Here is a 121,896-nt window from a genome sequence, read left to right as displayed (position 1 = left end):
GTGGAGTGTCTGGGGGACTTTGAAATGGCCACTGAAGACAAGGAACTAGGCGACCCAAGAGCAGGTTCCACAGCCCAATAGATCAATACCGTTCCTTCTAAGGAAGCAAACAGGATCGATGCTGGCTGCCGCAGGTCCCTGAGCAGATCTGAAAGCCACGGGGCCCATGGGTGGAGGCTCCACGTGGACCTCGCAGAACACAACAACGTGCACCCATTTGGCAGACTGAACGACACTTTACTGAATTTCACACCTGCCGTGTTACCCGAGCCACCAAAAGCCCCCTATACAAGGCTACAGCAACAGAGGAACACACAACTGAAACGTTGAAAGCGCCTTTCAGTGTCGGGGCTGGCATTCTTGCTGCTGCTCCCTACTCCTCTACCCACGGCAGACACTGCCCATGGGCATCCACACACTTGTTTGCCAAGCAGAGATGCAGCCTCAAAATGTTCTCACCAGTGTTTCAGGCAGCCAGTGCCCAACAGCGTTCACGGCTGAGACCTAACGTGGACGCCTTTTGCCTTCTCTGGTCTAATCCAGTCTAACATCACTTCAGCAGGACTACTTTCCATGGCTTTCTAGAGGGCTGCTCTGGAAGCTTTGTGAGCCTATTTAGTTGTTGAACTCCAATCCAATTAAAACACGTTGTGTTCCTACCACAGGAAAGGCCCGGGGCTGGGTGTTGAGAGGGTTTTAAGCAGGACAGAAATCTGCCTCCTTTTAATTACATCCCTTTGGTCCTCTACCTGCCTTCTGGACGACACACAGTAAGGCTCTCCCTGTGTCCTATGACATTCCTTTCACTACTTGAAGAGGGCTGTCATGCCTTCCATCCCACCGCCCCCATTCCACCTCAGTCTTTCTTTTTTCTAGAGGAAATCGTCTAAGTGCTTCTAGCCATTTCTTATAGTATTTGGATTTTCAGACCCTCCGTCTCTGGTTAGCCTCCCATGGTCATGCCCCAGTTTGTCTACGTTCCCCTTAAACTGTGGTGCCCAGAACACACACAGTGCTTCATCTGTCATCTTACTAAATCAGAGCACAGGCCAACACAAAAGGACATTTGGTTGAGTCTTGATGGGTGAAAAGGAGTTGGGCAAGTTGGCAAGGCTCATCAAGGCGTCTCTAGGCAGGGAGAAGGAGAACGTCCATGAAAGTGTGACCATGACTTGTTTGGGGTGGATCACGCAGACTCTCGTATGGACCAGATCATTTTATTTTTCATGACTTAACCAGTATCGTTAGAATTACAAAACCTCAGAGTCCCAAAGATCTTTAAAAGGCACGATCACCCACTGGAAGATGTAGTTGCCAGGCTACCACGTTCCCTGCAAAAGATTGGAGGTCTTGAGTATCTTCTCTAATAGGGAACTTTGTTATTTTTGAAGGCAGAGCATTCAATTTTTTGACTTCTGTGTTCAAAAGTTCCTCCTTTTCAGTCGAAACCTGCCTGATTGTAATGTTAGTCATTTTGGGGGTTTATCGAGCATTTTATTTGCTCAGCACTGTCCTAGGCATCGTGTGTACACGGCCACATGTGTGCCGGGGAACATGAACGCTCCACAGGGGTAACTGAGGTGGAAGGAAGGACAAGGACAAATAAAGTCATATTTTTGTCTCCTAGGAAATTACAGGCCAGCGGGGAGACACACAAAAGAGTAAAACAAATACTATCATCAAGACATGGGCTAAATGGTGTACAAATACAGAGGAAAAGGTAGTTACTTCCAGTGAAGAGAGTAGAGATGGTTTGTTCTTGTGTCTACACAGCAGCCAGAGTTCTCTCTTTAAAAAAAAAATCAGATCACATTACTTTCCTGCTCAAAACCCTCCAAGGTTCCCATCACACACAGAAATAGACCCGAGGTCCTTACAGTGGCCTGTAGGATCGTGTGTGGCCCGACACTGGCCACCTCTCTTTGCCCGCGTGAATGTGCACTTTTCCACTCTGATCACACAGACATTCTTTTTTTTTAATTAACTAATTTATTATTTATTTTTGGCTGTGTTTGGGTTTTCGTTGCTGCACATGGGCTTTCTCTAGTTGCAGAGAGCGGGGGCTACTCTTTGTTGTGGTGCGTGGGCTTCTCATTGCGGTGGCTTCTCTTGTTGGGGAGCATGGGCTCTAGGCGCTCAGGCTTCAGTAGTTGTGGCACACGGGCTCAGTAGTTGTGGCTCGCGGGCTCTAGAGTGCAGGCTCAGTAGTTGTGGCGCATGGGCTTAGTTGCTCCGTGACATGTGGGATCTTCCCAGACCAGGGCTCGAACCCGTGTCCCCTGCATTGGCAGGCGGATTCTTAACCACTGCGCCACCAGGGAAGTCCCCACACAGACCTTCTTGCCTCGAACCTGCTAGTTGCTATCTTAGGAATTCTACACTGGGTGTTCCATCTCAGGAACCCCGTCCCTTGGTCCTCCCCATGGCTTGATCCCTCACTTCACCCAGTCTCTGCCCCATTGCCACTTGTGCAGAGAGACGTTGTCATCCTCTTATCCTGCCTTATTTACTTAGTAACATTTATAACTACCTGAAATTATCTTTATATTTATTAACTGACATTCTCCTAGTAGAATGTAAGCTTACAAAGGCATGGATTTTATCTGTTTTGTTCCTGTTATATCCCCAGTGCCAAGAATAGGGCCTGACACATAACAGGTACCAAATAAATATTTGTGGAGTGAACAAATGAGTTAGTCTCCTCGAAAACCTATTCTAGTAGCCATTCCTAGTAGCATCCAGTGTTCTTGCCTATAGTTTCTCAAAACAAGTCCAATCTTTTTGAAAAGGAGCCCAGTTTCTCATTTGAAATCCTGTGGCATTTCCTAATTTTTATGATTTCTCAGAGATTTTGATGGTGACTCTGAGATTGCAAATTCTTTCAGCTGTCTGCGAGATTTTCCTCCTAGGCTTAGGGACCTAGACAAATTGCAGGTACAAAGGATGCACATCTAGCATGAAGGTTACATTCTCAAGTCAGCATAGAAAGCTAAGAAGTGACATATTGGAATTTTCCTTGAATATCCTTAGCACTGCAACAAATCACTGATTCTGTAGTTCTGCACCCAAGGAATTGGTTTGTTTGTGTTAGGAACCCACTAGTATGAAAAATCTGGATCTCTGACTACCTGAATCACTCTCAGCCCCTTAGATGCTTTTCTTATAGGAAGCGTTTGGGAACCAAGTCTAGTGAGTGCTGGAGTCAGACTGTCTAATTTTGAATTCTGGTTCTACCACTTGCTATGTGACTATAGGCAAGTTACTCAACCTCTCTATGCATCCATTTCTTCGTCTGTAAAGTGGGATAATAACAATACATACCTGTCTCATAGGGTTATATTGAGGACCAAATTCATTAACGTGTATGAGGTCCTCAGACTAGCACCTGGCACGTAGTATTTCAATTAATGTTAGCGATTATTTTACTATCTCCCATTTCATGTTCCTACTGGGGCATATGCTCAGTGGGTGGAAAGGCAAGCAGAATGTGCTAGACTATTTAAATTGTACTTGCTTGCCCATCCTTTCTTGCTCTCTTTGTCTCTATTTCTCTCTTTCCCCAAATGCCAATAGTTGAATTTGTATGATGTGCCCTCACCGTAAATTGCTTAGGTGCTTTCCTTCTGCTGGAATTCTATGCATTCTTATATTGATTTTCGTACCATTTCTAGTTTGAACACCTTTGTAAAGACTGGAGAAGGCGAGAAAAAACAAACATGGACTAGTTTGACCTCCTTGTCTCTGTCACCCGCATATTCCCACACTTTCTGCCAACAGCGGCTTAGCCTTCTCTTAATGTTCTCCTGCAAACATGGGTATTGAGTCCCTTTGACTGCTTTTAGTTTTTCCTGGAGCACTGACTCCTCCTTTGGCTTTAGCTTTTTCGACACTATTCTTACATATTCATGTTTCTCCCTTTCTTTTAGCACTGAGAAAGTTAAAAAATCAGGAAGAAAGGCAACACTGCAGAAAATTCATAAAAAATAGCCAACAAGTTTTGTTGTTGTTTTTTAATGTGAAGAGCAGAAAAGAGAGAGGAGGCCTGAGGAGCTGGCATGAGGAGAAAGGAGCATTTGCTGTTATATAGGCAGAAGCCGCTGTCCTACAGCATGTGCTGAACTCCCTGGGGCCAGAGTGACAGGAACCATGCAGGGCTCTTGGGGGCGCTCCCACCAGGTGTGCAAGCAAGTTTTGACCACATCTGGAAGGTTCAGTTATTACAGGTATTTGCTTTCCTTCCAAGCCCTGGGACAGGATTCCTTACTGGACTCGTTCATTCATTCAGCAAATACTTACTGAGCACTTATGTACTAGGCATGAGGCAAAACATTGAGGGTAAAAAAGATGAAGTAGGGGCTTCCCTGGTGGCGTGGTGGTTGGGAGTCCGCCTGCCGACGCAGGGGGCGCGAGTTCGTGTCCCGGTCTGGGAAGATCCCACATGCCTCGGAGCGAGGCCTGAGTACCGAAAAAAAAAAAAAAAAAAAAAAAAAAGATGAAGTAGACAGTCTCTTCCCTTAGGTTGCTTATGTCTGGTGAGAAAGTAAAACACAAACAGATAATGTTCCTACAGCAGGGTAAGTGCCATGTGTTAAGCCGGGTGCCCCAGAATCTGTCCCGGGTGGCAATCCGAGAAGGACCAGTAGAGGAGCTGAAGCTGAAATGGGGAAGTAAAGAAAACTAATACCGGGTGTGTTAATGAACATGTTACTGCTGAGGGCAAAGGGGGCTCAGTCCCATTGGGGATGTCTCACAGCTAGTGTGGAAGTTATCTCAGTGTTTCCCCAACTGAGGCTGAGAATCTGGGGTATTTGCCCATTGACTCCCACCCTCTAGTCTGCCCTGACCTCTGGCTATGCACATGCAAGGCCCTGGGCAATAGAAAGCTATGGGTGTGTAGAAATGATGGCTTCGATAGGATGTGAGCAGAGCACTGACAGTATCTGCTGCACACACTTATAGGAACAATTACAAAGCACTACAGAAGCTGTAAAGAGGAGCTTTCAACTCAACCTAGTTAGATCTAAGAAGTCTTCCTGGAAGAGGTGACAGTTAAGCAGGGTCCTAAAGGGTGCCTTACTCCAGAGCTGTTCAGCAAGGTCTGGGGCAGAGTCTTTGCTGTCTGGTCACACTAAAGATTTTGCACTGAGAGTTCTGGCTAAGATTAACAAAAAATCTGTTTATCACTCTATGCGTGGGGTTTGGGAGGCTGAGAGCACGGCAAGAATTCAGAGGGTTGACGTCCTCACAGTGCTGTCCCCTCCAGAACTGAGTCATGAAAGAGAGAACAGCAAGCAACCCGCGTCCCCTGCATTGGCAGGCGGATTTGTGTTTGCTCTTTGTAAAGAAAGCCTGAGGACATTTCTGGGTTTGCCCAAAACCTACCCTGGGTTTCTGTCGATTTGTGGATTAGGTGCTTCCTCAGAACATCCTTCCTTCCAGAGCGGTCACTCTGCAGTGGAGCCCAGCCCCCAGGTGCTCTCTGCACTCACTCCTTCAACAGTACCACCTCCTAGTTAGGCTGAGGATGTGGCAATCGGGCTGCCCAGAATTGCTCTCCCCACCTTCAGCTGCCCTGAGCAGAGTTCAGATTGCACATTTCCCGACACTCAGAGATACCCATTAATATTTAGCATGTTACATTTCCAAAGCACTTTGCTAACACAAATTGATCTTTTCGGCACCCCCTTGTGAGGCAGTTCAGTACTGTTAGCCCTACTGGGGACATCAGGCTTTGGGAAGATAAGCCACTTAGGCAAGGGCCATGGCTGGGGAGTGATGGATCCAGGTTAGAATCAAAGGTCGATGAGACCAGTTGTCTGAGCCTCCAGGTGGAACTCCAGAGTGGCCCCAGCGCCCCCTCTCTGCCCAGGATGTCTTGGAACAAATCCAGCCTTCTGAAGTTTTAAATAGAATGGGCTTGTCATGTCTAAGATTGGACCGTTACAAACCGGCTATTGTTTAGTGGGTGCCTATCATGTGCCAAGAGCTGGGTGCTTTACATAGAATGTACCATTTAGTTCTCACAACACTTGCCCACCTCTGTGATGTCACTACTATTATTATTTTATGCATCAGAGAACTGAGGCACAGAAAGATTAAGTAACTTGCTTAAAGTTGCCCAGTAATTGGTAGAGCCAGGATTTAAACCAAGCTATTCTTCTTCAGAGAACTTTAACCAATATGAACCAGGCTAAGGGTGGGTAGAGGGACCGAGTAAAGTGGAATTACTCTTGCTGAAGTTCTGCCTACTCCCAGGCAATTCATCATATGCCTTGCAAGATTATTTCTGAAGGTAAAGGAATTAGGTGGGGGTGAGGGGGCTGTCTGCGAAAGTGTGCTTGAGGAAGGAGAGTGTAAACGAAAGTTGCTGGTTACTTGATTTCCTTTGATTCTACCCTTGGCCCCGCATTCCCAGCCCTGCCTAAAAGGACAGAGAGAGGACTAGTTCATCCAATAAGCAAGGGTGGGGCCCATGTGCCATGCACTGTGCTTAGTTATGACGCTCGCGCTGGTGGGGTAGAGACACACGTAAATCATTATGATTGGGCTGGGAGTACTACAACCAAGCGGTATGAGAGCTCATGGGACAGAGGAGGCAGAAGTGACTTGTTAGTCTAGGGAAGTTGGGGAAGTTTTGTGGCAGCGACACAAGTTAGATCCTGGTGGAGATGGAGGAAGGAGAGAAAGGGCATTCCAGGCAGAGGGGAGAACATGTACAAAGGAAGGGAGATGTGAAATAGCGTGGCAGTTTGGAGTGCAACAAGTTCTGTTTATGTGGAAATGGGCTTCTCGCTTTCTTGATTTGAGTAAGCGGATCTGGGGTCCCACTGCCCTAGATGAGGGGCCAGGTTACCAATTCTAGGTTATCCCTGAGAATGTAACTCTTTGTGACTTGTCTAGCCCAATTCTTGGTGTTCTACGGCTGAGTAGAGAAGATGATTGTTTAGCTACTATTTAGCAAGTTCCACTGTATGCAAGGCACTGTGCTGGGTGTTGTGGATAAGGGATCAGGACTCTGAGTGCTATGGGGACGTGGGAAAGAGTCTGGGGCCGAGGGACTGTATGCCGGGAAGGAAATTTTGTAAAAGGGTCACTCTGCCCCTACTACTCTGCTAAGGGAAAAAAGAATTAGTGTTGCAATTTAAAAAATCTCTTTGTTCCCTACTCACCCCTGTCCCTTATGAGCAAAACTTTGTGTAATGTGTATGTCCCTTTTCCTTGCTGCCTCTCTAGAGTTTACCAAACCATTTCCCATCCATTATATACTTAATCCTCATGATAACCCAATGATGCAGGTGGCCTTGGTTGGTCTCCATTTTATAGATGAGGAAACTGAGGTTTGGTGACTATCCAAGGTTACATGCTTTATAGCAGTAGAAAGTTTCCCTATCCTGATCTCATGTTTGTTCTATTACACACACTGCCTTGCCTTCTAAGTCAGCGGTCATGCTGTGCATGCCAGGGGTTCCCAATGGCACCCTGGGGTGGGAGGTGTCTTGCTGTACATCCTGAGGTAGGTATTGAGAATGTTAAAATCAAGGCACAGATGGTGTTGCATTGGAACCTAAAGCCCAGCTGTAATATCTGGCTCAGTTAGAGCTGAGCCAGGAAATTCTAAGTGGCAGAAGTTATTACACTATTTTCTCAATTATAGCTCCAAGGAGTCAAGTTGCCCTCAGATCAGGATGAATATGGACATAATATGACCTAGCCCTTCCCTCCAAGTGACATTGTGGTTTTGGATAGTTTAGCCGGACAAGCCTTGAGGTCAAGAGGCGGATAGAATAGGCTTGGTGCAGGAAAGCTAATTGTGTGTGCGTGTGTGTGTGTCGTGTGTGTGTGTGTGTGTGTGTGTGTGTGTGTGTCGTGTGTGTGTGTCGTGTGTGTGTGTTGTGTGTGTGTGTGTGTGTGTGTTGGAGGTACTGGCACAGCTTGCTGTTGGATTAGAGCATCAGATATGTGACCTCACAGCAGACAGTCAACCAAAAAAAAAAAATAGTTGCTGCCATGCCCTTTTTTTTTAAATAAAGGTATTTATTTTTATTTATTTATTTTTGGCTGCGTCGGGTCTTCGTTGCTAAGTGCTGGTTTTCTCTAGTTGCGGTGAGTGGGGGCTGCTCTTCGTTGCGGTGCGCGGGCTTCTCATTGCGCTGGTTTCTCTTGTTGCGGAGCACCAACTCTAGGTGCGCGGACTTCAGTAGTTGTGGCATGCGGGCTCAGTAGTTGTGGCGCACGGGCTTAGTTGCTCCACAGCATGAGGGATATTCCCGGACCAGGGCTCGAACTTGTGTCGCCTGCATTGGGAGGCAGATTCTTAACCACTGCACCACCAGGGAAGCCCTGCCATGCCCTTTTAAAGGTGGTTTCAATTAGAGCCGGGAGATTTCTCTGGGCTCCTAACTAAGGCTTGGGGTCTGAAGTCATTGTTGCTCATCAGAGTCCTCTGTCATGTTTTCCTCATGAATTACATAGGAGCTGTCTGGTTGATACTCTGCCCTCCTATTGTCCTAAAAAGTCTTATTTTTCCTCCAGTTGATACCCAAGACTGATACAGTTCTAGATAGTAGCACTTACTGATGCTAGTCATGAGGGAAGGAACCAAGTGCCCAAAAGCCCAATAAAATTTGGATCCTTCTGCATTTATTGGTTGCAGGTCACTGAAGGAAAGAATTCTCAACTTAGGAGGGACCAATAGGGCCCACATTTCCAAGGGGCAGGCTCATTTAGTCCCTCTTTCCTAATAACATTTTCTCCTCCACCATCCATGTCATCTGGGTAATTATAGTATTATATTAGGAGGATATTGAAACTCCAAGGAGACTGTGAAATGTCCCCAGCAGAGTTCTTCTCTTATATATGCCTTGTTCAAATTGTCCATTTTGAAGCTAGGCTGTAGATGACCAAGCCCTAATCATTGAACAGACAGGCAACATGGAATCTCCAAGAGTCCGAGGACCAGATATCCTATATTAGTTACTCAAGGATTCCGAAGGGTCACACTACTAAAAGAGGGGACCTGGCATCAGGAGATTGTGAATGAGAGGTGATGTAATTTAGTGGTTGAGAGCTCAGACTCCAGAGCCAGATTGTCTTGGTTCAAATGTCAGGTTTGTCAGTTATTAGCTGCACAGTCTTGGCTCTCAGCTGCCTCCACTCTGAAATGACGGTAATAATAGATGATACCTTGTAGGGTTGTGTGAGGATTGACTCAGATCAGGCATATAAAGGGCTTAGCACAGCTCCTGCACACATTAAGCACCTAAGTGTTAAACGCTATTATTTCTTAAAGGGAGAATTCTTTTCCTGCTCTAGGGTGTTTCTCCTCCTTATGTCCTTAACCCCCCATCCCCCTTGTTTATATTTCTGAAGCCAGCTGCTCCAATATCCTCTCTTCTTCTGGTCAGGCATGCAAAGGGAAAACAGCTTGCACATGGGCATATTTTCTTCTGTATTGCTTACAGCATCACCGTAAACCAATATACCACAGTTCATTTTAATCCAAGAGCTAAGGGCCCTTTAAACCAGCCATTCCTTATTTATTCTGTTAAAAAAAAAAATCAAGGTCCTTTTGTTTCACATTCCTTTATTGTATTTTGTAAGGCACCGAGCACATATTGGATGCTATGTAAATGGGAAATACTCTAACAATAGTAACTGAGACAGATGAGAAACTCAAGGAAGCAAAGTTACCATTTTGAGTTTAGCTCTTTATTGATGGGCTGAGTGATTTGGAAGAGACAGTGTGGCTCCAAAGCTAAAGAGCCCACAGGGATTAAGAGGGCAAAGGTTTGGATCTCAGTCACAGCAGCAGCTCTGGCGACCCCAGGCAGGAAGCTTCCTTTCCCTGGACCTCAAATTCTCCCCATGAATACTAGGATTAATTCCACAAAACCGTCTCCCAGGGATGTTAAGCCAGGGCTGCCATATGTGGTTTTACAGACTATGCAGTGCACAAGGGTGCCAACTGAGCGGGTAAGTGGGTGCTGAAATGTAGCCCACACTCTGCTCATCAATCTGTGCATCCTGGTGATGGACAGGGTCCACCTGGAGAAAGGGACACTTTATTCTAATTTGCACAAAGTAGTATATGGGCTCGTAGAGGCCCTGTGTGAAGCAAGGTGATAGTGATAGGGCACAGAGCTCAGCTCATAGAATGGCTGCATTTATTCAACACCGGGTTTTTGAACACCTACTATGTGCCAGGCCCTAATCCAGGGGCTGAGGATATGGAGATGAATGTAAACCACTTCTGCCCTTGGGTCCTCTTTCCTTCACCGCCCATCCTCCCCTAACGTTCAATCATCAGCAAGTCTTGTAGACTCAAACTGCAAAACATATGTCAAGTCCACTCAACTTTTTTCTTTTCTTTTTAAGTCTTTAAAACATTTTTTTAACTTAAAATATTTTTATTTTTTAGCTGCGTTGGGTCTTCGTTGCGGGGCGCAGGCTTTCTCTAGCTGCGGCAAGCGGGGGCTACTCTTCGTTGTGGTGCACAGGCTTCTCGCTGCGGTGGCTTCTCTTGTTGCAGAGCATGGGCCCTAGAGCGCACGGGCTTCAGTAGTTGCGGCATGTGGGCTCAGTAGCTGCAGCACTCAGGCCCTAGGGCCCGCGGGCTTCAGTAGTTGTGGCTCTCCGGCTCTAGAGCACAGGCTTGGTAGTTGTGGCACATGGGCTTAGTTGCTCCACAGCATGTGGGATCTTCCCGGACCATGGATCGAACCCGTGTCCCCTGCATTGGCAGGCGGATTCTTAGCCACTCTGCCACCAGGGAAGTCTACCACCCACCTTTTTCACTGCCAGCACTTCATTTTATAATTTCTTACCTAGACTACTGCAGCAAATGGGCTTCTACTTCTACTCTGGTCCTCCGAACAAAAGCAAGAATGACTGTATAAAAATGTCAATCAGATAACATTACCCCCTTGTTTAAACATTTTCTTGGCTATAATTTAGTCCAGGGTCCTCATCATGTCCTCAAGGCTGTGCACATCTGGTCCTAATTACCTTGTCACGTCATCTGGATCACTCAACCCACACTCTTGCCATCTGTATGAGTCAGGGGTTCTTCACAGAAATAGGAACCAATAGGATATATATGCATCTCCTACATGTGTGTATATAAATAGGATAAATATGTATCTCCTCTATAGCGGTATATATGTATGTGTGTGTATATATGCATATATAAAAGGAGATTTATTGTGAGGAATTGGCTCATGTGATCTTATTGAGGCTGAGAAGTCCCACAATTTGCTGTCTGCAACTTGAAGACCCCGGAAAGCCAGTGGTGTAATTCCAGTCCAAGTCCGAAGGCCTGAGAACCAGGGAGCCAATGGTGTAAATCCCAGTTTGAGGGCAGAAGAATACCAACAGACTGATGTCCCAGCTCAAGCAGGCAGGCAAGAAGGGAAGGACTCCTCCCTTTCCCCTTTTTTATTCTATTCACACCCTCAGCAGATTGGGTGACGCCCACCCACATTAGGGAGGGCAAATAAGCTACTTATCTGAGTCCACACACTCAAATGCTAATCTCATCTGGAAACATCCTCATAGACACACCCAGAAATAATGTTTGATCTGGTCACTCAGTGGCCCAGTCAAGCTGACACATAAAATTACCTTTCACACCATTCCACAAAACTGACCATACTGTCCTTCAAACAGCCTAGCTCATTCTTTGTGTGGTCTCATCCCTTTGGCTGGAACACTGATTCCCTGGTTCTCCCCTTGATCATCTCTTTCTCATCCTTCAGTGCTCACTGGAAATGTGACCTCCTCAGAGAAGCCTTCCTGGACCACCTTGTTAAAGTAGCATAGTATTCTATGTCCACCGCCACTCATTGCCAGTATGTTCTACAACAAAGCAGCCCAGCTCAATTTGTAAGCACACAGTTCTTTGTTTACATTCTGTCGTATCTGCTAGATTGTAAGCTCCATAACAGTAGGGACCGTGTTTGTTTGTTCTTCACTGTAAATCCCTTCAGCATTTTGCTAGTCTCAGGTGCACAGTGATAAATATCAATAAATATTTGCTAAATGAAGTCGTTACAAAGAATTTGTCTCTCATATGGGAGTAATCACTACAATACAGTGTAGAGATGCATTTTGAGACACAGGCAGTGATATGCTGGTAAACTGATGCTCAAAAGCAAGCAAACAAACAAACCCCCCCTGATTTGTCATTTGCTGATTTCCATGGTGGTGCAAATAGTCCCATCACAGCTGATTTCAAGTTACCAATGGTTTAAAAACGGACTTGTAATATTCCTGAATATTAAACAGCTTTTCAAAGCTGGAATGAGCTGGCTCTAGCCTATCACTGAAAGAGAGGTCAGCATGGGTGCAATGAGAACCCAGGAAAGAACAATTACTTCATCCTGGGAGAGCTCAGCAAAGGCTTCCTGGAGGAGGTGACACTTGATTTGTGTTTTGAAGGTTGGGTATGTTGGCTCAGGCCCTTCGCCTCCAAAGCGGCTAACACAGCCCTGCTGCCAGTAGCCCATGTTCAAATGTGCCTGGCTCCTCTACTCAGCTAGCTCATCTCTGCTTGCCCGGGAGTTATCACCTGATGTAGTCCAATCCTCAGAAAATCCTTCCATGAGCCTGGTATTCTACTGGTTTGCTTCGAATGCAGCAGAGTAAGACAGAAGTTAGTCAAGGGAGAAAGGGAAGGGTTTTCCAAACAGAGGAACAATTTATGCAGTTCAGCATTTCGGTAAATCTAGAAGTATATAGGAGGCAGTGGGAGGAGATTAGCTCCTGACAGGCTTTGTTTGATATGCTGATTCACACCATAGGGTGGGTGGCAGAGGGAAAGGGAAAGGAATTGATTACTTTTCCTGCATAATAATTCCTGCATAATTCACAGCTGGTAATTGTGGGGTTTTGTTTTTGTTGGTTTCATTTTTTTGGTATGGGATCATTTGATTAATATCTATCTCTTCCAAGAGACCATCAACTCCACAAGGGCAGGGACTGTCTTGTTCACTATTATTTTCTCAGTACTCAGCACAAAGCCTGGTATATAGCATCAACCAAATACATCTTGCTGAATGACTGAATCATCTGGGGAATGTTTAAAACATGCCGATATCCACCTACCCTGAAATAAGATCTGCTATAAATCTCTCTTCTCTGAACCTCCGAACCACAACATGTGTAAGGATGGAGAGTAAGTAGTGGGGCTGGTGTCCATATTTTGTAAAAACCACTTAGGAGGTTCACTGCCATTTCTCTTCCCAAAGCCAATCAAGTGGATCCTTTAAATGCTTTAACCAAAAGTGTGATATGATTAATTTTTGCTGGCTGCATAAATAGGCCTGATGGCAGTAGGGAGGACTCAGAGGTGCTGAAGTGCTGGGACCAGTAAGGAAGCCCACGCTGTGACCAGGTAAGAAATGAGACGGGTCTGATTTAAATCTCTGGCAGTGGTGTGAAGAGGGAGCAGATTCAAGAGATACTCAGGACATAGAATCTACACAATTTGGTGCCCATTTGGACATAAGTGGATGAAGGAGTGAGACAGAGGGAGGAATCTAGGTTGAAGGTTGGAGTGAATATTAGTGAATAGGGAGGAGGGAAGAGTCACTTTGAAATTGCTACATTTGAGATGCCTGTGGGACCTGAAGGGACACTTAAATATTAGTGTTCTCCAAGAATTCTTGTGAACACTAATATTTAAGAAGCAGGTTAGAAAAAGAATTGTTGAAGGAGACTGAGAAGAATGACCGGAGAGGAAGAAGGAAAACCTGAATAGTGTCAGAAAATAAGTGATAATGTCCAACAGCGTCAAATGGTGCCTAAAGCTTAAGTTAGATGATATGAGTGATGGCAACCCACTTTGATGGCAAGACCACTTTCTGTGGGGGCAGAAGCTGCCGGGTAGAGGACGAAGGAACCGGAGACAGCGAGTTTAGACTAATTTTTTCAAGAAACTTATCTGTGGAAAGAGGAGGGATGGTATGATCGCGCTGTATGTGAGGAGATTTGAGCCCGTTTACAGCTAAGACGTAGGGGAAGGGTTGAGCAGACGGGATCGCAAACATCTGCCCTCTCGCGCCATTTTGACTGCCTCCTCCTCCCACGTGACCGGGAGGCGGTCCGCGGAGGCCGGCCTCGCGGAAACTACAGCCCCCAGAAGGCCCCGCGGCGCTGGGGGGGCGGAGCCCAGGCCTGGCGCGCGCCCCGACGGCGCGAGCGGAAGAGCTGGAACTTTGAGGAGGCGGCGGATGCGGGGAGCGACTGTGCCGCCGGTAAAAATCCGCTCCGCGTCCTTGTCCTTCCCTCTCGCCGCACCCCAGGCTGGGGCTCGTTGCTTCCACTTCTCTCTCCACACTTGGCACAAGCTTTCTTTCCCCTTTGTTTGTTATCGGTGTTTTTCTCCTCAAGTGAGGCGTGGGGCCGGCCCCCTCCTGGGGCGGAGGTTACTGGGAAGCTCCCGTCCTTCGACCCCAGCGGGCCCTGGGTTGCTGGGGACCCTCTCAAGGCCCTTTTTACTTCCCAGGGCTGCGTGCTCGCTTGGGGCCCTCTCCCCAGTTACTGTCTGCGGAGGGGCCGTTCCTTTCCTGGTTTCAACAGGTACTGAGCGGGGACGTGGCGACCCCTTTCTCTCCCCAGGGGTACGGGGCTGTGGACGGCGGGGGCCGCCCGAGACGACCCCGGCGCTGCCGGCGATTTCTCTGGAGCGAGTCTGCTGCACTGCCAGGGAGCCCCGGGCTGTCGGCTGGGAGTGAGCAGTCTAGTAGAGAGGGTGTACTTCCTGGTTTTCTTGGGCCGCCCTCGGAGAACTCCAGGTCCGATTTTTAAAGTTTTCTTTATCAGTAAAGCCTCCTCTCAGGGTTGAGTAGGGAAGAAGCACGGGATTTGGAATCTGATGTGCTGGGAGGAGTTTCGGGTATGTCACTTGCTAGATCTGTGGTCCTTTGCAGCACATTTACCGCAGCCTCGTTTTCCCAGTCCGAAAAATGGGGGTAATCGTCTTTGGCCTGCCTGCCTTCCGGTGTTACGGGGTTCAGCAGAAGTGACATGTGCGAGAAAGCACGTTTCAAATACAGCAAGCTCACTATCTTTCTGTCTACACACACACACACCCTCTCTCTTTCGCTCGCTCCCCTCTTGCTTTGTTATAGCCGTCCTTTCCTCAGTGCTACACAGGTACGAGTATCCCAGAGAGCGCTTAATGTTCCTCACATGCGCTAAGCTGATGCCTGTCTCTAGATGGTCTGCTGTCTCTTCCCCGTTTTCAGATACTGCTTGTGCTAAACCTAGCTCTGATTCTAATACGGTACCACTATCCTGTGTATACTAGCTGAAACAAGAACTATTGGGGTTATTTTCACCTCCCTAGGTATATGTGTTCGGAGTCTGTGTTACCTTACAGTTAGAATTCAGAATCTAAACAGCCAATATTCCAGTCTAGTTTTTATTCTGGCTGTTCAGCTCTGAGACTCCAAGCAGGTGGCTTTTTGTGGTATTTTTCCCCTTGTAGAGAGAGAGGATTTTACAAACAACTTTTTGTGGGTTTGGAGGTATAGTAATGAGGTAATCTTGTATTTATTCTGCAATCATTGGTTGAAGAATACCTGAATGTGGTTCTAAAAACAAAGAGGATGGCAGTACAGTGACTTAGTTGAATATACAAAGTTGAACAAATTTGAGTTCAAATCCCAGTGCTGTGACTTCTAGTTTATGACTTTTGGCAAATTATTTCTCCTCTCTAAGCCTGTCTTACTAATTTCTAAAATGGAGATGATAGCATTTACCTCACAAGGTGTCTGTCTATAAGGATTAAATGAGACGTGAATATAAAGTAGTGTTGGAGTGAGTACGTGCTCATTATTTTGTTGCTGTTGTAATTGATGACTATGATGATGGTAAAAAATGACGATGATAATTTTAGGTAGAGTATTTTCTTGAGATTCCATTTCTTTTTTGTTGTTGTTTGTAAAATGAGGATAGTTATCCTTAACTGATAAACTTAAAAAGCTGTAAATAGAAGTGCTCAGATTGCAGGGTTGTTTTTTTAAAATTTTTTTTAAGCAATTGCATTTTATCTAAAGATTATATTAGGCTATTTTTTACTTTTAGAGGTTTCCAAAATGCTCTTGTTGTTGGGGTGTGCTGTTGGACTGCTGCTTCATTTATAACCCATAGTAAGAATGCAGTTTTCTGTCTGTACATTGGAGCTTGTAGCAGAACAATTATCTGTGTTTATGACTTAGATATTGACTATTTACTAGGACAGAGTTGTTTTTTTTTTTTTTACATCTTTATTGGAGTATATTTGCTTTACAGTGTTGTGTTTCTGCTGTACAACAAAATGAATCAGCTATACATATACATATATCCCCTCCCTCTTGAACCTCCCTCCCACCCTCCCTATCCCACCCCTCTAGGTGGTCATAAAGCATCGAGCTGATCTCCCTGTGCTATGTGGCTGCTTCCCACTAGCTAGCTATCTGTTTTACATTTGGTAGTGTATGTATGTCCATGTCACTCTCTCACTTCGTCTTAGCTCCCACCCCCACCTTGTCCTCAAGTCCGTTCTCTACATCTGCGTCTTTATTCCTGCCCTGCCCCTAGGTTCATCAGTACCGTTTTTTTAGATTCCATATATATGCGTTAGCATACGGTATTTGTTTTTCTCTTTCTGACTTATTCACTTTGTATGACAGACTCTAGGTCCATCCACCTCACTACAAATAACTCAATTTTGTTTCTTTTTATGGCTGAGTAATATTCCATTGTATATATGTGCCACATCTTCTTTATCCATTCATCTGTCGATGGGCACTTAGGTGGCTTCCATGTCCTGGCTATTGTAAATAGAGCTGCAGTGAACATTTTGGTACATGACTCTTTTTGAATTATGGTTTTCTCTGGGTATATGCCCAGTAGTGGGATTGCTGGGTCATACGGTAGTTCTATTTTTAGTTGTTTAAGGAACCTCCATACTCCATAGTGGCTGTATCAATTTACATTCCCACCAACAGTGCAGGAGGGTTCCCTTTTCTCCACACCCTCTCCAGCATTTATTGTTTGTAGAGTTTTTGATGCTGGCCATTCTGACTGGTGTGAGGTGATACCTCATTGTGGTTTTGATTTGCATTTCTCTAATGATTAATGATGTTGAGCATCTTTTCATGTGTTTGTTGGCAGCCTGTGTGTCTTTGGAGAAATGTCTATTTAGGTCTTCTGCCCATTTTTGGATTGGGTTGTTTGTTTTTTTGATATTGAGCTGCATGAGCTGCTTGTATATTTTGGAGATTAATCCTTTGTCAGTTGTTTCATTTGCAAATATCTTCTCCCATTCTGAGGGTTGTCTTTGTCTTGTTTATGGTTTCCTTTGCTGTGCAAAAGTTTCATTAGGTCCCATTTGTTTATTTTTGTTTTTATTTCCATTACTCTAGGAGGTGTATCAAAAAAGATCTTTCTGTGATTTATGTAGGACAGAGTTTTACAGAGCATTTTTTGTTGGTTCCCCATCCTCCCCACCTTTCTTTTTTTTAAAGCCAGAGTATTTGACTGTAAAAGTTCATTCTAGTGGGTAGTGTCCAGAAGATTTGGTGACCGTCATTTTTGAAAGTGGAAACACTTAGTGACAGGTGCTGATGGTGGCACTGGTGTGTGTGTGTATCTGTAAGGAGTGAGAGTTCAGAGAAACCAAGGAGGAATGCCTAATAGAGAAAACTGATGTGTTGGTCAAAGCAAAGTCTTAGAGTTAAGAATTGAAATGTTTACTTTTCATTCCTTCAGATGCTGTGTTGACTACAAGATGTCTGCAGATGCAAATGTTTCCTTTACTGTCTTTCTTGATGTGGTTTTCCCTGGCTCTGCTTTGCCAGTTTCATCCTGACATATAGTTAAGAATCAGCAAGATAACTATTTTTTTTACTACAGACTTGTGTATAAACTATGACAGTAGAGAGTCATTTCCATTAAAATCTACTTTGTGTGCAATAATGTGTTATTTTTTCCTTTATGTTTTAAACATTTTTGTTCTTGATTGGTTTTTACTTGAGTTTTTGGAACGTAGACCCATTTTCAGGCTTAGTGAAAGATCATATTATTATTATTACTATATTTAATTTTATTATTGTATTTTTTCTTATACTCATGAATTTTGGTGATACATATATATTCATTCCCAAAATGCTTCACATGATCACTGTATTTTTTTGTTAGTCAAGGTTAAGTTTGTTGACTGTGACCATTGAACCCTGAAAAACAGCAAAATTAATTGGCTAATATTTTTGAATCTGTGACCCTGTCCTCATTAGCTCCATAAGCTCAGTGTTCACAAAATATCTCACCAGAATGAATGATAAGACTGGTATATTGTTGATTTGGCACCTGTGCACTCATTAGATATCGTAGAAGTAAATGAACTAGTGGCAGAAGTAAAAGTATATATTTTTAATTATAAACCTATAATACAAGAGTAGCCGTCACACTATGTATAAAACTGGTGATCTGTAGGATGATCTTTGACAATCACTAACCTGAACTATAATTTAGACGTTTCTTTTAGTTGTTGAAGTGTACTGGTTGCAGGCTTCCCACCCACAGGAGAAGTGAGAAGAAATGGAACTAGGCTGTTCATGTCTTCAAAGAGAACCCTACTTCTACTGTGCCACCCACCGAAAATGTGCTCTTACCTAGTGGGGAAAAACATTTAGAGTTTTCTGTTAATGAGCCCAGTAGGATGGATGAAGCCCTGGTAGCTCCTAAGAGCTTATTGAATTACAGAGAAATTCCAGTTGTCAGAGGTTTAGATAGGAGAGAAGTTATAGGGTATTGCTTTGCAGAGGTAAGCCTGCATTTGAAGAGGATTTTCTCCTCTCAGTAAAAACATGGACCAGTTTCTCCCAGTTTGTGGTGTGTATTTTTCACGATCTCATGCTAGCTTTCTGTCTAGTTTTTCATTCTTCCAGTTTGCTCTTCAGTTTCATTACTATCTATCGTCCCTCTTGTATCTCTCTTTTTTTTTTTTTAAGTCAAACATGGCTGGTTTTGGACTAGGGATAAAAACAGACAAGCAGAGAAGCACTGTTGGAAACAGCAGGTTCTGGTGTCTAGTATTCTGAGGTTCCCAAATAACACGGGTTAACCTGTGCATATGATAATGGATTTCTGGAATGGGCAAGTGGCTGACAGTTCATGACTGTTTAACCTGGTGCAGAGGCAAAAATATGGGCAAATGGTGTGTGGTGCTCCTTAATATCAGGTTTGCCTCTAAGGAAAAAATATGTGTAGTGTTAATACTGGCTTGCATCTGGGCTGTTTCAAGTTCTTTGCCATGGAATACCAGAAGAGTATTAAAGAAAGAAGGGAAGCACTTGGATTTAAATCTTCATCTCTCAAATTTATACCAATAATCCTGTTTGTTTTTCTTTATCATCTGTAAAATAGAGTTAATAATATCAAGCCTGCTTATTTATAAAGATTAGAGGGAAAAGTTAACAAGAATTTCTTGGAAATGGGGTAACTATAGGGGAGAGACTTATAGAAAGGCAGAGTCTGAGAGGGGAAAACACACACACTGGGGTGGGTCACTTAGGGAGAGATAGAAAGAGGAATACACACACACCAAAGGCAGAGAGTTAGGGTCAGTCAGAGATAGAGAGGGGACATTGGAAACACAGAGGGACAGTCAGACTGAGGCATTTAGAGTTAGAAAGAAGGGTAATCAGAGATGTAGAGAGAAGGGCTGACTTAGAAATGACAGGTGGATGCAGGGAGGGAGCTGGAGAAAGAGAGACTGTGAGGAGGAACAACCAGCAGGGCATGACCAAGAGATGGGAGCTTATTGAGTTAGTTTTTGTCTGTTATTTGGGGAGATCTTGTAGACATTTGTAATTAGCCAGGAAAGGGAAGAAATGCAGATGTTAATAGTAAATCAAGAAACATGTTTATGCAGTTTTTATTACACTAAAATTTTCCCTTAAACACTAACTTTATATGGCATATTAAACATATAAACACCAAGCCAACTTTTGTTACAGGCTTGTTGACTACTTACTTGACCCCTTCATAGTATAGTTTAAACACATTTTAAAAAATGAAATAAAATGATTATTTTCTTTTTTAGAAATATTTTTTCTTAAAAATATCTAATATATGCTTACTGCAGAAAACTTGGGAGATACAGAAAAATTTAAAGAACAACAAAACTCATAATCTCACAATCTAAGCAACACACAATGAGGCCTGCATTTTTCATGTTTACTTACAGTCTTTTTTTTTTAGGTATTTATTAAAGCTCTTCTTCTTTCCTAACAGAACCAAAAAGCTGTTTATAAGCCCAAAATCATTTTTAAAAAATTAAGTAATTTTTGGCTTCGTTGGGTCTTCATTGCTGCATGTGGGCTTTCTCTAGTTGTGGCGAGCAGGGGCTACTCTTCGTTGCGGGCTTCTCATTGTGGTGGCTTCTCGTTGCAGAGCACGGGCTCTAGGCGCACGGGCTTCAGTAGTCGTGGCACGCGGGCTCAGTAGTTGTGGCACACAGGCTTAGTTGCTCCGTGGCATGTGGGATCTTCCCGGACCAGGGCTCGAACCCGTGTTCCCTGCATTGGCAGGTGGATTCTTAACCTCTGTGCCACCAGGGAAGTCCCCAAAATCATTTTTAAATTAACTGTTTGTGGTGGAGTTAACTTTATATTCCTATTTTGGCACTTAGGTACTTCCATAAACTATAGTATTTGTATACCTATTTTTATTTCCTACCTCCCTAGGTTAGATTAATAACTAGGCTGTTATTCATATTTGTGTTTTAGACTAACCAAGTGTCTTACATATAGTAAGTACTCAATATATTTGAGATGAATTGTTAAGTTCTCTAATTGGAAACTTTCCTATTTAAATAGTTCTGTCCAATTTCTCATCGGCAGACTGGATCTTCCTTAATGTTGAGAAAAGCTTGATTTTAGGCTGTGTGTGTGTGTGTGTGTGTGTGTGTTTAATATGAAGTTACTGAACTAGGAAAGGGGTGCTTTTTCCGGTCAGCTTTCGTTATGTAGCAAGCTACTCTGAAATTTAGTGATGTATCAATAAAACAGCCTTTTATTATGCTATGGATTCTGCCAGAATTCAGACAGGGCAGTGTGGAGATGGCTTGAACCTTAGCTAGAAAGGCTTGAAAGCTGGTGGTAATTTTGTGGCTGGAAACTAGAATCTGGAGCCTTCTCCACTCATGTGCCTCATGATTGAAGTTGACTGTCCCCTGGAACACCTACATATGGTCTCTCCACATAGACTTAATTGGGCTTCTTCACAGCATGGTGGCTGTGAAATTTTTGACATTGAGTTGTATGAGTTCTTCATATATTTTAGATATTAACTCCTTATCGAACATATCATTTGCAAATATCTTCTCCCATTCAGTAGGTTGTCTTTTCATTTTGCTGATGCTTTGCAAAAGCTTTGCAAAAGCTTTTGAGTTTGCTGTAGTCCCATTTGTTTATTTTTGGTTTTGTTGTCTTTGCCCAAGGAAACAGATCCAAAAAAATATTGCTAAGACTGATGTCAGAGAGCATGCTGCCTGTGTTTTCTTCTAGCAGTTTTATGGTTTCAGGTCTTACATTTAAGACTTTAATCCATTTTGAGTTTATTTTTGTATTTGGTGTAAGAAAGAGGTCAAGTTATATTCTTTTGCATGTTGGTGTCCAGTTTTCCCAACATCGTTTATTAAAGAGACTATATTTTCCCCACTGTGTATTCTTGCCTCCAGTGTCATAGAGTAATTGACCGTATAAGTGTGGGTTTATTTCTGGGCTCTCAATTTTGTTACATAGTCCGGTCAATCTTTGCAATTCTTCCCATTCTACTAGATGAACTGTATGTTAAGGAATGCAAAATATAGCAGTATCTATTTGAGGTTATTAGGGCTTCAAGCAAGAGGAGGATCTTGAAGGAAGTGATAGAATGACAAATTGACTTGAGAGGACAGAAGAAAATTCCACATAGGGTGATGAGACGTTAGAAGCCAAAAAGTACAATATATGTGAACTGAATGAGACAAAAAGGGTATTTTAAAAATATTGCACAAATGGAAGGTTTGATTTTACTGATGATGATGAGTAGTAAAGAGATATGATTTGTCAGGCTTACATGTCTGTGGGGGTAATGAAGAATTAATGGGAAGCTTTGAAGGCTAGGCTGAAGAACTTAGATTTGATCCTATAGATGATGGTATTTTTGTTGAAAGTCATATGATGAAAACAGTATTTGAGAAAGGTTGTCCTGGTAGCTTTGTGGGATAACGTCAAGCAGGGAGTGGCTGTAGGGTATCTCAATAGGACAATCATGGAATAATATGGAAATAGAAAACATGATAGCTCTTGTGAAGGAAGAGCAGTAAGAATGGGGTTAGAAAAGCTGAAAGAGTCGGAATACTTCAAAGTTTTGAGCCTGACAAATCAAGTGTATCGTGGTGTCTTTTTTTTTTTTTTTTTGCGGTACGCGGGCCTCTCACTGTTGTGGCCTCTCCTGTTGCAGAGCACAGGCTCCGGACTCGCAGTCTCAGCGGCCATGGGTCATGGGCCCAGCTGCTCTGCAGCATGTGGGATCCTCCCGGACCGGGGCACGAACCTGTGTCCCCTGCATTGGCAGGCGGACTCCCTACCACCGCACCACCAGGGAAGCCCCAAAATTACCAGTAGATAAAGATGTTATGGACATGAAGTCTTTTTTTTTTTTTTTTGCGTTATGCAGGCCTCTCACTGTTGTGGCCTCTCCTATTGCGGAGCACAGGCTCCGGACGCGCAGGCTCAGCGGCCATGGCTCATGGGCCTAGCTGCTCTGCGGCATGTGGGATCCTCCCAGACCGGGGCACGAACCCGTTTCCCCTGCATCGGCAGGCGGACTCTCAACCACTGCGCCACCAGGGAAGTCCCAGGTGTCTTTTTTTAAGATCTGTTTTGATGTGGACCATTTTTAGTCTTTATTGAATTCGTTACAGTACTGCTTCTGGTTTTTAATGTTTGGTTTCTTGGCCTCGAGGCATGCGGGATCCTAGCTCCCTGAGCAGGGATTGAATGTGCACCCCCCCCTGCATTGGAAGGTGAAGTCCCAACCACTGGACCACCAGGGAAGTCCCTATTGTGGTGTCTTGATAATGACATTATCTGAGAAAGGATCTCAGATAGGTCTAGGGAGAAAGATAATGAGTTCAACTGCTAATACAAGTTTTAGGTATTGGATAATTTGAGTGGCAGTTGAAAAAATCTGGTGCTTTAAAAATAAAGAACTTAATAATATAAATGAATGCTGTCCCTTTGAAAGTAATCCATTTTTAAGACCATGCATTTATTTTAGCAAATAAATATTCTTTGGAATTTGTCTTTTGGAACTGCTTTCAGAACCAATAGAACCATATAAGAAAACCAATCTCATTACTTTATGGTCATATCTTTTGTGCCCAAGAGTATTATCTTGCTTGATCACTCATCTTATTTACCATTTTTATTTCTAAGTGATATTTGACAGTTCCTAAAAGTTAATCTGCAGAGACATGAAATTTATTACCGTGGTGAATATTTAAATAACTATCATCGTTGCTGAGGACAACCTTAAAAAGCTGTGACAGCATCCTTAGAAAAGGTGGTAGTGCATGCTGGTTAAGAGGGTGGGTTCTGGAAGCCTAGATTTGAATGATCTCTTTAGTACATTAGTTCTGTGTATTGAGTAAGTTACTTAACTTGTCTGGGTCTCAAGTTTCCTCATTTTTATAATGAGGATGGTGATAATATGCCCTACTTCATAGGATTATTGTGAGAGTTGGCTCTTAGAACAATGCCTGGCAAATATTAAAAGCTCAGTAAATATTAGCTGTTTATTACCATCACAACAACTACCACTACTGCTACCACCACCACTTTGGCTATTTATCTTTTTTGTTTTAAAAATCACTTGTGTTCCTGTTTAATTATGTCTTGTACAAATGGAATGATAGACAGCTGGAGATAAAAGTAGACCTCAAATAAATGATCAGACATATAGTGATGAAGTTTTATAGAATGTTTGACCTAGAACTTAGTGGGAGGAGAGCAGAAAAGACCAAGGATGGAATATTGGGGAATATTCATAGTAACGGAGTGGGAGGCAGAAAACGAGCCGGCAGAAGGGCAGTGGAAGATTGTTTAGAGAACAAAGAAAACAAGGAGTGTACATTAGTATAGAAGTTATATTAATTAGGATTAGATTTGTTTGCAACCAAATAACAGAGACTTAAGCATGATAGATTTCATTTCTCTCGATGTCATGAATTCCAGAAGTAGTCTAGGACTGTTGTGGTTTATCATGGTGTCATGTTGTTGCTCCACTGTGCATGGATTCACTTGATGGTCTAAGATGGCTATTGGAGTTCCAGCCTTTTCATCCACGTTCGAACCAACAGAAAGGAGGAAGAGAAGAACATATCTCCCTCCCTTTAAGGATACTTCCTAAAAGTTATATGTACCACTTTTGCTCATATTCCATTGGTCACATAGCCACATCTTCCTGCAGGAGAGGTTGGGAAATGTAAACTATTTTGAATGGTCAGTGCCTGGGAAGAAAAAACAGGAACAATAAGGATAATCCAAGGGTAGCTAGATGAGGACTATCAGGTAGATAACAGAGTTAATTGTCTTTAGGATAGTTTAATTCATTATTGGTAATCCTTGATAAGAGTTTCAGTACTTGGCGAAACTATGAGTATGAAACTACTCTTATCAAATTGCATCAACAGTACTTTATTTTTAGGGTATAATCCCTTCATGAATCCCTACTTAATTAGGATTACCAGTCTCTTATAACGAAAAAGATTATGGGTATGTATATATACGTGTGACATAGACATATATATTATATATATAATGTATATATCTTCTCACTTAACATTAGTGTTTGCCAGAATTTCTTCATATGGCAGCAGCATGCAGTAAAATTGATGATAATTAAGCCTCTGATATCTTTCTTTAGTTGTTTTCAGCTTCTAATTTACCTAGCCTTCTATCCACTCTCCAATTTGGTTGTTTTGGGCCACTGTTTTTAATCTGTCTCTGTTCTTTTATATTACCACTCTCTCTCACTGCTGTTAATACTTCCCAAAATAGATAAATGAGCATATTTAATTAAATGTGTTATTTGCACTGTCCTGATCATTAATCAATTTGTAAGTAAGGTCAGACCTACAATCTTCCTAGTATTACCATGACTGAATTCTCTCTATCCACTAAATTGGTAATTATTTGCTTTAGAGTTTTTTTTTTTATTTTTAAAGCTTCCATATTTTGTATGTTTATGTTCTTTTAGTGTTGGAAATATGAAGGTCTTCTAACAAAAAGGGGACTATGTTTTCCCTAGGATTTTTGTCCCTTTCAATTGAAAATGTTTTATTTATATATTTTTGAACGATGAACAATATATTTAAGATAAGAAATTCATATGTTGCTATTTATATTTTGTCAACAGACATATAGTTTAAAATAGATATAGTTTAAAAAGGGTTTGTAACAAAATATAGTGAATAGTTACTGTGTCATTCCTGCCCACTCTCTCTAGTCCTCTCCCTAAAGGTAAACACTTTCAGTTCCTTAAGCTGTTCCTTCTGAAATTTACAAATCTCCGTGTTTTAAAATAATATGTGTGTAATGCTGTCTTTTGATTCACCAATTTATTCATTATATGTTGTGTTTCTGTTATGATAAAGTTTTATTGTTCTTATAAATTTATTTATTTATTTATTTATGGCTGCATTGGGTCTTCGTTGCTGCACGCGGGCTTTCTTTAGTTGCAGCGAGCGGGGGTTACTCTTCGTTGCGGTGCAGTGACTTCTCTTGTTGTGGAGCACGGGCTCTAGGCATGCGGGCTTCAGTAGTTGTGGCACGCAGGCTCAGTAGTTGTGGCTCACGGGCTCTAGAGCGCAGATACAGTAGTTGTGACGCACGGGCTTAGTTGCTCCGTGACATGTGGGTTCTTCCCAGACCAGGGCTCGAGCCCGTGTCCCCTGCCTTGGCAGGCGGATTCTTAATCACTGTGCCACCAGGGAAGCCCAGTTTTATTGTTCTTAAACCACAATCACCACTGCTACTCCTCCCCTGGCCTCGCAGTTTCTGTTACAATATTTGGTTAAATCAAATAGTTAATGTTGTGTTTACATTATGTCTGTGCAAATTTTATTTGCTTATAGTGTCTTAAATAGTGGCCTCTAAGTGCAGTTTTCCACAAGGTCAGTGACAGTAATCTGTCATTTCAAATTTTCTTTCTTTTTTAAAAAAATTCTTGGAAATTTCTCTTCTGGAGACTTTCTTCATCCTCCTGTCTGAGCCTACTCTTTGGGCCTGCTGCACAGCTCTTTTCCTGGGATGATTTTCCTTTGTTGTCATCCTTAGACTTTTCTCTGTTTTGGATATGATTCCCAATATTGTTGGAACTCTTATCTTCTTGATTCTTCATTTACCCTCTTGCTTGAGTGGAGCACATCCTCTAGTAGTTGTGTTGTATTAAAAAGATGGTACTATGGCGGAGAGCCTGGGGATGACTGCCTTCAACATGCCTGTCTCTGTCACAAAGCTTTAATCTGAAATGGTTGCATTCTACTTCTAGTTCACAGTTAGCATCCTGGAATTCCCATTCACCAATATTCCTTCACTTCTCTCTTGTGTTGGATATCCTGTTTTCCATATCCCGTGTCTTTCTTTGTTTTGATTTATGTATTTGATTTATGTGCCAGGTACTGTGCTAACATCTTTCTTCTGTTTAATTCATGTTGACATTATTTCACACTACAGAAAATTACAAGAATGAACAAAAAATTTACCCAGGTACCCCAAATGTTGCCACTTTACTGTATTTCCTTTCTGTCTGTTCCCCCCAACCTGCAATATTTGTTTCTTGAACTGTTTGAGAGTAAGGTACAGACCTATTCCCCTGTATACTTAAATACTTCAGAGTGCATTTTCTAAAAACAAGGACATTCTTGTATGAATGCACAGTACAGTTGTCAAAATCAGGAAATTAACATTGATTTAATATTATTATGTAGTCCACAGACTTTTTCACATTTCACTCATTGTCCCAATAATGTACTGTTTTATAGCAGACGGAAATTCTGGCTCATGAAGTGTATTCAGTTGTCATGTCTCTTTAGTTTCCTTTAATCTGGAACATTTCCTCAGTCTTTGTTTTTGCATGAGATTGACATTTTTGAAGAGTACAGGCCAGTTAATTTGTAAAATGCTTGTAATTTGGATATATCTGCTGTTTTCTCATTTCTGGCACGAGTACCACAGGAGTAATGTTATGCTTCTCAGGGCATCATGTCAGGAGGCACAGGATGTTGAAATAATAGTAATGTGATCTTGGATCACTTCATTAAGGTAGTATCTGCCAGGTTTTCCACTATTTTTCCTTTTATAATTTTTCTTGGTGGTAAAATATACATAACATAAAATTTTATCACTTTAACCATTTTTTTAATTTATTATTTTTTAACATCTTTATTGGAGTATAATTGCTTTACAATGGTGTGTTAGTTTCTGCTTTATAACAAAGTGAATCAGTTATATATATACACATGTTCCCACATCTCTTCCCTCTTACGTCTCCCTCCCTCCCACCCTCCCTATCCCACCCCTCTAGGTGGTCACAAAGCACCGAGCTGATCTCCCTGTGCTATGCGGCTGCTTCCCACTAGCCATCTATTCTACGTTTGGTAGTGTATATATGTCCATGCCACTCTCTCACTTTGTCACAACCTACCCTTCCCCCCCCCCACATCCTCAAGTCCATTCTCTAGTAGATCTGCATCTCCATTTCCGTCTTACCCCTAGGTTCTTCATGACCTTTTTTTTTTTCTTAGATCCCATATATATGTGTTAGCATACGGTATTTGTTTTTCTCTTTCTGACTTACTTCACTCTGTATGAATGACTTTAGGTCCATCTACCTCTCTACAAATAACTCAATTTCGTTTCTTTTTATGGCTGAGTAATATTCCATTGTATATATGTGCCACATCTTCTTTATCCATTCATCTGTCGATGGACACTTAGGTTGCTTCCATCTCCTGGCTATTGTAAATAGAGCTGCAATGAACATTTTGGTACATGACTCTTTTTGAATTATGGTTTTCTCTGGGTATATGCCCAGTAGTGGGATTGCTGGGTCATATGGTAGTTCTATTTGTAGTTTTTTAAGGAACCTCCATACTGTTCTCCATAGTGGCTGTATCAATTTACATTCCCACCAACAGTACAAGAGTGTTCCATTTTCTCCACACCCTCTCCAGCATTTATTATTTCTAGATTTTTTGATTATGGCCATTCTGACCAGTGTGAGATGATATCTCATTGTAGTTTTGATTTGCATTTCTCTAATGATTAATGATGTTGAGCATTCTTTCATGTGTTTGTTGGCAATCTGTATATCTTCTTTGGAGAAATGTCTATTTAGGTCTTCAGCCCATTTTTGGATTGGGTTGTTTGTTTTTTTGATATTGAGCTGCATGAGCTGCTTGTAAATTTTGGAGATTAATCCTTTGTCATTTGCTTCATTTGCAAATATTTTCTCCCATTCTGAGGGTTGCCTTTTGGTCTTGTTTATGGTTTCCTTTGCTGTGCAAAAGCTTTTAAGTTTCATTAGGTCCCATTTGTTTATTTTTGTTTTTATTTCCCTTTCTCTAGGAGGTGGGTCAAAAAGGATCTTGCTGTGATTTATGTCATAGAGTGTTCTGCCTATGTTTTCCTCTAAGAGTTTGGTACTGGCACAAAAACAGAAATATAGATCAATGGAACAGGATAGAAAGCCCAGAGATAAACCCACGCACATATGCTCACCTTATATTTGATAAAGGAGGCAAGAATATACAGTGGAGAAAAGACAGCCTCTTCAATAAGTGGTGCTGGGAAAACTGGACAGGTACCTGTAAAAGTATGAGATTAGAACACTCCCTAACACCATACACAAAAATAAGCTCAAAATGGATTAAAGACTGAAATGTAAGGCCAGAAACTATTACTTTAACCAGTTTTAAGTGTACAGTTCAGTGGGATTAAGTGCATTGACATTTTGTTTGTAATTTTGAGGCATCTTTGCAAAAATACTTTGAGATTTTATAAATATCCTGTTACTCCTTGAACTTTTACTCACTAACTTTAGTATCCATTGGTGATTTCTGCCTGAATCATTTTCATGATGGTTCCTGAATGGCGATTTTCTAATTCCATCATGTCTAATACACTTAGTTATAATACTTTATTTCATTATTTATTTTGACGCTGTTCCTGATTTGGCCAGTGGGAGCCCCATTCAGGCTGATTCCTGTCTCCTTTTGCCTTGCCCTTGTCATTCTTGGAGCACTTCCTCACTTTTTACTGCAAGATGTTCTAGGCTTATCTTGCACTCTCCCAGCCTGAGTCCTGTAATAAGTTATTTCCTCAAAGAGCTCTGGTTTGTTTTAGTAGAGAATGGCTTTATAAGCCAGGATCTGGACTCTAGATGTCCATTGACAGTGCTGCTGGGTGTCAGTATCATTGCCTTTAGGCCCTTTCAGTAGACATCTAGGAAATAGAAATATGTGATATGTGTGTGTGTCCACTCACGCTCATATACATCTTTATCTGTCTACTGAAAGCAATGAGTTTATATTGATACCTCTGATTCCAGTCCAACACTACAGGGTTTATTCATTCTGTATTTATAACTCCCTGTTCCAAAAGTGAGAAACCTGCCCCCATTATTCATGTTTTTACTTATTGGCCTAATCCTGGAATACCAGAAAATAGTTTAAGAATTGCTAGCTCATACCACTACTTAAAAGACACCTAGTAAGTAGAGTTCAATATTTGTTTATAGTTTTTTCCTGTACCCTATGGGCATATAGTCTAAATCTCCACTGGCCAATGAAGTAGCCACTAACCACATGAATTGAGATGTGTTGTGAGTGTGAACTGTACACAGTTTGTAAAGTTAGTATGAAATAAGAAATGTGAAATACCTCATTAATATTTAAATAATATGGTGGTTATATGTTGAAATATTTTAGATATGTTAGGTAAAATAAATTTATAAAATTAATTTTACCTATTTTTATTTTAATGTGGCTACTAGGAAATATTAAATTTCATATGTAGCATCCATTGTCTCTCTGTTGGACATCACTGAGCAAGAAACCATGTTCAGAAGTTACTTGGATTAGTTTTCTCTCCCCAACATTCTTCCTATAACGTGGTTATGTTAGTTATTTGAAATACAGTTCATTTCTATTGTATTCTAAGTTTTTCTCCCCATCCTAATTGATCTTATTTATTTTTGAGCATGTGAAACATTAATATGGTTCCAAAAGTCAGAATTGTTTTAAAAAATATATATATATACTCAAAGCATTGTCACCCATTTCTTCTTCCTTTTCACCCTGTTTCCACCCATCCTCTGTAGGTAACCAATCTTATCATTCTCTGAATTATCCTTCTTGTGTGTTTTTCCCCCAGGAATGAGGAGATACACGTTTATTTTCTTATTTCTTAACTTTTTACACAAAATTTAGCATACTATGGATAGTCTTTTGTACTTTGCTTTTTTAATTTAACATTTCACTTAAATATATTTTGGTATCCATTCTATATCAATTTGTAGAGCTCGCCCTCCCTCCCTCCCTTTGTCTTTTCCTCCCTCTTAGGGTTGCATAGTATTCTATTGTGAGGATGTTAACCATTCTCTATGGCCATTTCCAGTATTTTGAATTTATAAACATTGCTGCAGTACTAACCTTGTTTATATATATTTTTGTACGTTGGAAATGTATGTTTGGGTAAATCCCTAAAATAGGAGAGTTGGGTCAAAAGTTTAAAAGCAAATATAGTTTTCTTAAGTATTGCTGAATCCCTTTCTGTAGGGGTTGTACGAATTTGAATTCCCACCAGCAGTGCATGAGTTTTCCCACAGCCTCATCGTCAGAGTATGTTGGTATGCTTTTAAATTTTTGCTAACCTGTTTATAGTTCGAAAGATAGTATCTCAATACAGTTTTAATATTCACTTAGTAGTAGTTAATGATCTTTTCATAGAATATATAAAGGCCATTTTAATATCTTTTTGTGTGAATTGTCTTGTATTTTTAAATTCATTTTTCTATCAGGTTTTTGATGTTTTCTCCCTCAATTTTTAAGTGTCTTTAAAAATATATATATATAAATAAATATATATATATTAGGTATATTAGCTGTTTATAGTGATATATGTTGCACATATTTTTCTCCCAGTTTGTCAGTTGTCTTTTACTGTGTGTGTGTGTCTGTGTCTGTGTGTCTGTGCATCTGTGCATGTGTTTGAGCTTTTATGTGGTCCAATTTTTCAGTCTTTTGTTGCATCTGAATTTTGGGTTATAATTAGAAAACATTTCCCTTTACCCAGGGTAAAGAGGAATTCACACACGTTTTCTTCTAGTACTTGTATGGTTTTAGTTGTTACATTTGGATCCCTGATTCATTTGGAATTATTTTAATGCATAATGTATGAGTTACTAATCTTTTTCTAGATGCTAATTACTTGTTTCAACATATTTTCTTTAAAAAGTACAATCTTGCCCAATATCTTGAAATGCCACCTTTATCCTATATTAAGTTTCCATTGAGTTTACTTCTGGACTTCTGTTCTTTTATACCAGTTTGTTTATTCCTGCATCATTATCACACTTTTAATTATAGAGGCTTGATAGTATATCAAGGGCCAGCTTTAAAATTTTTTATGTTTTATTGGCTATTCTTACAAGTTTATTTTTCTGTTGAATTTTAGTATCAGCTGTCTGTCTCTGTAAAAAAGCTTGCTCATATTGAGATTTTTATTGCGATTACATTAAATTTATAAATTAATTTAGGAAGAACTGACATCTTTATGATGTTGAGTTTTCCATCCAAGAATGAGGAATATCTTTCCATTTGTTCAAATCTACTTTTTGTCTTTCAGGAATGTTTTAAAGTTTTCTTTATATTGTTTTTGAACACTTCTTGTCAAATTCTCCATTTCTTAAAAACTTATTAATATGGTTTGTAGATTTTTATGCCAGTATTTGTAGAACTACATTATTCTTTTATTTTAAATAAATTTATTTTACTTATTTTATTTTTGGCTGTGTTGGGTCTTTGTTGCTGCACGCGGGCTTTTCTCTGGTTGCGGCGAGTGGGGGCTACTCTTCGTTGTGGTGTGCAGGCTTCTCATTGTGGTGGCTTCTCTTGTTGGGAGCACAGGCTCTAGGCACGCGGGTTTCAATAGTTGTGGCACACGGGCTTAGTTGTTCAGCGGCATGTGAGATCTTCCCAGACCAGGGCTTGAACCCGTGTCTCCTGCATTGGCAGGTGGATTCTTAACCACTGCGCCACCAGGGAAGCCCCACATTATTCTTTTTAATGTCTGTATTGTTTTCCATAGTATAAATGTACCATAATTTAACCTGGCCCATATAGATGGACATTAAAGTTATTTATAATTTTTCACTATTATAAATAGTTGTGGAATAAGTATCCTGTAGAAATCCAGTTATTTCCTTATGACACATTCTTTGAAGGAGAATTGCCTGGTCCAAAGGTCCTTTGATATATAAAAGATTTTGAAATATTGTTAAAATGCTTTCTACATTAATCAAATGTGTACCTCCATGAACAGTGTGGAGTCCTGTTTAGTCTGTCCTTACCAAAACAGGACCTTATTGCTCTTCTTTTTATCTTTACCAGTTTGATGGGTAAAATAATATATTTATTTTGGATTTCTTTGCTAACTGATGTGATTTATGTTTTCTTTGCTAACTGATAAGGTTTATTTTTTATTCATCCATCCAGCCATCCACTCAAAATATTCTTTTTTTTTTTTTTTTTTTGCGGTATGCGGGCCTCTCACTGTTGTGACCTCTCCTGTTGCGGAGCACAGGCTCCGGACGCGCAGTCTCAGCGGCCATGGCTCACGGGCCCAGCCGCTCCACGGCATGTGGGATCTTCCCGGACCGGGGCATGAACCCGTGTCCCCTGCATCGCAGGCGGACTCTCAACCACTGTGCCACCAGGGAAGCCCCACTCAGGATATTCTTATTGAACATCCACCATGTGCCATCCTAAAAGTTAGAACTATAGTAATGACTAGAAGTTGAACATCTTTTTGTGTTTTGATCATTTGTATTATTTTCTTATCTCTCTCTCTCTTTTTTTGATGGCAGTTAGTAGATGTTTTGTCCCCCTCAGAATAGTTCTCAGAGGACTGAGAATGAGAGAAGATGACATTTCCTTATTCTGTTTTGTTGTTGAGCTTCTAAAAAGTGTGTGTTTATTTTCAATGCACTTTCTGTGGTAAATCATTGTGTTAAACTGTTAGTATTCATGAAATGAGATCATGAAAGTTAAATGCACAGACAGGTGTCAAAGAAGTGATAACTACATATTTTTATAAAAATAATTTTTATTACTGTTATTTTCCAGGTGAGGCTGCTATCTGTCAGAAGGGAACTTTTTGTACCATTTGCCTCAGACACGGTCTATCTGCACGTTCTAGAGTTTTATTATTCAAAAAATAAATGTCACTTATTTGGTAAGTCAGTTAACTATACTTATGTATATTTTAGAAATATTGTTTATTTACTCTGTTTGCTTATATTTTGTTTTTTAAGTGTCATTTTATTTTGTAACTCTCATGTAAAACAAGTTTGAAAGTGGCAATATCCTGAAAGGCGTTCAGGGTCTTTTGAAGATTTTCTTGCTTCTATTTACTGTCTTTCTTAAATTTTGGTTTTGTTGTAGAGAGAACAGGGGCTGGTTAAATATTGGAATTATTTCTCAAAGTTGAATTACTATCTTTGCTCTTTTCAGTCTCTTTCTACTGTAAGAACTGAGAATTAACATCCTTCCTGTCCAGCTCTAGCTTCCCTGTAGTTCAGTTAGGGAGCAGCAAAGATGCAGTTTTATTGTAGAGGTTTGATGAACTGATTCGGGAAGACTAGATGGGCAATTAAATCCTCAGTACAGCATAATAAAGCAGAATGAGTAATGCTATCAAAGAACTTAGAAATGAAAACTAATTAGATAACTAGTAAAACTGATTTTAATTTTTAAAATATTACTCTGTAGGTGTTTATTTTTAATTAATTCCTTTTTCTAAGAAGACTTAAGTTGATATGACCTGCTGTTTTGTGAGAGGTTTTTCTTCCCCACATCCTCTGATGATCTTTTCAGTCTGTTCCAGCTTCTGACTCTCATGTGTAGCCAGTGGCAACCGGGAAGCTGATATATAGGATGAAGGATTTTTCAGAGGGTCAGGCACAGCAACTGTCAGAAGATGCCTGTACTTGTGTGCTGCTGAAGCACATGGCAAAGAATTGGATGGAAACTATAATGAAACGATACTGGTGATTTCCAGAATTTCCTTTTAATGTTAATATTGAGAGCTGAGCTTAAAACAAAGTACTGTCAGATAAAATTTAAGGATGAGGAGCCATAGGCACAGAAAAAAGGGGAAGGAAGATTCTCCTTTGATATGTTTTTTGGTAGCCTCTTTGCTTCTGTTAGCATTGGAAAGCTGACTTCAGATGTTCCTAGATGATGTGCATGGCTCGTGTGAGTAGAGGCATGGGATTTTATTGTACCTGACTCTGAAACGGCCCAGATCTCAGAGCAAACCAAGTGAGTTTTAATCTTGGTTATTTAAAATCTCCTTGTACCTGTCTTATTGAGAGTATTGTTTTTTTTTAAGAAGAAACTAATTTGCAACTGGCTATAAAGAGCGACATTGTGTCCGGGCAAATGCTGTCCTAACACACTGCGCTGTCCCACAGGGGTAATTCTCAAGTCCCCAAACACAGTGCTGACAATCTGTGGCAGCCTGTGAATTGTTGGGCAGCAGTTGGGGAGGATGGACAGCAGAGTGAGGTGGTCGTGTGCAAGTTACAGAGGAGATGGGAAGGGGGAGAAATGAGAGAAGAGCAGAGCATCTCAGGTTCTGTGGGCAATTAGAATGGTAGCTATTCTCCTTGTTAGCTCTGCTGATACAATTGTGAAACGAACAGCTGGAGTTGGTTTTGGTGGGGTAGAAGTAGTGTATTTTACTTTTCCTTTCAAGCTGTTATTGTTTCATTCTGTCTTCAAAACTGTAAGGTTAGATGTTCTATTGATGAGAGTAGGGATTGGATGGATTGAAAAGTTTTGAAGAGACTAGAAATATCACTTCATGCTGGAAAATGAAACTATAAAAATCAGTGTAATGGGGATGGGTCTTTTCTTTTCTAGGAACTGTTACAGTGGTAGTAAGGCCAGTTACCATATCTAGATCCAGAATGACTGGGCTTTTATCTCAGACAAATGTATATCCTGTTACTTATTTGTTTATTAGATTTTATACACATATACATATATCACCAGCTATTTGTTTCAGAAACACTTGGCCAACTGTAGGAGTCTTCATCAGGTATCAAGGCATGAGTTTCTGGGTATTATTTGGATTGTGGAGTAGACTATAATGTGGGGCAGGCTTTGGTTCAGTGCTTTCTCTGGTTCTGAGAATGGCTATACAAAATAAGTGTATTTGATTGCTCCCCTAGATGTAATGTTTGTTACTGAGTATGGGATTAGACTTGGGGCACATTGTTTTGGAGCCCATCTCTCCTGTTGATCCTGTTTCTGGGTTTTGGTTAAATGTTACCCTTGCTCATTGATACCATCGGGTTAAGCAAGCATAAGAGAAATGTCAGTGTTAACATTGTGTGCTGTCTCATCACATTTACCTGATGGTACCTATTAAAAAAGATGACAGGGTAAATGAATGGGCAGATGGTGTAAGGGAAGGTATGGAGAACTAGAGACACAGTAATAGTATCACTTCTCAGGAATTGTCTGTATGGTCTAGACTTGACTCTCCATTGCTTGGGGTACTGAATGTCTAAACCTAGTGTTGAAGGCCCTCCAGGCTGAAAACAATTTTTCTGGCAGAATGTTCCACACTTTCCTATATTGAACCTTGGCTCTAGTAGTTTCTATAGCTGTCTCCAAAATAATGCTTTTTTAAAAAAAATTTATTTATTTAATTTATGTTTGGCTGCGTTGGGTCTTCATTGCTGCACGTAGGCTTTCTCTAGTTGCCGCGAGCGGGGGCTACTCTTTGTTGCGGTGTGCAGACTTCTCATTGCAGTGGCTTCTCTTGTTGTGGAGCACGGGCTCTAGGCGCGTGGGCTTCAGTGGTTGTGGCACGCAGGCTCAGTAGTTGTGGCACACAGGCTTAGTTGCTCGGCGGCATGTGGGATCTTCCCAGACCAGGACTCAAACCCGTGTGCCCTGCATTGGCAGGTGGATTCTTAACCACTGTGTTACCAGGGAAGTCCCAAAATAATGCTTTTTGCTTACTGCGTCTTCAAATTGTTCAGGCTGTTCCTTTTACTTGGAATATCTCCCTTCAATTCTCAGTCTACATACCAGCTTCCAGTTCCTCCTACCTTATGACATTCTTCTTCAGCTATTCCAGGCCCTAAGTGATAGCTCTCTTTTTATCATTTACAACTTTTCTCTTTGTTTGGCAATTATATACTACCTTAAAACAACTTTTTTTGTTTTTCTAAAATTTCTTATCTTCCCAATTAAGTAGAGATAACTTAAAGAGGAGACTACATTATTCATGTGGTTCAAACCATGTTCTTACCTGTGGTCCAACTTTACAGTTTCCACTGTCCCAGCATAGGTCTCAGTACAATATGTGCACTTAATAAATATTTGTTTGCTGCAAGAAAGTACCATCACCTATTGTTAGCTTTTACCAACCTTTAACATTTATCTTGCTTTTTGTATCATAAAAATAATAGATTAGAATAGGATTTAGTACCTGAGCCATGTTTGTTCAGTAGATTATTCTACTTTGAAAATCTTTTGTAGCACTCTGTACAGTCTTCCTGATTCTTAAAGGGGCAGTTCTCTGAAGATATCACTGTATTCTAAGATAATTGTTTGTTATTCTTGAAACTCTAATTAGTGAACTTTGAATCTGCGTATAAGAGAAGCTTTTATTAATTATCTGATGTTTTCTTTGCCTGCTTTAAAATGAAGCTTGCTTCTTTTGGTGTCTCAGTTTCTTAGCCACGTTTGGCCTTCACACTTGGTACTGTAGCTACAAAGAGGAAGGAGACATAGAGTTGTTGTAACTGTATCTCTAACATAAGTACTCCATCTGCTTTACAATTATTCTCTTTTGTTATTATTGCACTTTGGTATTTCTGTTTTTTAAAACTATGCTATGCTTTGTTCTACCCCATTTTTTAGAAGGCATGTATTCTAGTCTACTGTAGTAGTAAAGTGCAGGGACTTCGAAATCCTAACCAACACTTGGAAGCTGTGTGATCTTAAGTAAGTTTCAGATTTCTCATCTGTAAAATTGAGAAAATAATACCTACCTCTTAGTATGTACTTGGGGTCAAATGAGATAAACATATATAAGACACTTAGCACAGATTAAGCCTAGTAGTCTCTACTTTCAAAATTTACTTAATGGTTTATTAGCTTTAGTTTGTGAATCCTAAAGGGGAAAGAAATCAAGCTTAACGTATGTCAGGTTTGAGGCACAGCCCTGAAAGCCTTATTCATTTCAACTCTTTTATTGTCAAGTATAGGATATCAATGCAACCCAGGATAGACCCAGGAGAGGAACTAATTTCAAATAAGTCTAGAAGGACAGACCAACCTCCAGATGTATAGTGAGGGAAAGAAATTTTAGAAGGGAGTTTTCCTCTCTCCTCCCTACCACCAGGTATATATACAGAGCAGGTAGCAGACTTTTCTCTCTACATTTCTGTTACATATTATATTGCTGTTGTTCAGTTATATTAAAGCTTTGATCTGACTACCTTTTGAGGTGGTCAACAGTAGGTGCAAACATTAAATTTGGAACAGTTAAGTTGGTGAACCATGGGGTTACCACATCAGTGGAGTGTGAAAGAGACTAAGTTGCGGACTGTTTCCCAGCCTGTAAAGCATGAAATCAGTTGGTGCCAATGCATGGCGACTGTGGCCAGTGGAGTGTAAAATAAGTTGGGAGTGTGAATTGTGTTATGTTGTAAGAAAAACCTTTTCATGCCATAGTTTGTTTACATATTTTGGGGCCCTCAAGATCCCGTTGGAATCATCTATCCAGACAATCATCTTTCATTGTCTTGATACTCAGATTTTTTGTGAAATGTTTCTTCCAGTTATGCAAGCTATATTCTTTGTTCAACTGCATGCACAGAGGCGAAGGCTGTAAATGTCTGAAGCAGACTAATATTAAAATACTGTAACTGTTATATTCTGTTTAAGATGACATCTGAAAATACCTTCTGCAGCAGGTATTTTATGTACAAGTTTCTTTTCTTTTTAGATTCAGATTTGAAAGTGCACTCTATATTCTGCTTTGAAGGCTTCTGCAGTCTAGGAACTGTGTCATCAGTTTCACTGGCACATGTTCCCATGTGCCAGTTTCACTGGCACATGTTCCCATGTGCCTCTGGAGAAAGGGAAGTATGTAGAGAAGGGTAACGTTTTCAAATGGTCAGGGGAGTTGGCAGGAAGAAGTATAGAGATTATTCTTACGGGGAATAGAAGAGAGGGAGTTCCTCTCCTGACACCTGGTGAGGTTCTTCACCATATGGCTTTGAGGATGAGGCAAGGTGAATGAGGAAGTTTCAGAGATAGTAGTAGATTATTATTGTCAGCACTTTTAAGTCTGGAAGGTTATTGGGAGTAGTCATGCCATGAAAGCATTAATCTTTCATTCTTATCCTAGTTGATTTTCCTGTTTTACTGCAGCAGTCTTTGAGCTCTCTTTGGTTGCTATGCATTTATACAGATTCTAAGCAAATTGTTGATATTTATGAAATTAATAGATGATTGTAAGAGATCATCTTGCTGAATATCAGGCAGTCTAGTGTAGTAGTTAAAAGCAGGGACTTTGAAATCCTAACCAACACTTAGAAGCTATGTGATCTTGAGTTATTTAAGCTTCAGATTTCTCATTTGTAAAATTGAGGTAATAATATTTACCTCATAGTATTATAGTTGGAATCAAATGAGAAATTAGATATATGAAATATGTAGCACGGTCCCTGTCATATCTAAGTCCTCATTGAATGGTAGGTAGCTGTTTAATTTTTCTTTCTCTTCCTCTGCTACTACTGTTGGTACTACTTTGCCACTACTTCACTTTCGCTTGTAGAGCCTACACCTTAATGGAACAGAAAACATAATTAGATGTGATTCACAGCAGCAGATTTTGAAAAATATGTCACTGTTCTCTTGCTTAATCTATTGCTTAATAGATCTTTCTTAACCAAATAGAAACTCTATAAAAAGACTTTTTAGTGAAAGGAAAGGATCTTTGTGTTGGCTTGAGATAGCCTTGTAAAAAAATTGATTATTCTAAAGTGTATTTGGTTAATGCAAATAAAACAGCTTTTCTATGAACTTAGGGAGTATATAGAAATAAAGTAAGAGTTTAAGGAATTGTCATTCCTTATTATTCACCTAGCACCAGTTATTTTTTCTGAGGAGTTGCCTTTTTTTGAATTCCTAGGAGAAATGTTTTGTCTGGTCCTAAGAATAGTTGTAGTAGAGTTCTTGTCCAATGTTCGAGGACATTTTTGTGGGAATGGGAGGGAAAAGTCATCCTGATCATTTACTAATGAAGATGTGCCTTAGTGTGAATAATATATTTGGTTTTGATGTGTATTATGTGTTTATTTTTTTTGTATTTTGATGTGTATCATGTGATTATTTTTGCAGCACAATTGACTTCCTGATTAAACTTTGCTCAGCTAGTATATCCTGAGTATATATACTAGGTGGAAAACCGGTTAAGGCAGCTATGATGGTGATAAAACTACTTAGTTTAGTTGATGGGAGATCTGGGTTCTGGTCTCACTTACCACTCAAACAGCTACAAGTCTTAAGTAAATTCCTCAAACAGTTTCCTCATCTTTAAAATGAGGAGGTTATAGGACATGATTTTCCAAGGTCTTTTTCAGCCAGCTGTAAGGTATAAAGATCTGTATGGAGTAGCTTGACAATCAGGAAATGCAGCAGTGACACATTTTCACCAACAGAGGGTGAAGTCCAGTCAGTCAGCTTGTGCTCTGTATTTGACCAGTATGTGACAACCTTGGAAATTAAGAGGACACATTGCTCCTCTATCCATTTAATTTAAGTTGTGGAGCTTCTTGCTGTTACGATTCTACTTCAATTTGACATCTTTCTGCCTTTTTTCTGCTTTTTTTCTTTTCAACCTTCTAGGTAAAGAAGGGAGAAGAGAAAGGTAGTGGTTTCTAGTTGTCAGGGATTCATCTAATTTTGTTCTCTAAGGTAGAGAGTGAGTCTCAGATGACCCATTGGCAACTTTGATGGGAAGCACAATAGTATGAGTGGCTAAATTTAAATTACTTGTGGACACCTTCCTCCCCACAAACACACAGGCACACATACAAATGCCATTCAGTCCTTATTACCCTCACTCCCTCTGAAATCCCAAGGATGAAAGTGGGATGTCTGAGAAATATAATAAAATAAGCACAATACTTTTAATTGAAATCTGGGTTCCAGTTTTGCTTTGCTACTTAGTATCTATCTAACCATGCACATTACAAGCTCAGATCCTCAATTTCTTTATTTGAATTCTGACCTATACAATCTTTTTCAATAATGTAATTTAAGATTCTGTAAAAATTCTTTAATGTTTATGTGAAGGACACTGCTATTCTTTTTTTTTTTAACATCTTTATTGGGGTATAATTGCTTTACAATGGTGTGTTAGTTTCTGCTTTATAACAAAGTGAATCAGTTATACATATACATATGTTCCCATATCTCTTCCCTCTTGTGTCTCCCTCCCTCCCACCCAACACTGCTATTCTTGATAAGACATTATAATTAAGCAATATCTTATAAAAATAGCACATGATTTTTTTCTTTTTCTTTTTGCTAGGAATAGAACTATAGGTGTTGTTAAGGCACAAATATTAAAGTATTAAACTAAACTACCATTATGGCAAGAAGAACAATTGCCACTCCACTGAGACATTTTTCTAACCCCCAAAACAAATACAAACAAATTCTCTGAACATTGGCTCAGAGTGGCAGTGAGTCAGTCAAGAAGGGCAGGACCAGGAGCCAAGCCAAGCTGATATGGGGTATAGTTGATAGTGAAGCATTTAGAGAAGTCATCTGGGGATGAGTGAGCTTAGAAAGAGAGGGCATGTGGGGTCTAGGAATCTATATCACAAAGCTGGATTCAGAGTCCGTTTCTTTAACCACATGAATGGAAGTAACTTTGATATAGAGTCCAGTTGTTTGAGTCTGAGGGCACAGGATAACATGGAAGGAACAAAGAGGGCATGTAGTCCAAATAAACAAGCTGAGATAAGTGTCTAGAAGGTGACAGACAAGTGGATGTAAAAGTGTGCTTGTGAAAACAGGCAAGGATTAGTACTTATGATTTGATATGTACACAAGAGAGTAGAAGCCAGCCAGGCGAGCTAGATAGAAACAGCATTTTAGGATTATGTGCAAAAGACAAAATTTTAATCTATCCTGGTTTTAATCACCCTCCTTGATGTTGGTAGTCATGCCAACTTGGTATATCCAGGGCACCACACGTTTGAGGCTAGCGATTACATATCATTGACAAACTCTGCATGGTTTGTATGCTTCTAATAGCTTCACACTCCAGTGGATATGCATAGTCACAGATCTGTTCACTTACAACTGCAGAATTCATTTCACAGAACTGGCTAGTAAAAAATTTGGCAGGCAAGTTAGCTTTTCAAGTGCTCCTAGGAATGGAGCCCAGCTGTTGGGCTTTGAGCTGTTGGAATTCATTGGCTTAGCAGCTAGAAAGAATGGACTGTGACATTTTCAGCCTAGTTCCTCACAGCAAAGCAGAGGTGTTAGAATTTCTGTTCTAAAGGTTTACACTGCAAGTAACTTAACCTTATTGCGTGTCTTAATATTACTGGGCTTCTGACCGTTGAAATATGGCTTGGATCGATGGTGGTTTGGAGAAAGTAGAAAGAGGGCTGTCCATCATTCAGAGGCTTCATAGAAGCTGCCTGATAATGCTGCTTTCACCAAGCAGCCATCTGTCCATCCATCCATCAGTAGGATGAAATGAGATTTAGTGGCACAGGCAGCCGTAACTCTGAGACACTTTCTAACCAACGCTTGCAGCCCTGGCCTTAGTCTGACCACAGAGCACCGCGCTGGGGTCTGGCGGGATGTGACAGCAAGTGCAGTCACATTCCCGCCACTGCCAGCCTAGAGTGTGTTCAGTACGAGGCTGAAGCACAGCCGAATCTCCCATACAAATTTGACTAAACTTTGGGTGACGAGCAAACAGTAATTCTCTTTCAGGTCCATTCTGTTTTACAAGTTGAGCAGACTCTTTTGATGGAGAATGTTTTGTTTGACTTGGAGAAGAAATAGAATTAAGAGCTGATTTAATTCTCTGGAATCCTACCACACAGTTTAGCCTTTAACCCATGTCGTATATTGGCAGGCGGCTTTGTAAATGCTAATGAATCAGGAAGATCACCTTTTTCTCAATTGTAAACACTGTGGGTACTTCTGCTGGCAATTCTCAGTTCATCATGGTAATGAAGGATGAGGCTAAATTAAATTCAGGGATAATTCAATGATTTTATTTTATACAGATTCTTTTTCCTCTAAAATTGAAATTTTTACCTAGGTTGTTAGAGAGCGGAAATTGCTTATTTCTCTCTACTCTGTATTAGTGGTGCCAATATGAAAGAAAGGAAAATGTGGACAGGAAAAAGGGTAAAAGATTAGAAGCAAGAAGCTGGATTACCCCTAAAATAGATAATCAGACTCTGAGTATTGAATGTTAACTGTTATCTTCCTGCTTTTCCAGTGCACTGAGACTTCTGAGAGCCTCTTGGTCAGTATAGCTCTGTGCTCATGTTACCTATCCTGGTGACTTCCCTAGCCATGGCCACGTTCCTTGACTGTTTTCTTGCAGTGGTCACTTTAGACCTCAGCTCTTGCCCTTTGTTCTGAAGGCTTGCTTTTCATTTTAGATTGGGGGAGGGGTCGAGGGAGCCTAATGTACCGGAGATGCCTCGGAAATGAGAGTCTTGGATGAGTTCCTGGGCCTATTGATCCACCGGCAGTTTATGCATCCTGACATTCATAATCTCAGTAGGCTGCTGATGTTCCTGATTAATGGGCCCAGGGGCTGTCCATCCGTCACTTCACATTAATTACCGAAGAGGTGTTTTTCCAGTGATTTACCTGACAGCGGGCTGTGATAAATACCCCTAAGCAGAGTGGGCAGTAATTTATCACAGGGCCGCCCCCCCCACCCCCACTTACCCTTCCACCTAACCACGGGCCAGCATTGGGACCTGACCAAAGAGTGCCCCCTCCCCATAAGCTATCTATCTCCATAATTGCTTGTGGATGCATATTTATTGGGGCATGGGAGCTGGCAGATAGCATTCTAGAATTTGTGCTAAAGATGATGAAAAATAAATCTTCCTAGTAGGAAGAGTAGTAACTGGTATGTTTTTTCATGGGGCAGAGAAGTATATATAAGCTGCCTTTCTGTTACTTTTAAGAAATCTGATGGAAATATTGCCTGCCCTACTGTGCATGTCCTGTAATAATTGCTCTGTGAGCTTTAAAGAGGGGAGAAAGCACAGTTTTGTCTTTTTGATGTTTGTAGTCTGTTCAGGGAGAATCTGAAGAAATATGAGAAATTAGAGAACATTTCAAGGCACTAATATAATCTTGGGGGGATTGGGATAGAACTCCAGGGTTCCATTTCCTACTTTGTGGCCTTAGAAAGTGAAATTTAGTTAAATATTTGAGCGTTTTCCATGTGTCAGACATTGTATTCAACTCTGGAAATATGAAGATGAATGTGATATAGCAGCAGACCTCAGGGAGCAAAGTCTAGTGCCCCTAGCTTTAGTCTCTCAAGCTATAAAGTAAGCTTTTCCAGAACATTGTGTAAGTATTTTAAATTAATTTAAAATTAATCTGAAATTAAAGGGATTTAAAATTAATTTAAAATTAACTTCCACATTAATTTTTTTTCTAAATATTTGTTGAGTACCTTTTGTGTTCCTGAGGATACAAGAAGCATTTGAGAAACAGTATCTGCCCTCAAGAAACTATTATAGAGTATGAGAATGACATTCATAAGTAAAACAGGAATATAAGGTTGTTTATAATGACAAATGAATACCATAGGTAATGAATGTACATGAATTCACAGAAGGGTGAAATCAGCGTGTCTTCAAATAAAGATGTAAGTCTTTTGAATGACTAGTAACTAGGAGTGTTTAAGCTGAGATAATTCATGGAGGATATTTCAGAATTTGGAATGAACAGATCATGAGGCCATTTGGTACAGAATGGAGGATTTGTGTCTGAGAGTGGTAGAAATATGACTGGAACAGCAGATTGACACCAAATCATGGAGAGCCTTGAATGCCAGCTAAGTTTAGTGACTCTAGTGAATCACTAAGGTTTTTGAGCAAGGAATTATGAAAAAAGGTGTTTTAGAAAAAATTATTATATATTCATGTGCCAATGTCATTTGGAATTGCCAGAGTATCTTAGAATACACCCTTCTTTTCTAAGGTTGTTCAGAATCAGAATATCCAGATTTATATAGCTCCCTGAATGCAATGCAAAGAATTGTGTTTTGGTTATATATGGAGTAAATAATAGACAGTCAAAGGAGACCAAGTTTTACAGTTTTTACTCATGCAAAGTTGAGAAGACAATGGAAATTTTAAGTAATGACTGCACAATTAAATTAGGAAAGACTGTAGCCTGAAATCCTGAGCGAAATTGATCTTTAGTCATGCTAATATAATATCATTGAGGCTGCACTGCTTACTCACTGTATAAAATGGGTATATTTTAAAGGCAAGAATCAAAAATTAAAGAGTCAGTGGGGTCAACTACGTTTTGGTAGGAATTTCTAGAGAATGTGATTATTTTTCATTTAAAAAATTAAGATATAATTTATATGAAGTTCACTTTTCTTAGAGTACATTCTGTGAATTTTGACAAAAGCATAGTCATATAACTCCCACACGGTTAATATACAGAACAGTTCATCGATCCAAAAAATTCCCTTGTGCCCCTTTGTAGTCAACCCCTTACTTGAACCTGAGCTTCTGGCAACTGCAGATACATTTTCTGTCCTTAAAGTTTTGCCTTTTCCAGAAGTCATATAAATGGAATTGTATTTCCCTACTGATATATGATGTTGAGCATTTTTTGGTCTTTATATCTTCTTTGGTGAAGTATTGTTCAAATTGTTGTTTGTGGGCTTCCCTGGTGGCGCAGTGGTTGGGAGTCCACCTGCCAATGCCAGGGACACGGGTTCGTGCCCTGGTCCGGGAAGATCCCACATGCCGCGGAGCCGCTGGGCCCGTGAGCCATGGCCGCTGAGCCTGCACGTCCGGAGCCTGTGCTCCACAATAGGGAGGCCACAGCAGTGAGAGGCCCGCGTGCTGCAAAAAAAAAAAAAAAAAAAAAAAAAAATTTAACAAATTGTTGTTTGTTTTTGGATATTATGTTTTAAGAGTTCAGTATGTATTCTGGATAAAAGTTCTTTCTCGTTTATGCAGTTTGCAAATACTTTCTCTCCGTTTGTGGTTTGTCTTTTCATTCTCTTTTAACAGTGTCTTTGAAGAGCAGAAGGTCTTAATTTCTCTGAAGTCCAGTTTATTGATTAATTTTTTTAAATGTTATGAATTACGCTTGTTGTGTTGTATTTAAGAAATCTTTGCTGAACCCAGAGTCACAGAGATTTTTTCGCCTATATTTTCTTCTAGTAGTGTTACAGTTTTAGGTTTTTATTTTGTTTGTTTTGTTCATTTGTTGTTTTTTTTTTCCCGTGCCCCGGTCCGGGAAGAACCCACATGTCGCGGAGCGGCTGAGCCCATGAGCCATGGCCGCTGAGCCTGCACGTCCGGAGGCTGTGCTCCACAACGGGAGAGGCCGCAACAGTGAGAGGCCCGCATACTGGGGAAAAAAAAAATACTATATAGGCATTTGTTTGTGTTGGTTTACCTTGGGGTAGCGTTAGGATAGGGAAAACTAGGCAGATTAAAGAGATAATCAGGTATGAAGATCAGTGGAATTTGTCGATTGAATGTAGAGGGTGAGGGCAAGGGAAGACTTGAAGTGTATCCATAAGTCTTGATATGTTTCTGCAGAACCTCCAAATCTTCTTCCTCTTTTGAGAGGGAGAGTAGAAGAAAAGATCCTTGGTTTGCTTTAATAAATACCACCATTCATGGCCCATGCATGATTCCACATTCATTGAGATTTTGGGTGAAAGTAAGTCAGAAAAGGGGAAAAGGAAAATATCTCAATCATATCTAAGTCATGACAAATAAAATTTTCTTCCCTGGTCGTTTTTGAGTGTTGAGAAAAAGAGAAGCAGTTTGATACCTTCAATTTTGATGTTTAGCCTGTTGGCATATAAACAAATAAAATCTGCAAACTGGCTTTCTTGTTCTTTTGGAACAAAAATAGCATACAATTGATCTTCTCAAAGAGCTGGTCCATGCAGAGAGAAACTTACTGTATTTAATCACATAATTTCCTTGTTTTTCCCAGACGTTTTTACTCAGCATTTATTGTGGTAGATATTTTAGAAACTGTGTTAGAGAGTTCAAGTCTTCTAAGACTCCAGAGTTATCTAAGGTAGTGACCAGCACCACTAATAGCTGTGGCAAGTTTTATACAGAACAGTGTGGTGGGTGCCAACAGTGTTTTCCTGGTATAGGAGGGACAAAGTCTAATTTTCAGAGAAGGGAAAGTTAATGATAAACAGCACCCCTGTGATTCAAGATTTCAGTGGTTAAGGTGGGACGGTATGTGTGGAGCTCATAAAGGTAAACAATTTTACTTCTCAAAGTGATGAAGTTAACAATAACCATGGTATGTTAGCACAGTGTTAAAGTTAGGCATCTATGATTCAGAAAATTCAGAGTTGTTTTGTTGAGGATATACTATGGGAGGCATAGTTGGAAGCAGTCAAAACTTGGTTTCACTTACGGCTCCTACATGCTAGTTGTGTGACCTACAGGTTTAGTTACCTTATCTGTGAAATGGTAATAATAACTATACATACCTCAAGGAGTTGTTATGATGGTTAAATGAGATAATATATGAGCACTTAGCACAGTGCTTCCACTCATTGACTTCTTTAGTGCAGGACAAATACTCTGTAGTTTTTAAGATCCAATATACTATAAGATTTTTTATAATCTTAGAAATATTCATAGTCTTAGTGCTTTCCAGTATTTCTTGTGATTGGGATATGTCTCTGTATCTACCTGTAAAAATGGGTAATACTTAAAAATGTAGAGCATCATTTCTTTAATGGTGGCAGGACATTGTGGTTTTCAAGAGTGAACCAGGTACAGGGGACAGGCCTTTAATCTGGCTATAGTTTGATTTTGCTCTCACCATTAGTTTGCACATAAGGCCTCTTTCTGTAAATATATTTATATCATGTGTCACATATACAAGTTAAGAAGGGTCTATATTAGTAGGAAAATAGCTAATGAGTTGAATTAAAAAAAAAACACAACGGTAAAGAATTCTTAACTTTGATCAAGAATACACATACCTTTCATCTATTCACAGTCTCAAGTTAAGGAGAAATATCTGAGTTGATATTACTTTGTGTTAGGAACATTTGTTTTTATCCTCATTTTTTACCAAACATTTATTGAATGCCATCCATGTGCCAGGAATGGTGTTGTGCATTGAGGATTTAAAAATGATAAGGCATTTCTTACTTTCAAGGAGTTCAAGGTATAATTGGAGTCAGACAAGCTAACAGTTTGGTATGACAGTAGGGAGTTGAAAATACCTAACCCATATTTTCTCAAAGAATATTTATTGAAATCTACAGTATGCAGCAGGCATTCAGAGATCATTTAGGGCTGTATCTCAAAAGGAACAGTCCAAAACCATCCTAGGCAAGTAGGTCTTCAAATGGCAATGGGCAGTATTGGGGTTGGATTCACTATAGGACAGGCACAGTGTAATCCTAGACAAGGTTAGACCCCTGAAAACTTCCTGATCAGTTTTGTTGACCCACTGGTGTTCCTCTGGCTTTTCACTTCCATGGCTCCATTATGTCTTTTGGAGCAGCTTTTGAAGAGAAAGGAGTGTGGTTAAGGTTTCTCATTTCTGAGACATCAACTGATTGATGCAGTTATTCCTAATATTTTTCTTTCCCAGAGCACTGTAAGATGTTAAAGTGGAGGGCATTAAACACTGTTGTATTCATATTGCCGTAAGGCAGTTATGAGCACAAACGCTGGAGTTATATTATCTAGATTAGAATCAGGCACTTTCTAGGTCCTTGGCCTTTGACGTATTATTTAACATCCTATGCCTCATTTTCTCATCTGTAGAATTGGACTGGTAATAATCTCACTTTGTAGGGTTGTTGGGAGGCTTCAGTGAGGGTGTTAACTATTTCTAATGTCATCAAGTAAGCTACATAAGATTTGGTAAGTGGCCAAAATAGGTATCATAAAGTTCATATATTAAAGTTCATAAACTTTGCTCAAATAAGAAGCATCTCAGATCTTTACTGAGAAGCCTTTTTATTCTTATTTTGTATATAATTTGAACACGCTGGAATTTACAGTACCTGTTAGATTCAAAAAAATAAAAATGCTTAGAGTGGCAAGAAGTGACAGGCGGTGAAGAGACAGAGACAATAAAAATCCTGTACTCTGCTAAAAAATAGTAAACTGAGGTCATAATATAGTTGTGTTGTCTGTGAGGTGAGAACACATTCTTTCACAATGAATAAGGCCTTGATGTGTCACTCAACAAGTGGCCAGTTTAGCAGTTTGAATAGGGCTGTTTGACTCCTCATTTGCTTCCCATTAGTGAATCTGTTTACCTTTGAGTAAGGGCCTCTAAATGAATGTTTACCTGGTTTAAAACCTTTTTTCTCTTCAGTCCAGGTATGTTAAAGAGAAGGCCTAGATTCACTAATGTCACACATTATTGTCTTTATTCTGTTAATTTAAATCACAGCATATATTTTATAAACCTGGTTTGAATGGAAGAATAAACCAAGTGGATGTAGAAATTATTTTGTGTTTTCAAGTGTGAAATATGTCATTGTATTAACTAGTGCAAGTGCATTTATGGAAGGATGCATTAAGAAAACTACAGCAGAATCAATTGTGGTTCATTAACAGATTTTATAGTTTTAAAAATATGAAACAATTTCTTTGCTGTCCAAGTATAATTTATCATGTTATTATATCACACACAAGTGTCTCTTTGTTGTGTTTGGATCAGGTTTTGTTTTTTGTTTTTTAAGTAAGCCCTTTTGCAAAGGGAGGACATTTCTTGGTTTCTTGTTTGTAGAAATGTGCTTGACACTGGGAGTGCTGGAACTTGAAAGTGTGCAAAGATTGGGTATATCCCTCATTTTATTATTTTACTAAAGACTTCTGGTCAGGTGATATAATCTGCTAATTTTTCACTCATATTTTACTTTTTCTTTTATCTTGCTCCACAACCAAAATTGCAAATCAGTTGAAATAGAGCATGTTTTCTATCCCTGCTGTGAAAATTTCTGACATTGAATATGCTGTTTTAGAATAGTTTTTCAATCAAGTGAAACAACTTAGTGAATAAATTGATTTTAAGTTATAAGAATCTAAATATTTTTTTAATTAAAAAAGTGAAATGGAATAGATTTTAAAAAATAAGAGCAGTGCGGGAACAGTCATTGACAGGAAGACACTGGAACTCACCAAAAAAGATACCCCACATGCAAAGACAAAGGAGAAGCTGCAATGAGACGGTAGGAGGGGCGCTATCACAATAAAATCAAATCCCATAACTGCTGGGTGGGTGACTCACAAACTGGAGAACATTTATACCACAGAAGTCCACCCACTGGAGTGAAGGTTCTGAGCCACACGTCAGGTGTCCCAACCTGGGGGTCTGGCAACGGGAGGAGGAATTCCTAGAGAATCAGACTTTGAAGGCTAGCGGGATTTCATTGCAGGACTTTGGCAGGACTGGGGGAAACAGAGACTACACTCTTGGAGGGCACACACAAAGTAGTGGTCTCCTATCGGGACCCAGGGGAAGGAGCAGTGACCCCATAGGAGACTGAACCAGACCTACTTGCTAGTGTTGGAGGGCCTTTTGCAGAGGCGGGGGCAGCTGTGGCTCACCAAGGGACAAGGACACTGGCAGCAGAAGTTTTGGGAAGTACTCCTTGGCATGAGCCCTCCCAGAGTCTGCCATTAACCCCACCAAAGAGCCCGGGTAGGCTCCAGTGTTGGGTCGCCTAAGGCCAAACGAGCAACAGGGAGGGAGCCCAGCCCCACCCATCAGCAGAGAAGCAGATTAAAGTTTTACTGAGCTCTGCCCACCAGAGCAACAGCCAGCTCTACCTACCACCAGTCCCTGCCATCAGGAAACTTGCACAAGCCTCTTAGATAGCCTCATCCACCAGAGGGCAGACAGCAGAAGCAAGAAGAACTACAATCCTGGAGCCTGTGGAACAGAAAACACATTTACAGAAAGATAGACAAGATGAAAAGGCAGAGGGCTATGTACCAGATGAAGGAACAAGACAAAACCGCAGAAAAACAACTAAATGTAATGGAGATAGGTAATCTTCCAGAAAAAGAATTCAGAATAATGATAGTGAAGATGATCCAGGGCCTCAGAAAAAGAATGGAGGCAAAGATCAAGAAGATGCAAGAAATGTTTAACAAAGACCTAGAAGAATTAAAGAACAAATAAACAGAGATGAACAATACAATAACTGAAATGAAAACTACACTAGAAGGAATCAATAGCAGAATAACTGAGGCAGAAGAACGGATAAGTGACCTGGAAGAGAGAATGGTGGAATTCACTGCTGTGGAACAGAATAAAGAAAAAAGAATGAAAAGAAATGAAGACAGCCTAAGAGACCTCTGGAACAACATTAAACGCAACAACATTTGCATTGTAGGGGTCCCAGAAGGAGAAGAGAGGGAGAAAGGACCCAAGAAAATATTTGAAGAGATTATAGTTGAAAACTTCCCTAACATGGGAAAGGAAATAGCCACCCAAGTCCAGGAAGTGCAGAGAGTCCCATACAGGATAAACCCAAGGAGAAACATACTAAGACACATAGTAATCAAATTGACAAAACTTAAGGACAAAGAAAAATTATTGAAAGCAGCAAGGGAAAAATGACAAATAACATACAAGGGAACTCCCATAAGGTTAACAGCTGATTTCTCAGCAGAAACTCTACAAGCCAGAAGGGAGTGGCTTGATATACTTAAAGTGATGAAAGGGAAGAACCTACAATCAAGATTACTCTACCCAGCAAGGATCTTATTCAGATTCGATGGAGAAATCAAAAGCTTTACAGACAAGGAAAAGCTAAGAGAATTCAGCTCTACAACAAATGCTTAAGGAACTTCTCTAAGTGGGAAACACAGAGAAGAAAAGGACCTACGAAAACAAACGCAAAACAATTAAGAAAATGGTCATAGGATCATATGTATCAATAATTACCTTAAACATGAATGGATAAATGCTCCAACCAAAAGACACAGGCTCGCTGAATGGATACAGAAAGAAGACACATATATATGCTGTCTGCAAGAGACCCACTTCAGACCTAGGGACACGTACAGACTGAAAGTGAGGGGATGGAAAAAGAAATTCCATGCAAATGGAAATCTAAAGAAAGCTGGAGTATCAATACTCATATCAGATAAAATAGACTTTAAAATGAAGAATGCTACAAGAGACAAGGAAGGACACTATGTAATGATCAAGGGATCAATCCAAGAAGAAGATATAGCAATTATAAATATGTATACACCCAACATAGGAGCACCTCAATACATAAGGCAACTGCTAACAGCTCTAAAAGAGGAAATTGACAGTAACACAGTAATAGTGGGGGACTTTAGCACCTCACTTACACCAATGGACATATCATCCAGACAGAAAATTAATAAGGAAACACAAGCTTTAAATGACACAATAGACCAGATAGATTTAACTGATATTTATAGGACATTCCATCCAAAAACAGCAGATTACACTTTCTTCTCAAATGCGCACGGAACATTCTCCAGGATGGATCACATCTTGGGTCACAAATCAAGCCTCAGTAAATTTAAGAAAATTGAAATCATACCAAGCATCTCTTCTGACCACAACGCTATGAGATTAGAAATGAATTACATGGAAAAAAACGAACAAAACACACAGACGCTAAACAATACGTTACTAAATAACCAAGAGATCACTGAAGAAATTGAAGAGGAAATCAAAAAATACTTAGAGACAAATGACAATGAAAGCGCAATGATCCAAAACCTGTGGGATGCAGCAAAAGCAGTTCTAAGAGGAAAGTTTATAGCTCTACAAGCCTATCTCAAGAAACAAGAAAAATCTCAAATAAACAATCTATCCTTACACCTTAAAGGAACTAGAGAAAGAAGAACAAACAAAACCCAAAGTTAGCAGAAGGAAAGAAATCCTAAAGATCAGAGCAGAAAAATGAAATAGAAACAAATAAAACAGTAGCAAAGATCAATAAAACTAAAAGCTGGTTCTCTGAGAAGGTAAACAAAATTGATAAACCATTAGCCAGATTCATCAAGAAAAAGAGGGAGAGGACTCAGATCAATAAAATTAGAAATGAAAAAGGAGAAGTTACAACAGACACCACAGAAATACAAAGCATCCTAAGAGACTACTACAGGCAACTCTATGCCAATAAAATGGACAACCTGGAGGAAACAGACAAATTCTTAGAAAGGTATAACCTTCCAAGACTGAACCAGGAAGAAATAGGAAAAATGAACAGACCAATCACAAGTAATGAAATTGAAACTGTGATTAAAAATCTTCCAGCAAACAAAAGCCCAGGACCAGATGGCTTCACAGGTGAATTCTATCAAACATTTAGAGAAGAGCTAACACCCATCCTTCTCAAACTCTTCCAAAAAATTGCAGTAAGGAACACTCCCAAACTCATTCTATGAGTCCACCATCACCCTGATACCAAAACCAGACAAAGGTACTCCAAAAAAAGAAAATTACAGACCAATATCACTGATGAATATAGATGCAAAAATCCTCAACAGAATACTAGCAAACAGAATCCAACAACACATTAAAAGGATCATACACCATGATCAAGTGGGATTTACCCCAGGGATGCAAGGATTCTTATATGCAAATCAATCAATGTGATACACCACATTAACAAATTGAAGAATAAAAACCATATGATCATCTCAATAGATGCAGAAAAAGCTTTTGACAAAATTCAACACCCATTTATGATAAAAACTCTCCAGAAAGTGGGCACAGAGGGAACCTACCTCAAAATAATAAAGGCCATATACGACAAACCCACAGCAAACATCATTTTCAATGGTGAAAAACTGAAAGCATTTCCTCTGAGATCAGGAACAAGACAAGGATGTCTACTCTCACCACTGTTATTCAGCATAGTTTTGGAAGTCCTAGCCCTGGCAATCAGGGAAGAAAAAGAAATAAAAGGAATACAAATTGGAAAAGAAGAAGTAAAACTGTCACTGTTTGCAGATGACATGATATTATACATAGAGGATCCTAAAGATGCCACCAGAAAACTACTAGAGCTAATCAATGAGTTTGGTAAACTTGCGGAATACAAAATTAATGCACAGAAATCTCTTGCATTCTTATACACTAATGATGAAAAATCTGTAAGAGAAATTAAGGAAACACTCCCATTTACCATTGCAACAAAAAGAATAAAATACCTAGGAATAAACCTACCTAGGGAGACAAAAGACCTGTATGCAGAAAAGTGTAAGACTCTGATGAAAGAAATTAAAGATGATACCAACAGATGGAGAGATATACCATGTTCTTGGATTGGAAGAATCAATATTGTGAAAGGACTGTACTATCCAAAGCAATCTAGTGAATCAGTGCAATCCCTATCAAGTTACCAATGGCCTTTTTTACAGAACAAGAACAAAGAAATCTTAAAATTTGTATGGAGACACAAAAGACCCCGAATAGCCACAGCAGTCTTGAGGGAAAAAAACGGAGCTGGAGGAATCAGACTCCCTGACTTCATACTATACTACAAAGCTACAGTCATCAAGACAATATGGTACTGGCACAAAAACAGAAATATAGATCAATGGAACAGGATAGAAAGCCCAGAGATAAACCCACACACCTATGGTCAATTAATCTATGACAAAGGAGGCAAGGATATACAATGGAGAAAAGACAGTCTCTTCAATAAGTGGTGCTGGGAAAACTGGACAGCTACATGTAAAAGAATGAAATTAGAGCACTCCCTGACACCATACACAAAAATAAACTCAAAATGGATTAGAGACCTAAATGTAAGACCGGGCAGTATAAAACTCTTAGAGGAAAACATAGGAAGAACACTCTGACATAAATCACAGCAAGATCTTTTTTGATCCATCTCCTAGAGTAATGGAAATAAAAACAAAAATAAACAAATGAGAACTAATGAAACTTAAAAGCTTTTGCACAGCAAAGGAAACCATAAACAAGATGAAAAGACAACCCTGAGAATGGGAGAAAATATTTGCAAATGAATCATCAGACAAAGGATTAATCTCCAAAATGTATAAACAGCTCATGCAGCTCAATATTAAAAAAACAACCCAATCCAAAAATGGGCAGAAGACCTAAATAGACATTTCTCCAAAGAAGACTTTTCTCCAAAGAAGACATCCAGATGGCCAAGAAGCACATGAAAAGCTGCTCAACATCACTAATTATTAGAGAAATGCAAACCAAAGCTACAATGAGGTATCACCTCACACCAGTTAGAATGGGCATCATCAGAAAATCTACAAACAACAAATGCTGGAGAGGGTGTGGAGAAAAGGGAACCCTTTTGCCTTGTTGGTGGGAATGTAAATTGATACAGCCACTATTTAGAACAGTATGGATGTTCCTTAAAGAACTAAAAATAGAATTACCATATGACCCAGCAATCCCACTACTGGGCATATACCCAGAGAAAACAATAATTCAAAAAGACACATGCACCCCAATGTTCATTGCAGCACTATTTACAATAGCCAGGTCATGGGTCAACCTAAACGTCCATGGATAGACGAATGGCTAAAGAAGTTGTGGTACATATATACAATGGAATATTACTCAGCCATAAAAAGGAACGAAATTGGATCATTTGTAGAGACGTGGATGCATCTAGATACTATCATACAGAGTGAAGTTAAGTCAGAAAGAGAAAAACAAATATCGTATATTAACGCATATATGTGGAACCTAGAAAATGGTACAGATGAACCGATTTGCAGAGCAGAAATTGAGACAGATGTAGAGAACAAACGTATGGACACCAAGGAGGGAAAGCGGCCGGGGATAGGGGTTGTGGTGTGACGAATTGGGACATTGGGATTGACATGTATACACTGATGTGTATAAAATGGATGACTAATAAGAAAATAAATAAGTAAATAAATAAACATTAAAAAAAATAAGAGCAGTGCGAACAGTAAGGGTAAATATGTATTTTATGAAACTTTTCAGTCACATATAAATATGTGAATCTGTGTGTACTGTGTCATGATATGAAATGTTTTTAACTGGAGTGCAGAAAAAAGTTTAAAAAAACTGGCTCAGAAAGTCTTTCTATACAGGAATCTGTGCTCATAGCCGATCAGTTTCATTCACAAAGCTTTTTAAAAAATATAAAAAGATCCAGAAGCATATAGTAAGGTGTTTATAGTGGTTATCTCTGTAAAGTGAGAACACAGATTTTTTTAAAATTTATTTTTAGGTTTATTGCATGATGCTTTTGTATTAAGGGGAAAAAAATCACTTTTTTTGGTTAGCTTTACACTTCATTAAATTTTTTCTTAAAACTAGATTTCCCCTCTTTTATAGACCTTTGAGCCATCTATTATCCTTTAAGAAAGGGTTGCCTGTTTAAGGAAATCCCATTTTTTCCTACCTGGAGTCTTCAGGCCATAGTGACCAAGTAAAAGAACTTTGTAATCTAGTTTTGTCAGCAGAACACTGAACACTCTCTAAAAGTTTGTAAATGAATATTTACTGCTACATTCATAAGATTACCCATACTCCAAAAATGTATGTATGTGTATAGTGGCCATTGCTAAAGAAGCAGAATTCATTTGTTTGTGTTTCTTAGATTGAATTCAGATGCCTGAAGGACTGATTTTCAGTAGGCTTTAATAAATCCTGAAATTTGCTAAGGCAAAAATAACTTTAAAGGGCTTCCCTGGTGGCGCAGTTGTTGAGAGTCCGCCTGCTGATGCAGGGGACACGGGATCGTGCCCCGGTCCGGGAGGATCCCACATGCCGTGGAGCGGCTGGGCCCATGGGCCATGGCCGCTGAGCCTGCGCGCTCTCCAACGGGAGCGGCCACAACAGTGAGAGGCCCGCGTACTACCAAAAAAAAAAAAAAAAAAAAAAAAAACTTTAAAGAAAGATGTTGAGTATGTAAGCTTAATTTATATATGAAATACTGAGGCTCAAGGTACCTTAACTGTACTGAGGTGAATATTTGAGCAATTCAGAGTATCATATTCTATTTAATACTCCCCTTGTGTTTCTAATAATATGACAAAGCTGGTATTGATAGAATTTCTAATCTTATAATTGCCAACTTTTTGTTACAGGATTTAAAAACTATTGTGAATATGCCTTTATTACAGTTAAACTCCGCATCTCCTATTTTCATCATCAGTTTCTCCCTTCCTATTGGGTCATTCTTCCTCACCTCATTCCAGTGAGGTGTTTATCTCCCCAGCTCCACTGAAACTATTCCAGTGTCACCAGCAACCTCTATCCTGTCAAATCCAGTAGAAAATTCTCAGTTCTTACTACTTGACTTTTCAACATTTAATGCAAACGATTACTCTTGCCTTTTAAAGAAATTTCCTTCATTTGGTTTCTGGGATACTACATGCTTCTGTTTTCTTCCTATTTTCTTCCTCCATCTCCTGTGCTTGGCTGCATCTCCCCTTCCTGACCTCTAGAGTTGTAGTTCCCCCATGACTCAATTCGCCCAGCCTTTTCTCTCTCTGTCACTCCCTGGGTAGTTTTATTTCTGTTCTTGGCTTGAATCTTTATGGTGATGACTTCCAAATTTTTATCTCCAATTCTTACACCTCCCCTGAGCTTCAGACTTATATTTCCAGTTGCTTCCTTAACAACTGTACAGTGTCCAACAGGCATTCAAATTTAAAGTGTCCATGTCACAACTCCTGATTCCTCTTTTCTTATTTCCTTCCCCAGTCTTCCCTATCTTAGTAAATTTAACCGTCATCACCCAGGTTGATCAGACCGAAACTCTCAAAGTGACTCCTCTCTTCCCGTTACATCCCATAGAACCATACTACCAAGTTTTTGTTAGCTTTGCCTTCAGAATATATGATTAATCCAACCTTTTCTTGTGACCTCCTTTGTTACTACTCTAGACTTGCTGCATGTCTATTGTTAGACTTGTAGATTTTCCTCCTCATTTCTTATCCGTTATTGTCAATTCCTCACATTTTTGCTAGAATGATCTTTAGCAAAGGTTAAGTGAGATCTTGTCATTCTCTTGCTGAAACCTTCCAGTGATTTCCCCACACATTCAAAATAAAATCCAAAGACCTTGTCTTGGCCTGCAGGTCCCTGTTTGTTCTGGCCCTTAGCTGTCTTACCAACTTCGGTGCCCCTTTTTACTGTTACCACACTTGTTTCCTGTTATTCCGGGAACATTTCAAGTTTGGCCTGCCTCATAGCTTTTGTACTTGCTCTTCTTTTTTTCCTGGAATTTTCTTTTCCAGATAATTTCTGTGACTCACTGATTCAACTCAAGTATAAACTCAGGTATTAAATCCTCAGAGTGGTCTTCCCTACTTTTCCATATGGTCTTCCCTTCTAAAATAGCCACACACCCATCACTCTGTATTCTTGTCCCTCCTTCATTTCACTCCACCACATTTACCACTGTCAAACATTATAATATATGTTTAAATGCTTATTTTTTATCTCCACCATTACAGTGTAAGCTCCATGAGGCCAGACTTTGTTTTGTTCATTGCTGTGTTCCCAGTGTCTAAGAGGGGACTTAGCACATACTAGGTATTCAATAAATGTTTGTGGAGTGAATGGGACCCCAAATCTCAACTGGGGGTTGGGAGAGCATCACCTATTGAGAAGTCTTACTTGCCATGTTTTAACAGATAGTATTTATTTAGTGCCAAATGCAGTGCTATGAGACAAAAAGACACTAACCCTACACTGAAGGAACTTACTGTTTAGAAGAGAGCCAGACATGCAAACACATACCTGTAAAGCAATATGATAATTGTTTTAATGAAGGTATTTGTAACGATATGTAGTGGGAACTTATGGGCAGGACCTTAGTATATCAGGCAGTCAGTGATGAAATTATAGAGGAGGTAACCTTTAAGGTGAGATTTGAAGGGCAGGTATGAGAGTATCAGGCAGACATCAGACTGAGAAAATAATGTGTCTTAAATCACAGAGATGTGAGAAGGCAGCTGGGCATGTTTCTAGTACTATCAGGAGTTGGAATCAGTGGACTCTAAAGTCTGATATTAGGAGCGGCTGGAGTTGAGACAGCCCGCTGAGGGCAGCTAGGCAGTGTTAGTGTGGCAATGGAGCTGATCATGTAGGGCCAAATCTACTATGCAAGATACTTTATGTACGTGATAAAGAGCCACTGAAGAGTTTTGAACAAGGAAATGACCAAATCTGACTTGTATTTTAGAAAATCACGGGAAGCAGTATAGAAGTAGAATGAACAGGGCTTGTTAATTGATTGAAATGTCATAGATAATGACTTCCAGGTTTCTGGCTTGAACTGCTGGGTTGATAGTGATACCATTCACCAGACTATGAAATTAGGGAGGGAAGGACAGTGAATCTTCTGAGGGGATGCCTAGAAGTTAAAAGTGTATAATTATATTTTAGTGCTCAGAAATCTATTGGTTTACGTGTGTCACTTAATATATTTTGTATATTACATTTAATTATAAACGTACTAAATCTGCTTTTAGGATACTTTTATTCCTTTACAGATGCACATATATGCTACCGAACTGAAGGATGTTGGCGTTTCTTAGTTTTGCCCGCTTCTAAGTAGACCAGTGAGAATGTGAATGCTCTTGATAGTCCAGTAAAACAAAGGCAGTTGTTAAATGATTCTAAATCTAAGGCCCTGCACAGTTTTAAACATATATGAAAAAATGCTCCTAAATTTGTTGAGGGTAGATTTCACCACATGGGAATGTCCAATCAGTCTTATTTTCTGATTTATGAAATATAAGTAGACTTTACTTCTTTTGATGCTTTATTTTTTTTATCATTATGAAATTTGGGAAAATTAAATTGTTTGTACCGAGATAAGCTTATCTATACATTCATGTTTTAGTTGATTCCTTGGTTTGGTACATTCCCTTTTTGCTGAAAGTGAAAAAATCTGAAACAGGCAAGACACAAGAGGAAAAGCCAGACTGTGTTCTTGTGGCATTAAGGACATGGCAAGATCTTAGACTAGTGCAACGGTTCCATTAGAAATATAACACAGACCAAAAATATGAGCCACGTATGTAATTTTAAATTCTCTAGTAGCCATATTAAAAAATATAAAAATAAACAGATGGAATTACTTTCAATGTGTTTTATTTAATCCATTATATACAAAATAGTATTATTAAACATATAATCAATTTAAGAATATTAATGAGGCATTTTACTTTTTATTTGCTATACCAAATCATTGAAATCCAGAGATATTTTACAAGCACAGCACATCTTAATTTAGACTGGCCACTTTTCAAGTGCTCAGTAACTGCATGTGGATAGTGGCTAGTGTATTGGACAATGTAGTTCTAGATTATTCTTAGACCAAAAAGTAGAGGTTGCTCAGCATTCTGCAACATTTGTGAGATTATTTTTCCAATGTCAAGTAATTTCTGTGCTGTTTGTTTTATTATCCTATGAAGTATATTAAAGAGTTGCCCTTTTCTCCATTCATCATTTTCCTACTTATAGTAATTTTGTCCAATAAAGATCTGTTTGTCAGTTTTCATTACTTTTGCTTTCTCCTACACCAATTTATGGTAATGGCCTCTTATACTAAAGCAATAGCATATCTTTAAATTTTAGTGATTTTGTTTTTAATTACAAAAATAACTACATTTATTGTAACAAATTCAAACAAACTGAGGTAAATGTATAAAAAGATAGTAATTCTTAATTCTTTTCCCTCTCTCATTTTCTGCTCTCCCAGATGTAACCACTGTTAACAGTTTAGATGATAGCCTTTCTCCCCTTAGGAATATATATTTATGAGAAAACTTTGTTAAATGAGAAAATTGGTACTTTGAAAATATGTCTTAAAGTGGACCTATTTAAAATGGAGACTAAAGTTTCATAGTTATTAATGAAAAAAAACCTGTTAGGTTTTTTTTTTCTGACATGAAAATGTTTATTTTACCACATATTTAATAAAACTGAGGTTGTAATTACAGTTGTGCTAATTCTTAGAATTAACAAAGAATGATATAAGTGCTTTCTTTGTATAATTTTTTTCACTAAAATTGTGTGATAGTCTGATAGCATCCTTTACTTTGATTTTCTTAGTATTTATCATACAGATTAGACAAGAGCTTCAGTTTTACCAAAACTGTTGAGAGCTTTAACAGTTTCTCAAGAGATTTTTCTTTAGCCCTTGACATTTCCTTTCTTGATTCCTGTCCTGTCATCATCCTTGTTAGATTTTCCCTTCTTCAGTTGTTCACTGGTTTGATTCTGCCAGAACGTCATTCCCCAAGGGTTTTGCTCTGAGATGAGTACTTCCTTCAGTATTTTTATAGACTTCATGAAATCCTGCGTTCTTTTCAATATTTGTATTTTCACTTTACAGTTGAATTGCATTGTGTTTACTTTGTATTATTGGATGCTTACAACATTAGACTATTAGTGAGAGATTGATGGGCAAAGCCAGGATATATAGTTGCAGTAGATGTTAGTGTCAAGTAGAAATGGATTTTATATGTGATCAAGGCACATTTTGAATATTATTGTATTATAAGGACTTTTGATTCCTTGTGTAAACTTGTAACTTAAGGAACTCAACTGCCTATTTAAATAATAGCTAACTTTTATTGAGACTTTTAACATGACTAGCAAGTTTCTATATGTGCATCATTTAATTAATCTTTTCAATGTGTCTATGATATAGGTCTGTTGTTATCCTCATTTTATACTTTGAGTAAACTAAGGCTTAAAGTGGTAACTTCTGCCACAATAAAATTAAGTAATTTGTCTGATACAAGGGCTAGTCAAACGTTGGGCTGGGAACCATAGCCTATACTTGATGGTACACTTTTGTGCAAAAACAAACAAACAAAAAAAATGAATTGGATTGTAATTTTCTTGTTTCAGTTAGTATTATGTTTTGGATATCAACCCATTATGTGGATGGGCTGTAATTTTAAGACAGTTCCCCTATTTAGATTTTCTTTACAGTTTTTATTTATTTTTTATTTTACTAATGTTGATGTTCTTGGTAACTAAGAGGCTTGGATTTTAATAGCCATGTGGGAAATAAGAGTGGAGGCATTGGGCCTGAGAGAGATGAGTTGGAACTGAGTTCACCACTTAAAGCCTTAAATCTCAAAGTGTTATACCCTCATTCAAAGAGTAGACTAGGGAAAAAAAATTATTCAGAGTTACAGAAAGAAAATAAGGACGCTTGTCTGTTCTCACCTGGGTTCTGAGTGAGGGGGGAATGTTTCCTGAGATTGTATAGCTACTGTTTTACTCTCATCTGGGTTTGTGTTTCATATTTATATTTACTGCATCATTCAGAAAACTTCAAACTTAAAAATTCACATTAATGAAGAATCACTGTATAGAGGAATACTTATAGTCTGGCTGTATGGAATTCCCACTGATAAAGGCGCATTGATGCTGAACTCACTACCCAAAGTTACAGCACCGCCACCACCAACAAAAGAAGACAGTGCTTTAAGTAAAAGTCAGAGACGCAAGAGACAGCAGAGTTAAATCCTCAGGAACTTCACAAAGTAGAACTATTGAATGATAAATATTTAATATTAAATAATTAAAACCAATTAAAAATTAATTTAAAAGTAAATGCCACAGTTATAATAATGAACATTAAATAATAAAATAGAAATGTTAAAAATGATTAAAGATAAAAGAAGAAAACAAATAGAAGAACAACAAAACTATCAAAAACATAAGGCCAGGGAGAACAGAGGCAGGGTGGAGGATAAATAGGACTTCTATAATAAAACTTTAGTCATTAAAATTTTTTAAAAAAACTGATTGGATAGGATAGAATGCAAAATAGACAAATGTGAAGAGAAAACTAGTGGTTTAGAAGATGGATCTGAAGATACTGCCCTGAATAAATAGAATTGGTAAAATTCAAAAGCATAGTGTTATCCCAGTAGAAAAATAATACAAAACACAAACTAAAACACATAGTACACACTTGAGAACACCATACACATAATAGAATATCTTGAGAATCATCAGAGAGGAAAGAGAGACCACTTACAAATCAGTGACAAACTGACAACAGATTTCTTAACAGTAACAGTAGAAGTCAAAATCCATTAAAGAATGGGAGCAATGTAAAGATATTTTCAGACAAAAACTAAGAGTATATATGAAGGGATTGTAAAATAAAACCATTGTACAGTTGTCTAGGAGACAGATACAAATAATGATCAACTTGAGATATTTAGACAAGTACTCATGTTATTGATAAAATGATAAAGAACAGACTAGGAATATAGTATAGAGCTTTCTGAGCAGTAGAAGAACTCCATCAACCTGAAAGAAAGCAGGAAAAGAAGAAAACTACAAAAAGTAGGATAAATGGAAAGGAAGCACAAAATAAAAAGGTAGAAATACTTCCAGATGTATCTATTATCACAATAATGTTAATTGACTAAATTTGACAGTTTGACATTGACAGAATGTCAAATTTGATTGACAATTTGACAGACATTAAATAATTCATAATTTGATTGTATACTGTTTGCAAGAGACACCTGAAACATGATGACACAGAAAGTCTGAAAGTAAAAGGATAAGAAGAGATACCTAACTAAGTAATATAGTTGCTATAGCTATATTACTTTTAGACAAAATAGACTTTTGGGTCGTTCCCCCCCAACTCCGCCAAGAGAAGGGATCCCCTTTAGGGTCACCAGTAGAAGGGATCACTTCATAATGGCAAAAGTAACAATTTACCAGGAAGACAGAACAATCCTAAATGTAAGTATCTGATAACATTACTTTGACAAATTATATAAAAATAAATATACATACGTAGAGAAATCAATAAATCCACAAACACAGTGGGTATTTTATCCATACTTTGCAGTGATTAAGCACAGACAGTAAATAGTATGATTTGAACAATACTTTAATAAACTTGATTTTATGAATACACATACACAGAACCCCAAAATTTAGCTGTTATACATTATTTTTAGGCACAGATGAGACAGTTACCAAAATTGACCATTTACTAGACCATGAAACAAAATCAACACATTTTGAAGACTTGATCTCATTTATACCACAGTGTAATTAAGTTGGAAATCAATTTAAAAGTAATTAAAAATATATATATATACATTTGGCAGATACTTCTAAATAACTTATGAGATGAAGAAAGCATGGAAATATGTATTTTCATTATCATGTCATTGCAAAAATCAATGTGAGATTGACTATGAGATCTGAAAAGGCTTAGACACAGTGACTAACCAAGTAGCAGTGAATTCCTGTAGTGCCCACGTTAAAATACTATTTTTCACTAAAGTGAACTAGGGCTTCTTGAAAAAAGTGGCTGATTCCAGCTCTGGTCTAGTATGACAAGCTGTCATACTACAAAGCAAAGAACTATCAAGGATAACTTGGGCTTGTGTAGAAAGGACCTTGAAGGGGCTGCCATTGGCCAAAGATAGTTTGAGCTTCAAGAGGAATAATTATTGCACTGGATTGAAACAAAATAAGTGAAAATCTGTGAGGTTTTTTGGTTTTGTTAAAATCAACAACAACAACAAAATGTTGGTCATGGAACCAATTCATTCAGAAACTGGTAAATAAATAATCAAATATTCTGTCTTATCTATATAAACTGTACCTCAGAATCACAAAATAGTTGATGAGGGAAAGTTTACTGTAAAAGAATTCCAGCTAACAAATGCACAATGAATGTCAGAATTAGAATGTCATCATTTTGCAAACCCTCATGAAATAGTGTATCTTGGCAGTATTCCTCTAAAGCTATTAAAACCACTGGGTAAAAGACTGAGAGGGAACTTTATAGTGGACGGTTCAGGCTGATGGACCTGAACCCACTGATCAATGTGTATTATTACAAAAAGGAAATAATCAGACATTATTGCTATCTGATGTGATGCAGTAGGAAGTTCATAGCACCATATATGACAAATTCTTGCTATAAAATAATTAAACCCCAATTTTATCAAGACTCTAGATCAACCACTACTTTTTAGGAAGCACAGAGATTATATATAAAAACTTATTAATGCTAAAGAGTACAATGAGCAAACTCGAGAATGTGGGAAATTCTAAAGGACATATAACCCAGTTTCTTTAACAAATGAATGGCAAGATGGGAAAACAAAAACAAAGCCAGTGCGACAGGCACCTATGAAAGACCAATGCAGTGTGTAGATCTTTTTGGATACTGATTTTAACAAAACAGCCAGTGGTGGTGTATTGGAGCATCTTCTACTGGTGTAAGAGCTAACTGTTTAGGAATTTTTCAAACTGATTATTAAACCTATCCATTATTAAAAATTAAATTATAGCTCATTATTAAATAAGTGACATTTATAAAAAGTTAATAAATATTTAAAATTCATCACTTCCTAATTATTTCATTTTACTATGATCTGTGCTTTTGAAGTTATTTATGTATAGTGTACCTTTATGGTTGAAATACTGTGTCGTGGTAGGCTACTGTGTGTCCTTTTCCTAACTCCAGGTTCATTGATAACACCACATTGGTAGCTTGAAATTAGCCACGGTAGGAATATTTACATCACAGAGATCAGCAAATGCCATAAATCACGTTTGATTTATTGCTTATTGATTGTCTAGACTTAAAGTGATGGAGAAATGGTAATAATGCTGACTTACAAAAGTGCTATGTCTTTAGCTATTTATTATATTGTGCATAGCTCAAAAAATTGAGAATATATTCTTTCATTCAAAAATGATTATCCACTTCCATAAAGAAGTCACATCACTCACACTGGTGACATCATTGATGTAAGTGAAAATAATACTCCAAACTACACTTGGAAAGCCAGTTGCTAAACATTTACCAGCACAGTGCTGGATGGGCATAATTGAATTCAGTGCTTTGGTAAGAAATAGATAATAATATAAATTTATTATACTGTTATTCAGCTTTTGAAATAACCATTATGACATGTAGACATTAACTAAGAAAAAAAGAAGGTAGAGTTTCAAAAGCCATTTGCTGTAGCACAAAATAATTTTAAATTTGAAGCCTTTGATATATGTCTGTTGTGTATGACAAATAGAATCATAATTTAGAGTTTGAAGAACACTTAAAATTAATCCAGACCAATCTGCCTTACAGATAGAAATTCTTTCTCTAGTATTAGTCCATCGTCTAGATTGTATTTAAATTATTCTAGAGACAGAATACCTGATAATGGCGTTGGAGAACTCTAAAAGTAGAGTTCTTTTTTATATTGAGGTAAACTTTGTTTTCTTTTAATTTCTACCAGTCGGTTCTGGTAACTGACTTCTGAAGAAATATGGAACCAACCAATCCTGTAGAGCAACCAATCTTCACGTATAAAGGTAGCTGGGATGTTTCCATTTAGACCTTTTTGGGTAAGGAGTATACCTTTAGTTCCTTTAACCATACCTTGTGTTGTATATTTTCTAGACTTTGTAATCTAAGACTGTTGCCTTTCTAAACATCCACATCACTATCTTTTGGCTTTTATTGACTTTGCAGATGAAGTAAAAGCCTTCAGATCTTTTTTTTTTTTTCTGTGCAAATTATACATTTTATTCTGTGTTGCTTGATTCTTTTTTTTTTTTCTGTTAACCCAAAGCAGGTCTTTGTATTTATTCATTCCTAGTCTTCATATTGCTTTCAGCACAGCATTCCAGATTATAGAAATGATATTAAATTGTAATTTAATCATTTTTGTTATTTATTAATCCTGTCGATTTTGTGTCGGTTCACATTCGATAAACACTGTGTTCATTGTTTGCATCCAAATTATTGTTTAAAATGTTGAATTTTAAAGGGCAATGGGGACATAGTTCTCCGTTACATAACCCTCTCTAAATTTGCTTCTACCCATTATCATTACTTTTTATTGTGAGTCCACCTACCAGTTCTTAGTAGCCCATATTTTACCATCTTACAGTTCATCATGATATATTTTGTCAGGTGTTTTGCTACCTGAGATCAAGATACATTGTGTCTATGGCATCCCCTCCAATGAAATATACTTTAGTACTTCTATTTTGAAAAATAAACGTTTAAAAAAGATTTGGCATGGCTAAATGTTGAAGTCATATTCTTCCACAAATGGAAAGATAGAAAAGCCATGCAGAATGATGAGCTAGATAATAATTAAGACATCAAAAGAGAAAAGGGACAGGTGGATCACTGGAGACACTTGATGATCAGGGCCATGGTATATCCCTGGGCTGAAAAGAAAATTGCCTGGCCATGAAAGTGGAGCTTCTTCGCTGAGGAAGTATTCTGATCAGGTGGAATTTTAGGGATCTGTAATAGAGTGGACAGGATTTGTTAGCCTTTCCCTCTTACTGTCTTTTTCCTTTGAAAGGTATGTGGTGAAATATTAACAGTGGGTGCTTCTGAGTGTATATGGGTGTTTCTTTGCTATGTGTAGGACCTTCTTATTCTCTTTGCTCTGGGCAAACTAGTATGTACTTCACAGTATTATTTTGAAGATGAAAAGAATAACTCAGTATGAGATTGTCTAGTGCATTTCCTCATATTTTGTAGATAGTAAATAAAGTTTTATTTAACCTTTGCTAAATTTTTTCTCCTTGTTAAATTCCATCGATCAACCATGGTAGAGATTGTCAGGGAGTTACCAGTGAGTTGTCCCATCACATTCCTTGGCCTCCACCCTCCTTTATCCTACCCAGACCCATTTTATTGCTACTAGAAGGAAGAAAAATTTATAGTAGGTCACTTGATTAAATAGTGTTAATAGAATGATGACTTTCTCTTTCCCACTACCTGTTTCTTTCCTAAAAATCATAGTTCACAAGCAGCATCTTCTAGAAAGCAGTCCATGATTAGTTGTCTCATTTTCTAGCCCACATTCAAGTTACTCTCATTCATATGTTACTCTTAAAATCATATTTATGTATATATATTTATGTTGAACAAATGTGCTTTTAGGGGTTCTCCTTGAATGTATTCTTCAGTGTAAATTTTGAGCTTCTAAGATGGTTGTGTTTTACGAGTACCTGATAGCCTGTAATCACTTTTCTCATCTGTTTTAATTCAGCTGAAGACAAGGCTACTTGTTAAAAAGTAGAGAGAACTTGGAAGGTAGAGGAAAGAGGCTATATGGATAAAATTCATGGGCTCATGAGTTATTTTGGAATTTACTCTCCTTAGTTGCTTACCTGATTGCATTAATTATTTTATGGCAGGTTTTACTTTTTTTTTTAACTTAAGGGTTTCTATAGGATGGATTAGTAGGCCCTCTACCTAGTCTTTTAAAATCTCTTGGCTCAATACATTGTAATTAGTTTTTGGTAATTGAATCTTTCTCTCTTTTTTTCTTGCAGATTGAGGGGGTGCCATGCAGCGAGAAGCAGAGAGATGCAGAGTTCGAGTCAGGAGGCCTGACATGGCACTTTATGTACCCAAAGCTCGAAGGGGCATAGTAGTGCACAAATCAGGTGATGAGGGAAAAAGCTGTGGTCCACCTAACTCCGTGGTGAAAGAAGAACAAAAGGAAGATTCTTTCTCTCAAAAGGGGATCATTAGAGACAAGCGTGAGGCTCAAAGACTAAGTATTAATCCAGATAAAAAGGAACACAATCGTAGGGAAGGAAAGAAATCTTCAACAAAATTTAATAAAGATGCGTGGCTTCAAGAAAGAAATAAAGATAGTGTTTGTACTAAGAGAGCAACCACAGAATCCAAAAAAGTATTATCCCAAGGACATCAGCAAAGAGTCCCAAATCCTGGGATTATACCTATCATACCTTTACAAAGACATTTTAAACCAAAGAAGGTAGAGAGTTTGGAGGTTGAAACCAGAGATGTGACAGAACAGGATGGGTTGCTTCAATCTCAGTCTTGTTCAGAAATCAGTAAGGCTCAGGTTCCAAACAAACCATTCCAAAATGTGGAATTCTGTGATTTCAATAGGCATGAACTAAATGGGGAAACATTTGAAGATAGAAATTTGAAAAGCAGAATGGAAACTGATGCCAGGGTTGCAGAGATACTATCCCAATTTCCTGGAGATTTTAGTTCTGTGGTGAAACCTGAGAGTATGATTGCACCAGTAAAACCAAGCTCTGATTCTGGAATTGTACAACAAGGCATGCAGACATCGGGTGGAATGCTGAAGCGCAGCAACGGAGGCATCACCACTGATTCTGTTCCTGGAAGTCCAGTTGGTATCATTGATCAGACTTGCATAGACTTGGATGCTGAGAATGTTGGTGATACAGCCAACAGTACAGATTTCATCTTGGGTCAGAAAGGTATAGATTCCATTCCTGAGACTATGGGTCACATCTCTCATCAGATGACTATAGTCAGCAAATTAGAGAGCATAAATGGCATTTTTGATCCAACAATGATTAGAGAGTGTGAGGAGAATGACAGCACTGCTGATGAGTTATGTGTAAAGTGTGAATCTTCTGATACAGCTGTCCTTGCTCATGAAACATATACAAATAATGGGTCGAAGAGTGTAGGTGACATTACCAATAAGACATGTATGATGGACATTACAGATATCATATCTGATCAAATAACTGTAGTTGCTGTTAGAGTAGCTCATGAGGCCTGTAGCAACACAAGTAGTTTCTCAGACTATTTAGAAATAAGTGCAGATACATCCCCTCTTCATGTAGCTAAAAGGGGGAATGACACTGAACATTTCAGCAACCTGACTGCTTGCTCAGATATTTATGCTGAGAGTGTTTCATCTAGTTTCACAGAGTCAACAGGAAAGTTGATAGAGAGCTTGTCAGATTGTGCTTCCTCCTTACCTGTAAAGAAGATTGCTGGTAGTAATTGTAACACTTTTTTGGACTCTGAACTCAGTATGTTAAGTGGGACAAAAGTATTTTCAGACAGTGCTTTGGGCAGTGATCAAGATTGTACTGGTGATATAACAGAGGCATTGCATGAACTTAAAACTGCTGAAGAGTTCAAAACAAAAGAAGAAGATGGCTCAGAGACTACAGAATTTGGTGTAACCTTTCCTGATATAGAATCAGTATCTGTGGAAACATCCATGGAATCGAAAGCAACTGATATGTCTCACACAGAAGCAAGTGCTGCTACTGAGGAGAGCTGGGAGTCTATGTTTAATGATGATGGTGACTGCCTGGACCCACGTCTTCTACAAGAGGTATGTTTTAGTGGAAACTGGTTGGCTCTTAGGTAGTTCATCAATTCATAGGACCTAGGATTTTGGGGGTAATTTTGATAGACATATTTATACATTCACACACATTACATCCAATGTAACAGTTTTGCAAGAAACTGTTAGGTTGGCCAAAAAGTTTGTTCGGGTCTTTCCATACTATCTTACGGAAAAACCTGAACGAACTTTTTGGCCAACCCGGTAATAGGATTGTAGATTGAGAAAAGAATATCTGATAGATCTTTAAGAAACAAAGCATACAGTGTTGAACTATATCTATTATAGCCAAATCCTGAGAGATCTTACTGAATAGGTTAAAGATGAATTTAATGGATTCTGGCTAACTGTTGAGCAGATACAGAGGGAAACTTCTTCCAAAGGGCTTTTCTGTGTTGACAAGATGTATTTCACACTGGCCTATTTGAGGGGAGAAGAATAATTTATTATTCATATTTATTTTATTTTTCCAGCAGATGTTGGAATGATGTTAGACACTATAGAGGGAAGGGAAGGGTGTAATAAAGGAAGGTATGATTGTTTTTTTAAGGAGTTTGTGCTGAGTTGAAGAGTAAATGATTGTTGAATATGCTGGCTAGTTAGAGTTCATAAATACAAAATGTTGGATTTGAAGGCATCTTAGAAATTATTTAGTTCAATTTTTTTCATTTTCTTAGTTTAGACATTCCCTCTTCCAGCATTTAAATTCCTTACCATAAATAAGAATCATTGGTTTTGAATAGTAGAATCATTCCCCCTTTTATTCCTTACACCTTTGCCCAGAAGGGGAAAAAATGATTTTCCCTATAAAATCTCCAGTTTTGTAAATGGGGAAATTGAAGGTTGATGGTTGTATCTTTAAGACAAGCGGAATCAGTATTTCAGTCTACTTCTGTCTTAATCCAGTATTTATGTTCTTTCTACCAGACCACTTCCTCTCCTATAAAATAGTTTTGTTTGAGTGACTCCTTAGAGCCTTTTAAATACTAAGTGATGAGTCTTTTGATTCTGAGAGTTGAACCAGAAGTACAGAAAAATGTTCACAAGCATGTATAAAAGAGACACGTGAGACTGAAGAGGGCAGCGCATTGGACAGAATTGACTTTCCAGTACCATGCGCTTCCTCCTTATTCTTAGGAGGTGTTTGCATGCACATTTGTACCACAGTTAGTACTTCTTATGGGCGAGTCAGGAAACAGCAGGTCTTAAACATTTCTTAAAAGAATATAGAGCAGAAGGCACCTACAAATTAACATGCATGAATCCTTTGAAATTGCATGCAAACTTTTATATGTAAGTACAGTTTTTCATAACTTTTATCGGATTCTCAAAGGTGATAGTTCCCCAAAGTATGGTCCCTGGACCAGCAGCATAAGCAGCACCTGGGAACTTGTTAGAAATGCAGACTCTTCAGCCAGGCTGTCTTTATGTTTATGAGACTTTCAAGTGATTCTGATGCACATAAAGTGAGAATCACAGCTCAAAGACAACATACAAACTTAAATTATATCAAGATGTGAGTGTGGTAACCAGAAGTGGCTGTCAGCTCATAATCAGAAAGCAAAACACTGTTCAGCAGAGGTTTTAGACCCAAATCAGGCTAAGATGTACTAATAATATGGTAAGTTAGGTGAATATAGAGAAGTTAATAAGGATCCAGGCATTGGGAGAAGGCCTTAGTCTGGGGAAGGAAGCAGTGTTCTTAGGAGTTGGCAAAGGGACTGCTTAAGGGGGTAGGAGAGCACAGGTGTACGTGGGAGAGAAGAAACAGCTTCCTACAAAAGAAGGGCATGGGACACAGAGCCTTTTGTACATGGTAGACCTAGTAAATATTTACTGAATGGATGTAGGCAGTAGGGCAGAGTTGCTTTCTGCCTTTTTAGGTTAGTCTCCAGGAGCTTTCAAAACATCATTGCTGCCGGAACTTGGATTCTGTGTGGTAGGTTAGGGATATGGCTTCTGTATTGGCGGGAGGGAGGTTTAGGTGTGCAACTCTGTTGTTCAGCTCTTAACACTGTTTAGGTGCAAAAGAATTTAGGCAACTGAGTCTTTTGAGAAGCATAGTAATATAGCCAGAGGACACTAGCCTGACCTAAAGCTGGGAATGGCAGGAAAACGGAGCAGGTAGTGTTTTAAGCTGAAGACAGCCAGTGCCTGGGTATTGCGTTTGTATATCTTCTGAGGTGTTTGGTAGAGATTGGAGTCTGTGTGGAGGCATGAGGATAGATGAGAGCAAGAAAGAAGTTGGATTGAGAATGCAAGTAATGGATCCAACTCCAAGCTATTGCCTCCTGTGCTCTGGGTTTTAGAAGATGTAATAATAATAATGTTATTAAAAGATGTCACAAATCCAAGAACATTAATAGCTTTGGTGACTATTACTCCTAATTTATTATTTATACTGTTCCAAATGTACGTTATTAAAGGCTAAACCAGAGTGTCTGTCTACCTTGAAAACTTTCCAACCAAAGATTTTTGGCTCTTTTCCCAGCTGGCCTATTTCTTTGTTGACAATGGCTAGCCATACAGGTATGCCTAGTACTTCTAATAGGCAGGGAAGTACGCTCTAGAGCAGGGTGTGGTAGCCATTGGCATGTGAAGCAGTTTCCTGTGACATTTGAACTTCTGAAACTGCCTGAAGGGATTAGGTCATTGTTGAGGTCCCAGAACTGCAACTCTTGATGAGTCTCCAAAGATTACACATCTCCTAAAACCGTGGTATGGGATGCCCAGAAATTGAAGTTGATAATTGATAAAGAAAAGGATGTTGGCATGACTTCTTTTAACCCTTTGAGATCTTGGTACCAGCACACAGGAATTATTGTTGTCTAGATAAAACTTCCTCTGCTGCCTCCTGTACTGATCAGCAAACCTATTGGTAGGAGGGTTAGTAAGATACCAGCAGCAAAACATTGATGTTGATAGACACTGACATCTGGTCCCTTCACTGGCCATTTCTGGTCCTGATGTGTGTTTTTAGATAGCGGTAAATATTTAGGTAGGAGTCTCCTTTTGTTATAGAAGGTTGCTAACAAGGTATGACCATGGAAAAGAGAAAAGGAACACCATTCATTCCCAAACCATCTTCCTTCTGTGTGTGCCTACTCATGTTCATACTTCATCAGTGGTATCTTTCCATCTGGTCTTCCCAATCATGCTGGGAAGACGAGGAAATCCAGATATGTCTCCCCGGCTTTCTCAGTCTTCCTCTTGACTAAAATTTAATCTGCCACAGTGTTTTCACTGTTCAGTCTGGATAGCATCTTCCCAAGAATGCCAGCATCAGTTTGCCATATTAACCTTTCTGTACTGTCTAAATAGGAGCCAAGTCCAAGTTGGTTGAGGATATTCACTTGGTCCCTGCCCATATATTCGTGTACCATATGTGACTATTCATTAGAGGAAACTGGAGCTCTCAAATTTGTCCTCTGGCACTGGGGTCAGTAAGTGATCATCTGACATGCTTCATTATTGTAGCTTTCTTTTTTCTTCCTTTGGTTCTCCTTTTCTGCATTCTTATTCACTTTTGCCCTTTCTTCTCTTTTACTGTGCCTTAATCCAAAGCTATGGCCATGGATTTCTCTCATTGATGATAATCAGTGATATTGAGATGTTGCTGATACCTATTCTAGAGAAATATTTTTTTTAAGATTTATTTATTTTTGGCTGCGTCAGGTCTTAGTTGCAGCACGTGGGATATTTATTGAGGCATGCGGGCTCTTTCCTTGTGGTGCGTGGGCTCTTCGTTGCGGGCTGTGAGCTTCTCTCTAGTTGTGGCATGTGGGTTTTCTCTTCTCTAGTTGTGGCACGCAGGCTCCAGGGTGCATGTGCTCTGTAGTTTGTGGCACGTAGATTCCAGAGCGAGTGGGCTCTGAACTTTGCGGCATGTGGGCTCTAGTTGTGGCACGCGGGCTTAGTAGTTGTGGCACGCGGGCTTAGTTGCCCGGCGGCACGTGGGATCTTAGTTCCCTGACCAGGGATTGAACCCGCATCAAACCTGCATTATAAGGTGGATTCTTTACCACTGGACCACCAGGGAAGTCCCTAGAGAAATCTTTAGATGGCACCTTGAATGGCATTCTACTCATTCTGTGTTAATAAATTTTATGAAGTCAAAGTTTGCATTTCTGGCCTTGGTTTCTTGATAAGGTCAGTGGAGGCATAGCCTAGATATATTAGATAATTTTATTTGCAGATAGGAAACACCACTGAAGACATTATCTACTCTTATATTTAATGTATAAAATGTTATGTAAAGCAACTATACTCTAATAAAAATTAATTTAAAAAAAAGTTGGAGTTTAAAAGTCTGAATTTATCCTTCTGCTGTTGTAAAGGATTTATGCCCAAAGCAGTATAGAAAAGGGATGAAAGCCATAACTTATGCTGTATATTATACACTGTAGTTTTATTATCTTTTAAGGGAACTCTTTTTGGATGTGTTAGAACTTAGGTCATGAAAAATTTGAAAAGGCTTGAAATACTTTAAAAAAAATAGTGTTATTTCCCTATTTGCCAAAGATAGGAAGTTAAATGGGTGAAACATTTTAATTCTAGCTTTTGATTTATTCACATTACCATGGACAAACATGAAAAATTTATTTTCTTCAGTTTCTACTGAAGAGTAGAAACTGAGTTAGTAAGCAGTTAAGTAGCTACAGGGTAATAGTGGAAGAGAAAATAGAAACAAAAGGTTTGAATAACCTAACCTACATAATTGAGAATTAGCTATATGGGTTAATTCTGTAAGTAATTATGTAAATAGACATGGTGATATTTGAAGCAACCGCAGTAATGTTATACCATTAACTCCTGGTCAAGTCTCTGTTGTCCATGTCCCTGTAACCTCCTGATATCCCTAATATTTAAATTTGTTATAGCCACAACTATAGTTTAAAATGGTTTATTACGTTTAATTAAAAGTACCTGGGGCTTCCCTGGTGGCGCAGTGGTTGAGAGTCCGCCTGCCAATGCAGGGGACGCGGGTTCGTGCCCCGGTCCGGGAAGATCCCACATGCCGCGGAGCAGCTGGGCCCGTGAGCCATGGCCGCTGAGCCTGCGCATTCGGAGCCTGTGCTCCGCGACAGGAGAGGCCACAACAGTGAGAGGCCCGTGTACCGCAAAAAAAAAAAAAGTACCTACAGAAGTGTTCTTATTCCTACCTTCCAAGATCAGAGGCAGGATTATAACATAGGCCTTGAACAATAAGGACTAAGACCTGGAACTTTAACCTGTCTAAGAGAGAAAACTGTACGTCTTTTTTTAAAAAGTGGAACGTTAGCATTGAAAGGGACCTGTAACATAATGTTTTATGTTTACCTCTTGCTTTATAGATAAGGCAAGTAAGGCCCAGAAAGGTTGTTACTGACCTAGCTAAGGTTAGTGCCAGAGTTGGCACTAGAATCCCAGTCTCCTGGTTTCTAACCCTGGGCTTTTTCCATGACAGTAAGCCTTTGCCTCTACCTAAAGCTCTCAGCCAATCAACAGACATTGTACAACCGTACTGTGCCCAGCTCTGATATTGGTGATATGAGGGATAAAAGAGAAGGATAAGAATGTTTAAGGAGTTTATAGTCTTGTGGAGCTGATGAAACTTATTCTCAGAAATGTCTAGAAAAAAATAAAGAAGTATTCTATCTCATTGAATTGAAAATGCTATTGATTGTGAAATATATCATTATTTTATGTATCACTAAGAAAGAAATTAAACTTTTACACAATGCTTACCTTTTAGAATTTTAATTTTATACATACTGAAAGAGCTCTTAATTAGACATAAATTTTTTTATCACATGTCATCTCTTACATAAAGAAAATGTAGGTGAAATAAATTGGTTCTCATTTCCTAAAACTTTGTGTTTATAGTCCAACTCTTTCTAATGATTTCTTTTTTTTTGGAATTAGAACCCAAGTGTTCCTTTTTCTTCCTTTTTTTTAAAATTTAATTTTATTTATTTGTTTTTTTGGCTGCGTCGGGTGTTAGTTGCAGCACATGAGATCTCCATTTGAGGCATGCAGGATCTTTCGTTGTGGAGCATGGGCTTCTCTTTAGTTGTGATGTGCAGGTTTTCTCTTCTCTACTTGTGGCGTGCAGGCTCCAGGGCACGTGGGCTCTGTAGTTTGTGGCACCTGGGCTCTCTAGTTGAGACACATGAGCTCAGAAGTTGTGGCGTGCAGGCTTAGCTGCCCCATGGCAGATGGGAACCTAGTTCCCCAACCAGGAATCGAACCCATGTCCCCTGCATTGGAAGGTGGATTCTTTACCACTGGAACACCAGGTAAGTCCTAATAATTTTTTGACTCAGTCATTGATACTGATGTCCTTCCATCCTGTTACCATCTTCTGTTCCATCAACAACTTTGATGATACAGCATTTCTTAAAAGAATACATAAAAGAAGCAAAAATCATTGTTGCTGGATTCTTAAGCCAGCTTTGCACTTATATAGGGCTATTCTTATATTCAGATTTTCTTCCACCCTGCTGACCACCCTTTCTGCAAATTTTGGTATTGGTGCTTTTGGTGCTCATTCATATTGAGACAAGCAGTGACAATATGCATGATTAAGATGCATACTGGTGTTGGAGATGTTGAAATGTGCATCTTAGAACTGATGAAATACGGTATATATCCAACTGCCAAGGGTTATGATATGGTAGTATAGGGAATGGAGAAACCATCAAAATAGAGTCAATAGGGAACGCTTCAAGAGGAGATAAAGATTGAAGCTGGGTCTTAAAAGAGAAGGATCAGGAGCAGACAAGGCATTCCAGGCTGTGAGAGCTTGTAAAAAATATGGAACGTTCCCAGGCTTAGGTCCTGAATTTGTCACTATCAGAAGTTTAGATGATCTGTTTTGAAATTTTGTTTTTGTTGTTGTTGTTTTCCTTTTATAATTTATTAAATTGGATTTTCTGCATGATTTATATAGCCAGAACAATTAAAGTTTATTGGCAAAGGGAAATTAAAAAAGTGTCATTTTCCCCCCAAATTTCAGAATGCCATCCAGAATCATTTAAAAAATATATATTTCATAAATCAAATTCTTATTGATGGGGGCTCTATGTAGAATCAGTCTTGATAGACATGCATTTGGACAAAGTAATTAACTTGGGGCATGTGCATTTTATTCATTCCACAAGTATTTTTTGAACGCCTAGTTTGTGCAAGGTAACGTGTGCAGGGGGGGAATATAGGGATAAATAGGACACATCCCTTGTAGTTGAATTATAGAATCAGAATATTGATGAGGAGACTGAAACGCCAGCCTTTCTTTCCAGCCTTACTCCCTGTATTAGTTTGCTCAGGCTGCCAGAGCATAGTACCCTAGACTGACTATGGCAAAGTACCACATAAATTTGTTTTCTCACAATTCTGGAGGCTAGAAGTCCAAGATCAAGGTGGCAGCAAGGGTTAGATTCTTCTGAGGCCTCTCTCCTTGGTTTATAGATGGCCATCTTCTCCCTGTGTCTTTACATGGTCTTCCCTCTGTGTCTGTTTCCAAATTTCCTCTTTTTATAAAGATACCACTCAGATTAGGGTCTACCCTATTTTAACTTAATACCTGTTTAAAGGCATTATCTCTAAATACAGTCATTTTCTAAGGTACTGGGGTTTATGGCTTTAACTCATGAATTTTGAGAGGACACAATTAAGCCCATAGCACTCCCCCAAGCCCTCACATTATTTAGTGTAACCACACTGAACTGTTTAATGAATACCACACTCCTTGCATGCCTTTGCACACTTCTGCCTATGGTACTTTTCTCTGTATAATTTCTTTACTTGGGCAGTGAACGAAACAAAGTTCATTCCCCTGTATCCACTGGTAATACCTTCTTCATTCTTATAACTTTATTACATATTAAAATTCTTTGTTCAAGTTCTTTCTCTAATGTTATGTTCAGTGTACATTAAATGTTGGTTAGGTGGTCAGGTTGAGGTTGGAGGAAGAGACAGGTCTTATTAATATAGGGTGTTATACAGTGAGTACTGTAAAAGTAGTGCAGATGAGGTAAGCACTGTAGAAGTCTAGAGGAAGAGTCAGATTATACATGTGACCAAAAATAATGTGATCAAAGCAATAGGCAGGAAGAAGCAAGATGTGTTTAGGCATAGTATTACTCTTTGGTTGGAATGTAGCATATTTTAAGGGATGACATGACATAAAGCTAGAAATGTAGTATATATTTTAGTACACTATTAATGAGGTAATAAATTACCACAAACTACTGTCTTAAAACAACACAAATTTGTCTTTTACAGTTCTGTAGGTAGAAGTCCAAAATGGGCCTCACTGGACTAAAATTAGGGTATTGGCAGGATTGTGATCCTTTCTGAAGACTCTAGGGGAGAACCCATTTTCTTACCTTTTTCAGCTTCTCCTACACGCTGCCCACATTCCTTGGCTCATGGCCCCCTTCCGTTTTCAAAGCCAGCAGTGGCCAGCCAAGTCTTTCTCATATTGCCTCACTCTGACACACTGACTCTTCTGAAACAATTTGCTTTTAAGGACCCTTGTGATTATATTGGGCCCACCTAGATAATCCAGCATTATCTATTTTACAGTCATCTGATTAGCATCTTTAATTCCACCTGCTACCTTAATTCTCCTTTGCCATGTATCATGTTCATAAGTTGAGGGAATTAGGACATGGACATCTTTGAGAGGCTGTCATTCTGCCAACCACAGGTAGGTTGGGTCCAGGTTATGAGCTTTAAATACAGCCATTGAAGATTTTTAATCAAAGGAATGTCATGATCAAAGCAGTATTTTGGGAAGTTTAATCTATAAGCTATATGGTGTCTCGAATATAGGACTGGAAAGAAATCAGCACACCTGAGTTCTTTTCAGCTTTGCCATTGATCCTCCCTCCATCTCTCCTTTCCTCCCAGAACTGCTTGTATCCATAAATCCTTAATCAGAGGGAATTAGTTGTCCTGAACATTGATATAGCCACCGTTTCTGATTCTGTTCACTGTAAGGCCATTTCATCATGTTACGGAAGGAGTACTAGACTAGCGGTCAGGAGACCTGAGTTATGATTCAAACTTTATCAGTAATTTGATTTGTAACCTTAGGGATGTCCTTTAGTCTCTCTGTGATGTAATTTTCCATCCTTATAATTGGGATAACAGTAGCAGCTGATCTAACATGCCCATCTGACAGATATAAATATAACTTTATCCCAAAATAATGTAGCATATATTTATTTTTTGTTTGTAGAGAGTAACTTGTGACTTCAGAACTTTTTGTTTTTCCTTTTGTATCTTGAAGAACCTAGTATCAAACAAAAAATAAAAAGCTCAGTGATCCATGCCTAGTTGACCTTCTGCTCTCTGCACCCTTTTTGTCCCCTTCTACAAATAGGAATCAGGCAATTATATCATAGCAAGTCAGGTACTATTTTTTTTTTTAACATATTTTTTGGAGTGTAATTGCTTTACAATGGTGTGTTAGTTTCTGCTGTTATCACAAAGTGAATCAGCTATACGTATACATATATCCCCATATCCCCTCCCTCTTGCATCTCCCTCCCACCCTCCCTATCCCACCCCCAGGTGGTCACAAAGCACCAAGCTGATCTCCCTGTGCTATGCGGCTGCTTCCCACTAGCTATCTATTTTACATTTGATAGTATTTATAAGTCCATGCCACTCTCTCACTTCATCCCAGCTTACCCTTCCCCCTCCCCTTGTCCTCAAGTCCATTCTCTAGGTCTGCATCTTTATTCCTGTCCTGCCCCTAGGTTCATCAGAACCATTTGTTTTTTGGGTGTTTTTTTTTTAGATTCCATATGTATGTGTTAGCGTACAGTATTTGTTTTTCTCTTTCTGACTTACTTCACTCTGTATGACAGACTCTAGGTCCATCCACCTCACTACAAATAACTCAATTTTGTTTCTTTTTATGGCTGAGTAATATTCCATTGTATATATGTGCCACATCTTCTTTAACCATTCATCTGTCGGTGGACACTTAGGTTGCTTCCATGTCCTGGCTATTGTAAATAGTGCTGCAATGAACGTTGTGGTACATGTATCTTTTTGAATTATGGTTTTCTCAGGGTATATATGCACAGTCGTGGGATTACTGGGTCATATGGTAGTTCTGTTTTTAGTTTAAGGAACCTCCATACTGTTCTCCATAGTGGCTGTATCAATTTACATTCCCACTAACAGTGCAGGAGGGTTCCCTTTTCTCCACACCCTCTCCAGCATTTATTGTTTGTAGATTTTTTGACGCTGGCCATTCTGACTGGTGTGAGGTGATACCTCATTGTGGTTTTGATATACATTTCTCTAATCCCTCTTGTGTGTCTTTGGAGAAATGTCTATTTAGGTCTTCCACCCATTTTTTGATTGGGTTGTTTGTTTTTTTTGATATTGAACTGCATGAGCTGCTTGTATATTTTGGAGATTAATCCTTTGTCAGTTGCTTCGTTTGCAAATATTTTCTCCCATTCTTTTTTTTTTGATAAATTTGTTTATTTTATTTTATTTATTTTATTTATTGCTGCATTGGGTCTTCATTGCTGCATGTGGGCTTTCTCTAGTTACGGCGAGCTGGGGCTACTCTTCGTTGTGGTGTGCAGGCTTCTCATTGTGGTGACTTCTCTTGTTGAGAGCACTGGCTCTAGGCACGCAGCCTTCAGTAGTTGTGGTGCAGGGGCTTAGTTGCTCCACAGCATGTGGGATCTTCCCAGACCAAGGCTCGAACCCGTGTCCCCTGCATTGGCAGGCGGATTCTTAACCACCGTGCTACAGTCTTTTCGTCTCGTTTGTGGTTTCCTTTGCTGTGCAAAAGCTTTTAGGTTTAATTAAGTCCCATTTGTGTATTTTTGTTTTATTTCTATTTCTCTAGGAGGTGGGTCAAAAAGGATCTTGCTGTGATTTATGTCAAAGAGTGTTCTGCCTATGTTTTCCTCTGAGAGTTTTATAGTGTCTAGCCTTACGTTTAGGTCTTTAATCCATTTTGAGTTTATTTTTGTGTATTGCTTTAGGGAGTGTACTAATTTCATTCTTTTATGTGTAGCTGTCCAGTTTTCCCAGCACCACTTATTGAAGAGGCTGTCTTTTCTCCATTGTATATTCTTGCCTCCTTTATCAAAGATAAGGTGACTGTATGAGTGTGGGTTTATCTCTGGGCTTTCTATCCTATTCCATTGATCTATATTTCTGTTTTTGTGCCAGTACCATACTGTCTTGATTACTGTAGCTTTGTAGTATAGTCTGAAGTCAGGGAGCCTGATTCTTCCAACTCTGTTTTTCTTTCTCAATATTGCTTTGGCTATTCGGGATCTTTTGTGTTTCCATACAAATTGTGAAATTTTTTGTTCTAGTTCTGTGAAAAATGCCATTGGTAGTTTGATGGGGATTGCATTGAATCTGTAGATTGCCTTGGACATGGTATATCTCTCCATCTGTCGGTATCATCTTTAATTTCTTTCATCAGTGTCTTATAGTTTTCTGCATACAGGTCTTTTGTCTCCTTAGGTAGGTTTATTCCTAGGTATTTTATTCTTTTTGCTGCAATGGTAAATGGGAGTGTTTCAGATTTTTCATCTATTCCTATTCATTAGTGTATAGGAATGCAAGAGATTTCTGTGCATTAATTTTGTATCCTGCTACTTTACCAAATTCATTGATTAGCTCTAGTAGTTTTCTGGTAGCATCTATAGTATCTCCTCATCTGAAAACAGTGACAGTTTTACTTCTTTTCCGATTTGGATTCCTTTTATTTCTTTTTCTTCTCTGATTGCCGTGGCTAAAACTTCCAAAACTATGTTGAATAATAGTGGTGAGAGTGGGCAACCTTGCCTTGTTCCCAATCTTACTGGAAATGGTTTCAGTTTTTCACCATTGAGAACAATGTTGGCTCTGGGTTTGTCATATGTGGCCTTTATTATGTTGAGGTAAGTTCCCTCTATGCCTACTTTCTGTAGGGTTTTTATCATAAATGGGTGTTGAATTTTGTTGAAAGCTTTTTCTGCATCTATTGAGATGATCATATGGTTTTCCTCTTTCAATTTGTTAATATGGTTTATCACATTGATTGATTTGCGTATATTGAAGAATCCTTGCATTCCTGGGATAAACCCCACTTGATCATGGTGTATGATCCTTTTAATGTGCTGCTGGATTCTGTTTGCTAGTATTTGTTAAGGATTTTTTGCATCTATGTTCATCAGTGATATTGGCCTGTAGTTTTCTTTTTTTGTGACATCTTTGTCTGCTTTTGGTATCAGGGTGGTGGTGGCCTCACAGACTGAGTTTGGGAGTGTTCCTCCCTCTGCTATATTTTGGAAGAGTTTGAGAAGGATAGGTGTTAGCTCTTCTCTAAATGTTTGATAGAATTTGCCTGTGAAACCATCTGGTCCTGGGCTTTTGTTTGTTGGAAGATGTTTAATCACAGTTTCAATTTCAGTGCTTGTGATTGGTCTGTTCATTTTTCTATTTCTTCCTGGTTCAGTCTCGGAAGATTGTGCTTTTCTAAGAATTTGTCCATTTCTTCCAGGTTGTCCACTTTATTGGCACATAGTTGCTTGTAGTAACCTCTCATGACCCTTTGTATTTCTGCAGTGTCAGTTGTGACTTCTCCTTTTTCATTCTAATTCTGTTAATTTGAGTCTTCTCCCTTTTTTTCTTGATGAGTCTGCCTAATGGTTTATCAGTTTTGTTTATCTTCTCAAAGAACCAGCTTTTAGTTTTATTCATCTTTGCTGTCGTTTCCTTCATTTCTTTTTCATTTATTTCTGCTCTGATCTTTATGATTTCTTTCCTTCTGCTAACTTTGGGGGTTTTTTTGTTCTTCTTTCTCTAATTGTTTTAGGTGTAAGGTTAGGTTGTTTATTTGAGATTTTTCTTCTTTCTTGAGGTAGGATCGTATTGCTGTAAACTTCCCTCTTAGAACTGCTTTTACTGCATCCCATAGGTTTTGGGTCATCGTGTTTTCATTGTCATTTGTTTCTAGGTATTTTTTGGTTTCCTCTTTGATTTCTTCAGTGATCTCTTGGTTATTTAGTAGCATATTGTTTAGCCTCCATGTGTTTGTATTTTTTACAGATTTTTTTCTGTAATTGATATCTAGTCTCATAGTGTTGTGGTTGGCAAAGATACTTGATACAATTTCAGTTTTCTTAAATTTACCAAAGCTTGATTTGTGGCCCAAGATATGATCTATCCTGAGGAATGTTCCATGAGCACTTGAGAAGAAAGTGTATTCTGTTGTTTTTGGTTGAAATGTCCTATAAATATCAATTAAGTCCATCTTGTTTAATGTGTTATTTAAAGCTTGTATTTCCTTTTTTATTTTCATTTTGGATGATCTGTTCATTGGTGAAAGTGGGGTGTTAAAGTCCCCTACTATGATTGTGTTACTGTCGATTTCCCCTTTTATGGCTGTTAGCATTTGCCTTACGTATTGAGGTGCTCCTATGTTGGGTGCATAACTATTTACAGTTGTTATATCTTCTTGAATTGATCCCTTGATCATTAGGTAGTGTCCTTCTTTGTCTCCTTTAATAGTCTTTATTTTAAAGTCTATTTTGTCTGATAGAAGAATTGCTACTCCAACTTTCTTTTGATTTCCATTTGCATGGAATATCTTTTTCCATCCCCTCATTTTCAGTCTGTATGTGTCCCTAGCTCTGAAGAGGTACTATTTTTTAGACTTGTTTTCAAGAGCAGGTTACTAGGCTTATAAGAGTCTTAAAACCCTCACTTTGGGAAGATAATTTAATTTAGTTGATTTTGTGGAAGCTGGTTCTACATATGAAGGACTACTCAGATTTCACTTATGCTTTATAAACAGCAAACAGGCCCTTGGTAAAAATCATAAAATATTTGTGATTCATAACTCAAAATTATTTGCTGAGTTGTTTGCAAACTTTCCTGTGGACTGTAATAGATTAGAATGAATCAAATTGTAAACCTTTCCCCTCTATTGTTGCTCTATCAAACATTTATTAGCCATATGAAAGAAAAATATATGAAGGTTGGTCATAAAATATGAAGGTTTCACATTGACAGTTGTGACAAGTATTGTCTCAATACATGTGACTCTTAACAGTAAATGTTTCAGTTGTCTACAGTAGAAATATGATGCAAACTACAAATGTGAGCCATGTATATAATTTAAAATTTCTATGAGCCACATTTAAAAAGGTAAAAATAAACAGGTAAAGTCAAGAACGTATTTTTAATATATCCAAAATATCATTTCAACATGTAATCAATATAAGAAATTATTAGTGAGATCTTTTATTTTTTGTATTAAGTCTTTGAAATTTGATGTGTATTTTATACATAAAACACATCTCAATTCAGACTAGCCATGTTTCTAGTACTCAGTAACCACATGTGACTGGCAGCTACTGTGTTGGACAGTACAGGTCTACTGCAAAAAAGTCATTGCATCAAATCTTAGGGCCTTTCCTGAAATACATCTGTATTACTGTGTCTAACCCCTGTCTGATAGTGGTCTCTACCCTACCCGCCCCCACTCCCCTCTCACAATCATGCTCTGATCCTCACTTTATACCATATTGTCTTCTCTTAGGCATTTCCCCCTTCTGTGCTACATATTCCTTTCTCTTTACCCTGTCAAGGCCCCCTTGAATGTTTTGTTGAAATTCTCAGGAGAAAACACCATTAATAGTATGGCCTGCTACCTCTCAGCCTACCTCCCCCAAAAATGTGTTGCCAGTAGACATGTAAGCTGATCCCAACAATATCAGTACCATGGGAGTATGAAACAAAGTTCTTCTCCTCTTAAGCAAAGTTAGGAGTCCCTGATAATAGTGGAGTCTTGAGTGTTATAGGAAAAACTAGTCAGGAGTATGTTACTTGTAGGCTTTATATCTATTTTCCCATGAAATGTAGAGTAGGAATTGTGTGTTTTGCTATTATTTACACTTTGCATTTAATCAGTACCAGAAGCTGAAGTGTTTAATAATTACCTCAAAAATGGGATGTAAGTATACAAGTTCAAATTTGCTGACCAGATTAGAGCAAAGGGCCATAATCAAATTTCCTTGCCAGACTATCCTGCCTCTCTTTTTTCTTCCTCTTTATAATCAGTTCTTATAGTTCCAAGATATTTGTAGTTAGGCATTGTTTACCTCTCACAATGCATTATTTAGCCCCAATTTATAAATGCATGGACATGCAGTGGTTTGTTTGGTTTGGTTTTTGCAAAGTAACTCAAAAAGTCCATGCCAGAAATTCAAAAATGAAGCAAATAGTTCCAAGGACAGTAGCATTAAAAAGTTAGAAATAAATTTAACAAAAGAAGTGTAAAACTTGTACCCTGAAACTACAACACATTTTTGGAAGAAATTAAAGAAGACCTAAATAAACATCCCATGTTTATCTTCTTTAATATTGTTAAGATACTACCCAAAGTGATTAACACATCCAGCTCAATCCCAGCTGTCCTGTACTTTTTGCAGAAATTGACAAAATGATCCTCTAATTCATTTGGAAATGCAAGGGACTCAGAATAGCCAAAATGATTTTGAAAAAGAACAAAGTAGGAAGACTCAAACTTCCTGATTTCAAAACTTATAAAACAACAGTAATCAAGACAGTGTGGCACTGGCATAAGGATGGACTTGCAAGTAATTGCAGATTACCCTCCTTTCTGGGGCTCTGAGTTATTCTAAACTGATACACCAGTCCACTGTAGGCTTTTAAGGATTTGTTAAACATTTAGCTGATATCTTCTTGCCCACTCATGTGGTGGCCACTTCTTCCCATGATCTGCCAGAGGCAAAAAAGTTTATATATTCTGTTTCTCTTTGGAGGGACATGTCATCCTGTGGATTTCAATTTTCTTGTGTACTCTGTGTTGCATACTCAGCTGTATGGTAAACTCAAGAAAAGTTATGATTTTATAGGTCAGTTGGTCTTTTCTCATTGTTACGGTGTGAGGAATATTCTCTTCCTGATTTCTACATCCTAAGCAGGGTAGAAATAACATGGTGCTTGGCCTATAATAGATTTAGCACCTAGTTAAAATATGTTTAAATTGGGTTGAAATTGAATTCTTACTTAGGTGACACGTAGTGTGCTAACACTTACTGCATCATCTCATTTAATCTGCACACCATAGAATAGTAGAATTTTAAGTATTCTTCATTACTATTAATTCCTGTATTAACCTGCTTTATGGAAATTCCTTTAGGTAGCTCTCATGCTAGGGAACTTAAATATAATTATTTGTGCCACTTACATTTGTCATAACAAATTTCTTCGTAAGCTACTGTCAACGAAAGGTAGACTAACAAAGTGTTTTTATTCTTAAAAATTTTGTTTTGTTTTTGTTCACTTTCAGAAACAAAACTATGGGTCTGATCAATAAGTTCAAATAAGACAAATGTTATTAATTCATCTCTTCAGCTATTTTCTGAAATTTATTTTCTAAGATGTGTTGTTCATAACTCACCACATTAATCAAAGTATTCCACATGTATAATATAAGCTGGGTGATAGAGCCCAGTCATTACTGTGTTCATGAACAGAGACAAATGATAAAGATTAAGGAATAGGAACATGGAGACAAAAAGGATTGTTTACATATGGGAGGATATTTTACAATGCTCTGGCTTGATGTAACAGTCACGTATATGCTTCCTCCTCTCTAGTTATCAGGGAATATGAAGAATAGAGAAAGCATCCAAGAACCTATATTTGATTATTACAACCATGAAGTTCCTGATATTGACCTCAGTGATTGTGAATTCCCACATGTCATTGAAATTTATGACTTCCCCCAAGAATTTCGTACTGAAGATCTTCTACGGATTTTCTGCACTTATCAGTAAGTACTTGCAAATGATTGGGGATGTTAGGGAAGGTGGAATGAAGTTTTCTTAAAATGTCTTCTGAAAGATCATCTTTTTTGTTTTTCTATTCCCGGCGTTTACTTTAGCATCAAGTTTGTTTATTGTCTTTTCCAAGTCCGTTAGAAATCCGTATCAAACCATTCTTCTTCTCAGTTCCTTTAAAAAATGCTAAATAGTCTTTCTAGACCCCATTTTAGCATTTAAGAAGAATGTCATCAATAATGACTTTGGAATCTGTCTTCATGGTACATTTAGTCCATTTATATTTATTGTAATTATTGATATATTTGGATGTATGCCTGCCATCTTTTTTTGTGTGTTTACTTGTCCCATATTTTTCTCTTTTCTCTTGCCTTCTTTTGGATTGATGAGGTATTTTTTTCTCCTTCCATATTTTTGGGAAATGATCCTGTTTCTATTGTTTGGTGGTTACTTTAGAAATTATAAAATGCCTGCTTAATTTATCAATGGCTAAAGTTAATATTTTTACACTCTTTCCAAACATTCTAAGGGTTTTAAACTCCATTCCCCAATTCCATTCCAGTGTCTCCCGAACCTCCAACTAATATGCTATTGTGATTTAGTATTTTGAATCTTTTTTTCTTTTTAAATTCCATTTGATGTTACATTATTATTTTATATTATCAGCATTCAGATTCATCCACTTTCTGTATTCTTCATTTATACCTTCTTGTGTCTTATACCTTTCATCTGAAATCTTTTTCCTCTTGAATGAAACATGTTCTTTAGTATTTAATTTAGTAACAGTCTGCTGGTAACACACTTAGTTGGGTTTTGTTGTCATCATCGTCGTTGTTTCTTAATGGCTTTATTTCAACTTCATTCTTGAAAGACATTTTTGCTGGGTAGAGAATCTTAGGTTGGTAATTGTTTTTCTCAGAAACTTGAAAATTTTATTCTGCTTTCTCCTGGCTTTCTTAGTGTAGGATGAGAAGCCAGCTGAAAATCTGACTATTGCTTCTGAGAGTAATCTGTCTTTTCTCTTTGGGTGCTCTTAATGTTTTGTCTTTGGTATTGTGCATTTTCAGTATGATGTGGCTTTGTGTTTCTTTTGTTATTATTATTATTGAGCTTGTATTTTTCATTGGTTTTGGAGAAGACTAGACATTCTCTCTTCAAATATTGCCTCTGTACTAGTCTCTTTTATATTCTCTAAGATGCCAGTTAAAAGTAGATTAAACCTTCTCACTTAATCCTCGTGTTATCTCTTTCATATTTTCCATTTCTTTGTCTCCATTACATGCTGAGTAATTTTTTTAGCTCTAATTTCCGCTTTCTGATTTCTTCAGCTGTGTTTAATTTGCTGTTAAATCTGTCCATTGAATTTTTAAATTTCATTTTATGTTTCTCATTTTTCAAAGTTCTCTATTTTTCAAATCTGCATGGTCATTAGTTTCTTTTTTTTCTCCAAATATTTTCAAGAAGTATATTGAACATAGACCTTCTGTAGTCTATGTCTGGTAATTTCTTTACCTGAAGTCCTTTTAATTCTCTTTCTGCAAATTCTCACTCATAGTGCCTTGCTTCTTTTTTGGAGGTTTAGTTACTTTTTTAAAAAACTGTACAGCTGACCATTTCCTTTGGAATTTTACTTATGAGAATTGAGGCTTACAGTAAAAGAAGAGGATATCTCTTGAGAGGATATGTGTTTTCTTCTGCCAGGCACCAGGGGCCCTAACAGTCTAAAAGAGCTGTAAATTAAATTATTGATTTGAGGTTCTTCTGACCACCGAGATAGAAATAGTCAAGTAGAGAATGATAAAAAAATGATTGTTATATGTCTCAACCAGTTTATTTTAAGACATATAAATGTCCATTTACTTGCCAGTCTTTGATGTGGTGCCAAGGCCTTTTTTTTTTTTAAGTAACTAGTCTGTTGATGGCAGACTATCTTCTATTGAGTTCTTATATGTCACCCTGATATCACCTGTGTCTTCCAGCAAGAACTTTAATGTCCCTTCAGAGTCACCTGAGTGCAAATTCCTTATAGGTTAAAATGTTTTCTCTCTCTCTCTCTTCGTAAAATTTTTTTGGCTGTGCCGCATGGCTTCCAGGGTCTTAGTTCCCTGACCAGGGATTGAACCCAGGCCACAGCAGTGAAAGTGCCAGGTCCTAACCATTGGACCACCAGGGAATTCCCTCTCTCTCTCTCTCTTTCTTTTTTTTTTTTTTTTTTTTTTAGCTCTTTTGCCCAAACATAATTGATAATAGCTGTTTCGGTTTTTTTAGTGACTTTTTCTTTCTCTAGTCTTCCAAACCATAGACACAACTTTTCTTTTTCACACTCATATTTCATCGTTTTAATTTTATTTAATAAATTAAATTATGTAGTGAAAATGTAAATTAAAACTGATATAAGTGGGTTTGAGAATAATTGCACTACCTCTTATATATGTATGTAATTCATACATATGTATGGGAAGGTAAAAGAGTCAGAAGTATACCTCTGTATCTTTAGCTTATAAGAAAAAACAAGCTTCAGGAATAAAGAAATAATCCCCAAAATAAGTTATTAAGAAAAAGATTTTCAGGGTCTGGAGGAAAGTCATTACCAAGAAGGGATTATACTTTAATGCTCCAATCCTGACATTAACAATGAACCAGATCTAACAATGAACCAGGTCTGTTGTCTGATATACAAATTTAAAGTTAAAATTCAATTCATGTACATCTTGAATTAGGGTATAGCTCCCAACTTTTCCTTAAGGGTTAGATAGTAATTATTTTAGGCAACTCTGCCATCGTTGCACAAAAGTAGCCATAGACAACAGGTGTGGCTACAGACAATGAGTGTGGCTGTATTCATTGAAACTTTATGTACAAAAACAAGCACCCTGTTTTTTTGTAAAGCTCTAGAACAGGCAAAACTAGCAGCCAGGTATCTCACTTAAATTTTGTTGGTTGAGGGGACAGGAGTAGCACTTATCAGTTATGTAACTAAAAGAGAGGAGGAGTGACTAGATCATGGAGGACAGTTAACACTCTCTGCCATAGATCTTACACTAAACATATAGTGTAGATCAGTCAGTCTAATTCATTACAATTATGTTAAGACTCGGTATCAGGGTCTGTTCCAGATAAAGTGCATAATAGGTTTTAAAAAGCAGTCAATGAGATTAAATCCAAAATTAGAACTACCTTAGGTTGTCATTAATAATGATGACTTTTAAGACCAAGAATTGATTTTGTTGATGTCTGGAATTTCCTGAAGATTAGTTATTTCTTAAGAATTATTAACTTCCCTTGCTTTGTTTCTTCCTAATCTTACCTGCAGATCATTTTTCTATGAAACAGGAAAACATTCTCAAAAGGGGGAAGCATTTTAAAGGGTTATGAAATTCTGAAGTCTAAAAGGCCCTCCAGAGCCCATCTAAGTTTTTCTCTTTCTTTTGTCAACTATCTTATAATATAGACTTCCACTGTTGAACTTTCTCATAGTCTTCAACCCCTGTGGTCATTTTATGCCATGGTCAAACTGACCCTTACATTCAGGAAATTGTCTAACTAACCTTCAAAGCCTCTTTATTCCTTTTTCCTTCAAAGGAAATTTTTTCTTGACTAGTTGTTAAAGAGGGAAGATATTTTAGCAGTTACCTTTTTTTTTCTTTATAGTGCTTTATAAAAAAAAGAAAAGGTCATGGTGCAAAAGTGTATAATAATAATGCCTGTTGAGTCAAACACCAGAGTCAACTTCATATTTTAATCACATCTTCATCAATATTAATCATCTTCCTGATGAATATTGCTATAAATAATAAAAAATAATGGGCACTATTCATTTATTAGATGTCCACTAAGTGCTCAACACTGTGCGCTTTACTTTGTCATGGATGATCTCACTTCCGTTTTCACAGCAACTCTGTTATGAAGGAACTGTACCCATTTCTACAGATGAGCAGACCTAGCTTACAGAGAGATTAAACCTGCCCATGGTCTGAAGGTGGCAGAACCTGAGTTTCCCTTTCTTACTTCACTTCTACAACTGGAAAGAAAGAATAGGTCAGCCTCTCCGATTAGAGTTGTCCCTTTTCTCCCTTATTTGATTGATTGATTGATTTTGCTTTGAATGACCTGTCTCCCTCTTCCTCTCTGTCTCTTGTCTCTGTCCTTGAGCCTACATTTGCATTAAATCCAGGTGACCTTCCCTGCCTACCTCCTCCTCTAATATTCTTCTACCCCTCCTATGCTTCCTCGTTCCACCTCTTCTAGTTCCAGTCCCCTAAAAACATCTCTTGTAAATAGTGTGATAAATACTTTACCTCCCCAGGGAACACGTGAGGATTAATTAGTTGATGTCTGTAAACTGGCTTACAATGTAGAATGCTCCCAGGTAGTTCTTTATGATGGTATTATTGCTTTTAAAGTTCAGTGGCTTCTTCTGTACCCCAAGCCATTTTGTGTGTCATTATCCCCATTCCACCTGTGTGCTTGTTGAGTGTTTCTATCTCATCATGAAATGCTTTATGAGACTCGATTTGAAAGATGTTTTTTAAAAGTAAATTTTATTTTAAGGAATAAAATTCTGTTCTTTTGTTGCAGAAAGAAAGGATTTGATATTAAATGGGTGGATGATACACATGCCCTAGGAGTATTCTCCAGTCCGATTACAGGTATTCACCCAATGGATTTCAGTGTGCTTGTTGTCCGTTTTCTCCTACTTTCTCTTACAAGTAGTCTCCTAAGGACTACTTGTCCTTATTTGCTTTCTGTTCCAGCCACCTGACATTTTATTCAGTTAATACAGATAATTGGCAGGTAGAGGTTTTTGAGGCATGTTACTTTGGTACCCATTTGCTCCGCCTCTCCCTTTTTATCCTAATCCAGTGGTATTTGGAGAGAGAGCTCCTTCCAAGGTTATTTGCTGCATAGCTGTCAGTTATGATAGTGCATAGACAGATTATAGGTAAAGATTTAAGAAGCCAGTATGACTAAATCTTAAAATATTTTTGATTCTACCCCCCTCCCCAACAAATGAATTTGCAGTAGCCCTTTAACCTGTCCAGTGAGCATTTGTAATACCTACTTTCTGAATATATGATTTGGCCTTTTCACTTATATCATTGTCCTCATGATAGATCTGATGCAGAGGCATTCAAAGAAATTAGAGATGTTGATTCCTGTCTGAATCACCTAAAATAGGGGTCTGCAAACTTATTCTGTAAAGAGCCAGATAGTAGATATTTTAGGGTATAAGGTTTCTGTCACTACTTAACTCTTGTGTTGTAGCCAGAAAGCATCCCTAGACAGTATGCAAATGAATGAGCATGGCTCTGTTTCAGTAAAACTTTACAGAAACAGGTGGTTGGCTGGATTTGGTCACAAAGCCATAGTTTACTGATCCCTGTTCTAAAATAATCACTGCCATTTTGTTCCTTACGGATTTTCTAGAGCTTACCATTTCTTTTGCTCATGATGAAAAATAAAGCATAACATCTAGGAAATACTTTTAAGAACTAGCCTTAAATATTTTTTTGCATCACTCTTCTTCATGTCTTCTACTTCTTTATATTTATTCTCTTAACAGCTCGTGATGCTCTGGGTAGTAAACATACCATGGTGAAGATCCGGCCCTTGTCGCAGGCCACGACAGCAGCCAAGGCCAAAGCGAGAGCTTATGCTGGTAAGCCTGTAGTCTCAGGAGCTTCTTCTTGTTGATAGTGGTGATATTGTTTTTTCCAGCACTTGTATAGCATCCAGAGTTCTAAGGACATATCACTTTTATTTTTAGTGTTAAAGGAAATATTATTTTAAGGAGAAAAGGCTGTGTTGGAAATATAGCACTGGAGTAGCCACTTGGAGAGAGTGGGAGATACTAACTGCAAGCAATGCAGCAACCATTTTCTGATGACATCCTTATCTAGTTTACCTCTGTGTTTAGCTGTTTGATAGAGTCACTATAAGAAATTGTTAATATAGATAATGAAGGCAGGGTTGTTTGTGCTTTGCCATGTTAATTTCCTCTGCTCTTCATCTATCAGGCTTGTATTAATTACTGCTGATACAGCCCTTGTTAGTCTGTTTGGTATGTTAATTACTGAGTTAAATCACTTGGAGCTAGAGTGCTTTCTCTTCCTTACTCCCTCCTGCTCCCTCCCTTTCTCCCATTCAGAGTTTCTCCAGCCAGCAAAGGAGCGTCCTGAGACTTCAGCAGCCCTAGCCAGAAGGTTAGTCATCAGTGCCCTTGGGGTTCGAAGTAAGCAGAGCAAAACCGAACGGGAAGCAGAACTTAAGAAACTGCAAGAAGCCCGCGGTGAGTTGAAGTTGATGGTGTTTTCTTTAGTCCCTTTAGAGTTCACTATAAGGCATGTGTTAAAAATAAAAAAAGAATGAAGCCCATTCCATTTCGGCATTTCCATTTCCTAGAAGCCTCCTACATATATTGAAATTGTTTTCATGCCTTATATTTAGGAGGAAGACATTTTAGAATTTGTCTGCCTGTTCCACACCAAGGCATCTTAATCCATGTTCCTACTGTTGTTTTCCAAGAGATAGGTTCATTCCTTTTAGCTTATCCATGGCTATTTCTATAGTTCTTGCTCCCGACTCTCAAAAAAATATTCCTATGAAGACATAATAGTCTCCCAGGCAGAAAACATTATTTGCTGTGGTTTTACTGGGCCATGATTGCCATGATATTATCAGATGGTTTAGATCTTAGATAGAAGACAAATTAAGGAGAAGGCAGCATCTGACATTGATAATAACTGTAGAAGGTAATTTTTTCTTTAAAGACAGTCCTGAGTGGCTCCATTAGAGCACATCTAGGTTAGCCTAATCTTCTGATTATTTTCCAGTACTTAAGAGTCCTCAGAATATTTCAACTGATCCACAAGCAGGGTTTTTCTTTCCCTATAGTTTGTAGTTGAGGTTAAATGTCTCTCTCCCCTTTATAGGCTGTTGACTTGTACGTAAAGGCTTGGGACTCCGGTTAGCACTTAAGTGCTTTTTATCTACCTTCAGGCTTTAGACAGTCTGATTGCCTTAGCCCTCGATCTGTGGAATCTGTGAAGACAATTTATTCTGAAAATTCCACTTACCGAAAAGTAACTTCATTTTTCCATTAAACGAATGGAAGTTTCAAACTCCTTGTTTATTGCCGGTCTAACAAGGCCATTAATACTTCCTGTCCACTCTGCTTTGGTGATAGCAGGCAGCTTGCAGACTCTCAGCTGCACTGGCCAGATAACCAGTGACAGAGGGTGTCATGGCAGGTGCTAGAGTTTCAGAGTTGAACCCAACTAATTTTTGAAACCTTAATGATTATAATGAGGCAGTTTTGATTTTTTCCATGCATTCTTGACTCAAAGGCTTCCTACAGACTATAGAAACAGGGGAAGATTCCTCTGGTTTTTATATATGGCACTGTCAGAGCTAGATTAAAGTAGAATGTGCAGTGTCCTTAACCCTTTATTAATTGGTTATCTCTGAGGAAAATGATTTCTCTGTGATAACCACAGTTATCTCAGAAAATCAATAGAGGGTAATAGCAATGGTATCTATAAAAGGAGATGTGATTCTTTTTGCAATGTTTCCTGCTTCCCTATGTGTGTAATATCACTTGTATTTCTACAGGTACTGCAATAATAGTTTTGTATGGCTATCACCTGAGTATCCCCCTCTGTTTCTCTGTAGGCACATCAGCATACTGTTCCCCTTGAATTTGTTTTAAATGCTCAGCTATGCAAAGGACATTTCAGTGATGAAATTAAAAATGAGGCTGTTGGCTAAGTGGGTACCCTGTTACTTACTTTTTTAAAGAAGGCGTTTAGTTGTGAATAGAGACCCACGGTGGTAAGTTTCTCCTATCCATTGGTCCTGAATCTTTACAGGTTATAGAGGACTCTTCCTTCATTATGTTTCAGAACTCTCCCATTCTTTATATCTGAGAAAATGCGTATGGAAAAATTCCTGATATAGCTTTCTGGCTTCTTTATGCATTGAGCATATACTCTTGTAATTGCATGGAGCCCAAGACTTCTCACTTAAAGATTTTTTTCTGTGGAAATTAAAAGTACTGTTTAGGTATTAAACAGAACAGATACTTCTGTTCCAGTTCTTCTTCCACTGGAGGGAAACGGGTCAGTACAGCATAGGAAATAACATTATAGACTCTGGAATCAGACTGCCTGGGTCTACATCTAAACTCTGCCATTTACTGGCTATGTCACCTTAGGCAAATTACCAGTTGGGTAATTACTCTCTGGAGGCCTCTGTTTCCTCATCCATAAAATGGGAATCAAGTGAGATAATCCACAAAAGATACTTAGTCATCTTTAAAAACAATAGGAACACTCTCCCTCCTGTTTCTCTAGGCCTATAATAAGTGTGTGATAAATATGAGCTGCTGCTGTTTTTAGTAATAGTAGCAAAATATCATTTTATGGTGAGTCCAGCACAGATTCCAGTACGTATTTTTTTCTTGTCATTACTCTTTTTATTTTCAATTGCCTGTGATACACTATCAACTACATTTGGAATTCACTGTGTACCTACCCTGTGCAAGGCATTGTGCTCCCTAATTAGGAAAGTTAGAGAAACAGCAAGATGTTGTTCCTCTCCTTAAGACTTGCAGTCTGGTGGGGATATCTGCCTTGAGTAAGAAAGAAAATATGAACCTGATATTTTAAGCAGTTGTTTCTCCTCTCTCTTCAGTTCTGAAGATTTTAAGATTAAAAGCCACATAGAGGTTTTTGCAATTAAAAGGATTGGAAGGAAATTCCTGGCAATATAACATGTTATGATAACTCTGGATGGGGATGGTATTATCTCCAGTTTAGAGCTGGCCCAGAGAGGTGAAGTAGCTGGTCTAAGGTCACCCAACTGGTAAATTGAAAGGAGACATTTGAACCTAGGCCTCTCTAATTAAAACCCATGTTCCTTTTATAATAGTGTAATCCCTTCTGAAGGAGTTTTGGGGTAATTAACATTTTTTTCCAAAAAAAAAAATTAAAACATTTTAAGGTCTTCAGAAAATAAAATATGACAGGCTTCTTTTTAGTTATCCTTTCCAATGGTTAGAGCTTTTACTGTCAGAAAATTCTTCCATAGGTCTAACTTAAATCTGTACAATAGTTTAAAACAGTTTCCTCTTCTTTTTTATTTAGTAGAAATTCAGGAACATCTGGACATCATTCTGTTCTAACAGCCTTTAACTGTAAAGATCAGGGCAGATCATTTAGGAGTGAGAGGATCTGGGCTATAATAGAGTTTTTGCCGTTAACTAGCTATATGGCCATGGGCAATTTTCTTATACTTCTCTGTGCCCCAGTTTCCAACAAAGTGAAAGCAATGCCTGACTTACCTAACCATGGAGAATTTTTTGAGCAACATAAGTTAACATGTATAAAAATGTTTAAAAGGTGCTTTACGTATTTAGAATACTATTATTTATGTGACTCTTGGGAAATTAGTATTCATTATAATAATATAAGCCAGTAATGACAAATGTGTACTGTGTACTGTTGCTCCCCATTCATTATCCATGACAGACAGTGCTAATCAGTCATGACACTCTTGGTGAGTTTTGACTTGACCGTAGCCAATAGATCAGAATTAGCATAGAAATCGAAATTGAAATCTTTGTGCCATCCTGATATAGGTACTTTTATTAATAATACTATAGAATAATTTCCTAGCCTTTCTTTTTCCCACTTCAAGAGTTCTGCTGTCTGGCACAGTGCCTAGTTCATAAAGAGATACTCAGTGTGCATATTCATTGACTGAATACATGAATGACATTTGTTACTCTAATTTTTCTTCATATGTCTTATTTCACTCATGATTCTACTCTGAACCCTTTCAAGTCCTCCATGATTTTCTTTATAAAATCCAGAGTTGAACATTACATATGGAACCCTTCTAATTAATGAATTTGGAATTTGGGATTTTGAGGTATAAATACTTTCCTGATAACTTCCTTTACCCTACTTTGGTCTTCTTATCCTTTTATTGAGAAGTCTTTGTCTTAATCCTTAAAAAGGAGATTAAGAAATTAAAGCTACTCTGGGGAGAATCGAGAAAAAGGAAGTACTCAAATCATTTTAAGCAAATCATATTTTATATATCTGGAAAATAAGAACTTTAGACACAAGTCCCTGAGTGTGAGGAACAGATAGATCTTTTAGTCTAGCAGAACGCATGACAGATTAGAACTATACTAAGAGTGGGAAATGAAAACATAGATCGTCCTTGAGTACTTTGTATTTGACTTAATCACGTTTTAAATCAAGGATTCACACTAAATGATAAAACCACATTTTAAAGACCAGACTCAGGAATACGTGTAAAATTTCCCCATGTTCCACTTATCAGAACATTTGATTCCCACCTAAAGTTGGAATCAAAGTTTTCAGAATAAGCCACTCTCATTTTCAAAGCCTGCCATAATTTTATTTCATAACTTTGTTCCATTTTATTCTTGGGGGGTATATGATTAATTGGCTGGTTCTAAAAGGCCATCTTTTGGGTCATAGGCCTGAGAGGCAGAGTTAGGTAAACAATAATTTGATCCCTTAGTTTGATTAATGAAATCACTGAGAACTTAAAAGTAAAGTCATCTCTATAGGATACTTAGTCAACTGTAAACAAACTGAATCACGGCCAGCTGCCTTCTGAAATCCTTTTTAGGAATTCCAGTATTCTGCCTTCAAGAGCAGTGCTGCGTTGCTGACTCATAATCTAGGTCTTACGGCATTTTCTTGGTGTCTTTTCTCCCTGGACGTGAAGTTCCCTTCATTTCTAACCACATTTCCTTTCATTTTAATCTGACCTTTTTCTGTGGAATGCAGTATTTATCCATATTTTTGGTGTCACCTGCTGTTTAGTAAACTCACGTCTCTGGCCTATATCAGAGATGAAAATGTTTATGGACTGACTGACCATTTCACCAATTATTGCTAAGTAAATAACACGTGTTATACTTAATACATTGATAATCATTCCACCCTCTAGAGTTAAATGCTCCCTTAACACTTACGTGAGCCAGACTATTTTTTCCCAGTATATTAATGATTAATACATACTTGGTAAGCCTGAAATCTAAAACGAAGAGGTCACTTATGTTACCTCTCCTTGATCTACCAGGTCTGTCAATCCATAAAAGAAGGCAGTTAGATTAGTTTGACCAGACTTGTACTTCAAGTCTTCAGGTTGATTATTGCTCTGTAGGTGGCTACAAGTGGATTTTGTGATGATTTTTCTTCATTATTTTCTTAGGTGTAGAAGTAAATTTTGAAGGTTTTAATTTCCATCCCTTTTCTTTATTTTTGTAAACACGACACCAAACTGGCCCCTTTTTCATCTTTAGCACTTTCTGTTCCCTCAGTGAGAAGTCAACTCATTTAATGTAATCGTTTCTGCCAATTTATTTATTATACTGAGAAATAAAAGTCTTCAGGGCCAGCTTACGTTAGTGCTTTAGGTTAGTCATTTCATGCTAACACTATATTCTTCTTTAGTTCCTTGCCCTTATGGCTGCTGTGGGGCTTTCTCTTACTTTTTTTAATTGGTGGAGTTAAAGTTAATAGGAGCTTTTTTAATACAGTCTATCAGCTATTACCTACTTTCTTTTCTCTTTGATAAAGTGGAAACATGTTTATTCTTTATCTTTCGCAAAATACTTTTTTTCCCCCACATTTGTTCCTTTTCTGTGTAAATATTTTCAGATCCTCTCTTCAGAGGTCAGGACAGTAGAAAGTATGCTGATTTAAGAATTAAGGACCTGGGTTCCAGCTTCAGGTTTTCACTGATTATGTAATCGTAGGCAAGTTACTTAACACCTCCAAGCTTCCATTTTTTCTTTAAGATGAAGAAAATATTTTTAGGTCTCATCCTAACCTGTATTTCTGTATTCTGTTCATGTTCTATATTTATAAATTTAAGCCTCACATTTTCACTATTTCTTTGTGCTTCTCAGTTTGTCTCTCTATTCTTGCTGACTTTATCATATGGTTTACCACCAGAATTTCCTCTTATATTTACATATATTTGGTAATACAGATCTACAGTCTTTTGTTGGAAAGCATTAGTGTAGGAAATGTTTCAGAATTCTAAACTTTTCCAATTTTAGAAAAATAATATATTAATACATGTTTCATAACACCAAAATCGAACACATTAGCATTAATATTTCTGTGGCCTTATGTCCTTTCAGGTTATATTTACCACCAAAGGAGTTTTGACCCCAAACTTTTTAAAAAACAAAAAACTTTTTTTTCAGTGCTACTTCGATTTTGAAATCGTGGATTATGGACCAGTCATTCGTTTTTCTACTGCTCCTGGATTTCTTTTCCTAAAGCTTTCCATATTGCCTCTCTGGTTTAAGTTTCTGAGTTTATTGAAAAATCTGAGTTCTAATAATTCACTTTTCTAGTTTCTTCACTTTTTCTTGGAACCCAGGACCACTTTTTGATTGTTTTCATCCAAGGTTGCCTTTGCCTTTAGATCCTCTCCTAACTTTTCTCTGAATCAGAACCACAGTCAGCCTTCCTAAGAAATCCCAGAATCCTTTAGACAAGCCAGTTATCCTTCGTGCTATCTCCCTGGAGAATCTCAACCCAATTTAAGCCTGCCTTAAAGCTGAGTCACATGACACTGAGCCTTCAGTTTGGAATTTACTGACCCCCATTTTTTGCCTCTTGTGACTTTGCTGCTATTTTCAGATAATGCCACAAGATGGTGCCCAAATAGCAGCAAATTTCTCTTTCTCACATTTCCAAGTGCCAGTTAGCTTCCTTATCAAGTTCTTTGCCCTTAAAGTTGAGTCAAATATAGTATAGGAATTCTGTAAGGGAGTCTGCTGATTTGGAAAGATATGTCAGAATAGCAAGAATTAACTCTAAACTCACCTTGATTTCTGTAATCCCCCTGGTTCATGACTTGCAAAATCTTTTAGTCGAAATAATTGCCCTTGGAAGGAAGCACTTAGGCTTAATCATCTACATTTTATGGTGTCAAGATCAATGACTGACTAGCCATGAAATTAGAACTGGTGTTGTGGCATCTAGTGAAGTACTTGGGTCACCACACCGTGTAAGGTCTTTATTGTCTCAGGTATTGGTGAAAGTGTTAAATGGAAACTAAGCTTCTGTGTTAAAATTTGAAGATGGATTGCCCAGATTTGTGCATTTTTTGTTTTTAGAAACAGTTCTTAGTTTCCCTCCATTATATGTGGTCATTTTTCCATGTTGGAATTGGTGTTCCAGAAGATTTCTGGCTCCTGAAAGTGCTCTGAAAATATTGAAATTTGATTTTCCTGTGAAATTTTTTTTTCTTTCTTTTTTTTGTAGAATTGTAGTAGAGAGATATGACTAAAGCCCAGTGGCTACTATTTCCATTTGAGCAAAAAAGTAGAAGAAAAATATTGAAACATATTCTTGATGCCTATTGAAATATTTATATAGATCAGTAGACTGGGAATAATGGGCAATTTTACTGAAGCACTAACACAGTTTAGAAAGATAATTAAAATAAATATATTATCAGCAAGACAAAAATCTGGATCCTGCTCGGTTCTGACTTATTCCATATGCTTTTTATTTCTATTAGCCACAGATCTTTCTCTTTTTATTATATAGTAAGAGAAACATTGTTCCCCCTTACAAAGCACTTGGAAAGTTAAAAATATTGACTCTTGGAATCAGGTAAGAGAAAACCAGGGAATTCACCTGTCTCATGATTAAAGTTTGCCTTGTAATTCAGATTAAGTGAAAGTCACTGGTTATGTGAAGTTATACTTAACCATCTTAACACTGCCCTTATTTACAGAGAGAAAACAATTGGAAGCCAAGCAACGGGAAGACATCTGGGAAGGCAGAGACCAGTCTGCAGTTTGAACATCATTTGATGACAGGGATAATTCCAGGAATTCAGAAAATATTTCCAGTCTTCAGAGGATTTTTCCAGAGCTCTGTGTACATGCAGATGTGCATGTTAACGAAAGAAAGAGATAAGCGATCAAGACAAGGGCTGATGAGGTATAGGAGGAAGACAGACTCCTGTTTGTCTTCACTCCTAAATGCAGTTCTTTGGAACTGCCTTAACTGTGTTGGACGTGGAAGGAAGCCATCAGCTAGGAAGAAACTTGGAAGATGTGACTTCCAAGAGTCCTCTGGCCAGGGCAAGTCACACTTCCAAGATGTTTTAAGCAAATGCAAAACAGAGGATTCAAACCTGTGATGATGGGAGATTAAGGCACCGCAAAGGCAGGGTGTACCTTAGTACCTCACAAAGCTGAGAACAGCAGTATTGCAGGGGGCAGGTGAGGTGGGCGGTCAGAGGGGAGGGAGCTGTTAGTACAAGGAGATGGAACGGTATCTGGAGTGCTTGGTATTCACAGAATCTGCACTGCCGGTTCCAGAACCCCAAAGTTGGTGAACTGCAGCAGGTGTAGGTATTTGGACTCCAGAGCTTGTACTAAGCTGAGTGCCTGGGGCTGCTCCAGCCGCATGGCAGCCTGGGGCGTGCCCGCTTCATTCCTTACAGGAAGCCAGTCTTGGGAGCTGTGTGCCAGTTCCAGTTTAAGCAGTACTATCACGTTGTAAGAGAAAGACATTAAAGCCCATTTTATGACATACATCACTCTGCTGTTGGCCAGTTTTGTCATGCCCCTAAAGAAATTAGAGAGCAGTTCTTCCCTTATCTTCACCCCGTAATGCTGTGCGTGGATTCGGTGGATCTGTTGGTTTTATTGATCAGCAGTAGACTGCTGATCCTCTCTGTGCCCCAGAGTATACTACAAAATACTCTCCTGGCATTGGTATGTGGTGGCTCCTCTCCCCTTCTTGCCCTCTTTGCACATCCCCACCCCACCCTCTTGCCTTTCGCCATTTTTGTCCAATCTGACATCCTGCAGGAGGCATCTGGCACACAGCATGTTCTTGGTATGATCTTCTCTGCCTTTGCCAGAGGCATTTGGCAAAAGCCATACCAGCTCGTCCATTATAGTGAAGAGCAGCGAGTCACACACGTCTGGGCAGTAAGAGATCTCCTAAAAGCCGTGGACAAGTCAGAGCGGTCAGCTCAGGCTTTATGCTTCTCATATCTGCATTCTCAGTGTTTTTGAAGAAATCGTAGTGGTAGACCTCCAGATGCTGAGAGAGCAAGAAGTGATGTCTCATTGTGCTTTCAGTGAGGGCAGCAGCCTCATTTTTGTATGATTTAGTGCCCATGACAATGATGGGTTATAGCATTGCCTAGAAGATGGTGTAGTGGGGCTCCGTCCAAACGTTCCTCAAATGACACTGGCCGTGGGTCTTGATCCCTGCCGCTGTTTCGGTCTTAGAGCCCTCTTGCAGTTCCTCAGCATTGTTTTTCTCATCCTTTGTCTGTTCTGAAACTGTCCCTTGTTCATGTTCAATACCTCCATTCCAAGTTTGGAGGGGTCATTAGGCCCTCTCGACCCTCTGCCCCAGCACTGCTTAGGGCAGCTGGCTGTACAGCTTGTGCTGTCATCGTAGAACAGAGGGAAGTCTGTTTGAACAGTATGGCTGCATTTGAAAGGAAATGCAGGAAACTAGCCAGGTTTCGTACTGAACAGTATACCTCTGAGGTAGACCTTTGCTCTGTTTTGATTCTTCAAGGCTGAGAATGGCCTGGGGTGGTAAAAAAAAAAAAAGTGATTGTTCCTATCACTTGCCTTTGAGGGTGCTTCCCCTTTCTGGCAGCATTTTGGCTTCTAAGGGCATTGTTGATGGTAACACATAGTCCCGTGTTTATTACCCAGTTTTCTTGTAGTACTCATAATTTCAAGAAGTTACTTTTGTCCTCATTCTAATGCTGTGTACTTGGTGGCTAGTAACTTACACTTTTTTTCGGATAACAGTCAGCCACCTCTAACTTTCAGATTTATCCTTATAAGTAGATCCAGAGAAAGGATTTTTTTAGCCAAAACTGAAAGCTAAGGAGTGCTCCTGCTTCGGCCCTTAGTAGAGAATGTGCTTTTTAGTTGTATTTTTCCAGTAGCTGGAATTGATGTATACTGGCTGGAGGTAAGAAAGAGCACCTGCCCTGACCCAGCACGGACTACTTGAGCTTGTCCAGACAGGAATCAGATCCTTGGTCATATCTACACCATGCCTTTGTACACTGAGCTAACTGGAGAGCACCCTGTAGCTGCCACTGGCTCCTTTGGTAGATATTTGAGAAGACAGCTAATGCACTCTGCTGTGTGTTATATGTTGCTTCATGTATGTTGAACTTCTGAATCCCAGTATCACCTGGAATTTATAGTAGATAGAGACATTCCCCTTGAGTTCCAGTATACTCCTCATGGAGTGGAAGTCTTTGTGGAATAGGAATAAATTAGGCATCTGAATGGTAAGCTGAGGTTCCTAGTACTTCAGTTTCTCTGAGACAAGAATGCCGAGGTGAAAATCATCAGACATTTTTGGTTCTGTCTGGAATTTGGTGGTTGCTATTCTGTTAACATTCCTCATCTAGTTACAAGTCATGCCAGCTGCATCTTCCCATGTCCTTCCCTTTCAAGTCAGAGGTGTAACAGCACAACCCTTGTATAGCTTTTTCCAAGAATTAGAACTGGCTGCACCTATCAAATGTGTGATGTGGGCAGCAAGACTGAGACCAGAGCCGGTGGCTGGCTGCCTGGCCTGCTTTTTCTGGCCTTCTTGGAAACTTGGATCCAGCCAGAAGCTGTAGGTAACCTCCCTGCCTGAATCTAGTCATCAGTCACCACACGCTCCCCCGCCAGCTACACGTTCTTTCACAGACCATTGGGCGCATGTGCGAGTATAATGTTGTTACTGTTTGGGAGATGTTTGCTGGATCCAACAGGAAATCAGTCCTTCCCTTGTTTACCTAAACTGCCACGCCAAAGTAAAGCTCTCCCTCTGCCCTAATGAAGGAGGTGAGGGAGTTGAGAAGAGGGATGGTAGAGGAGAAGGAAAAGCGCGCTTCTTTGTATTCACAGAGGATACCCCAGAGCGGGTCCCTTTTTACCGGCTAAGGAAGGGCAGCTCTCATATGTGAGGACGGGAGGACTATTGTAATCTTGCCCCATCTACCACCATTCACTCTGGCCTTGCAGCCTTGGTTGTAAAAGTTTACCATCTTTGGACTTTTTCTTCTTTCCTCCTACTTTTCATCCCTTAACCTTTCCAACCCATGTTTCACCACGGAGCCTAGGGAGGGAATTGCGAAGCAGACTGTAGGCTGATGTCGGAGAAGTGCAGTGGGGCTGTTGTGAGTAGTATGTGGGCTCCACACATCTTAGTAACCAGGTCACCAGCAGTGAAAAGGGGGAGAGTTAGGGTGCTGGGAACTGCCAAGAATCACAGCCAGTCTTGTCTTTGTAGCAGTCCATAGTGAGCAACCTTTATTGGCATTAGGGCATCAGACCTGTAAGGATCATCTCTCAAGTGTGTCTTAGTGGAGACAGGATTAAGAATCATGTCCAGGAAGACCATGGGATTTTATACCATCTGAGCAAGGGCTTGCCAACAGCCAGGTCAAGCAGGGATGGTGGCCTTTCCTAGGTTTAGTCCTTAACTAAATTAAATGTTCCCCTTCTGACCTCTCCGTAGTCTCCTGTCCTCCACTCTACCAGACCTGTCTTCTTTTTCCTGCAGAGATGAGCGGCCTGTTTGACCCGTGTTCTTTCCACTGCAAAACCTTATTCAATGCAAAATTCACTCCAGAAGCCTGGGGGACCCGACCTTTAGGCCGGTCCTGGGGCGCACAGTGACCTTGCCTGCCGGGGTCAGGACAAGTGTTCTTCCCTTGGCAGAGGGCCTGGCAGCAGCTGGGGTCCACAGCACCCCGGGACTCTTTCTGTTCGGCCTCCTCTTGCTGCTCTGCGGGAAGGCCATATCTGGCCACTCCTGTGAATCTTGCCCCTCTCAAGCACTCGGTAACTGGTGGTTTGGGCCCGTCAGGAGATAAGGGGATGCCTGAGGCCTAAGCTTCCAGGGATATTAGAAACACCCATATGTGCAGTAGGATAAAGGTAAGGGCACTAAAGAACAGACTCTTAGAGAGTATGGTAGCTGAATCCTAAATGCGGACCTATCAAGCAAGGGACTGAATTCACCAGCTTCTTTGCCAGTTGTGACTTTGATACAAGTTGTGTTGCACAGAGCTCCTAGCAGAGAGCTGACCTCTCCTCCTGTGTATTTCGGTCCTCCTCCAAGACATTTGCAAAGCACCATTTAGATGGGGGACTGGGCCACAGTCCATTCCTAAGGAACTGATAGCTCTTGAACCATGAACTCTGGGGCAAGATCCGGGAAGGACTGGGTCTCCTATGGAAGAGGAGCTCAGCTGAACAAAGCCCAAAGGCCATAGTCCAGAGACCAAAGGCCCTCAGGGGATAGACCCAGAGCCATCCTGAGGGAGCAGTGCCGCCCTGGTGTGGTGATCTTGCCATCAGAAGGCTTCCTGAGCTGGTTCTTGGTGCCCCTTGGCACTGGCCCCTTACCCTCTGAGTTAGGGCTCTGTGAAGGGCATGGCTCCAATAAGCTGAGGTATCTGGTATATGGGCAGCAGCTGGGGGTGCGCAGGGGTGCCTTCAGATGAGGTTGTTCCTGAGACGCTGCTCCTGTTCCGGGGAGTGCTCTGTGTTAGCTCGGTGTGCGTCCCCTGCAGACCAGAGGAGGGCAGGTAAGTCGTCGACCTGACCGGAGTCTCATCCCCTCCCTGACAACGTCACAAACACCAAGACATCCTGCCCAGCTCAGCCTTTCCATCAGGTTAGTCGTGGGCACAAACAATCCGTTTTATGGAAATGGATGCCAACAGATGCGTAGCTGCAGGGACATCGGGAAGATAGGCTTTTGAGTGGGAAGGGTTGTGCTGGCCACTCTCCCTCGCCCCTCCCCAGGTTCATTCTCTACCCTTCTTGTTCTCTCATGCCCTGGAGACCTGACCCCTAGAGACTGCCGACTGATGTAGGTCACTGGGAAGAAACAGCACGAGATTAGAGGATGGAAGGAGAGAGGCCAGGGCATTTCTTCCCCTCTTTGTGCAGTGATGGTCTCCTGCCCGCTGCTCCCTCCTCCTCAGTGCTAGCGCTCGCCTGGCTCCAGGACACACTTTGCCCCTTCAAGCCCAAGGTGATAACAACATTCCACTTTCGCTTATCCCTGGACGTCTCAACACTCCTCATCTCCTTAGTCCTACTCACACCTCAGTGTAGTCCTCTCATTAAATAACCTCCTACTCTCACCTGAGTGTGCCCTGTGTTTCCTGCAAGGACCCTGGAGGGGTCAGAGCTGCGCAGTGTTCTTTCCTTCCTTGCTGCCCTGGCCCCCTTGCAGCCTGCCCGCAGCATCACGGAGGCTGTGCCTCCACGCCGGCAGCCTTAGGTTCCAACCCCTGATGTCGCTCACGCTCCTGTCTCACTTAATGGCAGCAGCATCTACGCAGTCTCACGATTTTCAAATCCTTATATTCCTCTTCTCACTGTCTTCCATCTGTTGCCAGAGTTATCTTTTGAAAATCTGATCTGATCTCCCTGCCTCCTTGGCTGAAATTTGTTAGTGGTTCCCAGAAGCCCACGGGATCAAGTCCATTCTCTCAGCAGGAGCCACCGTAACCCTCCCTGCAAAGAGCTCTAGTAGGTGTGACTGCATAGCCCTATTTTACAAAAGAGACAGCTTCTGAGGAGGAGATTTCCTGACTGTCTTAAAGCCAGAAGGTGGTGGAACTGGATTTGCTGCCCAGTGAAGCCCTCTGAAGCCAAATCCTATGCGCCTTCTCCTCGTCCCCTCTCTGGCCTGTGCCTCTCCTTGCAGCCAGCTCAGATGTCCCTTCCTCTGCGAAACCCCGGCTGGCCTCCAGGTGGTTGCTCGGAGGGCGCTCTGCTTGCTCAGCAGCGGTTCACAGCGCTCTGGGGTACCCAGTAGGACTGGGGTTACCCATTTGCGTGTCTGCTTACCCTACCTGACACCTAGCTCTGCCTGTTACTCCGATTTACGTTCCTAGTGCCTGGCAGTGCTCAACACAGAGGTAGGTCTTAATAAATGTTTGTGGACTAAATGAACACACCTGCCCCACCCTCTGTGTGCAAAGCGTGGGAGTGACTGCACACACCCCACAGCAAATACAAGCACTTTAAACTCTAAGGTAGAGGAACTGCTTCCTTTCTGTACCGGCAGGTGAGGCAGCCACCTCCTTACTCTGCTCCCCACTGGATTGTTGCTTCTTTGCCTGAAATTACCAATCCTGCAAGTGTCCTGAGCCCTGTTCTCCGTGGTCTGCGTCCTGTAAGCAGTGATCAGGGCTGGCGGTAGCAACACGGATCCGGGGGACTTCTACGTTTGCCTGTGAGGCAGTCAGCCTGGGATGGAGGCAACTAAGAAAGACCCTATGAAAGGAAGGGGAGAAATAACAGGCTGGAAAGGGGAAATCCTGACACGGCCTGAAGTAACAGGAAAGATTCCAGGACAGATGGCAGACTGAGATTACAATCCAAACAACCTTAAGGACAAAGAGGGACGTAGGAATAGTTACTGGGTGGGGCTGATGCAGCTTGTTCCAGAAATCTATGAACTTCTATGAAGTTGTCAAAGGCAATTCATCTCTGTCCCCTCCCCAGCCTTGTACACACACTGAAGTCGCACACAGGGACACAGGGTCTTCCAGCTCCCCGAGCTCGCATGGGGCTCGTCTCACAGTGGCCCGCAGTCACCTGTGTGGCAGTCATGCAGCCAGACCCGTTGCCCATCGTATTTGCAGCGGCACCGCATCACGTTGTTCGAGAAATCGGACTCTGCCACCTCGAGCTTGGGGTTCACAACCACCTGGGGTGAGAGATGGGCCAGCTGAAAACAGGTGACTGGGCTTCTGAGTTGACAGTGGCTGTGACATCCTCTACATTTCATGTTGTCTTGCAAACTGTGCTCCTCTTCTTCATTAACCCTCACAGCCACCCCAGGAAGTAGGCATTAAGGTCCTTATTTTATAGATGGGGACCGAGTTGTGACGTGCCCCTTGTTCACTGAATCAGGACTCAAACCTACGTCCTGGATTCTGATCCCTTCCCCTACGGTGTAGCTCCTTCAAGCGCCAGACCTGGCAGAGATCCTATTTATGAAGCTCTCTTTCTTCATTTGACCTCAGGGAGCTTTTGGAACATCTGGAAGAAATGGACCTCCTGTGGGGAATCCCTAAGCTCACTTACCTGGAAGATATAATCCCCAGGGCCCACGTCTGTGATATCCACCCACTGGCAATCAATGTCATGTCGGTAGGTGTCCCAGCAGCCAACGGTCACTCCCTGTTCCCCAAAGTTGGCACATGCGTAGCGCCTCTGCATTCCTGTAATGGAGGGTGCTGACAGTTACTGAGTCCCTGAATTGCCAATTAAATGCAGTCAGACTAGGGGCCTGGGCTTCAGCTAAGTATCTTGCCTGTTGGAGCCAGAATTCCTACTAAGCATGAATCCAGCACCATAGCAAAGCCCATCTGTGACAGAGATTATTTCTTTGGATGCACTAGTGGAAATTCCTGTTGGCCTAGGAAATGTGATTAGAAGATTCCCGCCCTACTACGCTAATTCATTTGCCCATACAACCCTGAGGAGAGCCAGTGTTTTACCATGCCATGTCTAAGGGCTAGGAACTGTGGGTGTGCGGATAGGAATCAGACAATCAATCCATGCTAAGTCCCAAAGGACTTAGAAGTGAAACAGGTCTGCAACTATTATCCAAAAGAGAAAGCGTTAAGCATTTCAAAAGTGGTACAGTATGTTGGGAATGCAGAGGAAGTAGAGAGGGTAAGAAATTGATCTTTTTGAGTCGCCTTGAGTGCTGACTGTTGCCAGGCTGGAGTCTCCAGCTGCCTGAGGCTGTTAAGCAGGGCAGAGGGGATCCTGAGCCCAAAGGGGCCGAGGAATCTAACAGAGGAGGATATGCCGACAGGAAACCACATACCTGTAGGGCAACTTGTGTCCTCTAGACAGAAGCTGGCCTTGTGCCCCTCGGCCACCTTGGAGCCATTGAGAGTGAGCAGGTCATAGTGGGTGAAGACCTCAATGCTGTGGTAGTGCCTGCAGAAGGGGCAGAGCTGTCAGGCCAGCAGCAACAGGAGAGGGTCCTCACAGAGGAGCTGGTAGGGAAGGCTGAGGCACCAGGCCCCATCCTTACCCAGAGAGGAACGTTACAATAGCAGGGCAGTGCCCTTCTCCCCCTCAAACCCAAGATGAGTGTGACCCGTGGCCTACTTTCCTGGCACCCCTGCCAGGCAGCAAGACAGCTGCCCTCGTCACCTAGGGTCTCACCCGGGTGAGGAGAGGTCAAAGCTCCAGGAGGCTGCCTGGCTACAAGGCCTGAGGCCTTCAGGTGGAAAGAAGAGACACGTCCAGGGACCAGCCCAGGAGCCGAGTTGCTGAGTGAGGAGGGATGCTTCCTCTGCTCCCTGCCAGCCTGGGCCCAAATTGCTACCACTCTTTCCAGTTCTAATGACAGCTCTTCATGCTGCCGGGAAAGGTACTTATTTTCTCAGCAAGGCCAAGTCCCAAAGTCACTGCCTGTTCTTCTCAGCTTTCCCCACCCACGGCTGTGTCCTGAAGGAAAAAAACACCCTTTTCCATTCTGCCTTTGTCACAGACATCATCTCTCCTTCTGTCTGGGCTGGAGGCTCCTGATAGGAAAGAACGCTCATTGTCTCCTTCCAGCGCCAGCAGCTCTTCCTTGCGGGCCTCGCTTTGCTGCTGCAGAAACCAGCTAGCTTTTTCTGCACAGCCAGCATCCTGGATGGGATGGCTATTTTGGGTCTCCAGGTTTCTAGGAGTCCCCACTTCACCTGGCTTTTAAAGACAAGGCCTCAGGGCCAGCAGAAAAATTGTCCACTATCATTCTAACAGAGACCAGCTCTGCTGGCAAGGACTGCTCTGTTGGACACTGTGGTGGAGATGGACATGTGGGTACCTCCTGGGCAGCCGACGGAGTGATGGAGAGGGCAGGTTGATGCTCCTGGGATTCCTCACTGCCGCCCGGAGGCAAGGCCAGTGAGGCGTCTAGGAAGGAAGGCTCTTTCCCAGAGCGCACGCCCCTCCCAGGAAGGCTTGCCCGGAAGACACCACACCGGTTGGCTCCCTGGACCCTGGTTTTGTTCCCCTAGAGCCGAGGCCTAAGCAGGCACTAACCTGTGGCACTGGTGCCAAATCCAGCTGTGGCGTCCTGTCTTGGGACGAAAGTCGGCCCGGCCCAGGTTGTGGATCTGTGAGGAGAAGCGCAAGAGGCGCCGGTGTCCGTAGGGCCAGTCCATGCGGTCAGCGGACCGGGAGAGGCAGTTCTCTTCATGGGCACAGTACAGCTGGCTGAGCGGGCGGTCCTCCAGGTAGGCCGTCTCCTGCACTAGCTGGGCGTTCAGCACGAGGTCTGCAGCACCTGGGCACGGTGGAGACCCAGAGGCTAGGAAGGCAGCCGGTTTGGCTCCCTGGCCTAGGGGACAGCCTTGCCTCCAGACTAAGCTCTTTTGGAGGCGCCGGAAGAGTAGGGCGGTTTAGGAGTCAGGAGATGTGAGCTCTAATAGCAGGAAAGCTCTGTCACCTTAGCCTAAGCTTGCTGGCTTTGGGGCCAGACTGCCTGGGTTCCTCTCTTGGCTTGGTTTTTAGTTACACCATTAACTAGCTCTGGGACTTGCTCAGCCTTTTGTCTTTCATTTTCCTCATCTGGATGACGGGGAGAAGAAGAAGAAGAAGATTAGTGTGATAGTACCTGTAACGTGCTTAGATCATGGTTGGCCCACGGTAAGCATGCGGTTGATGTAAGCTAGTATTTCTTCTGTAGAATGCGTTTCAGCCCATTAAGTGCCTCTGTAGCCTAGCTCATATAACCCCGCAGTAAGCTCTGCTGACCCCTAGCTTGTAACCTCAGCTCACTCTTTCTCTGGGCCTCAGTTCCAGCAATGCGAGGGGCAGAGGGAGAGGGCTGGAGAGCTGGAAGAGTTAAGCACCGAGCCTGCCCCGGGTTCTACCGTTCTGGTGCATTCTGCTGCAGTTCCTAAGCCTGTGCTTCTTCCAAGCGTCCTGTTCTACCCTGGTTGCTATCAGGGGTGTTCGTACCAGGGCATCCTGTGCATTCTCCTCTGAGGCATCGTGGACATTCTGGTGCGTAAAAATCCAACATGCTAGAGCCTGTGTCTCCATAAGCTGCTCAGTGCCTCTCCCGCTCCCTTCCTGTCACGGGGGCTCTTACCCTCCTCAGAGGCCAGCGTGTTGTCCCTCACTGTGTCAGCACAGAAATGAGGAAAGGCACAGCTTTTGCATGTAACGTCAAGAGAGAAATCTGCCAATTCTCAGTGTTTGTTCATGCAAAAACTGGGTTAGATTTGGGGCAGAGCTATCATATGGGTGAGCCTTGCACTGACGATGGTGAGATGGGAACACAGGCGTCGAGGGTGGGAGCTTGTTTGCTGGATGGTGTCTGTGCTACCACTAAATGCTCTTGGAATTCCTGAGGCATATTTTGGAGAGAGCTAAGGGTATGCCCACTGACAGACCCCAGAATTCCTGAGGGAAAAGAGTGCTTTCAGAGAGAAGAAGAGAGGGTAAAGGCAAGAAAGTAGGGAGAAAAATTACAGAGGAGGAATGGGGATGACCACAGAGATGGCAGGTCGGCTGTCTGTGCTCAGCTGTTGTGAAACATCAAATGCATTTAGGAAAAGAGCTGCCACTCCAGGCGGTAGGACAGAGGGGTACAGGTTCCTGGGAGGGGAGAGGCGGGGGAGCAGGCCCCATCGCCCTGCAGGGGAGGGTGTGCTGTAAGGGCTGGCGCTCTTCCGGCATGCGCTGGACAGAGAGGAAGCCCTAGAGCTCGCTGACAAGAGTTAAGGATGTCTGGGCATTGAAGCCTGTCTGGGAAGAAGGTCAAGTGGCCACTCAGGTTGGTGGCAGCCTGCAGCCTTTGGACTGGATACGGTTATCCTGGCCCAGACCAGGTTGGCGGATGTCAAACAGATGCTTCTACCCCAAGAATCTGGGGGTGTGGGGCAGACCGATGCCTCAAAATGGTCTTGACCTAAAGTCTTTTGGGTAAGTCCCACAGCTCACCGTAGGCCCCATGTGTCCTCACATTTCCACACCCTCTACAACAGTTTTCAAACTCTTTTCTTACTACAGACTGTAGTAAGAAATATATTTAATGTTGTGACACACATAAATAATTCCAAGAGAAAAATATTACCCTTACTAAATGTATCACATCATTGTTTTCTATCCTGTTTTTATAAACTATTGGTCGTGATGCAACGATTGGAAAACACTGTTGTGTATCCTTACATTTTCACATATTCTCACAGTAACTCACAGTAATTCTCACAGTAGCTCCATGAGATGGGCAGGGCAGGGTTTGTATCCCCGTGTGGCAGGTGATTTGGCCACGCACGTGGTAAATGGCAGAGCTGGTGTTCTGCATCCAGCCCTCCTTCCACCCCTTAACCCTGCTGGCCTTGGAGCTGGGACCAGCACTCAGGGCCCTCCCTGAGGACAGGAGGTGTGGGCTTGCAAAATTAGGGGAGCCCGGGCCAGCCTGTCCCACCGGCCCCTCCCGTTACTCACTGTCTGTGCAGGAGACTCCGGCTGAGAAGTGCCCTGCACCGTGGGAGCAGTGCACCGGCCCGTGCCTTTGGCACTGCTGCAAGGCCAGCTCTGTGCCTGAGCAGTGCACCCCGCTCATCACCACTTCTCTGGCCCCCGGCGTCCCCTGCCAGTACCAGGTGTCCTAAGAAAACAGCCAGCATCACCCAGTCAGGGCTGAGATGTGCTCTTAAGAGTCACCTGACTCCCATCTGAGGCTTGGACCCCATCAGACCACCCACACCGGGCTGTGCCCAGCCTTGGCCTGAAATCTTTAGTGATGCTACTCTGGACCCCTCTGGTATTAGAAATGCCTTCCACGTGTCGAGGCAAAAATCCACTGCTATGGCTTCCACCGCTGGCCCTGTTGCCATCACTCTCCGTGACGGCAGACCTCAGCTGTTTGAAGAGGAAGGTCCTGTTCCCTTCCTGTTCACTCAGGCCTGTCCCATTTCCCCAGCTGTTCTTCATACAACCCTAGATGGTCGGTTGTGCTCGGGGTTGAGCCCAGTTCTCCCGGGTGAAGTATGCCCAGTATTGCCTGGCAGGCCAGTGTGGGCGAAGTTGAAGAGGTTTCTCCATGGCAGCCATGCCCCAGGCCTCTTGATTTTGTTTCCTTGATATCTTTGGAATCTATCCACTTGTTTCCCCGGGTCCAAGCCAGCACCATTCTCAGCTGGGCTACTGCAATAGTGTTTCTCTGTGCTCATGTTAATCTCCACCCCAACTGTTTGCCGCACAGCAAGGAAGAAATCTTTTAAAAGTCTGCATTGCGGGCTTGGAATGGTGTGGCCCGTCTCCTCCTTCACCCTGGCGCTTCACACCACTCCCTCTTGATAGCCGCACTCCACCCCCGGCCCCTGATTTCCTCAACAGAGTCAAGCGTTCTCCGGCCACAAGGTCTTTGCGTGGGCTCTTTATTCCTCCCCCACCTCGTCTGGCTCACTTCTATTCATTTTTCCTACAGACACAATTATGTGCCTGTTGTGTGAACGTTTTATGAATGACTGCATCCCTCACTTGACTGTATGTGGCGACTGACTGCTCCGTTAGGCAGGAACTGTGTGTCCTGTTCACCTCAGTATCCCAGCACCCAGCATTATATTGGCACATGGTTTCACTCATAATTAACTGTTGACTGAATGAATGAAGGGTCAGCAGCTTTAGCACAGGAAGTTTTGGAGCACAGCAAGGACCTACCTTGATGGCATGGTTGGCAAAGCCCAGACCAAGCTGTCGGCAGGCCACCATGGCTTCGCTGAGGCCCCAGTGGTCACTGCACACGGCCCCCCAGCGCTGGACCCCGTTCACGTCCACCTGCACCTCCACCACCCCCTCCTCGGGGCTGCGTCCGCCGGCCAAGCGCACCTGCAATGGTCAGGGGTGTGTGAGGGGCGGGGCCGCCTTAGCAGGGGAGAGCTCAGGGCTGCCAGCCTGGAAACCTGCAGCCCTGGACATGACACTCCCCTTCTCTGGCTTAGTCTCCTCTGTAAAGTGAGGACGTTTTATCAGATAGTCCCTAACGTCCCTGCCCGCTCGAGAAATCTGACTGGGTGCCTGCACCTGGGGCTCTCACTCTGGTACTTGCCCTCCTGCTACCTGAAATCCTACCACTGATGACAACGTGCCTATTGCCAAGGGCTTTCGTAGCTATCGTCCCGTTCACAATGACCCTATGGGACAGCTGACCCCATTTTACAGAAGAGAACCAAGGTCTGAGGCGAGAGACTTGCCCACAGTCCATGTTAGCGTGACCCTTGAACTCTGACCACCCCACTCAGCCTCCCAGTGCCACTCCCGGGTGCTGACATCCTGTGGCCCTCTGCCCTAGGCACCGTCTCTCTCAGCTTCACAGGGGACCTGAGAGGGTGGGGTGGGAGAGCCCATGCACCTGAAGAGTCCCACTGATATTCTGACATCTCTGAAGGCTAGAACCTGGCCCTGAGGGGAAGTAGGCCAGGCCGGGGGAGACTCCCAGAGGAGAGGGCATTCCAGGCTGGCTCCAGGCAGGCTCTGGGGCCAGAGCACCCGCTGCCTCTCATGAACCGCTCCCCACTGGCTCCAAACAGTGTCCCAGGCTAGCTCGGGGCTCACCTGATCCTGGAAGCCCAAGTTAGGGATGTTGCATCTCACGGCCGCATCATTGTCATGCTGGCAACCACTCTGGGAGCCTTCCAGGGAGGGGCAGTCACTGAGGGTCCGCTCATAGCCCCCGCAGCGCACCTCACTCAGGTGGATGGGCCCCAGCGCTGCAGAAGGGAGGGAGAGAGGCCATGGGAGGTCCATCTCTGCAACCCCACACCTGCGGCTCCCCCTCCACAGAAGGGGAGAACCGGCCTGGGCCCTGGCACCCCAGGACCACCAGAGGGTGGACCGGTGGCACATCCAGGCTCTCCCACCCCACCCCAGGCCTCCTCGCTCACCTTGGCCCAGCTGGGCCCCAAAGAGGGCCTCCCGAGCAGAGCCGAAGCCGAGCTGACGACACACGACGCTGGCGGAGATGAGGTTCCACCCGTGGTCGCAGACCGTGCCCCACCGGCGGTTCCTGAGCACCTCCACCCGGCCCTCGCCCACCTGGGCCCCCGAGCGGAGGCGCACCCTCGTCTCCTGCTGGGAGAAAACCCGGCCTCAGGGAGGGCCGAGGAGGCAGGGGTAGGGACTACACCCCCGGCAGAGCCCCTTCAGGACAGGCAGAGCCAAGGCCTGGAGTTCTGACTTCTGTGGCCATTCCTCTGAATAAGCTCTTTCTCGACCTCCCCCTTCCTCGGTGACAAAGAGCGGCCACAGTAATCACAGATTCCAGCCCTAACCAAAGAGCCTGAGGAGTTGGGGGTCCCTGGGCTTCACAGCCTGCCACCTGCTCACTAGGCGAGTCCCCTCCTCTTGCCCGGCCTCACTGCTGCTTTGTCCTTTGGGGCTGAACCCAGAGCAACACTTCCGCAGCAGATCTGTGAAATGATTTTAGAGACCCGTGGGGACGTGTGTCAATGAAGCGCACAGTGGGCAAGTCACTTCCGTTCTAATGCCCTCCCGCCTGCTCCGATTTCATCGAGGAGACCACCTCACATGGTGCTGCCCGCCCCAGTGCCTACCAGCACTTGCTCATTGCTTTTTATGACGAAGGGCCAGGCTCGGGCTCCATACCTTCGGCCCTCAACGGGACGTAGCTACAATGTAATTACAGTTGTCAGCTTTCCATTTACGGTAGGGTTATAAACGTCCCTTTTAAGTAAATCCCAAAGTTCTACTACGTCCTGTGAGTTGCTCTCCTCCTCCCGGCCTGAACTGATGCCCCCTTGATAGGGGTGGTCCGCTGCTCCTCCCCTGCCTCCCCATCAGCGCCTCCCCGTGGGGTGGGGCCTGTGCCTCCAGGCCTGCATGGGACCCACCTCTGCCCAGGACTCCTCGCTCCCGGGCTTCTCCTTCAGAGGGCGGAAGCGGGGCCCTGCCACACAGCCGACCACAGCGTGCATGCCCCCCGGGCAGGCCGGCCGCAGCTTGCCCTGGGCTGGTGCCACCTGCACCTGGCAGTTGGCCATGTGGGGCTCTGTTCCCAGGCAGTTGACCCGGTGGATCCAGAAGGAATTCTTCTTTGTCAGGCTCTTCAGTCTGGAAGACAAGGGAGACTGAGGGCAGGGGAGGGGTTGAGGGCTGTGCTCAGGACTCAGGGAGGCCAAGGCACTGGGGAGGGGAGAGGGGGCTGGAGGGGAGGAGAAGGGAGGGGAAGCAGGCCCTTCATGCCACACCCCTTTGCACCCTCCCCTGAGGGTGCTGCTCCTTACCTAGACTTGGGATCCTTCATCTTCGAATTCCAGACTTTCCTGGAGGGAACAAACAAGCGGGGAGTCGAGTGGGTGCAGAAGTCCTACCCGCCGTCACCCTGCCTCTCCATACTTGTCCTTGAGTCTGTACTAGACTCAGTTTGTAAACTTGTTCATTAAGCTTACTTCAATGCTGAGCTTCACCACAGTCCTGAGGGAGTGGCCACCCCACAGATAACGATGATCTCCATTTTACAGGGAAGGAAAGCAGGGCGAGCAATTTCCCTTGACTAAGCCCAAAGTGGGTGTCTCTTCTGCCCCGGGCTGCCCTCGGGCAGGCAGCTCCAAGCTCGCCCTTCCCCCAGTCCAGATGAAGGTCAGCCTTCAGGGGGCAACCGGAGAAAAGGGGCCCTGGGGAAAGTCCTCTGGGGACAGGTGCAAGTTGAAGGCCTTTCTGGTGGGAGCTGCCCAGGCAGAGATACTGAGGCTATAATCAGGGCTGCCCTCCTCAGGGGAGGTAGGCAAGCCAGCCAGGCCCAGATGTGCAATTACCGGGCAGCAGGGAGTCAGGGGCCCAGCTCCCAGTCATCCCCAAGGATGGGGCCACGTGGCTGGCCTTGGAAACCAGGGTCATCTAAGTCAGAGACACGGGACAGACCAACTAAAAGTGATTGGGGATGGGCAAGGGTAGATGACTCAGATGTTTCGTGGGAGGTTTATCCCTTGATGAGAAACATACGAAGTTTTCACTGACGAAGCTGGTAGAACTATGACTCGTCATCGTTTACAGGCTAATGCAATCTTGGGACAGTTCTGTCACGTTTCTGACAGAATATTTTTATGTTCCCTCTCCCAAATGCCGCCCCACCCCACGCCTGGCTTGGACGCAACCCAGTCAGAGCCTGGCTTGGATCGCAGTTGAGGAAATTCACTGAGACAAAGTTCAGACAATCCCCTGCGGATTGGATAATTGAGGCCCAGATGCCCTACCGAGGCCCACAGCTCGTTGTTGGCAAAGCTTAGACCAGAACCCAGGCCACCTGTACTTGTGAGCAGCACTGTATCTTTACTAGTTAGGTCTAATTTTTTAATCAGGGACACAATTTTACATTTATTTACATTTCATTTGGGGAGTACTCTGCACTATAGTCAATTCTTTTTATCTGATTGGCAAGTACGATGTTTATTTTCTGATTGTTTCTAGAAATTTCCCAGGGTCTGCAAGTTCATCCTCACTCTTGTCTTAATTACTGAGGGATCCATAACCCAGGAAACCCAGGCACATTGCTCCACTGGGCCTGTTTCCCTCCCAAGCCCAACACCCACTGAATGTCCTCCCACAGACACTACTCCTGCCAATCTCACTGCAGTCTCCAAGGTCCCACGTCACATACAGACACGTGCACGTGCGCGCGCACACACACACTCAGACGCTTCCACAACCCCGCCTTCCGCGCGGCCCTCCAGCCAGCCGTCCTCCTACCTGTAGTAGTGGCTGACGACAGGCGCCTCGCTGGGGAAGCCCAGCATCCCGCACACCACCCTGCTGTTGTTCCTGGTCCAGCCCTGGTCACACACCTGCCGCCAGTGGCCCTCGTACTTCACCTCCACAGCTCCCTCGGTCACCAGGCTCTGCCTCTTGGCACTGGCAAGGATGGGCTTGAGCCGCACCTCCTCCAGCCGCCGGCCCTGTGGGACGCGTGGTCACCGTGGGCCCCAGGATTCCTGCCCCCGCTGAGCCCGCTGCAGGTCTTCACGTGGGAAAGCTGGGGCTCGGAGCACTTAGAGATCACCCCACCCAGCGCCCTCATGGGACGGGCCAGGAAACAGAGGCCACGTGGCTCCGTCCTTGGGGATGAGGGGGAGGCATTTGCTGAAAGCCACACAGTGAGTAGGAGGCAGAAGCTCGGTTTGTTTAGGGTCCTTTCCTCAACTCCAGAGAGAACCAAGCAGATCCACGCTCTCCTGGGGTCAGGATGGGAGCCCTTGGAGTCTGGGAGGCTTCCACCAGGCACAAGGGGGCCTTCTTCACGCCACCCTGGGGAGGGCAGAGGATGGGCACAGACCAGCTGCCTGAGACCACCAGCAGGATCCTCTGGCCCACGAGACCCCCGCCCTAACCCTGGCTGACTTAGACCGGTGCGAAGCCCCCCGTCAAGGCCTGCCCCGTTCAGTGGGCCACGGCCAGCTGTCCTCAGGCTGAGGCCGTCTGGCAGCAGCGGGTAGAGTCAAGAGACCTGCCCTGCCTGCTCCTGCTGTTCGGCTTGGGCTGTTCTTAGCTTGGAGCTGTCTGTGCCAGGAAGAGACAGCAACTGTGGCCGGGCCTTGTGGCTGAGGCAAGCCCTACCTGCTGCTGCCTCCCTCGTGGGGAGCAGCTTCAGTGATTCCCGGCAGGCCCAGCCTCTGATTCCCTGCCCGCCCTTTCTCAAGCTGGGGCCCTCTACCCGTGCACCTGCTCCAGGCCACAAGCAGGCCTCAGGGCCCCAGGGCTGCTTCGCAGCCCGTGCTCTGCTCCCTTTCTTCTCCTTCCTCCTCCAGGCTCACCACCTGGACGCCCTCTGTCCCCTGACCCCCTCCTCAGCTCAGGCCAGGGCCTGAACGGCCTTCTCACCTGGGGCCCAAGGGCATTGGAGACCCTCTCAGAAAGGTAGCCACGCTGGCGCTGCGGGTGGCACACCACCCCGACGTCCTCCGAGTGGCTGCAGTCACTGACGCCCCAGCCATTAGACCTGCACTGGTCCAGGGAGCTCTCTGTGCCCACACAGTGAACGTTGTCCAGCCAGATGGGTCCTGTGTGGGAGGGGATGAGTGATGCTCAGGGACAGGCACAGAGAGGCAAGCCACGGGCTCTACCTCCTGGACAGGACCCCACAGTTATCAACATTCCTCTTCCAAAGCCTGAGTAGAAAATGGGGGTGGAGAGAGGAGTTGGTTCTCCTGGGAGCTTGGTATCTACATCCCTGCCTAGTGTCTCCTCTTGGCCTCAGGTCCCATAGAATCTGCTTTTGGAAAATGTCAGGTAGGTCTGTTGATTAGATCTACCTGTTCCCTCATTCATCCATCTAGTCATTCACTCAACAGCATTTGCTGAGCACCCATTGTGTGTGATTGCTATATTCAAGGAACTGAGAGTTGAGTGGTAGTGATGGTGGTGATGGTGGTGGCCTCACTGCAAGTGAGAATGGGAGAGTACGACAGGTCATTTGCAGCTGGAGCACTCAGGAAATGCCTCACAGAGGTGGTCACTTGAGCTGGGTATCAAAGGACTGGTGGGAACGCGACAGGTTCTATTGGAGCCTCAGGGAGCCCAGCCCCTGAGAGAAGCCCGTTACCATCTCCTCGTCATCCTGCAGGGGAGCACCGGTCACTCACCCTCCCCTGGGCCATACTTGGCGCTGTGGGCCCAGGTCAAGGCGGCTTCAAAGCCCAGCTGGCGGCAGGCCACCGTGGCCTCCTGAAGCGCAAAGTCGTCATCACACACGGTGCCCCACTGGCCCTGGTGCAGCACCTCCAGGCGGCCCTCCTCTGGCCTGCTCCCTGGGCCCACCAGCCGTAGCTTCATGGTGCTCAGTGGCTGCAGCCTGCTGGGAGGGGTCTGGCCCAGCAGCAGGAGCAGCAGGAGAGGAGGGAAGGCAGCTGGTAGGGACCACATTGTGGTGACTCCAAGGGCTGCTGGGGTCAAGGCACCTGGGAACGAGTAAATGTGACAATGATGACCACGTCTACCCCTGACCTCGGGTCTCTTCTGCTAGCAGAGACAAAGGGTAGCACAGGTCCCTCCGAGAGAGAGAGAGAGAGAGAGAGAGAGACAGAGAGAGAGAGAGAGAGAGAGAGAGAGAGTGTGTGTGTGTGTGTGTGTGTGTGTGTGTGTGTGTATGTGGTGGCATGGATTGGGTCTGGGCTCTGAGATTAGTCGATCTGGTTCAAACCCACCATTCCTTGGCCATATGACCTTGAGGAAGTTGAAGTTTAGCCTTCCCGAGCCTCAGTCTCCTCATCTGTAAAGTGGGGGTAGTAATCCTTATCTCCCAGTGCTGTTGTGAGTGTTGAATAAAGTATGGATGTAAAGTGCCTACATAAAGTGCTTATCACGAGCCTGCCGCATGGCCAGTGCTCAATGAACAGCCGTTTTTGATGTCGTCTTATATGTAGAAGGTGGGGGGGCCTACACTTTGAGTCATGGGGAGCCCCCAAGGGCTAGACTGTCCGAGCTGGAGGAGATAGAGGGTATTTGGATCAACTTCCTGACTCTAGACATAAGGAATTGGGACCTAGAGAGTTTAAGAGACTTGCCCAAGCCACACAGCAAGCTCCACCTCTAGGTCCACCTACAGGCATAATTTGTACATTGAGTCAACGAACATTTCTGGAATATTTGCTTCAGGCCAACTATTAGGCCAGGTGCTGGGACACAGAAGTGAACACATCAGACACTACTCTCTGCCCTCCCGAAGCTCAGAGATGAGGAATCAGAGAAGGGACACTTAACCAGGGCCTTGTTGGATGAATAAGAGTTCTCTTATTCCCCTTCAGAGAAGGGGAATTCCAGGTAGAGAGAACAGGATGAGGAAAGAGGGAAACAGGGAAAGAGGTGAGTTTGTGCAAGAGCAGGGAGTGCCCTTTCTTAAGTCTGTACTGCAGTATTGGGGGCCTGGAGGGGACTGAGGTGGAGGGACGGGCTGGGGCCAGATGATCAAGGGCCTTGTGCACAATGCAGAGGGTTTGCCCTTCATCCTGCAGGAAGTAAAGGGCCCTGGGAGGGCTTTAGGCAGTGACCATACACAGAAGAGGGCTCCCATCTCCAGGAAGCTGTTGTCATATGCTCTCTGGGTCCTTACAGGGGACGAGTTGGGGGCTCCCCCTCATACATTAGCAGCCTTGCTCCTAGGAGCAGGGTTGGGACGAGCACAGAGGACGGTCAACCCCGGTTGGAGCTGTTAGAGTATCTGCAGCCACCAGTGCCGAAGCTCCTGCACGGCCCGCTCTACTGCTGACGGGAAGCTGAGGCTGGCCTGGAAGTGGATGGAGAAAGTCGGGTCCTGGGCTTCCTCTTCGGTGCTTGAGGCTTAAAAGGGCTCATTCTGGGGAGACTCCCTCTTTCTCCCATGGCCACTGCTATTCTTAGGGGGATTCCTTAGCTGGTCAGTCTCGGTAGGGAGCGTCTTACAGGGCCCCCTGCCATTCCCTTCCCCACAAGCTGGTTTCTGGCTGAGAATTGGTCCTTATTCCTGGCCGCGCCCAGTCCCACCCACTTCAGCTACCAAGCCGCCTGCTTTGGTGAGCCCAGGGCTGGGGGCAGTGGGCTCCTACAAGTGCACATGATGAGCTCAGGAATGAAGGTCCACGGGAACAGGGACTTTGTATTATGCCCCCAGTGCCCAGAGCAGTGCCAGGTATGTAGGTGGCACCCCGTAGATATCTGCAGATGCGTGGGTGCAAGGTGGCATAGCACTGCGCTTAGGCGTGCAGACTGGGAGTCAGGCTGCCTCAGTTCACGTCCCGCCTCCACCAATTGGTTTCTGGGTGGTCTTGGGCAAGTGATTTAGTTTCTCAACCTCAAGTGATTTAGTTTTCTCACGGAGTTTATCCCCTCTATAAAATGGGGGTGAGATTCTTGTGAAGATCAAACGAATGAATACGCGTTAAGCCCTTAGAAGAGCAAGCTCTCATCTGACCGCTATTATTAACAGCGACTGAAACAGCTACTACAGAACCATTGGTCTAGGTTGGTCCCAGCCTCTCTTTGGATAAAGAAGGAATGGAGGCCGCGTTCCCAACTCAACATCAAGTCCCCAGTACTGCTACCCTTCTTTGCGACACTTCCTTCTCAGACTTAAGCACTTTTCTTCATGTCCCTCCCCACTCAGGAGCCGGGGGAGGCTCCCTGCTGGCTGTCACCACATGCAGAAGGCTCTCTGCTGCTTGGGATGTTCCCATTCCCTCC

The 121,896-nt window shown here is 41.2% G+C and overlaps 2 protein-coding genes across 2 annotated transcripts; one reads left to right on the top strand and one right to left on the bottom strand.

Annotated features, from left to right (window-relative positions):
* The first annotated feature begins 14,205 nt into the window (after positions 1-14,205).
* Positions 14,206-100,847, top strand: R3HCC1L (R3H domain and coiled-coil containing 1 like). The gene is made up of 8 exons (XM_082854205.1): positions 14,206-14,252; positions 33,443-33,551; positions 67,973-69,780; positions 86,439-86,614; positions 91,200-91,270; positions 92,185-92,280; positions 92,770-92,910; positions 100,425-100,847. The coding sequence occupies exons 3-8, from the start codon at positions 67,987-67,989 to the stop codon at positions 100,490-100,492; spliced, it is 2,346 nt and encodes a 781-aa protein (XP_082710331.1). The 5' UTR covers positions 14,206-14,252; positions 33,443-33,551; positions 67,973-67,986; the 3' UTR covers positions 100,493-100,847.
* A 2,714-nt stretch (positions 100,848-103,561) lies between these two features.
* LOXL4 (lysyl oxidase like 4) lies at positions 103,562-119,619 on the bottom strand. The gene is made up of 14 exons (XM_082854178.1): positions 119,325-119,619; positions 118,564-118,742; positions 117,436-117,641; positions 115,974-116,012; positions 115,581-115,800; positions 114,615-114,798; positions 114,286-114,440; positions 113,392-113,559; positions 112,174-112,336; positions 109,759-110,002; positions 108,545-108,660; positions 107,794-107,930; positions 107,302-107,413; positions 103,562-105,251 (listed from the first exon to the last, which is right to left on the bottom strand). Exons 1-14 carry the CDS (start codon positions 119,602-119,604, stop codon positions 105,181-105,183), a joined length of 2,274 nt encoding a protein of 757 aa, XP_082710304.1. The 5' UTR covers positions 119,605-119,619; the 3' UTR covers positions 103,562-105,180.
* Between the last annotated feature and the right edge of the window lie 2,277 nt (positions 119,620-121,896).

The sequence above is a fragment of the Leucopleurus acutus genome, assembly GCF_964270905.1.
Source record: "Leucopleurus acutus genome assembly, chromosome: 14".
NCBI lineage: Eukaryota > Metazoa > Chordata > Mammalia > Artiodactyla > Delphinidae > Leucopleurus > Leucopleurus acutus.
The sequence above is the reverse complement of the archived record's forward strand: the minus strand, read 5'-3'. Positions and strand labels throughout refer to the sequence as shown.

Coding starts and splice junctions, on each gene's coding strand:
- R3HCC1L (XM_082854205.1), top strand. CDS start 67,987: ATGCAGCGAGAAGCAGAGAGATGCAGAGTTCGAGTCAGGAGGCCTGAC. Junction 86,615..91,199: donor CGGATTTTCTGCACTTATCA/GTAAGTACTTGC, acceptor CTTTTGTTGCAG/AAAGAAAGGATTTGATATTA. Junction 92,911..100,424: donor GAAACTGCAAGAAGCCCGCG/GTGAGTTGAAGT, acceptor CCTTATTTACAG/AGAGAAAACAATTGGAAGCC.
- LOXL4 (XM_082854178.1), bottom strand. CDS start 119,604: ATGTGGTCCCTACCAGCTGCCTTCCCTCCTCTCCTGCTGCTCCTGCTG. Junction 115,801..115,973: donor ATGAAGGATCCCAAGTCTAG/GTAAGGAGCAGC, acceptor CTTGTCTTCCAG/ACTGAAGAGCCTGACAAAGA. Junction 110,003..112,173: donor CGGAGTCTCCTGCACAGACA/GTGAGTAACGGG, acceptor CACCGTGCCCAG/GTGCTGCAGACCTCGTGCTG.